The sequence below is a fragment of the Pongo abelii genome, chromosome 20 (genome assembly GCF_028885655.2).
Source record: "Pongo abelii isolate AG06213 chromosome 20, NHGRI_mPonAbe1-v2.0_pri, whole genome shotgun sequence".
NCBI lineage: Eukaryota > Metazoa > Chordata > Mammalia > Primates > Hominidae > Pongo > Pongo abelii.
Window position 1 is genome coordinate 9,186,516 of NC_072005.2, and position 137,411 is coordinate 9,323,926.

A 137,411-nucleotide genomic window follows, 5' to 3' on the forward strand; every position below is an offset into this window, starting at 1 on the left:
CCTTGTGCCTTAGCCACCTGAGTAGCTGGGATTACAGGTTTGCACCACCATGCCTGGCTAATTTTTGTATTTTTTTAGTAAAGTCGGGGTTCCACCGTGTTAACCAGACTGGTCTTGAACTCCTGACCTCAGGTGATCTGCCTGCCTCGGCCTCCCAAGGTGCTGGGATTACAGGTGTGAGTGAGCCACTGCGCCTGGCCTGGATATGCTTTAAAGAGGTCATTTCTTTGTCTTCTGGCCTCCATTGTTCCTGACTAAAAGTTAGCGTTATTCTTAACATTACTCCCCTGTATGTAATGTGTTGCTTGTCACTGGCTCCTCTTCAGATAATTATCTTGGGTTTTCAACAGGTTGACTCTGTGCCTTGGTGCAGTTTCCTGTGCATTTACTTTGCTTGGGGATCCTTGAGATTCTTAGATACGTGAGTCACTGTCTTTCACAAGGAAGTATTTGGGCATTATTTCTTCATAATTTTTTAACTGTGGTAAAATAAACATAACATGAAATTCACCGTGTTTTTTTGTTTGTTTGTGCTTTTTGAGGCGGAGTCTCATTCTGTCGCCCAGTCTGGAGTGCAGTGGTGCAATCTTGGCTCACTGCAACCTCCACGTCCTGGGTTCAAGCAATTCTCCTGCCTCGGCCTCCTGAGTAGCTGGGACTATAGGTGCGCACCATCATGCCCAGCTAATTTTTGCATTTTTAGTAGAAACGGAGTTTCACCATGTTGGCCAGGATGGTCTCGATCTCTTGACTTCGTGATCCACCCGCCTTAGCCTCCCAAAGTGCTGGGATTACATGTGTGAGCCACCACACCGGGCCCCATTTTAATCATTTTTTAGGTGTACTGTTCGGTGGCATTAAGTACATTGACAATATTGGCTACCACCACTATCCATTTTCAGATCTTTCTCTTCATTCCAAAAAATTCTGTACCCATTAAGCAATCACTTCTCAACACTTCTACCTTCAGCCCCTGGTAACTTGTAGGTAGTGTCCATGAATTTTGTCAGAAGTAGAATAATAAAATATGTTGCTTTGTGTGCATCTGCCTTATTTCATTAAAAGTAATGTTTTCAAGGCTTATCCATGTTGTAGCATATATCAGAATTTCATTCCCTTTTATGATAATATTCTATTGCATGTATGTGTTACGTTTTATTCATTCATCTGTTGATGAACATTTGAGCTGTTTCTACCTCTTGGCTATTGTGAATCATACTGATATTGATTATTTTCTTTTTTCTTGAGATGGAGTCTCGCTCTGTCACCCAGGCTGGAGTGCAGTGGCACAATCTGGGCTCACTGCAACCTCTGCCTCCTGGGTTCAAGCAATTTTCCTGTCTCAGACTCCCAAGTAGCTGGGTACTTCTCGAGTAGCCTGCACCATGCCCGGCTAATTTTTTTATTTTTAGTAGAAATGGGGTTTCACCATGTTGGTCAGGCTGGTGTTGAACGCCTGACCTCAGGTGATATGCCCACCTCAGCCTCCCAAAGTTGGAATTATAGGCGTGAGCCACTGCGCCCAGCCTGAAGACAGCATTCTTAGCATCAAGGATGCAAAGTTGAGGCAAAGGAGATCTATCCAAACCAACCTCATTACACTAAGCTTTCTTAGCCACTTCTCTACCTGATTAATCACCCTAGCCCACACCCTTGGTTTTATCCCATTAGCGCAGTTTACTTGTCTGTCCAATTCAGTATATAAGTGTTTGGCTCTTAACTGTTTTTCTGGTTTATTTCCTTATGAGGATCCCCATGCCACGTAAAGCTTTCATTAAACAAATACATGTGTATACTTTTATCTTGTTAACCTAATCGTATGTCAGTGTAATTGTCAGGCCCAGCAAGGATCCTAAGATGATGTAGGTGAAATCTTGTTGCCCCTACAATATGGGCATTGGTTTGCAAGTGTCTGTTTGAGTTCCTGCTTTCAATTCTCAGGAATTTTCCGAAGTTGTTTTCTTCCTCATTTTCTCGTTTTGGGACTCCATCTGTGCCACAGGACTCTGAAGTTCCTGTTTCATTTTTCTAGTGTGTTTGTTTTCCAGTTTGTATGACTTCTACTGATATATCTTAAAGTTCACTAACTCTTCTGTCCTCTTCATCTATCGAATCTATTTAGTGACTCCTTAAAATCCAGATGTCTGAGGGCCTTAGGAAAACAGGTGCTTCTCCCCAGTGTAGCTTGAATTTGCTCTGAATGTGGTAGTCCCCTAAGCCAATAACACAATGCCTCCTGGCCTCTGGCCACCCAGGGAGGAATAAAGGGAGAGATAGGTGTAGTGGTAATAAACCTTGCTGTGCACAGCTTTGTGTAACAACTGGAAAGGGCTATGTGTTTTCCTGCTCCCATCCCCAAGCCTGATTTCTTCAAGATGCAGTAGCTGGGCCGGGCGCAGTGGCTCATGCCTGTAATCCCAGCACTTTGGGAGGCCAAGGAGGGAGGATCATGAGGCCAGGAGTTCGAGATCAGCCTGACCAACATAGTGAAACCTCGTTTCTACTAAAAATACAAAAGTTAGCTGGGCGTGGTGGCGCATGCCTGTAGTCCCGGCTACTGGGAGGCTGAGGCAGGACAATTGCTTGAACCCAGGAGGCAGAGGTTGCAGTGAGCCGAGATCACACCACTGCACTCCAGCCTGGGCGAAAGAGTGAGACTCGGTCAAAAAAAACAAACAAACGTGGAGTAAATGACACCCCCCACACACGCCCTCCCCTCCACCTCCTGTTATTTCATTAGAAACCCTGCCAAGGAACAAGGAAATCCTACAAAGAAGGTGTCTCAGGTACCCATCAGCAGCCATGCAGTGATGACAAGTGGGTCTGATGCCATTAAAAGGTTGTTTTCAAACTGCCTTCTGTTGCAAGCAGAACCCAATCGCACAGGAATCCAAGCTCCATGATGGAGCTTTGGCCATTGTTTTTAGTTACCAGGAAGGAAAATGGCGAGATTGAGATTGAGCCTGGAGGGCCAGCGGAGACCTCATGGCTGTTAAGACCCTGGACTCCTGTGTTGCTGGAGATGGTGTTCGTGCCCTCACATGGTCTGCTCAGCTGTCTTTCTGCCACGTGGAGAAGCAGCTACCGCCATTCAGCACAACAGAAGACCTAGTGTGTTTCCAGGGTGGGAGCCTACTTGTGGTGGACTCTGACTTTGACGTTAGGGACAGATTTATTCCTTAATTTTCTTCCTTATATGCTTCGTTCTTCTGAGGGCCTCAGACTCCCTCTCCAACAGCCTTCTACCCTCTCCCATTTCCACATTTTCATTTTTGAGCTTCCTTAGCAAAGTGGTTTTACTTTCTTCCCTTTCCATCTCTCTCTCTCTTTATATTTCTTTCTCTAGATTTTTAAAATTCTGCCTCTCTCTTTTCTCCAATTTCTCCATTTCCCTCTTTTTTTTTTTTTTTTTTTTTTTTTGAGTCAGGGCCTGACTCTGTCGCCCAGGCCGAAGTGCAATGGCGTGATCTCAGCTCACTGCAACCTCTGCTTCCCAGGTTCAAGGGATTCTCTTGCGTCACCCTCCAAAGTAGCTGGGATTACAGGCACACACCACCACACCCAGGTAATTTTTGCATTTTTAGTAGAGATGGAGCTTCACCATGTTCGCCAGACTGATCTCGAACTCCTGACCTCAAGTGATCCTCACCCATTTTGGCCTCCCAAAGTGCTGGGATTACAGGCGTGAGCCACTGTGCCTGGCCTTACATTGTTATTCTGCACGCACTGGCCATTGCGGGCATCGTTCCTCACCTGAGTGAACACATCCGCGCGTTCCTAATATTTGTGTCCTGGGAAACCTGGGCTTGGAGTTTGGAGTAGAGAGGCCAAGGGTTTGCAGTCAGGCAGGTTACTTGCAAAATATTTATGTATCAGCCAGGTACAGTGGCTCATGCCTGTAATCCCAGCACTTTGGGAGGCCGAGGCTGGGGGATCACATGAGGTCAGGAGTTCGAGACCAGCCTGGACAACATGGTGAAATCCCGTCTCTACTAAAAATACAAAAAAATTAGCTGGGCATGGTGGCGCATGTCTGTATTCCCAGCTACCCGGGAGGCTGAGGCAGGAGAATCGCGTGAACCTGGGAGGCGGAGGTTGCAGTGAGCCGAGATTTTGCCACTGCACTACAGCCTTGGTGACACCAAGACTCTGTCTCAAAAAAAAAAAAAAAAAAAACTATATATATATATTTATTATGTATTGTGCTAAGTTTCTTCTTTGTAAAAGCCCTTGGGGGACTGTTAAGTGTGTGTCTCAGCTTGGACTTGGGTTTTTTTAAACCAGAGATCCCTAGTCTCTTTGGAGGTGTGAATATGAGGGTATTTGTGTCTCTTGAGAAGGTTAAGAGTTGCCATCAGTTTGGTGGCAGGGTATGTTGTACTTAGAGACCTCGTCAGAATGGATAACTCATCTTACCTCCATCACTTACGAAACGACTTTTATCAGCTACATTAAAATGCCAGCAATGTCATACTACATTCTCATAAATACTGGGAATTAACTGATGACTTTCTCATCCAGGTATTTATAGGCTTTGGCAAGGCAGCAGTACACAAAACTGGTCCCATTCATAGTAATCTTGAGGTTAAACTTTGGAGCCAGAGTACAAGCAAATAAATAAACACTAGGAAGAAAAGTAAATGTGGAGAAGAATAAATGCTGTGAGGAAGAGTAAAGTTGAGGAGGGGAACAGACAGATGGGATTGACCCATTCAACCTGTGCAGTGTACAGCGTATACTCTTTTTTTTTTTTTGAGATGGAGTCTCGCTCGGTTGCCAGGCTGGACTGCAGTGGTGCGATCTCGGCTCACTGCAACCTCCACCTCCCAGGTTCAAGCAGTTCGCCTTTCTCAGCCTCCCAAATAGCTGGGACTATAGGCACCCGCCACCACGCCCGGCTAATTTTTTTGTATTTTAGTAAAGACAGGGGCGTACACTCATTTTTGGCCACTTTACCTTTCTAGGAAACAAAATCATCACAGAAATCCTCAAGAGGCAGCTTTCCTGTACATTTCAGTTTCTCCTAAAACAGAACAGGGCTGTGAATGCTTACTGAGGAATCATCCAAGCATTTCTTTCTGTCATGACGAGCAATTCCAGTTTGCTCCATGAGACCCTGCTTCTCTCACTGTATTTGGTTTTCAGGTTGCAAGATCTGAAGAACACTTGTCAAAACTCGACAGTTGTTTCTGTTTTCAAGGACTTGTTTGATCTGCATTTTCTTCCAGTCCATTCATTTCTATCTGGTTTGGCCTCCAAGGTCTTAATCTTTTGCCCAAGAAAACCCTTACATTTAAGCAACATGAGTTCCTTGATTTGTCTTTAGCCCAATTCTACTTTCTTGAGTTCAGAATAAAAGCTGATTATTATTATTATTATTATTTATTGTTATTATTATTTTGAGACAGAGTCTTTGCTCTGTCACCCAGGCTGGAGTGCAACGGTACGATCTCGGCTCAGTGTGACTTCTGCCTCCCAGGCTCAAGTGATTTTCCTGCCTCAGCCTCAGGAGTAGCTGAGGTTACAGGTACTCGCCACCATGCCCGGCAAATTTTTGTATTTTTACTAGACAGAATTTTGCCATGTTGGCCAGGTTGGTCTTGAACTCCTGGCCTCAAGTGATCTGCCCACCTCGGCTTCCCAAAGTGCTGGGATTACACCAGCCTTGGGACTTGACAGTTATTTTTTATTTTTTTTGAGATGGAGTTTCGCCCTTGTTGCCCAGGCTGGAATGCGATGGCGCGATCTTGGCTCACCACAAATTCTGCCTCCCAGGTTCAAGTGATTGTCCTGCCTCAGCCTTCCTGAGTAGCTGGGATTACAGGCATGTGCCACCATGCCCGGCTAATTTTGTATTTTTAGTAGAGACGGGGGTCTCTCCATGTTGGTCAGGCTGGTCTCGAACTCCCAACCTCAGGTGATCCGCCTGCCTCAGCCTCCCAAAGTGCTGGGATTACAGGCATGAGTCACCATGCCCAGCCCTTGACAGTTATTTTGACCTAACATTGGTGATAATTTTTCTCTACCTCAACCAAGAAATGGCGGATTGGAGCACTTTTTTCATAGATTGACCAGTCTTCCCAGCAACACTGGAGGGCAGTCATTTACTTTCTGCAGAGAAAGAGACAGGTCAAAGAGTCAACTTACCAGCTGTAAACTGGGACTAGTGTCAAGTGCTTACTCTGACATTCAGCTCTTGTTTCACCTCTTGACCCCTTTCATGCCTGCATCAACCAGTGGATCTGTTGGGCTCAGAGCACATGACAAAGGGGCTTGTGGTGTTCCACTTGGCTTCCTGAAATCCCTTCCTTTTCCCTGGCAGTGCTTCCACACAGGACTTTGGGTGTGTAGTCGGGGCAGTTTACATTCCCAAGTGAAAATGCTGAATGTTCAGCAAGCCTTGGTCAAAAGTTTTCCTAGGCTCATTAGTGAAGAAATAGCAATTACTCACTGGCTATTGTCAGGATTGAGAAAAAGAATGTGTACCCTAGAGGCCGGGCCCAAGGGGAAGAGAGTACTTTGTCTCAGCATTGAGTAAAATCGGCCATTTTTAAAATGAGCCTTGGGAATCAGCATAACTGGTCCCTCTGTGCCCAATTTCTCCATCCTGATAATGAATTCCACGGATAACCTCAGTGGCCCGTGCCAGTTGCCTCTCATTGCACTTCCCTGCCAATTCTCAGAAAGAAAGTGTCACACAGTCTCTGGAGGGAACTTCTAATTATAGGAACACAGTCTGCTTGTCTGAGTCTTGTTTTCAGTTCTTGGACCCTCTCCAGCAGGGACAATCTCTGTCTTGTGTAACCTTTGGGTAACATCCAATCCACTCAGGAATTCTTCCCTGCTAGGGAACCTATTGTATATACCCAATGAATATTAGCTAAGTGCCTTACACTTTTAATTACGTTTTGGGAAGAAAGATCAATAAGACAAAGTACTGCCCTTAAGAAAGTAAAGGTCTAGGAGAAGAGAGATCAACAGTAAATAAGACACTTAGTATGGCAGGTGAATCCATTTGGGAGGCCCCAGATGAGGAAGATGTTGAACTGGGGACCATCAAGAAAATCTAAGTAGAAGAGATGATGCAAGCTCAGTGTAGAAGGATGATTATGATTGTGATTATGATTATTTGGAGATGGAGTCTCGCTCTGTTGCCCAGGCTGGAGTGCAGTGGTGCGATCTCAGCTCACTGCAACTTCCGCCTCCCAGGTTCAAGCGGTTCTCCTGCCTCAGCCTCCCGAGTAGCAGGGACTACAGGCACACGCTGCCATGCCTGGCTAATTTTTTGTATTTTAGTAGAGACAGGTTTCACCGTGTTCCCAGGCCAGTCTCAAACTCCTGAGCTCAGGCAATCTGCCCTCCTCGGCCTCCCAAAGTGCTAGGATTACAGGCATGAGCCACCAAGGCCTGCTGTGTAGAAGGCTCATTAAGAGTTCAGGAGCAGAATCAAATAAGCATGCTAATCCTGAGTGCAAAGGCACTGAAAAAATGACAGTATATTACATTCTGTAGATAAAAGACAATCTTTGGAGTAAGAGGCAGACTTGAAAGGTAATATGGGACAGATTGGAGAACACACACATTTCCTTTATTCTCTCTCTTTTTTTAAAGACTCGGTCTCATTCTGTCACCCAGATTGGAGTGCAGTGGCATGACCATAGCTTTCTGCAGCCTCAACCTCCTGGGTTTAAGCCATCTGCCAACCTCAGCCTCTTAAGTACCTGGACTATAGGCACACACTACCATGCCTGACTAATTCTATTTTTTTATTTTTGTAGAGACACGGTCTTGTTATGTTTCCCAGGCTAGTCTCAAACTCCTGGGCTCAAGCAGTCCTCCTGCCTCAGCCTACCAAAGTGCTGGGATTACAGTCATGAGCTACTGCGCCTGGCTCACACACACATATCTATATGTTAGTCTACCAGTTTCAATGTAAATGTTAGTTGGAAATTGATGGAAACCAACTGATATTTAATGAAGTTTGCAGTTGAGCAAGGTAACTGGTTCCCAATTGTGGAATGGAATGAAGGGTTCTGTTTCTATGAGCTTTTGTTTCATAGCCACCCAAAACATGGTGGTTTAAAGCAACCACCAGGCCAGGCTCACTGTCTCATAATCCCAGCAGTTTGGGGGCCAGGCAGGAGGATTACTTGGGTCCAGGAGTTCAAGACCAGCCTGGGCAACATGGTGAAACCCCGTCTCTCAAACAACAACACCGCACCACCTTTTATTTAGGGTTTGTTGGTTGACAATTTGGGCAGTGCTTAGCCTGAGAGTTCTCTTGACTGGCTTCTGCAGTCATTGTCTAGGTGGGGTGGGGTTTATTGTTCTTCGTTCAAGGTCTCATTCCTCCAGTCATCCAGGTAAGGCCTGTTCACGCATTGCTGGAGTGTTCCAGCAGAGCTTGTATTGGGAATGCCTATACCCCATCAGCCAGTGCAATCATGGGTGAGCCCAAGGTGGAAGGGCACTCAGTTACACAAAAGGGGCTTGGATTTAGGGAAGAAAAGACACAGTGGCCATTCTTTTCTGCAGTTGGCCACAAGGCCAGTGTATTATTGCAAGAGTCTAAGTAAGGGGAACATCTTTATTGAGAAGTGATGAGCATGTGGGAAATTCACATATTTATTTATTTATTTTGTTTGTTTGTTTGTTTGTTTTGAGACAGAGTCTCGCTCTGTCACCCAGGCTGGAGTGCAGTGGCGTGATCTCGGCTCACTGCAAGCTCCACCTCCCGGGTTCATGCCATTCTCCTGCCTCAGCCTCCCGAGTAGCTGGGACTACAGGCGCTCGCCACCACGCCCGGCTAATTTTTTTGTATTTTCTTTAGTAGAGATGGAGTTTCACCATGTTAGCCAGGATGGTCTCGATCTCCTGACCTCGTGATCCACCTGCCTCGACCTCCCAAAGTGCTAGGATTACAGATGTGAGCCACCGTGCCCGGCTGAAATTCACATATTTAAAGTATACAACCTGATCAATTCCCTTCTCTCTGTCCTATCATAATGCTTTCCCTGGAAACTTTTTTTTTTTTTCTTGAGATAGAGTCTCACCCTGTTGCCCAGGCTGGAGTGCAGTGGCACGATCATGGCTCACTGCAGCCTCAACCTCTCAGGCTCAAGTGATTCTCCTGCTTCAGCTTCCTGAGTAGCTGGGACTACAAGACACATGCCACCATGCCTGGCTGGTTTTTGTATTATTTGTAGAGATGGAGTTTTGCCATGCTACCCTGGCTGGTATCGAACTCCTGAGCTCAAGCAATCCTCCCATCTCGGCCTCCCAAAGTGCGGGGATTACATGCATGAGCCACCGTGCCCGGCCTGATTCCAGGTCTGATAGAAAAACTCTTTCAACCAACTGCCAATTGGAAAAACTTTGAATCTGCATATGACCTGGAAGCCCCACTACCAGTTGTCCCACCTTTCTGGACTGAACCAATGTACATCTTTTTTTTTTTTTTTTTTTTTTTTTTGAGACGGAGTCTTGCTCTATTGTCCAGGCTGGAGTGCAGTGGCGCATCTTGGCTCACTGCAAGCTCCACCTTCTAGGTTCACGCCATTCTCCTCCCTCAGCCTCCTGATAGCTGGGACTACAGGTGCCTGTCACCACACCCGGCCAATTTTTTGTATTTTTTTCTAGTAGAGATGGGGTTTCACCATGTTAGCCAGGATGGTCTCGATCTCCTGACCTCATGATCCACCCACCTCAGCCTCCCAAAGTGCTGGGATTACAGGCGTGAGCCACCGTGCCTGGCCGAACCAATGTACATCTTATTTGTATTGATTGATGTTTCCCTAAAATGTGTAAGACCAAGCTGTAGCCTAACCACTTTGGGGGCACATGTTCTCAGGGTCTCCTGGGGCTATGTTATGGGCCATCATCGGTCACTCATATTTGGCTCAGAATAAATCTCTTCAAGTATTTTACAGACTTTGATTCTTTTCACCAACATCAATATGAGAATTTAGTTCATAATACAGACATATCACAAATCAAGTCAGAAAAGGCAAATTATGTAAAAAAAAAAAGTGCTTAGGAAACTAGAAAACTAGAAAAATTTTTTTAAAAATTAAAAATTTTTTTAAAAATTCCTAAATAAATAACTGGTAGAAAAGAGAATGAGGGCTGGGTGCAGTGGCTCACACCTGTAATCCCAGCATTTTGGGAGGCCAAGGGGGGAGGATCACCTGAGGTCAGGAGTTCAATACCAGCCTGGCCAACATGGTGAAAACTTGTCTCTACTAAAAATATAAAAATTAGGCCGGTATGCTGGCCTGTGCCTATAATCCCAGCTACTTGGGAGGCTGAGGCAGGAGAATCCCTTGAACCCAGGAGGCGGATGTTGCAGTGAGCCGAGATTGTGCCACTGCACACTAGCCTGGATGACAGAGCGAGACTCCATCTCAAAAAAATATATACATTTTTATATATTTTTTATTATATATATTTTATTTTTATATATATTTATTATTATATGTATACATATATACATATATATATATAGCAAGAATTAGATGCCATTTTAATAGACTATTTTTTTAGAACATCCACCAATGCTGCTTTGATTCAAGTCCACATGAGTTGTCATCTGGGCTGTAGATAGCCTGGCACCCTTCCTGCCCATTCTGCAGGGGAACATCATTGCATACATTTTTTTTTTTTTTTTTTTAACACCCAGTGCTCTTATATCCCTCCAGAAGGAAACCTAAACTCCAGTGTCCTCCATGATCCGGCTCCTGTTTTTCGCTCCAACTCCATCTCTTGTTCCATCACCCTCCTGTCTTCTAATCCATCCTTTGTATTAAGAAGCAAATTACCTAAACCTTTTAAATAAGGCAAAAGGATGACCGCATTTCTGTTCAGTATCACGCTGAAGCATTGTCTGACAGGCCTAGCTATTTCTTTCCTTCTCAAGGCAATGTTCGTTTGTTTGCTTGAGACCTGGACTCTATGAAGTTATTGCCAACCCACAGGGAATTAATCAATTGCAAATGATTTTTGTCCAGTAGAGTTGCAAATTACTTCAATTACTTCTGTTCAGTTAAAAAGATTACCCCTAAATGGCCAGGCGTCGTGGCTCATGCCTGTAATCCCAGCACTTTGGGAGGCCAAGGTGGGTGGATCACTTGAGGCCAGGAGTTTGGGACTAGCCTGGCCAATATGGTGAAACCCCATCTCTACTAAAAATACAGAAATTATCTGGGTGTGGTGGCGCATATGCCTGTAATCACGGCTACTATGCCTCAGGAGGCTGAGGTGGGAGAATCACTTGAACTCAAGAGGCAGAGGTTACAGTGAGCTGAGATTGCGCCACTCACTCCAGCCTGGGCGACAGAGTGAGACTGTACCAAAACTAACAAATGAAAAAAACTGAAATAAGGTGTTAATAACTTTATACTAAAAAATTGTATTTCAGAAACATATTTACCACTTTTTTTTTGGGACAGGGATTCGCTTTTGTTACTCAGGCTGGAGTGCAATGGTGCAATCTCGGCTCACTGCAACCTCTACCTCTTGGGTTCAAGCGATTCTCTCGCCTTAGCCTCCCAAGTAGCTGGGATTACAGGGACCCACAACCACGCCCAGCTAATTTTTTTTTTTTTTTTTTTTTTTTTTGTATTTTTAGCAGAGACGGGGTTTCACCATGTTGGCCAGGCTGGTCTCGAACTCCTGACCTCAGGTGATCCACCTACCTTGGCCTCCCAAAGTGCTGGGATTATAGGCGTGAGCCACCACACCCAGCCTACCACATTTGTTGTATATTTGAAGTAATTGAAATTTATTCCTGCAAACCACACAGATTTTTGTACATTTAATTTTAATTTTAAAAGATCTGTCAGCCATTGACAGATGAATGGATAAACAAAATGTGTGTATATACATACGATATAATGGAATATTTTGTGGCATTAACAAAGAACATTCTCCTGAGCATGGTGCCTCATGCCTGTAATTCCAACAATTTGGGAGGCTGAGGCGGGAGGATCACTGAAGGTCAGGAATATGAGACCAGCCTGGCCAACGTGGTGAAACCCCGTCTCTACTAAAAATATAAAAATTAGCCAGACATGGTGGCACACACCTGTAATCCCAGCTACTCAGAAGGCTGAGGCAGGAGAATCGCTTGAACCCCGGAGGTGGAAGTTGCAGTGAGCCGAGATTGGGCCATTGCACTCCAGACTGGGCAACAAGAGCAAGGCTTTGTCTGAAAATAATAATATATAAAAAAAAATAATAAATAGAAAATAACAATAATAATAATAAATAGAAAAATAGCAAAAAATAAAAACTAAATTAGCTAATTGGAAGACTGATGCGGGAGAATTGCTTGATCTCAGGTCTTTGGGACTGTAATGAGCTATGATTGTGCCACTGCACTCCAGCCTGGGTGACAGAGTAAGGCCCTGACTAAAAAAAAAAAGAAAAAAAAATAGAGAGAGAGAGAAAGAACATTTGGACACATATACAGCATAGATGAACCTTGGCAATATTTCACTTAAGTGAAATAAGTCAGTCACAGAAAGACAAACGCTGTATACTTCCATCTATGAGGTAAGTACCGCAGTCAGAATTATAGAGACAGAAAGTGGTATGGTGGTTCATTAGGGGCTGGGGAGGGTGAATGAGGGATGAGTGTTATGGGACAGAGTTTCAGTTTGGGAAGATGAGAAGATTCTGAATATGGAGGATGGTGATGGCTGCTTAACATTGTGAATATACTTAATGCCACTGAACAGTACACTTAAAATGGTTAAGATGGTGAACTGTATGTTATGTATATTTTACCATCATTTTAAAAATTGAAAAAAAACTTTTTTTTTTCTTATTGTTCAGTTCCTCCCAAACCTGCCATCAATGAAATTTTCCCCATCACTCTACCCAGATCACTGTTTCCAATGTTTTCCATGCCATTAAATGTGAGGGATATTCTTCAGCCTTAATTTTGCTTGGCCCTATAGCATCGTTTTACATGGTTGTTAGAAATAAAGCTTGGAGTCATAAAGAAAAATGAGCACTCAAACAAAGGATTTCTCAGCAAAGCAAATTTACTTCTGCGCAGAAGGGTGCTTCTCGTAGGGTTGGCTGCTACAAGAGCACCCTGAACAAAGGAGAGTAGAAACTTTTATTCTTAACGTGACTCTTGACTTTGTGTCCTTTCCCCATTGGCTGGGGTCGGACAGCACAATCTAAACTAGACTTGATTGGTTACACATTTAAACTGTCTTAGATAAGGTGGGTGTGTGATGGGAGAGAGGGGACAGGAGGAAGGGGTCTTCTACAGAGGACTAGACAGCTAGTCTATTCTTAAATAAGGAAAGAAATGTGAGCTGGGGCTGTGGCATATCTGGGCATGCAGCAAAATCAGAAAGAAGAAAAGCAGAAGAAAGTGTGTGTGGGGGGTACTTGGAATTAGAGAATAAGAAGCTGAGCAGGCTGTTTGAAGAGAAACCTTGCTGTATCTCACAATGGTTGACTCTCCCTCTCTTGAAACAGGACTTACGACATGTCCACAGCCTGTTTAACACCCTGTAGCCAATGTGATCACAAGGGATTCACTGAAATAGTTGCATCTCTATTTTCTTCTGTGTTCCCTTGAGACCCTTAGGCACCGGGATTACAGAGAGATGGGTCTTTGTAGCTTCTGCGACACATTCCAGAGGGGAAACCTCTTTATCTCAAAGCCAAACCAATAGTGATGAAAGCTCTTCCAAGAATAAAGAGGCCCCAAGGGGGTGGGAGGTGCAGAGAGATTCACCTGGCTTCAGAGCTGCCTTCTTGGAAACAGAATTAGAAGACATCATACCTTTCTGCCATTTGCTCTTGATCCCAAGGGAGCTGAACGGCTTGGAGAGTAGAACATCACTGCAACAGTGGATTTAATGAGGAAGGATGAGACATCAGCTCCCTGGGGCTTGAGAAACCATAAATACTTCCCTAGAACATCTCACCTGGACAGTTTCCTGACGCCACACTCGTGCATCTTAGAGAGGAGAGTTAGGATGACTTCATGACAAGTTCCACCTCCCCGCCTTTCCCTGCTAGATTCTGTCTTCAGCATTCAACAGTAAGGGGAGGAAGACGTCATACCAGCATTTTTTTTTTCAAGAAATGTCAGTTGAGTGATTCACACTATCCTTGTTAGTACCGTGTGTGAAAAGGATTTAAAAAGTAGTGTGGGGAGGAACAGAGATGGAGGTAACAGGGTTGATAATGTCTCATGATTTTTAAAATGTCTCTAGAATTCTCTTACCTGGTTATATATGTCTTTTAAGGCATTGCAACTTTTGGGAGGCTAAGGCAGGCAGATCGCTTGAGGCCAGGAGTCTAAGACAAGCCTGGCCAACTTGGTGAAACTCCGTCTCATCTAAAAATACAAAAATTGCTGGGCATGGTGGCGGATGCCTGTAATCCCAGCTACTAGGGAGCCTGAGGCAGGAGAATGGCTTGAACCCGGGAGACAGAGGTTGCCATGAGCCAAGATCACGCCACTGCACTCCAGCCTGGGTGACAGAGTGAGTGAGACGCTGTCTCAAAAAAAAAAAAAAAAAAAAAAGATTCTATTGCAACTGTTTCTTTTCTGTCATCTCCACCTCTGATGGCCTTTCATTCTGGAAACTAGTGACTTTCTCAATGTCAGTAGGAACTGGCACTTCCTTGAGTGCATTGCTTTCAGTCTACCTGCTAACACCTTCCTTTTTCTTCTCTAGTATAATATAATAGTTCTCGGCCGGGTGCAGTGGCGCATGCCTATAATCCCAGAACTTTAGGAGGCCGAGGCGGGTGGATCACAAGGTCAAGAGATCGAGACCATCCTGGCCAACATGGTGAAACCCTGTCTCTACTAAAAATACAAAATTAGCCAGGCATGGTGGTGTGTACCTGTAGTCCCAGCCGTTTGGGAGGCTGAGGCAGGGGAATTTCTTGAACATGGGAGGCAGAGGTTGCAGTGAGCTGAGATTGCGCCATTGCACTTCAGCCTGGGCAACAAGAACAAAACTCCATCTAAAAAAAAAAAAATCAACAAAGCAAAGCAAAACAAAACAAGTATGTACTAAATGCTCACTCTGCACCAGATGTTACATATATTGTCATTGCAATTGTGAATGGACTTTTTTTCCTCTTATTTTTTCTCATGGCTGTTTGCAGTTACATAAGAAAGCTGATGACACTGATTAGTTGTAATTAATTGTGTTTAAGTTGACTTTTTTTTTTTTGAGACAGGGTCTTTCTGGGCTCAAGCAAACCTCCTGCCTCGGCCTCCCAAGTAGCTAACTTTTTTAAAATCTATTTTTATAGAGGCAAGTGTCTCATTTTGTTGTCTAGGCTGGTCTCAAACTCCTGGCCTCAAGAATTTCTCCTGCCTCAGCCTCTCAAAGTGCTGGAATTACAGGCAGGAGTCACAGCACCCAGGCTGTTACATTTTATTAAATGAATTTTAGCTTATGTTAAAACCATGGTTTCTTTTTCTGCATTGCTCTATTCATGCATATACTTTGTTATCTGACTTGCCGATATTAAATTTTTTTACACTCTTAGGATAAACATTCATTAGTAATGGAGTGTGTTATTTTATCCAAAAGATAACTTCATTTCACTCCCCTTTCAGGCTTTTGCATCTGTTGTCAACATGAGATTAATTTGCAGATTTCTTGTTTGTCTTATACGTGATTTTTTTTTTTTTACCTTCATTCAGCTTTCCATGATGAGTACAAAGCCTTGGGGAATATCTGGATAAAGTGAAATTTTCTAGAATGTGATCTGGACTTGCCACAAAGAAACTTCAGGTTCATCAGCCTTCATGGTGTATTTGTCTAAATATTTAAGTAAAAAATAATGCTGGCCGGGCACAGTGGTTCACGCCTGTACCAGCACTTTAGGAGGCTGAGGCGGGTGGATCACCTGAGGTCAGGAGTTTGAGACTAGCCTGGCCAACATAGTGAAACCCCATCTCTATTAAAAATACAAAAATTAGCCAGGTGTGGTGGCGAGCACCTGTAGTCATAGCTAGTCAGGAGGCTGAGGTGGGAGGATCGCTTAAGCCCAGGAAGTGGAGGTTGCAGTGAGCTATGATCATGCTACTGCACTTCAGCCTGGGCAACAGACCCAGACCCTGTCAAAAAAAAAAAATGTTTCACATAACTACAGTACAATGATCACAATCAGGAAATTGACATTAATACCATATTATATATAGTATTATAGATATATAATGCACTATTTGCTGTATACTATATTATTAATATAGTAATTAGTATATAGCATTAATATAATACTATAAAATTTAGAGCTCATTTATATTTTATTTTTTTATTTCTTCTCATTTATATTTTAATTATCCAAATAATGTCATCTATAGCAAAAGAAAGACTCAAGTCATCCATTACATTTGATTGACATGTCTTTTTTGCCTCCTTTAATCTGGAACATTTCCTAGACTTTTTTTTTTTTTTTTTTTTTTGAGATAGGGTCTTGCTCTGTCACCAAGGCTGGGTTGCAGTGGTGCAATCATAGCTCACTGCAGCCTCAACCTCCTGGGCTCAGGCAATTCTCCTGCCTCAGCCTTCCAAGTAGCTGGGACAACAGGCATGTGCCACCATGCCCAGCTAATTTTTGTATTTTTTGTAAAGAAGGGGTTTCACTATGTTTCCTAGGCTGGCCTCAAACTCCTAAACTCAAATGATACTCCCACAGCCTCACAAAGTGCTGGGATCCCAAGTGTAAGCCACCATGCCTGGCATTTCTTTGTATTTTATGGCACTGACATTTTTGAAGAGCACAAGTGAGATATTGTGCCCCTTAAGCTCAGTTTGTGTGATGTTCCCTACTCTTTAAAGTTCTGCATCTTTGGCAGGAATCTCACAGAAGTGATGTTTCGCTGTTTCCAGTGAATCCTATCAGAAAGCACATGTTTATTATGTCCTGTTAAGAATCTCCTTGACCATGTAATAGGGGTGCTATAAAATCAGTGTTAAGATAAATGGTTGGGATTAGAGAGTTCATTTTCTAGAATTCTATTTTGTTTGGGACGTTATAAAATGGATATTTAATATGGGTGGTTAACTATGAGATATTTCCTCACTCCTGTTAGAATTGTTTATTGTTATTATTCTTTTACCTATGAATTGGCATTTTTGTTTATTTATCAGTTTGTGAAAATGTCCTTAATTTGTTGAGGTAGCAAACAAATTTCAACTTTGATTGCTATGCAAAACCAGAAGATAATCTGCTTTGCAATGAACTTTATACATTCAATGAACATTACACAGTTCAGCTGCATATAGGCAACATCCTATATATGAAAAAATTACTAACTGAACTACAGGTATTAAATACTGAAAAGAGTTAACAGTTTATTATAATTTATTTTATTTAACAATCTAGGAAGTTTGCAGCCATCAGCAGTTCTAGTGCAATTTCAGGTGCAACTGGGAATTCGGGAATCTTGGTGGAGCTGTTAGTGTAGCGAACCTTGTACATAAAATACATGCATACTTTATTTATTTATTTATTTATCATCATCATTATTATTTTTTTGAGACGGAGTCTCGCTCTGTCGCCCAGGCTGGAGTACAGTGCGCGAGATCCCGGCTCACTGCAAGCTCCGCCTCCCAAGTTCACGCCATTCTCCCGCCTCAGCCTCCCGAGTAGCTGGGACTACAGGTGCCCGTCATAGCGCCTGGCTAATTTTTTTGTATTTTTAGTAGAGACGGGGTTTCACTGTGTTAGCCAGGATGGTCTCGATCTCCTGACCTGGTGATCCGCCCACCTCGGCCTCCCAAAGTGCTGGGATTACAGGCGTGAGCCATGGCGCCCGGCCACATGCATATACTTTTGATAGCACATGTGAAGGGATCTCTCTAAAATGGACCTCATCAGATTCGTTGTCAGCAAATTGACCTGGGCCACTCAACATGGCTTTTATCTTGCCTGATGTTAATGCATGTTGTTTTTTTACAATAAATTCATAGCCATCAGATGATATCAATTTGACATACACGGCATCAGGGCCTTCACAGCCACCGTAGGTTTTCTTCTCTCCATCCATTTTGTTCTTATGAAATTCTACTTTGCTTCCCCAGGAACTTCAGTAGTTTCTCGTCAGCCCCGCAGCCAGCGCGGCCGGGTGCCTGTGTACTGCCACAGCACCTATTCCAGGGCTGCCCGCACCCCGACCCGCCAACCCAGCTGCCTGCTCCCGTGGGTGGGTTCCGGGGCAGTGGAAAGAATTACTTCCGCTGGGTCAGAGCCGCTTTCTGCTACTTGCGGGAGATCCATGTTTTTTTGTTTGTTTGTTTGTTTGTTTTTAAGACGGGGTCTCGCCCTGTCACCTAGGCTCGAGTACGGTGGCAAAATCTCAGCTCACTGCAGCCTCGAACACTGTGGCTCAAAGCGATCCTCCCCGCCTCAGCCTCCTGGGTGGCTGGGACTACAGGCACATGCCACCATGCCCAGCTAATTTTGTTTATTTTTTTGTAGAGAGCAAGTCTTACTGTGTTGCCCGGGCTGGTCTTGAACTCCTGGCCTGAAGCAATCTTTTCATCTCAGCCTCCCAAAGTGCTGGTATTAGAGGCGTGAGCCACCATGCCTGACCTTAGAATTATTAACTATTACTAGCGGTTAGCTAACAATTGGCTCTATTATTAGCTAACTATTAACTAACTATTCACTATTATGAAAAAGACAAGAGTTGGCAAGGGTGTGAAGAAAAGGGAACCCCTCGTGCCCTGTTGGTGGTAATGTAGATTGGAGCAGCCATTATGGGAAATAGTGTGAGGGTTCCTAAAGGAATTAAAAATAGAGGCCGGGTGTGGTGGCTCACGCCTGTAATCCCAGCACTTTGGGAGGCCAAGGCGGGTGGATCACTTGAGGCCAGGAGTTCAAGACCAGCCTGGTCAACAAGGTGAAAACCTGTCTCTACTAAAAAAAAAAAAAAAAAAAAAAAAAATACAAAAATTAGCTAGGCGTAGTGGCACATACCTGTAATCCCAGCTACTCAAGAGGCTGAGGCACAAGAATCGCTTAAACTTGGGAGGTGGAGGTTGCAGTGAGCTGAGATCATGCCACTGCACTCCAGCCTGGGCGACAGAGAATCTGTCTCAAAAAATAAAAAGGAAAAAGAAATTAAAATTTTGAGACTCTTTCTCAAAAAATAAAAATAATAAAGAAATCAAAAAGAAGTAGAAATTTAAAATAAAATAAATTTAAAATAAAAAGAAATTAAATATGATCCAGCAATCCCTCTGCTGGACATGTATCCAAAGAAAATGAAATCGCCACTCGTAAAGATATCTGCATGCTCATGTTCATTGCAGCATTACTTGCAAAAGTCAAGATATGGAAACAACCTAAGTGTCTGCTGATGGAGAAATGGTTAAAGAAAATGTGATATATATGTACATATACATTTGTGTGTGTATATATATTTAATTGTGTATATATATTCCATTGTGTGTATATATACGTATGTGTGTGTATATATATGTGTATGTGTGTGTGTATATATATACACACATATTATATATATTTTTACACAATGGAATATTATTCCACTGATTGATAAAGTAGGAATAGATCCTTCCATTTGTCACAACATGGATGAATCTGGAGGCCGTTATGTTAAGTGGAATAAGTCAGACGCAGTAAGAAAAATATTGCATTTTTTCACTTCTATGTGGAATATTTTTTTTAAAGTCAAATATATAGAGAGAATAAAACAGTGGTTACCAGAGGAGGGGTGCGGCTGGGGGAGGAAATGAAGAAGATGTAGGATAATGGATACAAAGTAGCGGATATATAGGATAAACGAGTCTAGAGATCCAGTGTACCCGTGAGAATTATAGTCAATAACAGTGTGTAGTATTCGGGATTTATGCTACATCAGTAGATTGTAGCTGTTCTTGCTATAAAGAAAATGGGCAACTATGTGAGATGATGGATATGTTCATTTGTTTCACTTCAGTAACCATTTTACTATCTATATGTATCTCATAACATATATAGTGTATGTTGAATATACAGAATATAATTAATTTTTAAATAATTAAATATACGGGTGGTTGGGATGAGAGACTTCATTTTTTAGAATTCCATTTATGTATGAAAGATAGACAAAATGAGTCCATAAATCACAAGTAAATAGTATGGACAACATTTCTATTATATGAAGGATGCCCGCTGGATGTTAACTGATGTTTCTCTTACCGCTTCCTTTTAAATAAATAAATAAATATAATTTTAAATAAATATGTATATTTTAAAATAAATACATATATACATAGTTTTATTTTTATTTTATTTTTTATTTTTATTTTTTGAGACATTGCCCAGGCTGGAGTGCAGTGGTGCAAACATAGCTCCCTGCAGTTGCAAATTCCTGGGCTCAAGTGATCCTCCCCTCTCAGCCTCCCGAGTAGCTGGGACTACGGGTGTCCACCACCACAGCTGGCTAATGACCTCTTCTTTTGTAGATACATCAACTACATGGAAGCAGGAAACCAAACAGGATTTTTAGAGTTTATCCTTCTCGGACTCTCTGAGGATCCAGAACTGCAGCCGTTCATATTTGGGCTGTTCCTGTCCATGTACCTGGTCACGGTGCTGGGAAACCTACTCATCATCCTGGCCATCAGCTCTGACTCCCACCTCCACACCCCCATGTACTTCTTCCTCTCCAACCTGTCCTGGGTTGACATCTGTTTCAGCACTTGCATCGTCCCCAAGATGCTGGTGAACATCCAGACCGAGAACAAAGCCATCTCCTACATGGACTGCCTCACACAGGTCTATTTCTCCATGTTTTTTCCTATTCTGGACACGCTACTCCTGACCGTGATGGCCTATGACCGGTTTGTGGCCATCTGCCACCCTCTGCACTATATGATCATCATGAACCCCCGCCTCTGTGGCCTCCTGGTTTTTGTCACCTGGCTCATTGGTGTCATGACATCCCTCCTCCATATTTCTCTGATGATGCGTCTAACCTTCTGTAAAGATTTTGAAATTCCACATTTTTTCTGCGAACTGACACACATCCTCCAGCTGGCCTGCTCTGATACCTTCCTGAACAGCATGTTGATATACTTTATGACGGGTGTGCTGGGCGTTTTTCCCCTCCTTGGGATCATTTTCTCTTATTCACGAATTGCTTCATCCATAAGGAAGATGTCCTCATCTGGGGGAAAACAAAAAGCACTTTCCACCTGTGGGTCTCACCTCTCCGTCGTTTCTTTATTTTATGGGACAGGCATTGGGGTCCACTTCACTTGTGCGGTGACTCACTCTTCCCAGAAAATCTCTGTGGCCTCGGTGATGTACACTGTGGTCACCCCCATGTTGAACCCCTTCATCTACAGCCTGAGGAACAAGGATGTGAAGGGAGCCCTGGGGAGACTCCTCAGCAGGGCAACCTCTTGTTTGTGATGGATCCCTTGGCCCCAGGACTAAGATGTTTTGTGAGCACCAATGACAAAAATGTTTTATTTTGAAATTCTTACTCTTTAAAATTAAAAAAAATTTTTTTTATACTTTGAGAGTACAAATGCAGATTTCTTAACATGCATTTGCATAAGGGTGAAGTCTGAGCTTTTGGCCTACCAATTACCTGAATAGTGAACATAAGGCAAATTTTTTTTTTTTTTTTTTTTTTTGAGACAGAGTCTCGCTCTGTCTTCCAGGCTGGAGTGCAGTGGAGTGATCTCGGCTCACTGCAACCTCCGCCTCCCGGGTTCAAGCGATTCTTCTGCCTCAGCCTCCTGAGTAGCTGAGATTACAGGTGTGTGCCACCACATGCCTTTTAGTAGAGACAGGGTTTCACCATCTTGGCCAGGCTGGTCTCAAACTCCTGACCTTGTGATCCACCTGCCTTGGCCTCCCAAAGTGCTGGGATTACAGGCATGAGCCACCACGCCCAGCCAAGGCAGTTTTTAAACTCTCACGCCCCTCTCACCTTTTGCAGTCTCCAGTGTCCATTATTCTGTTATAATGCCCATGCGTATACATTGTTTAGCTCCCAATTATAAGTGAGATCATGCAGCATTTGACTTTGTTTCTATACTACCTTACTTAAGAGAATGGCTTCCAGTCCCATTGATGTTGCTGCAAAAGACATGATTTCATCCTTTTTTATGGCTGAGTAGTACTCCATTGTATATATCCTAGATATCTATATAGATATAAATATATATAGATACATACCATGTTTTCTTTTTTTAAAAAAATTATTTTTATGTCAGTAGTTTTTGGTGTACATGTGGTTTTTCATTACATGGATAAGTTCTTTAGTGGTAACTTCTGAGTTTTTGGGGTACCCGTCACCCAAGTGGTAGTAGTCTCTTCTTATTCCTCACCCCCCTCCCAACCTTTCTCCCTTCAAGTCCCCAAAGTTCATTATATTGTTCATATCCCTTAGTGTCCTCATAGCTTAGCTCCCACTTATAACTGAGAACATACGATATATTCATATGGATCTTATGTATGTTGGTTGAACACACAAACAAGCCCAGGTTTTTCATTCCTGAGTTACTTCACCTAGAGTAATGGCCTCCAGTTCCATCCAAGTTGCTACAAAAGACATTATTTGTGGAGAGGATGTGGAGAAATAGGAACACTTTTACACTGTTGGTGGGACTGTAAACTAGTTCAACCATTGTGGAAGTCAGTGTGGCGATTCCTCAGGGATCTAGAACTAGAAATACCATTTGACCCAGCCGTCCCATTACTGGGTATATACCCAAAGGACTATAAATCATGCTGCTATAAAGACACATGCACACGTATGTTTATTGCAGCACTATTCACAATAGCAAAGACTTGGAACCAACCCAAATGTCCAACAATGATAGACTGGATTAAGAAAATGTGGCACATATACACCATGGAATACTATGCAGCCATAAAAAATGATGAGTTCATGTCCTTTGTAGGGACATGGATGAAATTGGAAATCATCATTCTCAGTAAACTATCGCAAGGACAAAAAACCAAACACTGCATGTTCTCACTCATAGATGGGAATTGAACAATGAGAACACATGGACACAGGAAGGGGAATATCACACTCTGGGGACTGTTGTGGGGTGGGGGGAGGGGGGAGGGATAGCACTGGGAGATATACCTAATGCTAAATGGCGAGTTAATGGGTGCAGCACACCAGCATGGCACATGTATACATATGTAACTAACCTGCATATTGTGCACATGTACCCTAAAACTTAAAGTATAATAATAATAATAATAATAATAAAAAGACATTATTTGGTTCCTTTTTATGGATAAGTAGTATTCCATGGTGTATACATACCACAATCTTCATCCACTCATTGGTTGATGGGCACTTAGGTTGGTTCCATGCCTTTGTAATTGCTAATTATGTTGCTATAAACATGCAGGTGTGTGTGTCTTTTTCACATAATGACTTTGTTTCCTTTGGGTAGATAGCCAGTAGTGGAACTGCTGAACTGAAAGGTAGTTCTACTTTTAGTTCTTTTTTTTTTTTTTTTTAAGACAGAGTCTCATTCTGTTGCCCAGGCTGGAGTGCAGTGGCATGATCTCATCTCACTGCAACCTCTGCCTCCCAGGTTCAAGCGATTCTCCTGCCTCAACCTCCTGAGTAGCTGGGACTACAGGCACCTGGCACCACACCCAGCTAATTCTTGTATTTTTAGTAGAGACAGGGTTTCACCCTGTTGGCCAGGCTGGTCTTGAACTCCTGACCTCAGGTGATATGCCCACCTCAGCCCCCCAAAGTGCTGGGATTACAGGCATGAGCCACTGTGCCTGGTCTTCTAGTTCTTTAAGACCCCACTTTTAAAAAAATCCAGTCCTCCATTGATGGACACGTAGGTTGATTCCATGTCTTTGCTAATGTGAATAGTGCCATGATAAACACGGGGGCGTAAGTTAACAATCTCCAAGTAATTTCCTTGATGGCACGTCTGTCCTATGTGCTGTTCAAAAATTGTGTCCTTGGTCATCATTCTTAATTCTCCATTAGTGAGTTCTGAACATGGATTTGAAGCATTTGCTATAGCTTTGTTATCTCAAGTGGTGGCACAGAGTTCTTAAGCTATTGATTGTTCACTGACTTTATTTCTATGTGTTTGCATGTGGGTTTTTGTTGTTTGTGTGTTGGATCATGAACAGATCAACAGTGTTTATTTGTTTTCCTACTGGATGAAGTATGATTAAAAGACATATTTAAATATAGCTGGTTATATATCTCCAATGTCTCTTCTTCTTCTAAGAATGTCAGTCCTATTAGATCAGGGCCTGACCCTTATGATTTCATTAAACTTTAATTACCTCCATAAGGACCCTGTATCCAAAGACAGTCATCACATTGGGGGTGAGGACTTCACTATATTAACTTTGGGGGGTGCAATTTAGTCCATAAGAGATGTTTAGGCAGATCTGAGAAAGTTTCTGCCGACTCTATGGGGAGCTCTAAAGCTAGGGCTGCTCTTTGGAGAATTCTCACATTGTGTAGAAATAACCAGGCCCTATTACCCCAGGAAAAGTGGGGCCTTGAGGGTGCTAGGGACAGAGGGTGGAGAAATTCTAGGCAGAAAAGGGCAGTTCCCAGGCAAAACCCCACCCTCAAGCCAAAAAGCCTGAAACTGCAGCCCAAAGTAAGAACTTATATCCCTGTTTTCCTGCTTGAATATTACCTTTTCCTAAACCACCCCTGGCCCTGCCCCACCCCATGCTATGCCTATAAAAATCCCAGACTCAGCCAGTAGATGTAACTGTGGCTGGACATCAGAGAGAAGCAGCTTTGACCTCAGAAGGACAGCTTGATGGTATAACTTCAGAGAAGAATTCAGCAGGAGATGGCTGGACTTCATTACCTGCCTGCCCCATCCCCTTTTCAGCTTCCCTTACCTGAGAGCCACTTTGATCAGACATAAAATCCCTCCCGCATTTAACATCCTTCAATTCGTTCATGCAATCTCATTTTTCCTAGATGCTGGAAAAGTGCTCAGGAGCCACAAGTGTGGATACAAAAGCCTGTCATACTGGCCCTTTGCCCTCGCTGGTGGAGGGCAGCCACTTCATGCAAAAAGGCAAAGGGCCCACTGAGCTGTTAACACTTAACACCCCACCCTAATCTTTTATTATGCAGATGGATTCTCTGCCTGGCCGGTGCCATGTTGCCTGTGTCTTTACTGCACACGGGCTGACAAAGAAAAGGGAAGATAGACTCCATGTTGAACGTGTCTGGCCCTCAATTAGCCCTTTCCTATTGGCGCAGCTGCTAGGATTCACCCATGCAAGCTTGCAGTTGCTTATCTATGTCTGCAGCAGATTTTTCAGGCTTCTCTTTGTCAGAAAAGAAATGATTTGGGGGTTGCTTTTTGTTAGGGAAATTCCTCCAAGGACTCTTTTACCCTCACTCTCTGCCTAAATAATTTCTTTCTATCTCCTGTATCAATATGGCTGAGTCTGGGGCTTTTATGGGCTCAGAATGGGGGAGGGACAGACCATAGGTATTATTATTCAAAAAGGCAACATTCGATTGGCTAAAAGGCATTATTCAAAAAAAAAAATCTGTTGGGAAAGGGCAAGTAAACAAGAACAGAATTTCTCACTCTGGGTCGCAGGTTTCATCCGGGACCAGTAGTCCAGTCTTTCAGCCTATAGACTGTTTTTGGCTTGAAGGTGGGGTTTTACTGGGGACCCACCCCATCTGCCTGGGTATTTGGCTGTCTCCTGTCACTATCACAGAGATGACAAGAACACAACAAAGTAAAGAACCGCAACATTCAAATGGATAATTTTTGAGGAAGCCATGTCAGTGCATGACATGAAAATGATTTAAATGATGCTTTAGATATCTCAAGAACAGCTGAAAGTAAACTGATCAAAGACAGAAATTTGATGATCGTGTACAGAGAAGAAAAGTATAAAAGTAATTAATCACTGAAGGAGTTGTTGAATAGAAATATACAAAAACATTAAGCAATTTCATAGGTGCTTTAGGAATGGGAAACAGAGGCATGTCTTTTAGAGAGAGAAAAAAAGAGCCAGAATATTTAAATTCACTTTTGCCTTAGGTAGTTGTAATACCCAGGAAACAGGAGGATGTTCCATCTAACATCGCTCGGATTACAGGCGTGAGCCACCGCATCTAAGAAATATTATTAAACATATCACAGAGTGTACATGCAATGTGTACACTTACTGTGTTGTTAGCAGTAATAGCGAAGAGATATTATGAGTCATGTCACATGGTGTACATCCACTGTGATATTAACATTAATATTGAAGAGATATTATGAATCACATAACAGGGTGTACAACCATTGTTATATTAGCAGTAATATCAAAGAGATGTTATGAATCATATCACATGGTGTACACCCACTGTGATATTGGCAGTAAAATCGAAGAGATATTTTGAATCATATCACATGGTGTATACCCATTGTGATATTAGCAGTATTATCAAAGAGATATTATGAATCATATCCCAGGTGTACACCCACTGTGATATTAGCAGTAATTTCTAAAAGATATTATTAATTATATCACAGGGTGTACACCCATTCTGATATTTGCAGTAATATCAAAGAGATATTATTTGCAGTAATATCAAAGAGATATTATTAGCAGTAATATTGAAGAGATATTATGAATAATATCCCAGCATGTACACACAGGGTGTTTACAGATTAAGAACTGCAGCCCATCCTCTTTGGGCTGTTCTTGTCCATGTACCTGGTCATGATGCTGGGGAACCTTCTCATCATCCTGGCCATCAGCTCTGACTCCCACCTCCACACCCCCACGTACTTCTTCCTCTCCAATCTGTCCTTGGCTGACATCGGTTTCACCTCCACCACGGTCCCCAAGATGATTGTGGACATGCAAACTCACAGCAGAGTCATCTCCTATGCAGGCTGCCTGACTCAGATGTCTTTTTTTGTCCTTTTTGCATGTATGGATGACATGCTTCTGAGTGTGATGGCCTATGACCGGTTTGTGGCCATCTGTCACCCTCCGGATTACCCAGTTACCATGAACCCATGTTTCTGTGGCTTCCTAGTTTTGTTGTCTTTTTTTCTCAGTCTTTTAGACTCCCAGCTGCACAATTGGATTGCCTTACAAATTACCTGCTTCAAGGATGTGGAAATTCCCAATTTCTTCTGTGACCCTTCCCAACTCCCCCACCTTGCCTGTTGTGACACCTTCACCAATGACATAGTCATGTATTTCCTTGCTGCCATATTTGGTTTTCTTCCCATCTTGGGGATCCTTTTCTCTTACTATAAAATTGTTTCCTCCATTCTGAGGGTTTCATCATCAGGTGGGAGGTATAAAGCCTTCGCCACCTGTGGCTCTCACCTGTCAGTTGTTTGCTTATTTTATGGAACAGCCCTTGGAGGGTACCTCAGTTCAGACATGTCCTCTTATCCCAGAAAGGGTGCAGTGGCTTCAGTGATGTACACAGTGGTCACCCCCATGCTGAACCCGTTCATCTACAGCCTGAGAAACAGGGACATTGAAAGTGCCCTGCAGCGGCTGCATGGCAGAATAGTCTAATCTCATGATCTTATTATCTGTTCCATTCTTTAGCGTGGGTTGGAAAAGGCAGCAAGGTCAAATATCCAGACCTGCAAAGAATATTGCTTCCTTCGTTATGTCTCTAGTTGGAATTGCTGAGTATTCTGATATGTTTTGTTCTTAATAAACATCATGATTGAATTCAATATACTTAGACTCTTTTAGTTTCTGGGCAATGACCCTGGTATCCAGGTGAAATTACATTCTTCTTCTTTCTTCTTTCTTCTCTTCTCCTTCTTCTTCTCCTTCTCCTTCTCCTTCTTCTTCTTTTTTGAGATGGATTCTCGCTGTTTTGCCCAGGCTGGAGTGCAGTGGTGTGATCTCAGCTCACTACAACCTCTGCCTCCCGGGTTCAAGCAATTCTCCTGCCTCAGCCTCCTGAGTAGCTGGGACTACAGGCACCCACCACCACGTTCGGCTAATTTTTGCAGTTTTAGTAGAGACGGAGTTTCACCATGTTGGCTAGGCTGGTCTCGAACTCCTGACCTTGTGATCTGCCTGCCTCAGCCTCCCAAAGTGCTGGGATTACAGGCGTGAGCCACCACACCTGGCCACATCTCTCTTCTTATATACAGTTAAGTCCTCACGTAATGTTGATAGGTTCTTGGAAACTGTGACTTTAAGAAAATGAATTATAGGAGGTCCTCAAATAATGTCATTTCCTTTAACATTGTTCAGCTATAAAGTTGTTGAGAAAAAGAATCTGGTTTCATTATACATGATTTTTCTTATTGTTGCAGTTTCCAAAAATCTATTGAAGACCTTAAATGAGAATTTACTGTACTTCACATTTATATTGCTTTTCACGGTTCATTTGTAATTTATTTACACTTTGCATCTATAAAATCTATTTAGGCAGATTATATGTGAGGATCCATGTCACTGGTCCTCAAGTTTGAGTTAGATTGAATTTGCCCAGAGAGCTTACAAGTGCTGATGCCTGGGTCTCATTACCAGAGATTCTGATTTACTTAGACTTGTGTGGGTATGAGGATATTACAAAGCGTCAGAGAGAGTTCAGATGGTAAAGTTCCCAAAGGGATTAAACTCAAAAATGTAAGTTACAAAAGAGTTTCTTGTACCACCAGGCAATGTGATTTCTTCAAATGCATTGCCTTCAACACTGAACCGACTATCATTATGCTGGGTTATTTTCACCCCTTAGAATTTTTATTTATCTACTGCAACTGTAGATTTACATGCATATAGATTTTTATCATATTTCCTTCTTGTGCATACATAAAAAGAGAAATAGGAAATAATAACATGGTAACAATATCCCTAGACTTCCCGTTCAGAGACCGGTTCTTTAAAAATATGTGTTATTTTTACTTTCTAATAAAGAAAATGTGGTGTATGCGTATACAATGAGATATGATTCAGCTGTAAAACAAATGGCATCTTGTCATTTGCAACAACTTTGATGGGACTGTAGGTCATTACGTTAAGTGAAATAGGGAAGGCACAAAAATGCATGTTCTCATTCATATGTAGGAGCTGAAAAGTTAATCTCATGAAGGCAGACAGTAGAATATTGGCTACCAGATCATGGTAAAAATGGGGAGGGGGTTGAAGAGAAGTTGGTATATGGGTCCAAAAGTCCATGCAGAAGAATTAAGTTCGAGTATTTAATAGTACAGTAGAGAAATTTTAGTTAACAATAATGTGGAATATTTCAAGATAGCAAGGAGATAAGATTTGTATTGTTCTTATTATGTTGGTCTTTAACCTATAGTATTTCTGTTCTGATCTCATTCTTCTGTACTCATCTTTTGCCAGGTTGGGACTCTCGAAACCCTGTTCTATTTCTCATGTGGGTTTTTTGTTTTTGTTGTTGTTTGTTTTTGAGACGGAGTCTCACTGTGTTGCCCAGGTTGGAGTGCAGTGGCATGATCTCAGCTCACTGCAACCTCTGTTGCCCGAGTTTAAGTGATTCTCCTGCCTCAGCCTCCCAAGTAGCTGGGATAACAGGTACAGGCTGCCACGCCCAGCTAATTTTTGTATTTTTGTAGAAATGGGTTTAACCATGTTGGCCAGGCTGATCTCAAACTCCTGATCTCAAGGCAACCACCCACTATGGCCTCCCAAAGTGTTGGGATTGCAGGTGTGAGCCGCCGTACCTGGCCCATGTATTTTTCTTATGTAATTCCACTCCTGGTCACTAAGGCTCATCACACTGAAAGTTCAATGTACTTCACTAATACCTTCACTCCCGGAAGCCTCAGAGTTTAGAGGCTACCTTCAGTTACTGTTTCTGTTACTATATTGTTTCCTTTTGCCTTTGTCCTGCAGTAACAATTGAACCAACTCCCTATATTCAATTCTCTTCATTAAAATAACTAGATTGACTTCTATTCCTGAACTTTGATTTGGGAACAAAGGTATGTTGTAGTTCTCTACAATTGGAATATTTTTAAATGTGCTCAAGAAATAAAGCTGGTTATAAAACATATGTCTTTGTGAAGGGCATCTAACTGAGGTTTAAATTCTGGTTTTCTATTTCCATTTGCTGTGTGGCTCTACTGATGTCTGAGGATGATTGAGCCACCAATTTCATCATAAATAATTTAATCATGTTCTTCTATAACTTTATCCTAAGATATTGAATGTATATGTCACCAATAAAAGTGAACTCTTCATTTGTCACCTAATAGTCAACGAACATGATAAGTGGCACATTAATATTGCCTGTTGAAATCACATTGTAGACGCTCCCCATAGGTGATGCTCTGTCCTTTGCTCTTTATGTCAAGATTTAGAAGAGTGCTATGATGAACTAATACCTTACATGGCAGAAGTTTGGATGCTTCAGAATAGCCATCTAAAATTAGTATGACAATCTTTGATTTGGATGGAAATTACAGATAATAGAAAAAAAATGTCAGATTTGTAGCTACTTCATCAACCATATATTGGCTCTTGAATTTGGGACCTTTGGCAGCTCATAGCTCTTTTCTGAACCTCAGATTCCTCAGTAGCAAATTAAGTACAATCATTTTTTTCTTCCAAGATCATGCAATGATCATATATAATGGTATCATGAACCAGTAAAGGTAGTTTTCCATCAAATAGTATTATTTTTAGTATATATTATTAGTATATATTATTACATAAAAGAAGTCAATTTTATGAAAATTTCCAGAATTATAAGCAAATTGTTATTGCAGAATTCATAAGCAAACTGTTATTGCAGAATTCATAAGCAAACTGTTATTGCAAACTGTGTTACCTTGTATGCAATACAAAACATATTTCTATTACACTAGTTCATCTAATGTTGTGGTAATGATCTATCTGAGAGGCTGGCTGGGGAGATATAATGAAATATATCTCTAATTAGATAACTATTTAATAGGTAGTAATGGAACAATAAGGCCAAACTGTCATAATCAATGTATTATTGATTAGTGTATTGTTCAACATATGTGGTTTTTTTTATTTTATTTTTGAGACAGAGTCTAGCTCTGTTGCCCAGGCTGGAGTGCAGTGGCACGATCTTGGCTCACTGCAAGCTCCGCCTCCCAGGTTCATGCCATTCTCCTGCCTCAGCCTCCCGAGTAGCTGGGACTACAGGCGCCTGCCACCGCACCTGGCTAATTTTTTGTATTTTTAGTAGAGACAGGGTTTCACCGTGTTAGCCAGGATGGTCTCGATCTCCTGACCTTGTGATCCGCCTGCCTCGGCCTTCCAAAGCGCTGGGATTACAGGCATGAGCCACTGCACCTGGCCCAACATATGGGTTTTAAGGGTTGAAGTTTGATTTTCAACATTAGCTCATCTAAGTCATTTGCTGACTGGACCAGAACATATTTATTAACTCCACATCCTCTAATTCATCATTTTTAATGATGTTCAGCTTGAGGAACTCTAGGATTAAACAGATAATGTATTTACCCGATAAGAAATTAGTAAATGTAGATATCATTGTCATCATCTACACTTAGATCAATGCATTTCAAGTAAATTATTTGAACTCTTGTTGTGCATTATCCTGGATGGCTGATGGACTGTCTCTTTTTTATATTTACAAAAGGGCAGAGAATGAATATCATTATCTATATACTGACAACCTTGCACAGTGAGGACAGCTCTCCTTCATGTAACAATGAAGTAATTGTACACTGACTTATGAGAGTGAAGGCAATTGGACATCTGTATATACCATATTTTCTTTCCTCACTGAAGCCCTATTCCTCTTATACAGAGAACTCCTTGGAAACAAAACGTATGGTTTATTAGAGTTTGATCAGAACCATTGAATGGGATCTAGATTTCTTAAACAGTATTTACAGATAAAGAATCACATAAGACTTGGAACCAACCCAGATGTCCATCAATGATAGACTGGATTAAGAAAATGTGGCATATATACACCATGGTACTATGCAGCCATAAAAAAGGATGAGTTCATGTCCTTTGTAGGGACATGGATGAAGCTGGAAACCATCATTCTCAGCAAACTATCGCAAGAACAAAAAACCAAACGCCGCATGTTCTCACTCATAAGTGGGAATTGAACAATGAGAATACTTGGATACAGGAAGGGAACATCACACACTGGGGCCTGTTGCGGGGTGGGGGGAGAGGGGAGGGATAGCATTAGGAGATATACCTAATGTAAATGACGAGTTAACGGGTCCAGCACACCAACATGGCACATGTATACATATGTAACAAACCTGCACGTTGTGTACATGTTCCCTAGAACTTAAAGTATAAAAAAAAAATCACATAAGAAAGGAAAGGTTTTGAAAGGTTCTGCAAATAAACATTAAAAAGTGATGGTAGACCTTTTTCAGTTGCACATTAAAAAAAAAAACTCAGAAAATAGTATTCTCCTGTTTCCGTTAAGTGGACTCTTCGTGTGAGGGGAAATTAGGAAAAGCTGAAAGAAAACGATTCATTCTACTGCACAAACATAACTCGTTTTTTTTTTTTTTTTTTAAGATGGAGTCTCACTCTGTTACCTAGGCTGGAGTGCACTGGCGCAATCTTGGCTCACTGCAACCTCTGCCTCCCAGGTTCAAGAGATTCTCCTGCCTAAGCCTCCTGAGTAGCTGGGACTACAGGTGCGCACCACCACGCCCGGCTAATTTGTGTATTTTTAGTAGAGACAGGGTTTCACCATATTGGCCAGGCTGGTCTCGAACTCCTGACCTCGTGATCTGCCCACCTCAGCCTTCCAAAGTGCTGGGATTACAGGCCTGAGCCACTGCACCCAGCCAACTCTTTGGTTTTTATACAAAAGTATATACCTTGAAGACATTATCATCAGTGAAGTAAATAAATCACAGAAGGATAAACACAACTGGGCTCAGTGGCTCACACCTGTAATCCCAGCACTTTGGGAGGCTGAGGCAGGCGGATCACTTGAGGTCAGGAGTTTGAGACCAGCCTGGCCAACATGGCGAAAGCTCGTCTCTACTGAAAATACAAAAATTAGCCAGATATGGTGGCACATGCCTGTAATCCCAGCTACTTGGGAGAATGAGACGGGAGAATGAGACAGGAGAATCGCTTGAACTCGGGAGGCAGAGGTTGCAGTGAGCCGAGATCACGCCACTGCACTCCAGCCTGAGTGACAGAATGAGACTCTGTCTCAAAAAAAGATAAATACAGTATGATTCCACTGCTATCAAATATCTAGAGTAGTTAAACTCGTAGAGTTGGAAAACAGAATGATGGCCCCAAGGGGTGGGCGAGAGAGAGGAACGGAGAGTTTGTTGAATGGGCACAGTTTCCATTTTGAAAGATAAAAATGTTCTGGAGATGATGGTGGTGATGGTTGCTAAACAATACAAATGTATTTAATGTCATTAAACTGTAAACTTAAAAATAGTGGAAATTGTAAATGTTTATATTGACCCTTCTATATGAAATAATATATATTTATACTTTTTATATTTATACATGGTATATTTTACCACAATAAAAGATGAAAATTGAAGCATTTGGATCTTTAAAAAGAAAAGAAAAAAGCGAATAATACACACGAGCTTTCTCCTGATTAGAGGAAGAGCCCAAAAGCTTCTATGGACACTCATTTTTCTCTTCTTCTTCCTGCATTATTATGAGGAAGTCCTTAGAGATTGGGGGACTTGGGCCAATTTGGCTAATGAGGAGCTCTGTGCCTTGAGCCCCCAAGGCCATAGCATAGTGAATACTCAGCCTGTGCCTCCAGCCCTGCAGTGTGAGCTTCCAGTCCAGTGGGCTCCACACCTGTCATCTGCACCAGAAGGCTCATGTCTGACCCTGTCTTCCTGCCAGTCCTGAGGACGTAGCCTGAGCCTCCATCGTGCACCACGCAGGGAGGACAGCGGACCTGCTCTCCATGGTCATGGCCCAGCAGAGGGGAAGCGTGGCTCAGTGAGTGCTGAGGGACGGTTGGGAGCCTTGTTTCCTCATCCTCAGGGCAAACAGGACAGTGGAGTGGCAGATGGGAGGACACCAATGTGCATAATGTCAGCTCAGACAACTGTGGAGTTTATGTTCTTGATTGTGGTGGGGACTCCGAAATCTCATTCAAAGTTTTACTTTCTCCCTCCGCTGGTTCTACTTGCTATAGACATCTCACTGAAACTAGGAAAAAATAGGTCTCTCTAAGGTGTTCCATAAACACTGTAAAAGGATTATGAAGGTGATGATGAGGATGAGGAGGAAGACGACAGTCACCATGACATCATGAACTTTTCCTGAGGGCTTCCTGAATGCCAGGCGACCAGTTCTGTGTTCTATGTGGTTTGTTTCATTTTATCTGCATAGCCTTCTGCAATCCATAAGTGTACACATTATTATTATTTTGCACGAGGAAAGGAGCTGTGCATTTTTATATAACTTGTAGTATTTCATGAAGTAGAGAGGAGTAAAGCCATGTTTGAATCAGGCCATCTAAATCCTTGCACATGGCATTTGGCCAGGCCTCTTCCTGCATCCAACCTGCCCTCTCGAATCCCTGTCACTCTGGATCCATGCCCCTGATCACTGTGCCCTTCTCTTTGGGGGGTTCCTGGTAGACCACAGCTAGACCAGTGGGTGCTACGTTCACTATGTCAAGTATAGAAAGGGCAGCTGAGATCACATCAAAGATCCCAGAAAGAACTGGCACAGGATCCTTCAGGGCGCATCTCTCCCTTGCCCTGTTCCTGGCTTTCCTTGCAGCTCTCCACCTCCTGAAAGGAGAAATAAAATCAGAGTTTTGGCCTCATTCCTATTCAGGAATCTGGAAAATGCACCTCCGATGTGCCTGTGGTTAAGACCTTTTACCTCTGCTTACAACTTTCTGATAGCTGGGAAACATAAAAAAGGTTCGTGTCTGAGACTCAGAGACTGATCATTAATTAGGTTGGTGACAAAAGTAATGGCAAAAACCGCAATTACTTTTGCATCAACCTGTAATTTTTTTTAAAAATCCTGTTCATTCCACTTATCTGTGTGGCAGATGTTAGTGTTTCTGAGACTCAACATTGCCACTTGAGTTGCTTTCTAGTTGATACAGATACATTCTGTGTATTGATTAAGCAGTATGGATTAAGCAGATCATGGGATCTCCCTGTGGGATCTATGTGTGGTGGATGCATAAAGTAAAGGCAATGTGTATTCTAGAAATTGTTATGAATATTTAAGATTAATCTTTATATCACTCAACTGAAATACTCTGTGACCTGAAGTTACTGTTTCTCTACTTCCCACAGGACATTTTATTTTTGTCCTTATATAAGTAAGTACTGATTATTGTGACAGGAACAACTGAGTCTCTTTCATCTCTAATTCTCCAGAGTCTCTATCCTACTTGACACACAGGAGACATCAAAAATAAAAATCTCTTTTAAGAGAAATGCAGGCCAGGCACGTTGGCTCATGCCTGTAATCCCGGCACTTTGGGAGGCTGAGGTGGGTGGGTCACTTGAGGTCAGGAGTTTGACACCAGCCTGGCCAATATGGTGAAACCCCATCTCTACTAAAAATACAAAACTTAGCCGGGCAAGGTGGTGGGCACCTGTAATCCCAGCTACTCAGGAGGCTGAGGCAGGAGAATCACTTGAACCTGGGAGATGCAGGTTGCAGTGAACTGAGATGGTGCCGCTACACTCCAGCCTTGATGACAGAGCAAGACTCCATCTCAAAAAAAAAAAAAGAGAGAGAAATGCAAATCAAAACTACAAGGAGATATCATCTCACCCCATTTAGAATGGCTTTTATCAAAAAGTCAGGCAGTAGCAAATGCTCACAAGGATGTGGAGAAAGGGGAACAATTGTACACTGTTGGTGGGAATGCAAGTTAGTCCATCCATTATGGAGAACAAGTTGGAGTTTCCTCAAAATACGACCCATAGAGCTACCATAAGATGAGCAATTCCGGGCTGGGTACAGTGGCTCATGCCTGTATTCCCAGCACTTTGGGAGGCCGAGGCGGGTGGATCACGAGGTCAGCAGATCGAGACCATCCTGGCCAACGTGGTGAAACCCCGTCTCTACTAAAAATACAAAAAATTAGCCCGGCGTGGTGGTGGGCACCTATAGTCCCAGCTACTCAGGAGGCTGAGGCAGGAGAATGGCGTGAACCCGGGAGGCGGAGCTTGCAGTGAGCAGAGATCCCACCACTGCACTCCAGCCTGGGCAATAGAACAAGAATCTGTCTCAAAAAAAAAAAAAAAAAAATAGCTAACAGTAATTGGATTGTTTGGCACAAGGAAAGGATAAATGCTTGAGGTGATGGATGCCCCATTTACCCTGATGTGCTTACTATGCCTTGTATGCCTGTGTCAAAATATCTCATGTCCTTCATAAATATATACACCTTCTATGTACCCATAATATGTTTTAAAAGGAAAATGATGTATAATTATGTGTGTAAATGTGGATATAACTACAGAAATGCTGCATGAAAAAGCAAGCTACAGAGTAATACCTACTCTATACTTTCGTTGACATAAAATTTAAGGAAGCAAAATTAAATAATTCATTACTTAGGGATATATATATATATATATATATATATATATATATGAGTAGAGTATAAAGAAAGAAGGGATTAACTCAAATTTCACATTGGAGGTTACCTGTGCCATAGGGTTGGGGTGCCTGGAACCATAGAAGGATGCACGGCTTCGAAGATTGTGTTTTTTTCCTCTTGTTTGTTTGTTTTGTTTTGTTTTTGTTTGTTTGTTTTTTGAAACTGAGTCTTGCTCTGTCACCCAGGCTGGAGTGCAGTGGTGCAATCTCGGCTCACTCCAACCTCTGTCTCCTGAGTTCAAATGATTCTCATACCTCACCCTCCCGAGTAGCTGATATTACAGATGTGTGCCACCACGCCTGGCTAATCTTTGTATTTTTAGTAGAGGCGGGGTTTCACCATGTTAGCCAGGCTGGTCTCGAACTCCTGACCCCAACTGATCAGCCCACCTCGGCCTCCCAAAATGCTGGGATTACAGGCATAAGCCACTGAGCCTGGCCCAAAGATTTTTTTTTTTTTTTGAGATGGAGTCTCGCTGTGTCACCCAGGCTGGAGTGACACGATCTTGGCTCACTGCAGCCTCCGCCTCCCAGGTTCAAGTGATTCTCTTGCCTCAGCCTCCCGGGTAGCTGGCATTACAGGCAGGCACTACCACGCCTGGCTAGTTTTTGTATTAGAGACGAAGTTTCACCATGTTTGTCAGGCTGGACTCAAACTCCTGACCTCAAGTGATCCTGTGCCTCAGCCTCCCAAAGTCCTTGGATTACAGGCATGAGCCACCACGCCCAGCCCAAAGATTGGTTTTATTGCATTTGTTAAACTGTGGGATAGGTACTTGGGTATTTCATTATTGTTCTTTTTTTTAAAAAGTACATATATGTTATGTACGTTCCATTGATTTCTTGGAACATTTCACAAAAAAAGTTATATACACAGAATAAAATAAATATTTAAAGCCAAAAATCTCTGTAAATACTGAGGAAAAAAAAGAGAGAAAGAGACAGAAAGAAGAGGGGAAGGTAAACATTATTGCTTAGACACAAACACATTTTAGACTTTCACATCTTTCTAGCCTCACAGAAAGTAATGCAAAAGTGTTCTTAAAATTTCATTACTCATGCCTGTAATCCCAGCATTTTGGGAGGCCAAGGCAGGCAGATCATGAGGTCAGGAGTTCGAGATCAGCCTGACCAACATGAAACCCCGTCTCTACTAAAAACACAAAAAATTAGCCGGGCATGGTGGCACCCGCCTGTAATCCCAACTACTCAGGAGGCTGAGGCAAGAGAATCTCTTGAATCTAGGAGGCGGAGTTTGCAGTGAACCAAGATTATGCCACTGCACTCTAGCCTGGGCGACAGAGCAAGACTCTATCTCAAGAAAAAAAAATTTTATTAATGCTCAAACATCCACAGGTGCCTTGTGCACTACAGACAACTTGTGGTCACTGATGGCTTTGATTATGCGCATTTAACTAAACCTTACTTATCAAAACTCTGAGCCCACCTAAGCAAGGACAGGAGTTGAATATTAAATGAATTTCAAAAGAAAACCCACATATTTGAGGGAGCCTTTGCTTCCATAGGAAAGTGAAGTCAGAAAACATGAAGACAATGAAAACACTAGAACAGAAATGGAATGTGAAAATGTTGCCTGCTTATGAACTGTCAACTTTAATTTACCTTTGAAATAACCTGGTCCTAGGTCTTACAGAATATTTCTAAATGTTGTAAATCAAAGGAATTTGTAGCATTGAATTAGAATGAAATAAGGTATATTTGAATGTCTCTTGGTTTCTTTTAAGTACAAAGATTTCTTTTCTTAAATGGGGAAGGATATTTCTTTACTTTTTTTGTGTGTGTATAAGACAAGGTCTCACTCTGTCATCCAGGCTGGAGTGCAATGGTGCGAACTTGGTTCACTGTAAACTCCACCTCTGGGCTCAAGTGATCCTCCCACCTCAGCCTCCCAAGTAGTTGAGACCACAGACACATGCCACCACGCCTGCTAATTTTTGTATTTTTAGTAGAGACAGGGTTTTGCCATGTTGTCCAGGCTGGTCTCAAACTCCTCAGCTTAAGTGATCCGCCCGCCTTGGCTTCCCAAAGTGCTGGGATGACAGGCATGAGCCACTGTGCCTAGCCAATATTTCTTATTTTAGATTTTTAATTAAAAGAGTACGCTGTATTTTAATGTAATCATGAATTTTCTCAAATGTTCTTGCTCTTCTCACTTTGTTCAGTCAAGGGTCTCTAACGTAAGTGTCTACAGAATCAGGTGACTAACACACCAATCAACTATAAAAGGATTTGTAGAAAATTGGGTTTTATGGACACAAAGATGGGAAAAACAGTGGGGACTGCTTGATGGGGGAGGGTGGAGGTGTATGGGGTGGAAGGCTATCTATTCAGTACTAAGCCCACTACCTTGGTGTTAGGATCATTGCTGCACCAAGCGTTTACCGACACACTATTTACTCATGTAACAAACCTGCATATGTATTCTGTGAGTCTAAAATAAAATAAAGAAAATTAGGGTTTTCGAAACTGAGAAATATGGCTGAAGGTGTATGATCCTCAAATGTGAAAACATTAATTGTAAATTGCTTGTATCCAAAATATAGACACAGTGCTGGGTGCTGATTTTGTTCTTTCCTTTTTTCCAATTCTCTTCTTCTCAATTGTGTCCAAAATACACAGAGCCAGAGAATCTAACAGGTGTCTTAGAATTCCTGCTCCTGGGACTCCCAGATGATCCAGAACTGCAGCCTGTCCTCTTTGGGCTGTTCCTGTCCATGTACCTGGACACGGTGCTGGGGAACCTGCTCATTATCCTGGCCGTCAGCTCTGACTCCCACCTCCACACCCCCATGTACTTCTTCCTCTCCAACTTGTCCTTGGCTGACATCAGTTTTGCCTCTACCACGGTCCCCAAGATGATTGTGGACATCCAGGCTCACAGCAGACTCATCTCTTATGTGGGCTGCCTGACTCAGATGTCTTTTTTGATCCTTTTCGCATGTATGGAAAGTCTGCTCCTGACTGTGATGGCCTATGACCGGTTTGAGGCCATCTGTCACCCCCTGCACTCCCAAGTCATCACGAGCCCACGACTCTGTGGCCTCTTAGTTTTGGTGTCTTTTTTTCTTAGCCTTTTGGACTCTCAGCTGCACAATTTGATTGTGTTACAACTTACCTGCTTCAATGATGTGGAAATCTCTAATTTTTTCCTGTGACCCTTCTCAACTTCTCAGCCTGGCCTGTTCTGACACCTCCATTAATAACATGGTCGTATATTTTATTGGTGCCATATTTGGTTTTCTCCCTCTCTTAGGGATCCTTTTCTCTTACTATAAAATTATTTCTTCCATTCTGCGAGTTCGCTCTTCAGGTGGGAAGTATAAAGCCTTCTCCACCTGCAGCTCTCACCTGTCAGTTGTTTGCTTATTTTATGGAACAGCCCTTGGAGGGTACCTCAGTTCAGCTGTGTCCCTTTCCTCCAGGAAGGGTGCAGTGGCCTCAGTGATGTACCTGGTGGTCACCCCCATGCTGAACCCCTTCATCTACAGCCTGAGAAACAGGGACATTCAAAGTGCCCTGCAGAGGCTGCACGGCAGAATAATGTAATCTCCTTATCTGTTGCATCTTTTTTGTAGTATTGGTTGGAAAAGGCAGAGCTTTGATACAAAACATCAAGACCTTTAAATCCTTCCCCTTGGTTACATTATATTTGTTGCTTGATAGGTTCAATTCCTCTCCATGTTTCATATGTGAATGTGGGTGGCAAGCCACCAGGTGCCGAGGCAAGAGACCGAGGGCACGAGCTGTTCCAGCATAATAAAGAAAATATATAAAATAAGAATAGTTATACTAGATATAGATCATAGATATGATTATATATGAAAATCATTAATCATTAATTTGTAGCAATTACTCTTTAGTCCAATATTAATCTTCACTCTACAATCATAACCTAGGAAAAACCAGGCCATACAGAGATAGGAGCTGAAGGGACATGGTGAGAAGTGACCAGAAGGCAAGTGTGTGAGCCTTCTGTTATGCCTGGACAGGGCCACTAGAGGGCTCCATGGTCTAGCGGTAACGCCAGTGCCTGGGAAGGAGCCCGTTATCTTGCGGACCTTGGTCTAGCAGCAGGGTCAGTGCCTAGAGAAAGCACCCCTTACTTAGCTGACCGGGAAAAGGAGTCTCTCTTTCCCCAGGGGAGTTTAGAGAAGACTCTACTCCTCCACCTCTTGTGGAGGGTCTGACATCAGTCAGGCCTGCCCGCAGTTATGCGGAGGCCTGTTTCCCTGTGATGCTGTGCTTCAGCGGTCACGCTCCTGTTTCACTTTTATGTTCCACCCTGTACACCTGGCTCTGCCTTCTAGATAGCAGTAGCAGAATTAGTGAAAGTACTAAAAGTCTCTGAAATGCAGAAATAATGGCGTAAGCTGTCCTCTCTCTCTCCGAATCAGCTGCCAAACAGGGAAGGGCCCCCTGTCCAGTGGACACGTGACTCGCGTGACCTTACCTATCATTGGAGATGACTCACACTCCTTACCCTGCCCCCTTGTCTTGTATCCAATAAATAACAGTGCAGCCAGGCATTTGGGCCACTACCGGTCTCCACGCCTTGGTGGTAGTGGTCCCCCAGCCCAGCTGTCTTTTCTTCTATCTCTTTGTCTTGTGTCTTTATTTCTACGATCTCTTGTCTCCACACACGGGGAGAAAAACCCACAGACCCTGCAGGGCTGGTCCCTACGTGTGAATATTGTTTCCATTGTTTTGTCTTTAATTGGAATGTGAAGGTATTCTGAAATTCTTTGTTTATTGCAAAAATTCATGGCTGAATCCAGTATACCTGGACGGCCTCCTTTAGTTTCTGAGCAATGACCCTGGTATCTAGGTGAAATCACAACCCTGTTTTTATATATAAGGAGTCCTTGCTTAAAGTCAATAGCATCTTGGAAACTGCAACCTTAAGGAAATTATGTATAGCAGGTCCTCATGTAAAATTGTTTTGTTCAAAGTCCATTAGTTATACTGTTGATAAGGAAAAAACATGGTTTCATTATAAATCATTTCACTTAAATTCAGTTTCCAAAAACATTGAGGGTGTTAATTGAGGACTTACTGTATTTCAAATTTAAGTTAATTTTCACAGTTCGTGTGGAAATTATTTACTTATTGCATCTGTAAAATCACTTTAAGCAGGCTACGTGTGATGAACTTGATCACGAGTCCTCAATCTTGGCTTTTATTGACCTCACCTGGGGAGCTTACAAATGCTGATGGCTGGGCTCTCTTACCCAGAGATTTTGATTTACTTGAACCTGTGTGGGTCTGAGAGGTTTTAAAAGCACCAGTGATAGTTCAGACGATGAAGTTCCTCAAGGGATCAAGCTCAAATGGGTAAGGTACTAAAGAGCTGATTGCAGCACTAGACAATGTAATTTTCTTCAACTATCTTTTTCAAATTCATTATCCTTCAGCAATATACAGATTGTCATTATGCTGGGAATTTTTAGTAAGCACTTGGAATTTGTTGAAAATGTTGATTTATACACATATAGATTTTCTTCGGATTTCACTCTTGTGTGTACTGAAAGGGAAAATAGAAAAGGATAACATGGTAACAACATCCCTAAAACTTCACATGCTATAACTGATTTTTTAAAATTTGTTTATTTTTCTTTCTTTTTTAATGAAGTATGGGGTAGATACAGAAATTTATACTATTCAGCCTTTAAGAAATGAAAGTGAGTCTTTGTAGCAACATGGATTTAAGTGAAATAAGCTAGGCATGAAAAGACAAATATGGCATGTTCCCACTCATACCTACGAGCTAAAAAAGTGAATCTCGTGAAGGTACAAAGTAGAATGGTAATTACTAGAGGCTGGTAAGGGAAGGAAGGAGTGGAGCATGAAAAGATGTTTACAGGGTACAAAAATGCAGTTAGAGAGAAGAAATAAGTTCCAGGGTTTCCTAATACAGTAGGGGAATTCTAGTTAGCGGTAATTGATTGCATATTTCAAAGTAGCTAGGAGAGAAGATTTGTATTGTTCTCATTATTCTGGTTTCTAAGCCATTGTCTTTCTGTTCCCTTCCCACCTTTCTCTACTCAGCTCTTTCATGCTAGGTTGGGGCTCTTGAAGTTATTGCTCTGTTTTCCATCTGGTGTTCTTGTTACAGACTTTCATGAACACTAAATTTCACTACACTGAAAGTTCGGTATACTTCACAACCCCATGCCTGCCTCAGTGTTTAGAGGCTGCTGCCTTCGGTTACTGTCTCTGTTACCACATTGTGTCCTTTTGCCTTTGTCCTGCAGTAACAATCGAGCCAACTCCCTCTGTTCAATTCTCTTCATAATAAGCAGATTAGTTATTCAAAATAACTAGATTAGTTTCTTTTTTTTTTCTTTTTTCTTTTTTTTTTTGAGATGGAGTCTCCCTTTGTCATCCAGGCTGGAGTGCAATGGTGTGATCCCGACTCACTGCAACCTCCACCTCTCAGGTTCAAGCAATTCTCCTGACTCAGCCTCCCACGTAGCTAGGATTACAAGGACCGCCCACCACGCCTAGCTAATTTTTGTAATTTTAGTAGAGACGGGATTTCGCCATGTTGGCAAGGCTCATCTGGAACTTCCGACCTCAGGTGATCCACCTGCCTCAGCCTCCCAAAGTGCTGGGATTACAGGCGTGAGCCACGTTCCCAGCCCTGGTTTCTATTCCTGACCTAACCTTGACTGAGGAACAAAATTATGTTGGAGTTGTCTGCAAGGGGAATATTTTAAAAATGTGCTGATGAATAAAGCTGCTTTTAAAACACATGTCTTTGTGAAGAGTGTCCAACTGAAGTTTAAGTGGCAGTGCCCTATTTCCAGTTGCTATGTGACTCTAATGATGTCTAGGGATTGTTAAATCACCAATTTCATCATAAATAATTTCAGGGTTTTCTTCTTTTACTTTATACTGAGCTACCAAAAGTCCATGTCACCAGCAAACATGAACTCTCTTTTATTTCACATAAATGATAGTCAAAGAATTTGATAAGTGGGACATTAATGTTCCTTTTTTTTTGAGACAGAGTCTTGCTCTGTTGCCCAGGTTGGAATGCAATGGCATGATCTTGGTTCACTGCAACCTCCGCCTCCTGGGCTCAAGCGATTCTCCTGCCTCAGCCTCCCAAGTAGCTGGGACTACAGGCACACACCACCATGCTCAGCTAATTTTTGTATTTTTAGTAGAGATGGGGTTTTGCCATGTTGTCCAGGCTGGTCTCGAACTCCCGACCTCAGGTGAGCCACCCACCTTGGCCTCCCAAAGTGCTAGGACTACAGGCATGAGCCACCGTGCCTGGCCTAATGCTGCTTTTTGATGTCACATGGTGGACTCTTCCCACTGATAATGCTTTGTTGTTGGCACTTTAATTTTAATATTTAGAAGAGTGCTACAATGGATTCATACCTTGTGATGGGAAATGTTTGGATGGTTCACAGTAGCCAACCAAAAGTGATGTGACAAACTTCAATTGGGATAGAATATACGGATGATAGAAAAAATGTGGGATTTATGGACCCTTCATCACTCATAGATTGGGCTCTTAAATGTGGGACTTTTGATAACTCAGAGGTCCCTTCTGAATCCCACGTTCCTCAGCAGCAAATTAATTGCAGTAGTCTTTTCTTCCAAGGCCATGCAATGATTTTATATCATGGTGCCATTAACCAGTCAAATGTTAGTTTCTCTTGAAATGATAGCCCCTATTATTACATTGAGGAAGTTAATTTTAGGGCCTGGCATGGTGGCTCATGCCTGTAATCCCAGCACTTTGGGAGGCTGATTTGGTAGGAAAGTTTAAGGCAGGTGTTTGAGACCAGCCTTGGCTACATAGTGAGACCCTGTCACTACATTTTTAAAAAAATTTAAAAGAAGTTAATTTTAAATGGGTATTCTCAGAATATACAAGTAACTGGATATTACAAACTGTGACCTTGAGTATAAAACAAAACATTTCTTTTTTTTTTTTTTTTTTTTTTTTAAGACAGAGTCTCACTCTGTTGCCCAGGCTGGAGTGCAGTGACACTATCTCATCTCACTGCAACCTCTACCTCCCGGGTTCAAGGAATTCTCCTGCCTCAGCCTCTCGAGTAGCTGGGACTACAGGTGTGTGCCACCATGCCTAGCTAATTTTTGCATTTTTATTAGAGACAGGGTTTCACCATATTGGTCAGGCTGATCTCGAACTCTTGACCCTGTGATCCGCCTGCCTCAGTCTCCCAAAGTGCTGGGATTACAGGCATAAGCCACTGTGCCCAGCTAAAACAAAACATATTTCTATTGAACAAGTTCATCTGTAGAGATGTGATAACAACTTAACCAAGATTCTGTTTGAGAAGACATATCAAATGCACTGATTAGAACACTATTTTTGCTACTACCCAAACATTTTGAAAGCTCCCAACTCCCAGCATCTTCCGATCCAATCTACCTCTACATTCCTGTCATTTGATCATTTGTGCCCTCATATTTACCTCAGTATTTATTGATACACTGATAAATAGCATCCTTTCTTCCACATTCAACTTGTTGGAATATATATTTACATTTATTACATCAGTCAATGACAAATATTGTTGAGTTCCTTACCCAGATACCTCTGAACCATAGGTGGAATGTGAAGGTTTATAAAGAACCATAATATCTGGCTGGGCATGGTGGCTAATACCTGTAATCCCACCACTCTGGGAGGCTGAAGCAGGAAGGTCACTTGAGACCAGAAGTTCAAGACCAGCCTGGGCAACACAGCAAGACTCCATCTCTACAAAAAAATTTTAAAAAATTACCTGGACATGGTAGCGCAGGAGGATTACTTGAGCCCAAGAATTCAAGGCTGCAGTGAGCTATGACTGTGCCGCTTCACTGCAGCTTGGGCAACAGAGCAAGACATCTCAAAACAAAACGAAACAAAAACTCTATAACTTCCATAAAACCTATTTTATCTGCTTGAATAAAGACAGGCCAAAAGAAAGTACATTTCATTAAAGAATTCACTAGGTGATCTCACACACACACAACACACACACACAACACACACACACACACAACACAGAGTCTACACTAGGGGGTTCTCCGCCTGAAGTGAGATGAGCACTTTCTTGATGAGCAACAATCAGAAGCTGCTGGGAACACTTGCTGAATTTAGGTGCAGAATTGCAGCAGCTTATTGTGGTGCTGGTCTGAGAGCTTGTGGCGAAGGAGAACCAGGTGGCTTATTTTGTCTGAAGGTCCAGGAGAACATTGTTAAGTCTGTAGAAATATCCAGTGCAGAGGAGAGGACGACATGTCCATGTGCCAGTTCTACAGCATGGAATTTTTCTGACAGTACAATGTCTTGAATGGTGAGGAACTCTACCGGAAGGCAGAGGGAAATCTCCAGGGTCTTGGGTGCTTAGAGACACACGTCCTGGTAGAAGGATAGGCCCGGCCTCTGTTGCTGTGTCCTCTGCTTCCCTGCACTGACAGAACTCAGCTGGCATACGTGAGCTGCCCCATGAGAGTCCCTTGTGGCAACAAACTGAGGGGCCTTAGGCCATCGTCCTGCAAGAACCTAAACCCTACAAACAGCCCTGTGAGTGAGCTTCACAGCAGATCCTCTCCAGTCAGCCCACGAGATAACTGCAACCCTGGCTGACATCTGATTGCAGTCTTGTTAGACATGGGGAAATGCTTAAGCAATATATAAAGTTACCAAGTTAGGCTGCAAAGATCAGCAGTTTCTAACACGCCAACATAGATCAATCAGGCAGAAAGAATTAGGGTCTTATCCAACTTAGCAAAAACATAAATTACCAATGCATAAAATCTCAAATCACAGGCAAGGAGTATAGAAAGTAAAATAGAAAGTCCTCCTTAGAAACATAAATCTGAACTTCAAGAATGAAAGTAGTGGCCGGGTGTGGTGGGTCATGCCTGTAATCCCAGCACTTTGGGAGGCCGAGGCGGGTGGATCACAAGGTCAGGAGTTTGAGACCAGCCTGGCCAGCCTGGCCAGCATGGTGAAACCCCATCTCTACTAAAAATACAAAAGATTAGCCGGGCATGGTGGCGCACGCCTGTAATCCCAGCTACTTGGGAGGCTGAGGCCGGAGAATTGCTTGAACCCAGCAGATGGAGGTTGCAGGGAGCCGAGATTGTGCCACTGTGCTCTAGCCTGGGCGACAGAGCAAGACTCCATCTCAAAAAAAAAAAAAAATAGCAACATATTCTTCTCATGGAAGGCCTGCTTCTTCTTTATTTACATGGTTTATTCAATGGATTTGCAGATATGACTCCCAATTTCATTTTAAAATTTTAAAAAAATCTGATGTGGTTTGTCACTGTCTCTGAAACTTGGTGGTGGGAACTCAGAGGACAGAAGAGGTTTTAACGAGAAGAGGAAGCCCTGTTCCTTCAATGGTCATTCACTTTTCTCCTCTTCTACTTTTATTTTTCTTTAAAAATGTTTTTAAAACATTTTTAATTTTTGTGCGAAGATAGTAGCTGTATATATTTATGGGGTAGATGAAATGTTTTGATACAGGAATGCAATGTGAAATAACCACATCGTGGAGAATGAGGTATTCATCCCTCAACTATTTATCTTTAGAGTTACAAACAATGCAATTATACTTTCTAAGTTATTTTATTTTATTTTATTTTTTAGACAGAGTCTTGCTCTGTCGCCCAGGCTGGAGTGCAGTGGCACAATCTCAGCTCACTGCAACCTCTGCCACCTGAGTTTGATTTCAAAGACAAATATTTATTGCAGGTATTTGAATAAACAGAAAATACTGGCTACCAAATTTGCAGGATGCAAATTAGGATTAGCATGCATTCCAAATCAGTGAAAAATGATAATATCTTTTGATACTATCAAAATGATAATATCTTTATGACATAGAATACAACGGCCCAGAAATCAAGAGTTGGAACAAGATTGGCCCTGCCTAACATCACCTGTAGTGAGACACCTAAGGGGTTTGTGCTCCCAGACTCCACGGCTCTGATTTCTGTGGGCTTATAGGGCTTGTATTTCAAAGGGATAACATGTCAGAGTCATTCTGGGCAGTATATGACTATGAACCATTTGACCCAACCAGCTTTCAAATGTAGAGTCATAATTTGAGGTTGAAAATCACATCATCATTCTTTGCTTTTGTGTTTGTTTTTGTTTTGAGACAGGGTCTTGCTCTGTCACACAGGCAGGGTTGCAGTGCCACGATCACAGCTCACTACAGCCTCAAACTCCTAGGCTCAAGTGATTCTCCTGCCTCAGCCCTCCAAGTAGCTGGGAAGACAGGTGTGAGCCACTGTGCCCCGATAATTTTATATCACTGTTTTTATGGAAAGTAGGATGGCAAAGTTAGAAGTGTGGGCAAAGTGTCAGATTGTTAGGATATACTCTACCTCCACCTCAGTCTCCTCCTTTGAGAAATGCAGTGAATGAGACAAAATTTCTCACGAAATGTTTTCAGAATTGAATAACATCATACATGTAAAGCAACAAGCACTGTCCTGATATTGTAAACATTTTATACGACTACTCTATGATTTTCATTTTATTTCCTATCCAGAGGACAAGAAAAAACTATGCTAAGATGAGGAACGTCAACATTCAAAAGGATAATTTTTGAGGAAACCAGGTCAGCACTTGATATTGGGAATGCTATACACATCAAATTAGAAGTCTCACAAAGGGTGGTAAGAAAACTGATCAAAGATAGAACTTTATGGGAAGCATCTAGGGAAGAAAAGTCAAAAAGTGCTTACAGAGGGAGTTTTTAGGCGAAACTAACACAAAAACGAAAGCAAAATCATAGTTGTTTTTGATTTAAAAAAAAAAAGAGAAGAAAGAAACACATCGGCCAGGCATGGTGGCTCACGCCTGTAATTCTAGCACTTTGGGAGGCTGAGGTGGGCAGATCATAAGGTCAGGAGTTCAAGAATAACCTGAACAATATGGTGAAACCCCGTCTCTACTAAGAATACAAAAATTAGCTCGGTGTGGTGGCACACACCTGTAATCTCAGCTACTCGAGAGGCTGAGGCAGGAGAATCACTTCAACCTGGGAGGTGGAGGTTGCAGTGAGCTGAGATTGCACCACTGCACTCTAGCCTGGGCGACAGAGCGAGACTCTGTCTCAAAAACAATAACAACAACAACAACAACAAACAAAGCAATAACAACCAAAAAAACCCACATCAAGCACATCTTTTAAAAGAGAAAAAGAGCCGGATATTTAAACCCACAATATTTGCCTTAGGGGTACGCAGTGTGTCCTCTTAGTTCTGAGGCCCTGATTTGTCATGGACAAGAGTCTGCCCTGCTGAGGAGTCTTTCCAGGGCCCCCTTCACGTCCTTGTTCCTCAGGCTGTAGATGAAGGGGTTCAGCATGGGGGTGACCATGGCATATATCACTGAGGCCGTGGAGCTGCTCTGGGAAGAACGGGTCACAGCAGAACTGAGATAGACCCCTAGTCCTGTTCCATTGAACAAGGAGACCACACAGAGGTGAGATCCACAGGTGGAAAAGGCTTTGTACTTGCCCTCGGTGGAGGACATTCTCATTAAGGAGGAGACGATCCGAGAGTAGGAGAAGAGGATCCCAGCTACAGGAAACACACCCAGCAGTGCCGTGGCCACATACAAGACAATGTTATTGAGGAGGGTGTTAGAGCGGGCCACCTTGAGGACCCGAGCCGGTACACAGAAGAAATGCGGAATCTCAGTGCCTGTGGAGAAGGTCAACCTCTTCATCAGTAGAATATGAACCAGGGAGAACCAGAAAATGACGAACCAAGATGCCAGAACCAGGAGGCCACAGAGGCAGGGGTTCATGATGACCGTGTACTGAAGGGGGTGGCAGATGGCCACAAACCGGTCATAAGCCATCACAGCCAGTAGGAAAGTATCCATTCCAGCAAACATCATTAAAAAATACACCTGAGTGAGGCACCCCATGTAGGAGATGTCTTTGCTCCGTGCCTGGATGTTCACTAGCATCTTGGGGACTGTGGTGGAGATGAAACAGATGTCGACAAAGGACAGGTTGGAGAGGAAGAAGTACATGGCGGTGTGGAGGTGGGAGTCAGAGCTGACGGCCAGAATGATGAGCAGGTTCCCCAGCACCGTGACCAGGTACATGGACAGGAACAGCCCAAAGAGGACAGGCTGCAGTTCAGGATCATCTGAGAGTCCCAGGAGGAGAAATTTTGATAATTCTGTAAGGTTGTCTGCTTCCATGTAGCTGTTGTGTCTGCTGGGGAAGGAGGAAAAAGCAACGTTTAATGAACAGCAAGTGGCAGCTCAGCTTATCATCACTTTACAATATCACCTTTTGATGGACATTTGTCACCCTTCCTGGAGTCCTTCCGAAGACAATGAATCTCTCAGGAAGTGGTATCTATTTTTATTCTATTTCTGTAGAGTTATCCAGCCATTCTTTAATTTTTAGAAACCTCTCTCTTTGGCCGGGCACGGTGGCTCACGCCTGTAATCCCAACACTTTGGGAGGATAAGGGTGGGCAGATCACCAGGTCAAGAGATCGAGACCATCCTGGCCAATATGGTGAAACCCTGTCTCTACTAAAAATACAAAAATCAGCTGGGCATTGTGGCGTGCGCCTGTAATCCCAGCTACTAAGGAGGCTGAGGCAGGAGAATCACTTGAACCCGGGAGGCGGAGATTGCAGTGAGCCAAGATCGTGGCACTGCACTCCAGCCTGGTGACAAAGTGAGACTCCATCTCAAAAAAAAAAAAAACTCTTTTTTTCATTTACTCACCAGTTTTAATTTCCCCATTTATATCTATGAACTTAAACCAATTTCTTCTTTGGGGTGAATCTTCCAAAATAATTAAAGGTATGTCATGTCTTTTCCTTGATAATCCCCATGCATCCTTCATTCTAATAGATGTACAATAGTTATTAAGTTGTGGATTTTCAACCCAAACAGCCTTTATTCTGTGACCCAGTGCTTGGAAGTGATGTGACAGTTAATTCTCAGTGCTTTCTTCCTTCCTTAAAATTAAATTATTGATATTACTTTCTTATTGAGGTTTAAAAATGCCATATGCACAGTAGGAATATCAACAAATGATAGCTATCATTACTGCTACTACTACTATTAATCTTATTAATCTTTTCCTTTTATGATAATTACTTAGATATATAACTCTTCCAAGGTACAGCATAGAGCTGTGATTTGGAAAATATTTTCTGAAATCAGACTTTTTAGAATAAAATTTTGATCCATGCATTAGTCTGTTTTCACTCTGCTGATAAAGACATACCTGAGACTGGGCAATTTACAACAGAAAGATGTTTAATGGACTTACAGTTCCACGTGGCTGGGGAAGCCTCATAATCATGGTGGAAGGCAAGGAGGAGCAAGTCATATCTTACATGGATGGTGGCAGGTAAAGAGAGAGAGCTTGCGCAAGGAAACTGCCCCTTATAGAACCATAAGATCTCATGAGACTTACTCACTATCACAGGAACAGCATGGGAAAGACCTGTCTCCATGATTCATTTTCCTCCCACTGGGTCCCTCCCATTACACAAGGGCATTCAAGATGAGATCTGCCACCCCCTGTACCCCAAAGTCATCATAAACTCCTGCCTCTGTGGCCTCCTGGTTCTGGCATCTTGATTTATCATTTTCTGGGTCTCCCTGATTCACGTTCTTCTGATGAAGAGGTTGGCCTTCTCTATAGGCACTGAAATTCCACATTTCTTCTGTGACCTGGCTCTGGTTCACTGTGTAGGGACACAGCCAAACTGTATGAATCCACCAACTTACTACTGTATACCATTGAGAAAGTTATTTGAACTGTCTTAGCTGCAGCTACCTCACCTCCATAGTACGAGTAGTAAATATTCCCTATGTGGGAATACTGAAGAGTGAAATTAAATGAGCTTATCCATGTCATTTGTCTACTATGACTTCTGTGTCATACAATGGATATTTCATACATATGAACTTTTGTTCTTTTGCTTTTTTTTTGAAACAGAGTCTCACTCTGTTGACCAGGCTGGAGTGCAGTGGTGCAATGTTGGCTCACTGCAACCTCTGCCTCCTGGGTTCAAGTGATTCTTGTGCCTCAGCCTCCCAAGTAGCTGGGCCCACAGGCATGCACCACCATGCCCAACTAATTTTTCTATTTTTAGTAGAGATGGGGTTTCACCATGTTGGCCAGGTTGGTTTCGAACTCGTGGGCTCAAGTGATCCACCCACCTTGGCGTCCCAATGTGCTGAGATTACAGGCGTGAGCCACTGTGCCCGGCCTGAACTTTTGTTTTTAACATTACAATAAATCTGTCTTTCATGGCTATCATTTATCAGTATCCCCCTTACATGGGGCAGCCATCAAGGATGGAATTCTGATCACTATGAATACAAGTCTGTTACGTCTTGTGACCACCACACAGGACTCTCAACTCATGAAGATCCCTATGCTTCCCTGCTTCAAAGAATGTCTGCCCAGTGAATTCCTTCAAGAAGAAACAAAAGCCTGTGGACTACATACACAAGACGAGAAAAGAAAGGGACACAGCCATTAGAATCAAAGACAAGGCCCGCGAGAATGTGTGCTTGTGTACACATGCAGTTGAGTGGGAATGTTGGATTAATATCAGGGCAATGAATTGCCAAGAAATCTGACTGATAAGTTTGATATAAAAATTTAAAAATTTCTATAAATCAAATCATCCTAAAAAACTAAAGGGCAACATTGAGGTTTGAAAAAAAAGTTTGCATTTTTCATGATGGAAAAAAGGTTACTATTTATGCCTAGAGAATGTTGATTAATTAAAGATGGAAAAATAATCACTGAAGACCAACTTTAGTCCTGGAAAGTGGATAGAAGAGGCTTCTCTGAGATAGGAAAATTTGGGCTGAGAGAGGAAGAATGGATCATTGGTTTGTTTGTTCGTTTGTTTGTTTGTTTTGAGACGGAGTCTCCATCTGTTGCCCAGGCTGGAGTATAGTGGTGCTATCTCTGTTCACTGCAACCTCTGCCTCCCAGGTTCAAGCGATTCTTCTGTGTCAGTCTCCTGAGTAGCTGGGATTACAGGTGTGTGCCACCACGCTCAGCTAATTTTTGTATTTTTAGTAGAGACAGGGTTTCACCTTGTTGGCCAGGCTGGTCTCGAACTACTGACCTCAAGTGATCTGCCCACCTCGGCCTCCCAAAATGCTGGGATTACAAACATGAGCTACTGGACTTGGCCGGATCATTGTTAATTAGGAGAAGTAAGGAAAGGAAAGGTTAAATCTTCTAGGCTGACAGAAGATAATTTGAGATTATCCCGTGGGTCATTGAGCTTGTAAAGGAAGGGATTTGAGAGGCCAGTGAGAGGGGGAGCAGGGAATGAAAGTGGGATACGTATTTGATGACTAGAAATAGAACATCCTATATTCTTCCTCCTTGTCCCTTTCACATTGTCAACTTATATTTAGTTTTAGACAGTGGTTGCGATTGTTTTGTCTCATCATTTGTTTAACAAGGATTTACATGGTGCCCAACACATTACTGATTCTGAGCAAGTACAAATTGAAATGTTCTATAAAGACTGAGGCCAAAGCATCAACTATAACACAAAATAGAAATCTTCAAGTTTAAGACATGTTTGAATACAGACATAAATTTAATAGTACAGTAAATAACATACATTCATATCTCTTTTAAAATAATGATAAATGAAGTAGTAATACCAGCTCTAACAACGTAAGCAGGTTTAATGTGAGAATGTCTGCATCATTCATCACAAAAACAGGTCAGTAAAGAGAAATCATAAACAAAATCACAATAGAAAAAATGCATTTGAAAAAGGTTATCAACCAGGGCAGATCCTCTCAATAAAGGAAGAAACCAAGGACAATTGCTTAACCCGATAAACAATGGTTGTTTTAATATCACAGGCAACAAGATATGCTATGTTAAAACAGTAATGGGTTTAAATTCCTGGACACACCAAAGGTCATCTACTACAATTTCAATCTTTTGATATTTTGGTGAACATGCAAAGGGATTTTTTTTTTTTTTTTTAGGACATGGTCTGACTTTGTCCCCTGGGCTGGAGTGCGGGATGCAGTCTCAGCTCACTGCAACCTCTGCCTCCTGGGTTCAAGCAATTATCCCATCTCAGTTTCCTCAGTAACTGGGATTGCAGGTGTAAGCTAAGGTGTGAGGCTTTTTTTTTTTGTTATTGTTTAGTAGAGACAGGGTTTTGCCATGTTAGCCAGGCTAGTCTCAAAGTCCTGGCCTCAAGTGATCCCCCCGCCTCGGCCTCCCAAAGTGCTGGGATTATAGACGTGCGCCACTACGTTCAGCCAAGGGATTTTTAATATGAGAAAAAAAATTGGACTGCATGTTGAACGTCAGAAATAATTGTATTATTTGTATATGATATCATGGATACTAAGTTGAAATAGCAACAACATAACAGCTAGTAAGTGCTGTAAATAAGTCACCATCTCCATCACATCAACCCTACCCCCAATCCCCAGACCACTCTGGGTCTGGTAACCAATAATCTGCCAGGAAAAATATAGAATATAATAGAAAAATCCAATCACATTAGGAACACATAGACAATACCTTGAGCATAGTAGATCTTCCGTGAGTAGTTAATGAATAAGTAACTGGATGTACGAAATTCAACAGGAGACTAAAGTTTATAGGAAAGAGTGCAGGAGAGTTAGAGACTGTTTGGAAAATAACTTATTAAAGACGGGCCCTGGATTCCAAGGGGTGAGAACAGAAGGTGGGAGACACTGGTTTCTGTGAAAACTAAAGTACCATCAAAGTACAGGGACTTCACCTTCATAGACTCAATAAGCATGGGAGTTTCCAGGCTCATTACTGTGAAGGCTAGTACTCATTCTCTCTGCTCTTTTCCTTCTTACCCCACCAGCCCTCACTGGGTCACACTAACTCTGATGGTTATCACTGAAGTTTTCTCTTCTACACTATCTGTTCCTAGGAAGCCATACTGGGTTCTTCCAAAGGCTGGGAGCAGAGAATTACAGGTGAGGATGTTTAAACAGGGGCATGTTTAAAGTTTCCAGTGTCTCAAGAGTTGAATTCTCAGAGCATCTTATTAAATAAATTGTTCTATTTTCTTTCCACTCTCCAAAGAGTTCAGCTCCCTTTGAGTAGTAAGAAGATGACAGAATGGAAAATTTTCAGTTAATTTTGTGTTGAAATAGGCATTGGTAGGGCATGATGGATTTATTTCCCCCAAGAAGAAAGTCTTTCTTTGGTTTAATTTGAAAGTCACAAGTTTTCCCCTAAGGAAAGGTTAATTTCTGCAAGGAACTAAACTCAGGAATCATCTCCATGTGATGTGACTCCCTTTAAGAGTCTTTGGAGATTTTATGGATCCCTCGGTGTTGAAAATTTATGGGAACAAAAATGTCTTTTCTTTTTAAATATTTTTTCTCAAATTATTTATATATATTTTTAAATTGTAGAATTATATGTATGTATCATGTGCAACTTGATATTTGGAAATATATATACATTGTGGACATTCAATGTATCTAATTAACATATGCATTATCTCACAGAGTTGTTATCCTGGTGAGAACACTTAATATCCACTCTCTTAGCATTTTCAAAGAATACCATATATCATCATTAACTAAAGTCATCCTGCTGTACAATAGATCTCTTGAACTTACTTCTCTTACATAACTGTAATTTTGTATTTTTTAACTAACATCTCCACGACACCAACACTACTCCTCATCCCCAAAGCACTCTGGGTCTGGTAACCAATATTCTACTTCTTTGGAATCTATATTCTATTTCTTTGAGATCACCTTCGTTAGATTCCACATATGAGTGAGATCATGTGATATTTGTCTTTCTGTGCCTTGCTTATTTCACTTAACACAATGTTCTCTGAGTTCATCCATGTTGCAAATGACAGGATTTCCTTGTGTTTTATGGATGAATCATATTCCATTGTGTATATATACCACATTTTCTTTATCCATTCATTTATTTACAGGCAACTAGGTTGATTCTGTGTCTTGGCTGCTGTGAATAATGCTCCAGTAAACATGGGAGTGCAGATATCCCTTCCACACACTGACTTCGTTTCTTATTTATATATACCCAGTAGTGGACTGCTGGATCATATGGTAGTTCTATTTTTAAGTTTTTGAGGAACCTCCATACTCTTTTCCATAATGGCTGTACTAATTTACATTCCCACTAACAGTGTAGAAGGGTTTCCATTTCTTCATATCCTGGCCAGCACTTACTATCGTCTTTTTAGTAATAGCCATTTGAGATGAAGTGAGGTGATATCTCATTGTGGTTTTGATTTGCATTTCCCTGATGATTAGTGATGTTAAGCCTTTTAAAAATGTATGTTGGGTCGGGCGCAGTGGCTCATGTCTGTAATCCCAGCACTTCGGAAGGCCTAGACGGGCGGATCACAGAGTCAGGCGATCGAGACCATCCTGGCTAACGGTGAAACCCCGTCTCTACTAAAAATACCAAAAATTAGCCGGGCGTGGTGGCGGGCGCCTGTAGTCCCAGCTACTCGGGAGGCTGAGGCAGGAGAATGGCGTGAACCCGGGAGGTGGAGCTTGCAGTGAACCAAGATCGCGCCACTGCACTCCAGCCTGGGTGACAGACCGAGACTCATCTCAAAAAAAAAAAAAAAAAAAAAAAATGTATGTTGTCCCTTTGTGTGTCTTCTTTTGACAAATGTCTTTCAGGTTTTTTGCCCTTGTTTTTTTTTTTTTTTTTTTTTTTTTTTGAGACATTGTCTCGCTCTGTCGCCCAGGTTGGAGTGCAGTGGCTCGATCTCGGTTCACTGCAAGCTCCGTCTCCCGGGTTCACGCCATTCTCCTGCCTCAGCCTCCCGAGTAGCTGGGACTACAGGCCTCCGCCACCACGCCCGGCTAATTTTTTGTATTTTTAGTAGAGACGGGGTTTCACCGTGTTAGCCAGGATAGTCTCGATCCCCTGACCCCGTAATCTGCTCGCCTCCGCCTCTCTTAAGTGCTGGGGTTAGAGGCGTGAGCCACCGCGCCAGGCTGTCTTTTGCCCATTTTAAAATTGGGTCGTTTTCTTCCTGTTGAGTTGTTTGAGCTTCTTACTTATTTTGGATATTAGCCCCATATCAGATGTCTAGTTTGCAAATATTTTCTTGCATTCTGCAGTTTGTCTCTTCACTCTCTTGTTTCCTTTGCTGTGTGGAGATTTTTAGTTTAATGTAATTCCATTTGTCTATTGCTTTTGTTGTCTGTGATTCAGAGGTCATATCCAAAAAATCACTGCTCAGACCAATGTCATGAGGTTTTCCTCTTTTGTTATTTTCTAGCTTTTCTATTTTAGGTTTTACATTTAAGACTTTAATCCATTTTGAATGGATTTTTGTATATAGTGTGAAGTAAGTAACTAATTTCATTCTTCTCTGCGTGGATATCCAGTTTTCCCAACACCATTTATTAAAGAGACTGTCCTTTCCCCCTTGTGAGTCTTTGGCACCTTTGTTGAAAATCAGTTGGCTATAAATACATGGATTTATTTCTGTGGTTCATATTTTGTTCAGTTGGTCTATGTATCTATTTTTATGCCAGCACCATGCTGTTTTGGATATTACAGCTTTGTCAAATAGTTTTAAGTCAGGTAGTGTGATGCCTCCAGCTTTGTTATTTTGGCTCACATTGCTTTAGCTATTTGGTGTCTTTAGTGATTCCACACAAATTGTAGAATTTTTCTTCTATTTCTGTGAAAAATGTTTTTACAATATTGACAGGGTTTGCATTGAATCTGTAGATTGCTTTGGATAGTATGGACATTTTAATAGTAGCAATTCTTCCAGTTCATGAACATGGAATATCTTTCCATTTATTTGTATCTTCTTTAATTTCTTTGAACAATGTTTTATAGTTCTGGGTGTAAAAATTTTTCACCTCCTCAGTTAAATTTATTCCTAAGCATTCTATATTTTGGGGTACCAATTATAAATAGGATTATTTTGTTGATTTCTTTTTTGAGTAGTTTGCTGTTAGTATACAGAACACTATTGATTTTTATGTGTTGATTATGTATCCTCCAACTTTACTGAGTCTTTTTTGTTAGTTCTAACAGTTTTTGGCTGTCTTCAGAGTTTTCTATATATAAGGTCATGTCATCTGCAAACAGGGATAACTTAACTTCTTACTTTCCAGTTTGGATGTCTTTTATTTTTTTCTTTTACCTAATTGATTTAGCTAGAACTTCCAGTACTATATTGAGTAGAAGTGGTGAGAACAGGCATTCTTGTCTTGTTCTGGATCCTAGATAAAAAGTTTTCAATTGTTCCCCATTGAGTGTGATGTTAGCTGTGGGTTTCTCGTGTGTGGTTTTTACTATGTTGAGGTATATTCCTTCTATATCTAATTCATCAAGAGTCTTTATCATTAAAGGATGTTAATTTTTGTCAAATGCTTTTTTCTGCATCTATAGAAATGGTCATATGGCTTTTGTTCTCCATTCTGTGAGTTTGATGTTTCTTGTTGTTTAATTTGCATAATTTGCATCATCCTTGTGAGGATAAACTGCTGGTCTTTTCAAGATAGAAGGAGCCCCATGTGGTCAACCTGCTCCCCTGGCTGGCTGGTCTCCTCAAGAAAGAAGGCCCTCTGGGTGTTCTGCTATTGTCTCTTGCTGACCATTTGGACATTCCGAAGCAGCACCAGCTCGATGGATCTTTGCAAATGGGAGGCTCGGCCATTGTGGCCACTTACCATCAGGCCATCATACCATCAGGTGGCCAATGATAAAGGCTGGAAAATGTTACGTGGCAAAATGAATGCCTATCTGCCTCCTATGTGACATACAACACAAATATTTTCATATATCATATCCAGTCCTCTATGTCCATCTACATACCTGTCTACACTGTTTCATCATTTCCTTCCAAAGCCCATGACCACGTGGTCCCACCACCTCAAATGACTTTTTCTTCCAGACAACATGGATGACCAGATGTGCCGCTTGCAGTTTCACCCTTTGCAGAGATTTTTTTGTACACACTCCTTTTGCAGGGTGTCCCTTAACTTGACTATAATGAAGCCATGGCTCATTTTTTATTGTACTCACATACCAAGCCAATCTATCTGTAAAGCAAACTCGCATTTTTCTCTTCTTTTTTTTTTTTTTTAAATAGTACAGGACATCTCCTGCTCCCCAATGGACCCTAGGTACAAGCTAAAGGCGTGGTGTTGGTGCGATAATGGTGAATGCCATTGGGATCTGAGCTGCCTGCTGGAGTCTTGGCTTTTTTTTTTTTTTTTTGAGATTGAGTCTCACTCTGTGGCATAGACTGGAGTGCAGTGGCACAATCTCCGCTCACTGCAACCTCCGCCTCCTGGGTTCAAGCAATTATCGTGCCTCCGCCTCCCGATTAGCTGGGATAACAGGTGTGTGCCACCACACCCAGCTAATTTTTTGTATTTTTAATAGAGACGGGGTTTCACCATGTTAGCCAGGATGGTCTCGATCTCCTGACCTCGCGATCCACCTGCCTCGGCCTCCCAAAGTGCTGGGATTACAGGTGTGAGTCACTGCACCCAGCCGGGGTCTCGGCTTTCTACACGTGCAGCTTTCTCATGCCTCTGGTCCTGTTTGGGTTCAATCTCAGATGTGCCATTTCCACCACGGATTGGGGCTGGGCCTGTCTAATGTTACGACTTAGTAGGGCCCACAGAATCAGGCTTATTATAGTGGGAAATTTCATATATGTGGTCATTGGTACCCTGTCGTCAAGCATCCCATATCTACAGGACTTGGTAACAAGCCAGGAACTATTTCTCAAAGACATATAAATATTTCCAGTGGATGGCATAGCCTCATTCTAGAATCTTCAAAACCTGATTGTGATTTTCCCACTAAGAGATTCCATATGGCCAGGCATGGTGGCTCACACCTGTAATCCCAGCACTTTGGGAGGCGGAGGCAGGTGGATCACTTGAGCCCAGGAGTTCAAGACCAGCCTGGCCAACATGGTGAAACCCCGTCTCTACTAAAAAATACAAAAAATTAACTGAGCATGGTGGTGCAAGCCTGTAATCCCAGCTACTTGGGAGGCTGAGGCAACAGAATCACTTGAACTGGGGAGGTGGAGGTTGCAGTGAGCTGGAATCGTGCCACCATGCTTCAGCCTAGGCAACGGAGTGAGACTTGGTCTCAAAAAAAAAAAAGAGAGATTCCATAGATGCATTCTGAATTTTGTTCACCAATGACTTTCAACACCATAGATCTGGCAGATAATATGGCCCAAGCATAGGGGTGTATGATGTGAGAAGAGGAGATTATGTTGGTATGTGGGTAATCCATCTAAACACTTCTCAGTAGACTTTCTCTCAATTTTCACAATCAACGGTCAAATGCAACAGACATGACCTAAAAAAGAAATGACAACCAGGACTCGGAATGCTTAGGGATGAGGGTCAAGGTCACCCCTCCACCTGAATCAGCCACCAGCAGAAGTGCTACACAAGGAGAGGGGAGGTCGGGCGTGGTGGCCCATGCCTAATCCCAGCACTTTGGGAGACCGAGGTGGGTGGATCATCTGAGGTCAGGAGTTCGAGACCAGCAACCAACATGGGGAAACTCCATCTCTACTAAAAATATAAAATTAGCCAGGTGTGATGGCACATGCTTGTAATCCCAGCTACTCGGGAGACTGAGGCAGGAGAATTGCTTGAACCTGGGAGGCAAATGTTACAGTGAGCCGAGATCACACCATTGTACCCCAGCCTGCGCAACAAGAGCGAAACTCGGAAGGAAGGAAGGAAGGAAAATAAATAAAACAACAACAAAAAACAAGAAGAGGGGAATTTAGAATGGTGACAAGGGGGGTGGGGACACTACCTATATCAGTGGGACCTTGAGCTGACCGGCAGCAGCAGAGGCTGCTGTTTGAACCACTGACTCTCCTCTTGTAAGTAGTTCATCCCATTGGCCTCTCTTCCCTAAAACAACACAAAGGAAACCATGGGGAGTGCCACTCCTTGATTGTACACATAAAGTTTATCCAAGTGGCTGAAGGAGTGGATGGTCATGGATGCTGTGTTGCATTCCTTACTTATCCATTTCAGAATGAAGGTCCTATTCTTTCCGGCATAAGGAGTGTAGCCATATGGCAGCCCACAGCCTCAATCCCCCTCAATCTTAGCTGAAGGAGGCTTCTTTACTCATGGTGGAAACACTCATCTCTCTTGCTGGGAGAGCACAACTGACCCACAGCCATCTATGTTCACTACCGTTTGTGCCAAGCTTGCTCCTGGGCTGCTCCCATCATGGCTGGAACACAGCAGGGCACCTGTGCATGCTCCTTCCTGTGTCCACAATGACGTTGATGAACTGGGTCAATTACTCCTGCCAGGTGGGAGCTTCTCTCCTTGGCATGAGAGCCCTGAAGTGCCAGGCAGCAGCATGGCTTGAAGTTCTTAGAGACTTCTGCCCTTTCTCTAGAAAGTCTAAGCCTTGTCTGAAATGCTTGTTCCCTGGTGCCGTAAAGAAATAGCACTTGAATATAAATTTAATTTCTTCAGCAAGGCCATTTTTATACTTTCTGCAGAAAGGGTACACTCGCCAGCAGTTTCGCCATGAGCGTACACCTAACAAAGGAGACAAGGTCATTTATAACCTGACTTGTCCACCCTACTGCTGGGTCCGGTTTCCACTGGCTGGAACGGGACCGCACATTCTGTATTTGTCCTAATTGGCTAGCAACTTAGAACTTTTTAAAAGAGGCAAAGGCAGAGAAGAACAAAGGAAGGAGGAAGTAACTTGTGGAATGTTGAGAAAGTTAAAAGCACCTTCAAATAAGGAAGAGGAACAGGCTATGACCTAATGCTTTCTTGGACCAGTATAAGCATGCCAGGGCAAATATTTAGGCTACATTGTGAGAGCTAAGAACATAAAGTGCATTGATTTCTTTATTACAGCTAGCAGATATTTAAGAATGTTAGCACAGGTCTTTGAATAAATTTTGCTTCTAAGAGAAGTTACTATTTATTCCCAATTAGACGGGGAGGAAAGTCTTTGAAGAGGAACCTCTACTTACTTTTACAGCCTTTAGGAGCCAAGACCTCTAAATCTGCGGAAGTCAGACTTCAGAACAGAAGCACAAAGTCCCCAAGTGGCTCCCTGAGAGGAACGTCAGGCAGGGACCCCCTTCTACTTTCCACCCTTGATTTTTTTTTAACTTTATCTTAAGTTCAGGGGTACAAGTGCAGGTTTGTCACATAGGTAAACTGTGTCATGGGGGTTTGTTGTACAGATTATTTCATCACCTGGCTATTAAGCCTAGTACCCATTAGTTATTTTCCTGATCCTCTTACTCCTCCCACTCTCCATCCTCTGAAAGGCCCCAGTGTGTGTAGTTCCCCTCTCTGTGTCCAAGTGTTCTCATCATTTAGCTTTCACCTATAAGTGAGAACGTGCGGTATTTGCTTTTCTGTTCCTGCATTACTTTGCTAAGGATAATGGCCTCCAGCTCCATCCATGTCCCTACGAAGGACATTGATCTCATTCCTTTTTTTGTTTGTTTGTTTTCCGGAGTCCTGTTCTGTCACCAGGCAGGAGTGCAGTGGCACGATCTCAGCTCACTGCAACCTCCGCCTCCTGGGTTCAAGCTATTCTCCTGCCTCAGCCTCCAGAGAAACTGGGACTACAGGCGTGAGCCACCAAGCCCAGCTAATTTTTGTATTTTTAGTAGAGACGGGGTTTCGCCACGTTGGCCAGGCTGGTCTTGATTTCTTGACCTCGTGATCCACCCGCCTTGGGCTCCCAAAGTGCTGGGATTACAGACGTGAGCCGCCACGCCTGCCTGATATCATTCTTTTTTATGGCTGCATAGTATTCCATGGTGTATATGTACCACATTTTCTTTATCCAGTCTATCACTGATGGACATTTAGGTTGGTTCTATACCTTTGCCATTGTAAATATTGCTGCAGTGAACATATACATCTGTGTGTCTTTATATACTAATGATATATATTCCTCTGGGTATATACCCAGTAATGGGATTGCTGAGTAGAATGGTATTTCTGTCTTTAGGTCTGTGAGGAATCGTCACACTGTCTTCCATAATGAATGAACTAATTTATACCTCCACTGACAGTGTATAAACATTCCTTTTTCTCTACAACCTCACCAGCATCTGTTATTTTTTGACTTTTTAATAATAGCCATTCTCGCTGTCCACCCTTGAGTTTTGGACCCATGGATTTTATATATTGGGGATGTAGTACATTATGATTTTTCTTTGTCTTATGGTGTATATTACATCCTGCCAATTTTGTAGTCAGTATCTGTGTATTCAAATACCTGCATTAATTATTTTCATTCTCTTTGAAATTAAACACATTCCCCTATTGTCCAATTAAAAACATTTTTCAAAATACTCTCCCATAATCCATGACCCCTTCAGGCTACACTTTCTCTCTTCTCTCCCCTTCCCTAAAAAACTTCATAGTTGGTGTACATTTGCCACCTATATTTCCTCTAGACACACTCTTCACCTACTCCATATGGGCTATTACTGTCCTACCCTTCTATTTAGAGGTAATAAATGAAGCCCTTCCTAAAATCAACAAAGGCTTCCATGTCACCAGAAAATGTCAAAAACTATTGTTCAGTCCTCCTTTTGTTGGTTCTTTCACCAGGACAAAACCTGCTCACCAATTTGCTTTCCTTCAGGAAGGACCACTTTGGAGTAGATGATGAATGCCAGGGACTGAAAAGGGGAGAAAATGGGGAGATGCTGCTTAAACCACAAAGGGTTCTAGTGATGCAAGATTAGTAAGTTGTGGATATGTCCTATACAATACAGTGCTTGTAAATAGCAATAATATATTGTATAGAAAAATGTGCTTAAAGGCAGATCTTATGTTATGTGTGGTTATCACACATTAAAATATTAAAGGCAGTTGAAACTTTAAGAGGTGATGGATATGTCCCTAGCCATAATGGTGATGATGGTTTCAAGGATGTATGCCTGTTTCAAAACTCATCATGTGTATACATTAAATGTCTACAGCTTTTACATTTTAATAATACTTCAATAAAGTGGTTAAAACATGAGGAAAATAAATTTTTAAAAAAGACCCCTTTGCCTCTATAACCTTGTGGACACCAAGGGATCCATAAAATCTCCAAAGTTTCTTCAAGGGAGGCACATCCCAGAGAGAAGATTGCTGAGTTTTGGTTCCTTATAGAAATTAAACTTTCCTGCCAGGGATGGTGGCTCATGCCTGTAATTCTAGCACTTTGCGAGGCTGAGGTGGGTGGATCACCAGAGGTCAGGAGTTCGAGGCCAGCCTGGCCAATATGGTGAAACCCCATCTCTACTAAAAAAAACTACAAAAATTAGCCGGGCGTGGTGGCAGGTGCCTGTAATCCCAGCTACTCAAGAGACTGAGGCAGGAGAATCGCTTGAACCTGGGAGGCAGAGGTTGCAGTGAGCCAAGATCACACCACTGCACTCCAGCCTGGGCGACAGAGCAAGATTCTCAAAAAAAAAAAAGAAAAAAGAAAGAAAAGAAAAAATAAATTAAACTTTCCTTAGAGAATACCTTGTGACTTTTAAATCCAACTAAAGAAAGAAGAGTTTCTCCTTGGAGAAAATAAATTCATCTCCCACTACCGCTGCAAAATTGCCTGAACATTTTCCATTCTGCTATCTTCTTTGTATCCTAAGGGAGCTGAATTATTTGGAGGGTGGAAAAACAATAGAACAATTTATTTAATGAGGCTCTCTGAGAGTTCAACCCTTGAGGCAATGGAAACTTCGAACTGGGCCCTTCCGCCCCTCAAGTGTAATTCTCTGATCCCAGCCTTGGAAAAAACAAAATTGGGTTTAACAGGGACACACCATGGAGAAGAGAAAGCATCAGTGACAATCAGAGTCAGTGTGACCCAACAAGAGCTGCTGGGGTGAGAAGGGTAAGAGGAGAGAGAGTGGGTACTGGGTTGTACCTTTAGAGTAATGAGCCTGGACAGTCCCATATTTATTTAGTCTATGAAGTTGAAGTTCCTATATATTTTTTTTTTTTGAGACAGAGTTTTGCTCTTGTCACCCAAGCTGGAGTGCAATGGCGCGATCTCGGCAACCTCCGCCTCTCAGGTTCAAGCGATTCTCCTGCCTCGGCCTCCTGAGTAGCTGGGATTACAGGTATGTGCCATCATGCCTGGCTAGTTTTTGTGTTTTTAGTAGAGACGCGGTTTCTCCACGTTGCTCAGGCTGGTCTCGAACTCCCGACCTCAGGTGATCCCCCCCGCCTCGGCCTCCCAAAGTGCTGGGATTACAGGTGTGAGCCACCGTGCCCAGCCTTGAAGTTCCTGTATTTTAAAGGTACTTTAGTTTTCACCAATACCAGTCTTTTGCAGCCCTCATTCTGTTCCTTTTCTTTTCTTCTGGAAGCTGAAGCCTCTTTCCGGGAACAGTTAGGAATACCCAGGCCTTGAATGTATGATTTTCTGACAGTCTCCAGATCCTCTCCACTCTCTGCCATAAACTGTAGGTTCCTGGTAGGTTTCCTGAATCCAGTCACCTCTTCCTGAATGACTCACTGAAGATCTGTCCTGCACAAGGTATTGTCTATTTTGTTTCTAATACGATTGGATTTTCTTTTATAATTTTACTGTGTTGCTGGCAGATCTGACTTCAAATATTACTAAAGAATTCTATATCATTGTTGTTGTCATTATTATTTTTTCACTTCAGTGTCCACAGTGCCATGTAAAAAATAATATTATTTTTGACATTTGAAACTCAGGCCAATTTCCTTTATTTCATTTTACCCACGTCTTTAAATGTTCAGGAGAATCTCAAACGATTGATGCTGAGTAGATTGCCTTGGCCTATTCATGAATTTAAGAGGAATGCTGTAGTGTTTATTTACTATTGATTGATTGAGATGGAGTCTTGCTCTGTGGCCCAGGCTGGAGTGCAATGACATGATTTCTGCTCACTGCAAACCTCCACCTCCACCTTCAAGTGATTCCCTTGTCTCAGCCTCCCAGGTAACTGGGATTACAGGCTTGCACCATCACGACCAGCTAATTTTTGTATTTTTAGTAGAGATGGGGTTTCACCACCTTGGCCAGGCTAGTCTCAAACTCCTGAACTCAAGTGATCCGCCCACCTCGGCCTCCCAAAGTGCTGGGATTACAGGTGTCAGCCACCGCACCCAGCCTGAGAAATGCTGTAGTGTTTTAATATAGACTATGCTGTTGGTTGTGGTTTCCTTTACTGTGTTAATTTGTCCTTGGTGGCCGGGCATGATAGCTCAGGCCTGTAATCCCAGCACTTTGGGAGGCCAAGGCGGGCGGATCACAAGGTCAAGAGATTGAGACCATCCTGGCCAACATGGTGAAACCCCGTCTCTACTAAAAATACAAAAATTAGCTGGGTGTGGTGGCACGTGCCTGTAGTCCCAGCTACTTGGGAGGCTGCGGCAGGAGAATCGCTTGAACCTGGGAGGTGGAGGTTGCAGTGAGCCGAGATTGCACCGCTGCACTCCAGCCTGGGCAACAGAGCAAGACTCTGTCTCAAAAACAAAAACAACAACAACAAAAATTGTCCTTGGTTTCCTTGTGTCCTGAGAGTCTCTGTACTGGCTGCTGTTTAATTTTCTGAAATATATTATTTTGCATTGTGTTTGTGGTTAACGTTTTCTTTTTTTTTTCATTGACCTATTTTTGTGATGAACTATGTAAACAAACATCCTAATATTAAACCTGTTTCCTATTAATAGGAGTCTTACATGTTCACGGTGTGTGATTCTTTTAAAATAAACAGAAACGTATTTTATTTAACCTTACTGTTCAATTTAGTGTCTATATTCAGGCATGAAATGAATAAAAATTTCTGTTTTGTGTTATGGATGTCAGTTTTGATCTCAATCTTTATTACACATCCAAAGCTGTGTTTCTTGAACACCTACTAATGATACAGGAGCTAAAAATAAATTATTTAGGCAGCTAGTGAGGGTAAGAGAGTCCTTGGTTAGGGTTTCCCTTTTAACAAAAAGCATCCCCCAAAATCATTTCTTTTCTAACAAAGAGCAGCCTGAAAAGTCAAGCTGCAGACATAGAAAAGCAAGCTGCAAGCTTGCACGGGTAAATGCCGGCAGCTGTGCCAATGGGAAAACGCTACCTGGGGGCCAGGCGTGTTCAACATGAAGGCTCCATCTTCCTTTTCTTTGTCAACCATGTGTGCATTAAAAAGCAGGCAATATGGCCGGGCTCGGTGGCTCACGCCTTTAAGCCCAGCACTTTGGGAGGCCGAGGTGGATGGATCACGAGGTCAGGAGATAGAGACCACCCTGGCCAACATGGTGAAAACCCGTGGCTACTAAAAATACAAAAATTAGCGGGCGTGGTGGTGTGCGCCTGTAGTCCCAGCTACTCAGGAGGGTGAGGCAGGAGAATCGCTTGAACCTGGGAGGTGGAGGTTGCAGTGAGCCAAGATCGCGCCACTGCGCTCCAGCCTGGGCAACAAGAGCCAAACTCCAACTCAAAAAAAAAAAAAAATTTTATTCGTGTACTTTGTAAACGGCACACCTGGTCCAACCAGTCCGTTGCGCCCTATGTAAATCAGACACCACCTCCTCAAGCTTATCTATAAAATCCCATGTATTTCACTATGGAACTGGAAGACCCACTCGGCAGCCCCTCTCTCTCTGCAGGAGAGAGCTTTTCTCTTTCTCTCATCTATGAAACCTCCGTTGTTAAACTCACTCCTTGTTTGTCTGTGTCCTTGATTTTCTTGGCGTGAGGCAGCGAACCTCAGGTATTATCCCAAACGAATGACACTGCTTCACTAAGTGACAGGTACCATGTACACCTCTGGAAAGAAAAATGATGAGAGAAAACACAACCTCAGATCCACCAATAAACGTAAAATTACCTACATGAGATGCATATCAGGAAAGAGCACAGGATGGTCTCTTGTGGGGCTCACACTCTGACCCCCCTAACCCTCACTCTCCACTCTCCATCTCACTGGTCTCTCAAGTCGCAATTACTAAGCTCTCTGAGCCACGTGCAACCAGGCATTTCATCCTCCCAGCCTACACTGTCTATTCTTTCCTTACTTCCCCTTTTGAATCATGACCCAATCTTCCTCTCTTAGCTCCAGGATTCCTATTTCAGAACCCAACTTCCGAGACTAAATTGGTCTTCTACGATGTTTTTCTGGTCTTTGATTAGTTAAATATCTCTAGGCATCAGTATCACTGCCCTTTTTCTACCATGGTAAATGTAATCATTTATGTTCAAATATTAAATTTGCCTTTTCTTTTTCTAGGATGACATGATTTATGTAAGTTTTGAATATTTTGAACCAAATCCATGAATTATATATGTTGATGATCGACTCTACTGACCTTAGTACGCTGCATCCCCACTGGAAAGCACGTACACACGAGAACAGACTCACACGTGACTTGTGTTTTATTTTAATGGCTGTGTGCTTTTGTTTCCTCCCTTATATATGTAGTCCACATGCTTTTTTCTCTTGGAAGAATCACCTGGCAGGCATTCTGAAGGAAGGAGCCACAGGAATCTTCATTAATTAGAAGCATTGCATGGCAGTCAAAAGAGGTAACAGTTCTATTCATCCTGACCAGAATTCCATCCTTGATGGTCAGCACAGTTTAAGACGGGTATTAAGAAATGACACTCGTGCAAGGCAGATTATTGTGATGTTAAGAGCAGAAGCTCACATTTGTGATATGGCTGTTGTATGCTACAGAAACCAGAGCAGAAAAATGACATGCATCATCTCATTTAATTTCACTCTTCAATCCTTCCATGCAGAAAATATTTACTACTCTTATTTAGAGGTGAATTATCTGCAGCTAAGAGGGTTTACATGTCTTTCTTTTTTTGTTTTTTGTTTTTTTTTTGATATAGAGTCTCACTCTGTCACCCAGGCTGGAGTGCAGTGGCACAATATCAGCTCCCTGCAACCTCCGCCTCCCAGGTTCAAGCAATTCTCCTGCCTCAGCCTCCCAAGTAGCTGGGACTACAGGTGCACACCACCACGCCCGGCAATTTTTTGTATATTTAGTAGAGACGGGGTTTCACCATGTTGACCAGGCTGGTCTCGAACTCCTGACCTCGTGATCCGCCCACCTCGGCCTCCCAAAGTGGTGGGATTACAGGCGTGAGCCACTGTGCCTGGCCACATGTCTTTCTTAAGGTCACACAATAGTAAGTTGGTGGACCAAAATTCTATTCCAGAAAATCTCCCTCAAGATTCCATTTCCTAAATTACACCTGTGTATTGTACCTTGGAAGAGTGATATATCCAAAATAACTATCTTATAAGAAGGAGTTTAATAATATCGACAACTATCATTTACTAAGACTCTTATTGTACACAAAGCCATTTTTAAAACCTCACAAAGTGATACTGACAATCACATTTTTAGAAAGAAAATAATAAACGTACACTTAGATAAAAGGTATGTGTTCTTTTGATCAAGAGCCAAGTAGTGTTACTATAGTTAACAACATTGTATCGCATATTTCAAAGTATCTAGAAAAGAGGACGTGAATTGTTCCCAACACATAGAAAGGATAAATACTGAAGGTGGTAGGCACCTCAGGTACCCTGATGTGATAATTACGTATTCTATGCATGTAACAAAATATCACGTGTCCCCCATAAATGAGTAAAACATGAGGTATCAATGAAAACTAAGGAACTGAGAATTAACTGTCACATCACCAGTGTCAGGTCACAGAAAAAAAGATTGCCTGAGTTGAAAATGCATATCTTAATCATGATTATACACCTATTAGCATGAAGGAACTATGGAGATGTATCAAGAAAAGACATGGCGAGTCTTCAGTTATTTAGAGGGATCCTATCAAAGAAGAGGTTACTGTCCATAGGTTTGAATCAAATAATTAAAACTCATGAGTATATGGTAAAGGAGAAAGATTACTGCTAAATTAAAGGTAGTTTGAGAAACTCCACACGTTTCAAATGGAATTAGGCTACCAAATGGCTGAGTGAATCAGGATCTTTGGAAGGACTCCATAGAGGTTGCATCCAAGGGTGATATTGAAGAGTGATTGAATGTTGCTTTTTCCTCCTTCCCCAGTAGACACACCAGCTACATGGAAGCAGACAACCTTACAGAATTATCAGAATTCCTCCTCTTAGGACTCTCAGATGATCCTGAACTGCAGCCTGTCCTCTTTGGGCTGTTCCTGTCCATGTACCTGGTCACGGTGCTGCGGAACCTGCTCATCATTCTGGCCATCAGCTCTGACTCCTACCTCCACACCCCCATGTACTTCTTCCTCTCCAACCTGTCCTTTGTGGACACCTGTTTCATCTCCACCACAGTCCCCAAGATGCTAGTGAACATCCAGGCACGGAGCAAAGAAATCTCCTACATGGGGTGCCTCACTCAGGTGTATTTTTTAATGATGTTTGCTGGAATGGATACTTTCCTACTGGCTGTGATGGCTTATGACCGGTTTGTGGCCATCTGCCACCCCCTTCAGTACACGGTCATCATGAACCCCCATCTCTGTGGCCTGCTGGTTCTGGCATCTTGGTTCATCATTTTCTGGGTCTCCCTGGTTCATATTCTACTGATGAAGAGGCTGACCTTCTCCACAGGCACTGAGATTCCGCATTTCTTCTGTGAACTGGCTCAGGTCCTCAAGGTGGCCCGCTCTGATACCCTCCTCAATAACATTGTCTTGTATGTGGCCACGGCACTGCTGGGTGTGTTTCCTGTAGCTGGGATCCTCTTCTCCTACTCTCAGATCGTCTCCTCCTTAATGAGAATGTCCTCCACCGAGGGCAAGTACAAAGCCTTTTCCACCTGTGGATCTCACCTCTGTGTGGTCTCCTTGTTCAATGGAACAGGACTTGGGGTCTATCTCAGTTCTGCTGTGACCCATTCTTCCCAGAGCAGCTCCATGGCCTCAGTGATGTATGCCATGGTCACCCCCATGCTGAACCCCTTCATCTACAGCCTGAGGAACAAAGATGTGAAGGGGGTCCTGGAGAGACTCCTCAACAGGGCAGCCTCTTGTCTCTTATGGGGCACAACCTCAGAACTAAGAGGATGCTATTGGTCCATTAAGCAAATGTGAATGCACATATCCTGGATCTTGCTCTCCCCTAAAAGATATGTTGCAGTTTCCTATTTTCAAAGCACCTACGACTTTGCTTAAAATGTTTTTGTATGGCCGGGCACGGTGGCTCACGCCTGTAATCGCAGCACTTTGGGAGGCAGAGGCGGGCGAATCATGAGGTCAAGAGATCGAGACCATCCTGGCCAACAGGTGAAACCGTGTCTCTACCAAAAATACAAAAATTAGCTGGGCGTGGTGGCACACACCTGTAGTCCCAGCTACTTTGGAGGCTGAGGCAGGAGAATCACTTGAACCCAGAAGGCAGAGGTTGCAGTGAGCCGAGATAGCACCACTGCACTCCAGTCTGGGTGATAGAGTGATACTCTGTCTGAAAAAAAAAGGAAAAAAAGTTTTTGTATTAGGTTGGTGAAAAGTCATTGCAGTTTTGCCATTGAAAGTAATGGCCAAAACTGCAATGACTTTTGCACCCACCTAATATATTTCTGCTGAAGAGCTCTCTCAGTAATTCCTTTTAAAGTTTTCTTCTCTGCACATAGTCCTTAAAGTTCCATGTTTGATCCATTTTTTTAGTGCCATTCCTGAGATTTCTAACTTGACATTATAAAACTCTTCGTGTCAAATGCTGACATGGGTCCTCGAAAATGATCCATTTGAATGTTACTGTTCTTCATCTTAATTTGATTTTGCTCTTGTTATCCCTGGAAGAAATAAAATGAAATTCATAAAATATTCAAAGCAAAGTACTTACCATATCAAAACTCTGCTTACTAGTTTACATCTATAAACTATTTCATCCTAAAAACCTTTCTTTGAGTTATTTTCTCTCATTCACTCTATTTCTCAGAGGAAGAGATTGAGTTGAGGTCGGCTATATCAGGCAGTGTGACACTGCAGCCCCACTACTAACTTTGCTGACCCAAATTTCATAAAAATACTCAGGAGCTTTTCAAGTTGAAAGCTGGAATCTAGATTCACAGGCTGGTTCATTCATAAAATTCATAGAGATTGGTGCTTCGGAGTACCCTGAGCTATTGCTTCATTCCTTGCGATTCTTGCTTTTGTCCTTCTTTCCTTCTCTCTTCCCTTCTATCCTTCCTCCTTTCTCCCTTCTTTCTCTTATTCTCTCCCTCCTTCCTTTCCTTGTTCCTCTAGGTTTTTTTTAAATTAATTAATTAATTTATTTATTTATTTTTTGAGACGGAGTCTCGCTCTGTCCCCCAGGCTGGAGTGCAGTGGCACAATCTTGGCTCACTGCAAGCTCCGCCTCCCAGGTTCATGCCATTCTCCTGCCTCAGCCTCCTGAGTAGCTAGGACTACAGGCGCCCCCCACCACGCCTGGCTAATTTTTTGTATTTTTTTTTTAGTAGAGACGGGGTTTCACCATGTTAGCCAGGATGGTCTTGATCTCCTGACCTCGTGATCCATCCACCTTGGCCTCCCAAAGTGCTGGGATTACAGGCTGAGCCACTGCACCTGGCCAACCGTTCAACTTCTTGATAACAGCATTCTAACAGGTACAAAGTGATATGTCATTGAGGTTTGAATTTGCATTCCTGAAGATTTGTGAAGCTGAGTGTTTTTTCATATACCTGTTAATTTGCATGCCTTCTTTTTAGTAATGTCTATTCAGATCCTTTGCCTATTTTCCAATCAGGTTGTTTTCTCACAATTGAGTTGAATTTCATACAGTTTTAATGTTCTTTCTTTTTTTTCTTTTTTTTTTGAGTTGGAGTCTCGCTCTGTTGCCCAGGCTGGAGTGCAGAGGTGCAATCTTGGCTCACTGCAACCTCCGCCTCCCAGCTTCAAGCAATTCTCCTGTCTCAGCCTCCTGAGTAGCTGGGATTACAGGCACATGCCACAATGCCTGGCAAATTTTTGTATTTTTAGTAGAGATGGGGTTTCACCATATTGGTCAGGCTGGTCTTGTACTGACCTCAAGTGATCCACCCGCTTTGGCCTCCCAAAGTGCTGGGATTACAGGCATGAGCCACTGTGCCTGGCCTGAATATTCTCTCTTAAATAGGTCGTTTTTTCTTTTTTAAAATTTAGTTGAGATGGGGTCTCCCTAGGTTGCCCAGTCTGGTCTCGAACTCCTGGGCTCAAGTCATCCTCCTGCCTTGGCCTCCCCAAAGTGCTGGGTTTACAGGCATGAGCCACCACACCCGGCCCCCTCTTTAATTTTGCAATTGTATTCTCCCATTCCGTAGGATGTCTCTTCACTCTATAGATTGTTTCTTTTGCTGTGTGGGAGCTTTTTAGCCTGATGCAATCTCATTTGTCTGTTTTTGCCTTTGTTGCTTGTGTTTTGGGTTCTTATCCAAAAAATCATTGCCCAGTGTAATTTCATGGAGCATTATTCCTATGTTTTCTTTTAGTGGTTTTGCATTTTCAGGTTTACTGAGACCTGAGATGAGGAGCTAATTTCATTCCTCTGCATGTGGTTTTCCAGTTTTCCCAGCACCATTTATGGAAGAGACTGTCCTTTCCCCACTGTGTGTTCTCGGCATCTTTGTCAAAAAATGATTTGCCACAAATTCATTGATTCATTTCTGCACCACCTCTTCTGTTCCATTGTCCTTTGTATCTGTGTTCCTATTGGTACCATGCTCCATTTTCTTAACAGAATGTTTTGATAGAGAAAAGTTTTAAAATTTGATGAAGTTCAATATATCTATTTTTTTGTTTTGTTGCTCATGATTTCACTGTTGTATCTAACAATCTGCTTCCAAATAAAGTGTAATCAAGATATTCCTCTTTTTTCTAAGAGTTTTATGATTTTAGCTATATTATATTTAAGCTATTGACTTTTTATTTATTTATTTATTTATTTTGAGACACAGTCTCTCTCTGTCACCCAGGCTGGAGTGCAGAGGTGCTATCTCAGCTCTCTGCAAACTTTGTCTCCCGGGTTCAAGTGATTCTCCTGCCTCAGCCTCCTGGGTAGCTGGGATTATAGGCACCTGCCACCATGCCTGGCTAATTTTTGTATTTTTGGTAGAGATAGGGTTTCACATGTTGGTCAGGCTGGTCTTGAACTCCTGACCTCAAGTGATCCATCCGCCTCGGCCACCCAAAGTGCTGGGATTACAGGCGTGAGCCACTGCACCAGGCCTGTTGATCTGTTTTTGATTTGATTTGATTTTTGTACATGGCAGAAAGTAGGGTTCAATCTACTTTCCTTTGCATCGAGTTTGTTCTTAAAAGGGTTTAGTTTGATGTGCTGTGAAACACTCTATTAATAACATCCACTTGGCAGTAGGATGTGTTAGCCTAGGGTTCAATTTGTCTAAGTCGTGGTTGTCAGAGAGAGCATTGGGTTTATCAAAATGTCACAAAAGCAAGATTATGTTTGACTGAGCCCTGCTCATGAACGTTCAGTTCCTCAGCAGGCCAGCCTCTTGTCCATGACAGATCAAGGTCTCAGAACTAAGTGGATGTTGTAGGTCCATTAGGCAAGTGTGAATTTAAATATCCTGGCTCGACCAGGCGCGGTGGCTCATGCGTGTAATCCCAGCACTTTGGGAGGCTGAGGTGGGTGGATCACTTGAGGTCACGAATTCAAGACCAGCCTGGCCAATGTGGTGAAACCCCATCTCTACTAAAAATACAAAATTAGCTGGGCGTGGTGGTGGGTGCCTGTAATCACAGCTACTTGGGAGACTGAGGCAGGAGAATTGCTTGAACCTGGGAGGCGGAGGTTGCAGTGAGCTGAGATCGCACCATTGCATTCCAGCCTGGGCGACAGAGTGAGACTTTGTCTCAAAAACAACAACTACAAAACTAAAAGAAAGCAAGAAATAAATATTCTGGCTCTTTTTCTCCTGAAAATCACATGCTTCATTTTTACTCTTCCCAAAGCACTTGTGATTTGGCTTTTGCTACATGTTTTTACTTTAGGTTCTCTCAAAGTTTCTTTCTAACTTTTCCTTTTTATATACAGTCTTTAAAGTTCCATCCTTGGTCCATTTTCTTAGAGCTGCTCTTGAGAGTTCTCATGTGTTGTTTGAAACACTTATCATATCGAGTGCTGATATGATGACATGCTTTCCTCAAAAATTACCCATTTGCATGTTAGCACCCTTCACCTAAACTTGGTTGTGTTCTTGTTTCCTCTGGAAGAAATTGAATGAAAATCATATAATAGTCAAGGCAATGTGTTTACCCTTTTAGGATTGTGCTTGTTGCTTTACATGTATGGCTTTATTTAATCCTGAAAACATTTCTTTCTTTTTGTTGTTGTTTTGTTTTGAGACACAATTTCACCCTGTCACCCAGGCTGGAGTGCCGTGGCGCTATCTCAGCTCACGGCAAACTCCACCTCCCGGGTTCAAGCAATTCTCATGTCTCAGCCTCCCAAGTAGCTGGAATTATAGGTGTGCGCCACCACACCCAGCTAATTTTTTAGTATTTTTAGTAGAGGTGGGGTTTTGCCTTGTTGGCCAGGCTGATCTCAAACTCCTGACCTCAAGTGATCCACCCGCCTCGGCCTCCCAAAGTGTTGGGATTACAGGCATGAGCCACCACACTTGGCCCTGAAAACATTTGTTTGACATGTCTTTTTCTCATTCACCCTGTTCCACAAAGGAAGAAGCAGATAGAGGTGAACTATATCCTGGCAATTAGACATAGAGACCACACTCCTAACTTTGCTATTCATTATTTCATAAGAATAGTGATGTGATTTTTTACATCAAATTAGGAATGTAGATTTGTAAGCTTGTTTGTTCTGATGATTCATAGCAATAAACTGCCTAGAATAACTGAGATGTTGCTTCCTTCTTTGTGATTATTCCTTTCTTTCTTCCCTCCCTCCCTCCTTTTTTACTTTCTTCCTTTCCTCTTCTTTCTTCCCTCATTCCCTCCTTCCTTCTTGTCTTTCTTCCTTTCCTTCTTTATTTGACCTTTATTTCCCATAATTGCAGTTTTATGATCTAACCCCAGATTGTAGAACATGTAATAATTATACGATAGAAAAGATTTGTTCTCTCATATAGTTTAATTTTCTTCTGAGACTTTCTGGAGATGTCTTCAGGAATGGAAGCCACAGAATGTGGATTGTGTTTGGGATGCAGTTCACTCTTTGGTGAGAACTGGTAGAACTGGGTCTGCAGTGAAGGATGGGGTAGTAGATGGCAGGGTTCATCCCACATCCTTAAGACCCTCCTGCCATCTCCACACACACCATCCTGTCTGCCAATGGTCAGTGTCAGCTGGGGGATCCACTTTTCCCAATGCATGGTGGCAGAAAGGTAATGAATGCTTACAATTTTATGTTGCTCTGGCATTTTTTTTTTTTGAGCCAGTGTCTCACAGTATTGTGCAGGCTGGAGTACAGTGGCTCACTGAAACCTTGAACTCCTGGGCTCAGGTGATCCTCCTCAGCCTCCCAAGTAGCTGGGACTACAGGTGTGCATCATCACACCCAGTTAGGGGGTCTCTCTATGTGACTCAGGCTTGTCTTGAAATCCTGGCCTCAAACCAGGATTGGCCACCTTGGCTTCCTGAAGCACTGGGATTATAGATGTGAACCACTGTGCCTGGCAGGCATCTATTTTGAATACAGGCTTAGCTTTCTGATGCTAGAGGCAGGGTTCCATTGCCTTTGACACAGTTTCCAATTCCACACCACCCTCAAATGGCTCAAGCTGGTGGAATTGTTGCTCCTTGCATCATCCTTTGAAAGTGCAAGTTGTAAAAGTTTATAGATTCTCCTCAGAGGGTTTATCTGAGAAGCTGCCTCAAGCAGTTAGAAGATACAGCTTCCTGATGTAACTTCAGCTGCAGAGACCAGGGAAGGAGGGGAGGCTTTAGAGGCCTGAGACTTCTGCTGGCATCCTTCCCACCAGGCTGCCTTCTCCCGGGAGAGTCCCTCCTTCAGCCCCAGTCCCTGTGCAGGAGCCTGCTTTCTGGAAAAGGCCCCACAGCCTGGTGGCCACAGACCCAATTCCAGTATCAGACCCACCAGTGACCACTGTGTCAGGATTCAACAACCTCTCCAGACTGTGATTCTCACTGGCAAAACCAAAAACCTATCTGTCTTTATTTGATCAGGAGTACTAAGGCTCCAATGAGACAGTATATTTGAAAAACCCTGGGAATCCACTCTCCAAAGCCTAGCAGGTTTTGTTACTATTATCCAACTCAATGTACAATTCTAAGGTAAATTGAAAAAATGTAGATATCCATTAAAAAGAAAAGTTGAAGTTCTCACATTTCCTGGTTTCCAAATAAGCTACAAAGATCCAGGAATTAAACAGTGTGGTACTATAATACATGAGGACACACATACAGAAAAATGGAAGAGTAAAGAGAGCCCAGGAAGAAACCCTCACTTATATGGTCACATAATTTTCCACATGGATGCCAAGAACATTCATTGGGAAAAAGACAGCCTTTTCAACAAACGGTGTAGGAAAGACTTGATTTCAAAATGCAGAAGAATGAAGGTGGGTTCTTACCTTACACCATATGCAAAAGTTAACACAAAATGGATCAAAGGCCTAAACCTAAGTTCTAACCTATAAAATTCTTAGAAGAAAACATTGATCAATACCTTCATGACATTGGATTTGGTAATGATTTGATCAATACCTTCATGACACTGGATTTCTTAGTGATTTCTTGAATATGTCACCAAAAGCACAGACAACCATATATAGATAACTTGGACTACAACAAAATTAAAAAACCTTTATGACTCAAAGGACACTATCATCAGAGTGAAAAGTTAACCCAGGGAATAGGAAAATATATCTGTAAATCATGTATATGTTTAGAGGCTAACAACCAAACAATATCAAGAACCCCTACAACTCAACAACCAAACAAATGCCCCATTAAAAATGGGCAGAAGGCCAGGCGTGGTGGCTCACACATATAATCCTAGCACTCTGGGAGACCAAGGCGGGCAGATCACCCAAGGTCAGGAGTTCGAGACCAGCCTGGCCAACATGGTGTAAGTCCGTCTCTACTAAAAATACAAAAAATACAAAAAAAATTAGCGGGCTGATGGCCTGCACCTATAGTCCCAGCTACTCAGGAGGCTGAGGCACGAGAATCACTTGAACCTGGGTGGGGGAGGTTGCAGTGAGCCAAGATCATGCCACTGCACTCCACCCTGGGTGACAGAGCAAGACTCCGTCTCAATAAAGAAAAAAAAATGGTCAGAGGACTTGAATAGACATTTCTCTAAAGAACATATGCAAATGGCCAATGAGCATACAAAATTATACCCAGCATCACTCATCAACAGGGGCGTGCATAAAAAACACAATGAGATACCACCCAATAGGATGGCTATTAAGAACAAACAAGCAAAAAACCTTGGTGAAACTGTAGGGAAGGAGGAATGCTTACACAGGGCTATGGAAATGTAAAATGGTGCAGCAGTATGAAAATCCATATGATGGTTCCTCATAAAATGAAAAATGGGACTACCATAGGATGCTGCAAGTTCACTTCTGGGTGCATACTTAAAAGAATCGAAAACAGGGATTTGAACAGATATTTGTATACCCATGTGTGGAGGAAAAGTTAAATTTGAACTCAATTGAACATGGACACAAACAATGGTCAGCAAGTCCTGGAATGGGTCGTGTGAGCCCCTTGAGGCATTCATCCAGCACTGTTTCGGAGAAATCTCTATTTCAATCTATTCCTATACATTAGTTATTGAAAAACAATAGACAATCATGAAAACGAGTTGACCTTTTTGCGTTCCTTGGGCCCAGTCGTGAAGGGACCTCGTGACTGGGCCTCATGCCAAACAACTCATTACAAAAAGAGTTAGGGTCCCAGACTGCGCCAAAGCTTCATGAGACCTCTCCTTGTCTGTGCACGGACTGGTGGCTGACTCTGGAGCCCAGACTGTTGCTGGTGAATCCTTCATAGTCTGGTGAGTGTGTATATATATATATTTTTTCCCTTCTCCCCTTCCCATTGCAATTTGCTTATTATATCTTTTTTTTTTTTTTTTTAGATGGAGTCTTGCTCTGTCTCCCAGGCTGGAGTGCAGTGGTGCGATCTCAGCTCACTGCAACCTCCACCTCCCAGGTTCAAGCGATTCTTCCGCTTCAGTCTCCCAAGTAGCTGGGATTACAGGCACAGGCCACCACACCCGTCTAATTTTTGTATTTTTAGTAGAGACAGGGTTTCACCGTGTTAGCCAGAATGGTCTCGATCTCCTGACCTCGTGATCTGCCCGCCTCGGCCTCCCAAAGTGCTGGGATTACAGGCGTGAGCCACCGCGCCCGGCCTCAATTTGCTTATTATAGTAATTTGCTTATTATATCATTTGCTTATTATATCTACATTACCATTTACGTGGGATAAAGCTTGTTTACCCTTAAAGGTATTGTGTGTGTGTGTGTGTGTGTGTGTGTGTGTGTGTGTGTTTTCTTCTCCCCTTGTGCATTTCCTGCACAGAACACCATGTTTATAGCAGCATTATTCACAATAGCTAAATATATGGAAGCAGCACAAGTGTCCACCAACAGATGACTGGAGAAGCACAATGAGATCCATCCATACAATGGAATATTATTCATCTTTAAACAGGAAGGGACTTCTGACACATGATACAACAGGGATGAATCTTAACAACATTATGCTCAGTGAAAGAAACCAATCACAAAAGGGCAAATACAGACTGGTTCTATTTATGTCAAGTATTTTGTGCAGTTAGATTTGTAGAGATAGTAATCAGAATGGTGGCTCTAGCAGTTAGTGAGTTGAAGGAAGGGATTTTGCTTAATGGTTGCTGAGGTTTTGTTTTGTAGGATAAAAGAGTTCTGGAGATGGATGTGGGGATGGTTGCACAACATTGTGAATCTACTTCATGCTACTGAGCTATATACTTCAAAATGATGAAAATGATAAAATGTTGTATTTACCATTTTATATAAAAGCCATTTATATGTATAATTTTAACATTTATATGCAATATCTTTTATATAATAAAAAGGAAAATAAAAAGTAGACGGATCTTAATAAAAAATAAATGAAAGAAGTGAATAGTACACTCAGAATTCCTCCTGAGTGGAGAAAGAGCCCAAAAGCTTCTGTGGACATTCATTTCCTCTTCTTCTTCCTCTATTAATATGAGGCAGTCCTTAGAGACTGGGGAACATGGACCAGTTTGGCTAATGAGGATCTCTGTGCCTTGAGCCCCCAAGGCCATAGCATAGTGAATACTGAGCCTGTGCCTCCAGTCCTGCAGCGTGAGCTTCCATTCCAGTGGGCTCCACACCTGTCATCTGCATCAGGAGGCTCATGTCTGACCCTGTCTTCCTGCCAGTCCTGAGGACGGAGCCTGAGCCTCCATCGTGCACCATGCAGGGAGGACAGCAGAACTGCTCTCCGTGGTAACGGCCCAGCAGAGGGGAAGCGCAGCTCAGTGAGTGCTGAGGGACAGTCAGGAGCCTTGTTTCCTCCTCATCAGGACAAACAGGACAGTGGGGTGGCAGATGGGAGGACACCAATGTGCAAAATGTCAGCTCAGACGACTGTGGAGTTTATGTTCGGGGTTTATGTTCAAGGTTTATGTTCGGGGTTGTGTGTGTTGTCCTTCATTTCATATTGCTGCACTATTTTACATTTCCATAGCCCTGTACAAGCATTCCTGCTTCTCTATGGTTTCACCAAAACTTGACAGGCTGTTTTGTTCATTTGCTCTTAATAGCTATCCTATTGGGTGGTATCTCATTGTGTTTTTTATTTGCATGTCCCTGCCGATGAGTGATGTTGAATATCATTTTGTATGCTCATTGGCTGTTTGTATATGTTCTTTAGAGCAATGATTATTGAAGCCCTCTGCCCACTTTTAATGGGGTATTTGTTTTGTTGTTGAGTTGTAGGAGTTCTTGGTGTAGTTTGTTTGTTAGCCTCTTAGCATATACATGATGTGCAAATATATTTTCCTATTCCCTGGGTTAACTTTTGACTCTGATGAAATTTTACATTCCTCCCATGCTGATTGAACTTCCCATAGACATCTCACCCAGGATAGCAAAAAGTGGGTCTCTCTAAACTGTGCCCTAAACACAACAAAAAGTTTATAAAGGTGATGTTGAGGATGAGGAGGAAGATGCCAGTCACCATGACATCATGAATTCTTACTGAGGGCTTCCTAAACGCATGGATCTCAGCTCTGTGTTTTGTATAGCTTGTTTCATTTCATCTTCATAATTTTTCCTGAGTTATAGCTGCACACATTATTATTATTGAACAGAGGAGGAAAGGAGCAATGCATTTTTATATAGTTCGTACCAGATCATGAGGTAGAAAGAGGTGATGCCACATTTGCACCAGGCAGTCTAAGTCCAGACACATGGCATTTGGCCAGGCCTCTCTCTGCATCCAATCTTCCCCCCCTCGAATCCCTGTCACACCCAGCAGGTGCCCCGCTAACTGTGCCCTTCCCTTTGGGGCTTCCTGGTAGACCACAGCTAGACCAGTGGGTGCCACGCTCACTCTGTCAAGTATAGAAAGGGCAGCTGAGATCACATCAAAGATCCCAGAAAGAACTGGCACAGGATCACTCAGGGCGCATCTCTCCCTTGCTCCTGTTTCTGGCTTTCCTTGCAGCTCTCTACTTCCTCAAAGGAGAAATAAAATCAGGGTCTTGGGATCCATTTCTATTCAGGAAACCGGAAATAGTTTCAAAATGTGCTTCAGATGCACCTGTGCTTAAGACCTCTGGCCATTGCTTAAAACTTTCTGAGAGCTGGGAAACAATGAAGAAGTTTAGTGCCAGAGACTCAAAGACCAACCATTTAGTTCCAAATCCTGCCCATGCCCCTAATCTGTGTGACAAGGGGCGAGATGTCCATGTCTCTGAGGCTCAGCACTATCATCTGAGTTGATTTCTGGTAGATCCCACTGCAGTGAGCAATGATTAAACAGACCGTGGGTGCTCCTGTGTGATCCCTATGTGATGGATGCATAAAGTGAAGTATATTCTACATGTTTTCTATTAATATTTCAAGGTTAATCTCCATATCATTGAACTGAAATATCCAGGAACCTAGCTATGGTTCCCAATGTCTCTGACAGGACATTTAATTTTTGCCCTTATATAAGTAAGTACTGAGGATTGTGAGAGGAATATTTGAGTTTCTTTCAACTCTGATTTCCCAGAGCCTGTATCTTGCTTGGTACAGAGGAGACACCAAAAATTAGAATCTCTGTTACATATTGAATAGACCCTTCCTTAGTTCACAAAATTGGCTGTGATCAGTGTGACTTCAACACACTCACTGCTTTCCTATCTGTACTTTCATTCCTTCCAGAATGTGTCACAAACCAGGCAGAATGTAAAGCAGCACTTTTTTGTGTCTATATTATGGACACATAATAACAGCATCTACAACATTTAATTACTTAAAGACCATGGCAGAGATTTTTTACAGGCATAAAAAAAGAGAAAAGGATGCAGAAGGAAGTGGGGGCAGGTAAACCTTATTGTTTAGATCAAGATAAGTTTTAGAGTTTCACATGATTCCAGCCACAATGAAAGTAATGCCAAAGTATTTTAACATTACCTTGGCCAGGCACAGTGGCTCACACCTGTAATCCTAGCACGTTGAAAGGCAGACGTGGGCAGATTACTTGAGGTCAGAAGTTTGAGACCAGCCTGGCCAACATGGTGAAACTCCATCTCTACTAAAAATACAAAAATTAGCTGTGCATGGTGGGGCATGCGCCTGTAGTCCCAGCTACTCGGGAAGCTGAGGCATAAGAATCGCTTGAACCCAGGAGGCGGAGGCTGCAGCCAGCTGAGATGACGCCACTCCATTCCAGCCTGGTGACAGGCTCAAAACTTCGAGACTCAGGTCCCAAAAAAAAAAATTAAAAGCACTTTAACATTATATTAATGTTCTATCATCCACAGGTGTGTTGCACACTATCAACATCTTTGCTATCAGTGATGTCCTGGTAATTATGTGCATTTAACTAAACCTTCCTTTTAATTATTAGTCAGGGTCTCACTCTGCCACTCTGCCTAGAGTGCGGTGGTATGATATGGTTCAGTGCAGCCTTGAACTCCAGGGCTCAAGCGATTCTCCTGACTCAGCCTCCTGAGTAGCTGGGACTACAGGGCGGCACCACCATGCCTGTCTAATTTTTTAGTTTTTTGTAAAGATGGGGTTTTGCTGTGTTTTCCAGGCCAGTCTTAAACTCATATCCTCAAGCAATCCTCCTGCCTTGGCCTCCCAAAGTGCTAGGATTCCAGGTGTGAGCCACCACCCTGGGCTACTTTCTTATCAAAACTCCAAGTCCACCTAAGGCAAGGACAGGAGTTATAATTAAGTGAATTTTAAAAGAAAGCCCACATATTTGAGTGAGTACTTACTTCCATGAAGAATGAAAGTCAGAAAACATAAGAATGATGGAAACCGTAGAATATAACTGGTATGTAAAGATGTTTTCTGGCTATGAACTATGAACTTTCATTGAGTTTTTGAGACAACATGATCCTAGATCTTATTGAGTGTTGATAAATATCCTCAATCAATGGAATTTGTAGAATTGTATTAGAATAAAACAAGACATAGCTGACTCCTTCTTAGTATCCTTTCAATGGCTTTAGTCTTTTTCTTAAAGGGGCAAGAATATTTTTATTGTATATTTTTTCCTGGTAAATTAGGCTATATTTTACAGTGATCATGGATTTCTAAAATCTCTAACGTTTTTGCTCTCCTAACATTCTTCAATAGACTGTCTCTAAGGTAAGTGTATACAGAAAGAGGTGAATAACACAAAATCAATTATGAAGTAGCTCTGAGGAAATTGGGTTTGTCACAACTGAGAACTATTTCTGAGGGTGTATAATCCTATGTGAAAACTTAATTTCTGAATTGCTTCTATCCAAAATATAGACACAGTGCTAGATGCTGGTTTACTTACGTCCTATTTTCCAATTCTCTTTTTTTTTCCTCAAAAGGTGTCCGAGCTACACAGAGCCACAGAATCTCACAGGTGTCTCAGAATTCCTTCTCCTGGGACTCTCAGAGGATCCAGAATTGCAGCTGGTCCTCGCTGGGCTGTTTCTGTCCATGTACCTGGTCACGGTGCTGGGGAACCTGCTCATCATCCTGGCCGTCAGCTCTCACTCCCACCTCCACACCCCCATGTACTTCTTCCTCTCCAACCTGTCCTTGGCTGACATCGGTTTCACCTCCACCACGGTCCCCAAGATGATTGTGGACATGCAAACTCACAGCAGAGTCATCTCCTATGCAGGCTGCCTGACTCAGATGTCTTTTTTTGTCCTTTTTGCATGTATGGATGACATGCTTCTGAGTGTGATGGCCTATGACCGGTTTGTGGCCATCTGTCACCCCCTGCATTACCGAGTCATCATGAACCCATGCCTCTGTGGCTTCTTAATCTTGTTGTCTTTTTTTATTAGTCTTTTGGACTCCCAGCTGCACAATTTGATTGTGTTACAGCTCACCTGCTTCAATGATGTGGGCATTTCTAATTTCTTCTGTGACCCTTCTCAACTCCTCCACCTTAGGTGTTCTGACACCTTCATCAATGAAATGGTCATATATTTCATGGGTGCCATATTTGGCTGTCTCCCTATCTCAGGGATCCTTTTCTCTTACTATAAAATTGTTTCCTCCATTCTGAGAGTTCCAACATCAGATGGGAAGTATAAAACCTTCTCCACCTGTGGCTCTCACCTGGCAGTTGTTTGCTTATTTTATGGAACAGGTCTTGTAGGGTACCTGAGTTCAGCTGTGTCACCATCCCCCAGGAAGAGTATGGTGGCTTCAGTGATGTACACTGCGGTCACCCCCATGCTGAACCCCTTCATCTACAGCCTGAGGAACAAGGACATTCAAAATGCCCTGTGCAGGCTGCGCAGCAGAATCATCAAATCTCATCATCTCCATCCTTTTTGTTACATGGGATAGAAATGGCAGCAAAATTTAACACCTAGGCCTGCAAATTCTGCCTCCTTGGTCACATTATTTTTGTTGCTTGATGGCTTTCATTCCTTTCTGGGTTTCGTATGTGAATATTGCTTGCTTTGTTTTGTCTTTAATTGCAATGGGTGAGTATTCTGGTATCCTTTGTTCATCATACACATCATGAATGATTCCAATATATGCGCGTAGACAGCCTCCTTTAGTATCTGTGCAATGATCTTGATATCCAGGTGCAATCACAAATCTTTTCTTATAGACTTGAAATCCTCACTTAACATTGTCAAGAGGTTTTTGGAAACTGCAACTTTAAAAAAACAAAGTGCAGCAGGTCCTGAAATAAGTTCATTTTGTTCAATGTTGTTTAGTTTTAATTTTGGTGAGAAATGAATAAATTGGTTTCATGATTCATCGTTTTGCTTGAATTGTGGTTTCTAATTTTCTGTGGAGGATGTTAAGTGAGGACTTATGATACTTCGTATTTACCTCCCTTTTTACAGTTTTTGTGTAATTTCTGTCCAAATCGCATCTAGGAAATCACTTTAGGCAGCTTATGTATGATGATGTCTATCAATGGTCCTCACATTTGGTTTTATTGAAATCACCTGGGGACCTCATAAATACTGAGGCCTGGGTGTCATTACCAAAATTTACTTGGACCTGTGTGGGTTGAGGAATTTTAAAAGCACCAGAAATAGTTCAGGTGATGACGTTTCTAAAGGGACGGAGCTATAATGGGTAAGTTACAAAAGAGTTTAATGTAGCACCAGGCAACATGATTCATTCAAATATCTTCTTAAAATGCATTGTTGTTCAGCACTGTAGAAATTTACATTATGGCCGGGCGCGGTGGCTCACACCTGTAATTCCAATACTTTGGGAGGCTGAGGTGGGCAGATTGCCTGAGGTCAGGAGTTGGAGTCCAGCCTGGACAACATGGTGAAACCCCATCTTTACTAAAAATACAAAAATTAGCCAGGCATGGTGGTGCGTGCCTATAATCCCAGCTCCTCAGGAGGCTGAGGCAGGAGAATCACTTGAATCCAGGAGTCAGAGGTTGCAGTGGGCCGAGATAGTGCCATTGCACCAGCCTGGGCTAAAGAGGGAGACTCCATCTCAAAAAAAAAAAAAAAAAAAAAGGAAAAAAGGAAAAGAAAAAGAAAGAAAGAAATTAACTTTATGTTGTTTTTTTACCACTATAATTTTTATTGTACATTTATTCAGCATAGATTTATACACATACAATTTTTTCTCCTCTTTCACTCTTGTGCATACATAGAAAGGGAAATAGAAAAGAATAACATGGTAACAGTATCACTGTAGCTTCACATTCAGAGACTAATTTTTTTTGAAATTTGCTACAGTTTTAGTTTTTATAAAGAAAATGCGATATATATATATACACAATGGAATATAATTCAACCATAAAATGCGTCACATCCTGTCATTTGCAGCAGCAAAAATGGAAAGTGAAATAAGCCAGGCACAGAACGATAAATATTGCATATTCTCACTCACGTGTAAGAGCTAGCATGTGAGTCCCATGGCATTAGAGAGAAGAGTGGTGGTTACCAGAGGCTGAGAAGGGTGTGTGAGTGGGTGTGGGGGATGAAGAGAGTTTGGTTAATGGACACCAACATACAGTGAGATAGAAGGAATAAGTTCTAATATTTGGTAGCACAGTAGGGTAAGTATAATTAAAAATAATTTATTATATACTTCTTTTTTTTTTTTTTGAGTCTCACTTAGTCACTCAGGCTGGAGTGCAGGGGCATGATCTCAGCTCACTGCAACCTCCACCTCCCGGGTTCAACCGATTCTCCTGCCTCAGCCTCCTGAGTAGCTGGGATTACAGGTGCCAGCCTCCACGCCCAGCTAATTTTTGTATTTTTAGTAGAGAGGACGTTTCACCCTGTTGGCCAGGCTGGTCTCAAACTCCTGACCTCAAGTGACTCATCCGTCTTGGCCTCCCGAAGTGCTGAGATTACAGGTATGAGCCACCTGGCCCATTTATTATATATTTCAAAATAGCCAGAAGAGATTTGAAATATTTCCAAGAAAAAGAAATGATACATGTTTGGAGTGATAGATATTCTAAATATCCATAATTACACATTGCATGCTTATATCAAAATACCACGTGTACTCTATAAATATATGCAATTATTACATATCAATAAAAAATTTGATGGCTATTTTAAATGGAACTTTTGAAAATTAAATTATAACTTATTGTATAGAAATAGAGGTTTTTTTTGGCATAAAGAACTTCATGGCTGGGCATGGTGATCATGAGGTCAAGAGATTGAGACCGTCCTGGCCAACATGGTGAATCCCCGTCTCTACTAAAAATACAAAAAAAAATTAGCCGGATGTGGTGGTGGGTACCTGTAATCCCAGCTACTCAGGAGGCTGAGGCAGGGGAATCACTTGAACTCAGGAGATGGAGTTTGCAGTGAGCCGAGATGACACCCACTGCACTCCAGCCTGGGGGACGAAAAGAGAATCTGTCTCGAAAAAAGAATAAAAAATAAAACAAAAAAAACACACCCTCTGTTAAATTTAATTTGTCTAAGGCTTTTCTTGTAACACAACAAAACTGCACATGTACTTTCTGAATCTAAAATAAAATAAAATGGCCGGGCATGGTGGCTCACACCTGTAATGCCAGCACTTTGGAAGGCTGAGGCAGGCGGATCACTTGAGGTCAGGAGTTTGAGACCAGCCTGGTCAACATGGTGAAACCCCGTCTCTACCAAAAATACAAAAAAAAATTAGCCGGGTGTGGTGGCAGGTGCCTGTAATCCCAGCTACTCAGGAGGCTGAGGCAGGAGAATTGCTTGAACCCGGAGGCGGAGGTTGCAGTGAGCCAGGATTGCACCATTGCACTCCAGCCTGGGGGACAAGGGTGAGACTTCCTCTCAAAAATAAATAAATAAATAACATAACATAAAATAACTCATGCAAGCACCCTCATGTGCTCTATTATTAAACCTAGTGATATTTCTATGATTTATTTCATGTTTCCTATGTCATGAAGCATATTGCCTGAGAATAGCGACAATTTCATCTTTTCCAGTCCTTGTACTTTATTTAGTCATCTCCTGCCTACCTGTCTCAGACTCCAGCACAATACCCAGAGGCAAGGTTGGTGAGGATCCTGGTTTGTTACTGTTGAATCTAAAATAAAGGCTTCAGGCTGGGCGCAGTGGCCCAGGCCTGTAATCCCAGCACTTTGGAAGGCCAAGGCAGGTGGATCACTTGAGTTCAGGAGTTCGAGACCAGCCTGGCCAACATGGTGAAACCTCGTCTCCATTAAAAATATCAAAATTTTGCCGGGCGTGGTGGTGGGCGTCTGTAATCCCAGCTACTCAGAAGGCTGAGGCAGGAGAATCACTTGGACCTGGAAGGCGGAGGTTGCAGTGAGCTGAGATCATGCCACTGCATTCCATCTGGGCGACAGAGTGAGACTCTGTCAAAAAAAAAAAAAAAAAAAGTAAAGACTTCTCATCTTCTTCTGTTAAGTGGTATTTACAGAAGGGTTTGGGTTCATCTCCTTTATCAGGTTTAAGGCATTTTACTTCTAATCCTAATAGGCTCTGATATTTTGAATTTTACTTTTGGATGTTGAAATGTATCACAGTTTGTATCTAATGAAATAATATATAATCTCTCTTGTTTAATGTGTCAAAGCAGTGAAATACCCTTACAGTTCTCCTGATATTATATATAATATATATGTTAGAGACAAGGTCTCACTCTGAACTCCAGATTGGAGTGCAGGAGCACTGTCATAGCTCACTGCCGCCTTGAGTTCCTGGGCTCCAGCAATCCTCCCACCTCAACTTCTTTAGTAGCTAGGACTGCAGGCACATGCCACTACGTCCAGTTTATTTTTAAAAATTTTTTAAATTATATCTTAAGTTCTGGGATACATGTGCAGAACGTGCAGGTTTGTTTCATAGGTATACATGTGCCATGGTGGTTTGCTGCACCCATCAACCCATCATCTATATTAGGTATTTCTTCTAATGGTATCCCTCCCGTAACTCCTACCCACCGACAGGTCCCAGTGTGTGATATTCCCCTCCATGTGTCCATGTGTTCTCATTGTTCAACTCCCAATTATGAGTAAGAACATGCAGTGTTTAGTTTTCTGTTCCTGTGTTAGTTTGCTGAGAATGATGGTTTCCAGCTTCATCCATGTCCCTGCAAAGGACATGAATTCATCCTTTTTTATGGCTGCATAGTATTCCATGGTGTATATGTGCCACATTTTCTTTATCCAGTCTATCATTGATGGGCATTTGGGTTGGTTCCAAGTCTTTGCTATTGTGAATAGTGCTGCAATAAACATATGTGTGCATGTGTCTTTATAGTAGAATGATTTCTAATCCTTTGGGTATATACCCAGTAATGGGATTGCTGGGTCAAATGGTATTTCTGGTTTTAGATCCTTAAGGAATCGCCACACTGTCTTCCACAATGGTTGAACAAATTTTAACTCCCACCAACAGTGTAAAAGCATTCCTATTTCTCTACATCCTCTCCAGCATCTGCTGTTTCCTGACTTTTTAATGATCATCATTCTAAGTGGCATGAGATGATATCTCATTGTGGTTTTGATTTGCATTTCTCTAATCATCAGTGATGATGAGCTTTTTTTCATATGTTGGCCGCATAAATGTCTTCTTTTGAGAAGTGTCTATTCATATCCTTCACCCACTTATTGATGGGGTTGTTTTTTTCTTATAAATTTAAGTTCCTAGTAGATTCTGGATATTAGACCTTTGTCAGATGGACAGATTGCAAATATTGTCTCCCATTCTGTGGGTTGCCTGTTCACTCTGATGATAGTTTCTTTTGCTGTGCAGAAGCTCTTTAGTTTAATTAGATCCCATTCGTCGATTTTGGCTTTTGTTGCCATTGCTTTTGGTATTTTAGTCATGAAGTCTTTGCCCATGCCTATGTCCTGAATGGTATTGCCTAGGTTTTCTTCTAGGGTTTTTATGGTTTTAGGTCTTACTTTTAAGGAAAGACAACCTTTTCAACACATTGTGTTAGAAAACAGGATTTTCACATGCAGATGAGTGATGGTGGATCTTTACCTTACAACTTTTGCAAAAATTAACACAAACTGGGTGAAAGACCTAAACTTAACAACTAAAAGAATACAAATTTTACAGAAAATATTGGGAGACACTTTCATTATATTAGGTAAGGTACAATTATTTGTATAAGACACAAAATGCACAGGGAACAAAAGAGAACATAGATAACTTGGGCTGGGTGCTGTGGCTCATGCCTGTAATCCCAGCACTTTGGGAGGCTGAGGAGGGTGAATCACTTGAGCACAGGAGTTTGAGACCAGCCTGGCCAACATGACGAAACCTCATCTCTACTACAAATACAAAAATTAGCTCCACTTATAACAAAGTATCTCTCAGATCACAGTGCAATCAAGCTAGAACTCAGGATTAAGAATCTCACTCAAAACCGCTCAACTACATGGAAACTGAACAACCTGCTCCTGAATGACTACTGGGTACATAACGAAATGAAGGCAGAAATAAAGATGTTCTTTGAAACCAACGAGAACCAAGACACAACATACCAGAATCTCTGGGATGCATTCAAAGCAGTGTGTAGAGAGAAATTTATAGCACTAAATGCCCACAAGAGAAAGCAGAAAAGATCCAAAATTGACACCCTAACATCACAATTAAAAGAACTAGAAAAGCAAGAGCAAACACATTCAAAAGCTAGCAGAAGGCAAGAAATAACTGAAATCAGAGCAGAACTGAAGGAAATAGAGACACAAAAAACCCTTCAAAAAATTAATGAATCCAGGAGCTGGTTTTTTGAAAGGATCAACAAAATTGATAGACCGCTAGCAAGACTAATAAAGAAAAAAAGAGAGAAGAATCAAATAGATGCAATAAAAAATGATAAAGGGGATATCACCACCGATCCCACAGAAATACAAACTACCATCAGAGAATACTACAAACACCTCTACACAAATAAACTAGAAAATCTAGAAGAAATGGATAAATTCCTCGACACATACACTCTCCCAAGACTAAACCAGGAAGAAGTTGAATCTCTGAATAGACCAATAACAGGAGCTGAAATTGTGGCAATAATCAATAGCTTAGCAACCAAAAAGAGTCCAGGACCAGATGGATTCACAGCCAAATTCTACAAGAGGTACAAGGAGGAACTGGTACCATTCCTTTTGAAACTATTCCAATCAATAGAAAAAGAGGGAATCCTCCCTAACTCATTTTATGAGGCCAGCATCATCCTCATACCAAAGCTGGGCAAAGACACAACCAAAAAAGAGAATTTTAGACCAATATCCTTGATGAACATTGATGCAAAAATCCTCAAAAAAATACTGGCAAACCGAATCCAGCAGCACATCAAAAAGCTTATCCACCATGATCAAGTGGGCTTCATCCCTGGGATGCAAGGCTGGTTCAATATACGCAAATCAATAAATGTAATCCAGCATATAAACAGAACCAAAGACAAAAACCACATGATTATCTCAATAGATGCAGAAAAGGCCTTTGACAAAATTCAACAACACTTCATGCTAAAAACTCTCAATAAATTAGGTATTGATGGGACGTATCTCAAAATAATAAGAGCTATCTATGACAAACCCACAGCCAATATCATACTGAATGGGCAAAAACTGGAAGCATTCCCTTTGAAAACTGGCACAAAACAGGGATGCCCTCTCTCACCACTCCTATTCAACATAGTGTTGGAAGTTCTGGCCAGGGCAATTAGGCAGGAGAAGGAAATAAAGGGTATTCAATTAGGAAAAGAGGAAGTCAAATTGTCCCTGTTTGCAGACGACACAATTGTATATCTAGAAAACCCCATTGTCTCAGCCCAAAATCTCCTTAAGCTGATAAGCAACTTCAGCAAAGTCTCAGGATACAAAATCAATGTACAAAAATCATGAGCATTCTTATACACCAACAACAGACAAACAGAGAGCCAAATCATGAGTGAACTCCCATTCACAATTGCTTCAAAGAGAATAAAATACCTAGGAATCCAACTTACAAGGGACTTGAAGGACCTCTTCAAGGAGAACTACAAACCACTGCTCAAGGAAATAAAAGAGGATACAAACAAATGGAAGAACATTCCATGCTCATGGGTAGGAAGAATCAATATCGTGAAAATGGCCATACTGCCCAAGGTAATTTACAGATTCAATGCCATCCCCATCAAGCTACCAATGACTTTCCTCACAGAATTGGAAAAAACTACTTTAAAGTTCATATGGAACCAAAAAAGAGCCCGCATCACCAAGTCAATCCTGAGCCAAAAGAACAAAGCTGGAGGCATCACATTACCTGACTTCAAACTATACTACAAGGCTACAGTAACCAAAACAGTATGGTGTTGGTACCAAAACAGAGATATAGATCAATGGAACAGAACAGAGCCCTCAGAAATAACGCCGCATATCTACAACTATCTGATCTTTGACAAACCTGACAAAAACAAGCAATGGGGAAAGGATTCCCTATTTAATAAATGGTGCTGGGAAAACTGGCTAGCCATACGTAGAAAGCTGAAACTGGATCCCTTCCTTACACCTTATCCAAAAATGAATTCAAGATGGATTAAAGACTTAAACGTTAGACCTAAAACCATAAAAACCCTAGAAGAAAACCTAGGCATTACCATTCAGGACATAGGCATGGGCAAGGACTTCATGTCTAAAACACCAAAAGCAATGGCAACAAAAGCCAAAATTGACAAATGGGATCTAATTAAACTCAAGAGCTTCTGCACAGTGAAAGAAACTACCGTCAGAGTGAACAGGCAACCTACAAAATGGGAGAAAATTTTTGCAATCTACTCATCTGACAAAGGGCTAATATCCAGAATCTACAATGAACTCAAACAAACTTACAAGAAAAAAACAAACAACCCCATCAAAAAGTGGGCAAAGGACATGAACAGACACTTCTCAAAAGAAGACATTTATGCAGCCAAAAAACACATGAAAAAATGCTCACCATCACTGGCCATCAGAGAAATGCAAATCAAAACCACAATGAGATACCATCTCACACCAGTTAGAATGGCGATCATTAAAAAGTCAGGAAACAGCAGGTGCTGGAGAGGATGTGGAGAAATAGGAACACTTTTACACTGTTGGTGGGACTGTAAACTAGTTCAACCATTGTGGAAGTCAGTGTGGCGATTCTTCAGGGATCTAGAACTAGAAATTCCATTTGACCCAGCCATCCCATTACTGGGTATATACCCAAAGGACTATAAATCATGCTGCTATAAAGACACATGCACACGTATGTTTATTACAGCATTATTCACCATTGGAACCAACCCAAATGTCCAACAATGATAGACTGGATTAAGTAAATGTGGCACATATACACCATGGAATACTATGCAGCCATAAAAAATGATGAGTTCATGTCCTTTGTAGGGACATGGATGAAATTGGAAATCATCATTCTCAGTAAACTATCACAAGAACAAAAAACCAAAAACCGCATATTCTCACTCATAGGTGGGAATTGAACAATGAGAACACATGGACACGGGAAGGGGAACATCACACTCTGGGGACTGTTGTGGGGTGGGGGGAGGGGGGAGGGATAGCATTGGGAGATATACCTAATGCTAAATGGCGAGTTAATGGGTGCAGCACACCAGCATGGCACATGTATACATATGTAACTAACCTGCACATTGCGCACATGTACCCTAAATCCTATAGTATAATAATAATAAATAAATAAATAAATAAATTTATTTAAAAAAAAATTAGCTCCATGTAGTGGTGCATGCTTGTAATCCCAGGTACTCAGGTAGCCGATGTGGAAGAATTGTTTGAACCTGGGAGGTGGAGACTGCAGTGAGCTGAGATTGCTGCACCATGCACTCCAGCCTGGGTGACAGAGTGAGACCATGTCTCAAAAAAAATAAAATAAAATAAAATAACTTGGCTACATAAAAACTTTAAAATACTTTTGTGTGTCTAAACACACTATCAAGAAAGTGAAAAGATAACCCATACAACTGGAAAAAGAATTTGCAAATTCTATATCTGATCAGAGTCTAATATCCAGAATATAAGAACTCCCATAACTCAGTAATAAAAAAAATCCCCATTAAAATGAGTGTAAGAGATGAATAGACATTTCTCTAAAGAAGGTATACAAATAGCCAATAGGCATAAAAAATGATGTTCAACATCTCAGATCATCAGAGAATGGCAAATAAAAACCACAATAAGATACCACTCATTAGAATGGCTATTATAAACAAACAAATAAATAAAAATGACAAGCATGGGAGGGACTGTAGAGAAGTAGAAATGCGTGTACATAGCTGGAGGGAATGTAAATAGTGTTGCACTATGAAAAACACTATGACGGTTCCTCAAAAAATTAAAATACATTTACCAGATGATGCTGCAATTCCACTTCTGGATATATATTGAAAAATAACTGAGGCTGGGCACGGTGGCTCATGCCTGTAATCCCAGCACTTTGGGAGGCCGAGGCTGGCAGATCACTTGAGGTCAGGAGTTTGAGGCCAGCCTGGCCAACATGGTAAAACCCTGTCTCTACTAAAAATATAGAAATTAGCTGGGTTTGGAAGCATGCACCTGTAATGTCAGCTACTCAGGAGGCTGAGGCAGGAGAATTACTTGAACCTGGGAGGCAGAGATTGCAGTGAGCCAAGATCACACCACTGCACTCCAGCCTGAGCAACAGAGCAAGACTCCATCTCAAAAAAAAAAAAAAAAACAAAACTGAAAACAGGAACTAAAACAGATATTTGTACATGCACATTCATAGCAGCATTATTCACAATAGCCAAAAGAGAGGAAGCAATCCAAGTGTCAATTGACAGATGAATGGATAAACACAATGTGGACCATTCATACAGTGGAATATTACTCAGCCTTGAAAAGGAAGAGAATTCCAACACATGCTACGACATGGATGAACCATGAAGATGTGATGCTAAGTGATATAACTTGCCAGGGGTTGGTGAGATGAAGGAATGAATAAAGTTCAAAGGGGACTGAGTTTCTGGTTTGCAAGATAAAAAAGTTCTGGAGACGGATGGTGGTGATGACTACACACCAAAGTCAATGTACTTAATGCCATTGAACTATATACTAAAAAAATAGTTAAACTTCTAAAATTTTTATATTTGACACTTTATATAAAATCATTTATATTTCTAATTTTTATATTTATTTGCAGTATATTTACCATAATAAAAAATGAAAATAAAAAGCAGATAGATCTTTTTAAAAACGAAGTAATACAGATTAGCTTTCTTCAAACAAGAGAAAAGGTCTAAAACCTTCCAAGGTTTTTTTAAATATTTTTTTGCAGTATATATTTTTTATTTTTGTATTTATTTGCAGTATATTTACCATAATAAAAAATGAAAATAAAAAGCAGATAGATCTTTTAAAAAAGGAAGTAATACAGATTAGCTTTCTCCGAACAAGAGAAAAGGTCTAAAACCTTCCAAGGACACTCATTTTCTCATCTTGTATTAATATGAGGCAGTCCTTAGAGATTGGGGAACATGGACCAATTTGGCTAATGAGGAGCTCTGTGCCTTGAGCCCCCAAGGCCATAGCATAGTGAATACTCAGCCTGTGCCTCCAGCCCTGCAGCGTGAGCTTCCAGTCCAGTGGGCTCCACACCTGTCATCTGCATCAGGAGGCTCATGTCTGACCCTGTCTTCCTGCCAGTCCTGAGGACGGAGCCTGAGCCTCCATCGTGCACCACGCAGGGAGGACAGCAGACCTGCTCTCCGTGGTCATGGCCCAGCAGAGGCGAAGCACAGCTCAGTGAGTGCGGAGGGATGGTCAGGAGCCTTGTTTCCTCATCCTCAGGACAAACAGGACAGTGGGGTGGGCAGATGGGAGGACACCAATGTGCAAGATGTCAGCTCAGAGGACTGTGGAGTTTATGTTCTTGGTTGTGGTGGGGTCTCAGAAATCTCATTCAAAATTTTACTTTCCTCCCTGATTCAATGTTCCATGGAGATCTCACTTGTGACAGCCTAAAGTAGGTTCCTTTTAGGTGTTCCCTAAACACTCCAAGAGGATTGTGAATGTGATGATGAGGATGAAGAGGAAGATGGCAGTCACCGTGACATCATGACCCTTACTGAGGGCTTCCTAAATGCCAGGCTTGGAGCTCTGTGTTCAATGCAGCCTATTTCATTTCATCTGCATCGTCTTCTGCAAGTTACAAATGCACACATTATTATTATTTTGCAGAAGAGGAAAGATGCAAAGCATTTTTATATAACTTGTACCAGCTCAAGTGGTAGGAAGGGGTGAAGCCACGTTTGCACCAGGGAGTCTAACAACTTGCCCTGTGTCCAAGCAAGATTAAACAGATCACAGATGCTCCCTGGGTGATCTATATGCGATGGACGCATAAAGTAGAGGCACAGTAAATTTGATATATTGTTGTTAATATTTTAAAGCTAGTCATATCCGTACCATTCAACTTAAATATCCTGTTACCTGAAGATATGGCTTTCCTACATCTCTGATAAGACATATTATTTTTTTCCTAATATAAGTACACACTGAGTTCTGAACGGAATGACTGAGTTTCTTTCATTTCTAATTCTTCAGGCCTTTATTTTTTTTTTATGTTTTATTGAGACCAAGTCTCACTCTGTCGCCCAGACTGGAGTGCAGTGGTGCGATCTCAGCTCATGCAACCTCTGTCTCCTGGGTTCAAGAGATTCTTGTGCCTCGGCCTCCCAAGTAGCTGAGATTGCAGGTGCCTGCCACCATGCCTGGCTAATTTTTGTATTTTTAGTACAGACGGGTTTCACCATTTTGGCCAGGTTGGTCTCGAACTCCTGACTTCAAGTGATCCTCCCACCTCAGCCTCCTGAAATGCTGGAATTACAAGCATGAGCCACCGCGAACAGTCAAGAATCTTCTTAAAATTTTATTATTGATTAATCATGGAGAGCTGCACTGCACACTATGGACATCTTTGTGGTCAGTGATGGGCTGTGAATATGTGCATTTAACTAATTTTGTTTTTATACAGAGTCACACTTTATTGCCCAGGCTGGGCAGTGGCACAGTCTTGGCTCACTGCAACCTCCACCTCTCAGGTTCAAACGATTCTCCCACCTTAGCCTCCCAAGTAGCTAGGATTACAGGTGAGCACCACTATGTTTTGCTAACTTTTTTTTTTTTTTTTTTTGATAGAGAAGGGGTTTCACCATGTTGACCAGGCTGGTGTCAAAACTCCTGACCTCAAGTGATTCACCTGCCTCAGCCTCCCAAAGGGCTGGGATTACAGATGTGAGCCACCGCACCCAGCCCATTGAACTAATTTTACTTATCAAAACTGGAAGTCCATGTAATCCTAAAATGAAGTTAAATATTAAATGAATTTTAATTTTAGTAGATTAATTAACTTTTGTTTTTTGAGGCAGAGTCTCGCTCTGTGCCCAGGCTGGAGTGTAGTGGTGCAGTCATCACTCACTTCAGCCTCCAACACCTGGGCTCAAGCAATACTCTCATTTCAGCCTCTCCAGTGGCTGAGACTGCAGGCATGCACCACCATGCCTCACTCATTTTTTAATTTTTCTGCAGTGATGGGGTCTCGCTTTGTTGCCCGGGCTGTTCTTAAACTCTTGACCTCAAGCAATCTTCCCTTCTTGGCCTCCAAAAGTGAGATTACAGGTGTGAGCCACTGCACCTGGCCTTAAATGAATTTTTAAAAGATGGCTCATATATTTGAAGGTCATATCTGTGAAGAGATGAACTTAGAAATCATAATGATAAAAATCCAGAAGGTAACTGGCAAATAAAAATGTTTTCTAATTAAGAACTACTATGTTCTCACTCATAGGTGGAAATTGAACAATGAGAACACCTGGACACAGGAAGGGGAACATCACACACCGGGGTCTGTTGTGGGGTGGGGGGAGGGGGAGGGATAGCACTAGGAGATATACCTAATGTTAAATGACGAGTTAATGGGTGCAGCACACCAACATGGCACATGTATACATATGTAACAAACCTGCATGTTGTGCACATGTACCCTAAAACTTAAAGTATAAAAAAAAAAGAACTACTAACTTTCATTTAGTTTTGAGATAATGTAGTCCTACCACTCGTAGAGCATTTATAAATGTTATAAATCAAGGGAATTTGTAACATTGTATTCAACAAAATGAGGTTTGTTTGTCTGCCTTTAGTTTCCACTAATTAGAATCATTTTTATTGTCTTAAATGTGGAAGCATATTACTTACTCTTTACTTTTTTTTTTTTTTTTGAGACAGAGTGTAGCGGCACAATCTCAGCTCACTGCAACCTCCGCCTCCTGGGTTCAAGCAATTCTCCCTGCCTCAGCCTCCCAAGTAGCTGGGACTACAGGTGCCTGCCACCACACCCAGCTAATTTTTAATATTTTTTAGTAGAGACGGGGTTTCGCCATGTTGGCCATGCTGGTCTTGAACTCCTGACCTCAGGTGATCTGCCCACCTCAGCGTCCCAAAGTGCTGGGATTACAGGTGTGAGCCACTGTGCCTGGCCCTACTCTACTTTTTTTCTAAAAAAGTAGGCTGTATTTTACTGTGATGATATATTTGTTATCTCTAATGTTCTTGCTCTTTTTACATTTTTAGTCAAGTGTCTCTAAGTTAGATGTGCAGAGAAATAGGTGACTAACAGAAAAATCAATCATGAAAGAATTCTTAGAAAATTGGGTTTGTCACAACTGAGAAATACTGCTGAGTGGGTATGGTTCTCAAATGTGAAAGCTTTACTTGTGAATTGCTTCTATTCAAAGTATAGACACAGTGCTGGGTGCTGGTTTACTTGTTTCACATTTTCTAATCCTCTTTTCTTTTCAAAAGGTGTCCTTGCTACACAGAACCACAAAATCTAACAGGTGTCTCAGAATTCCTCCTGATGGGGCTCTAAGATGATCCAGAACAGCAGCCCCTCCTCTATGGGCTATTCCTGTCCATGTACCTGGTCACGGTACTGGGGAACCTGCTCATCATCCTGGCCATCAGCTCTGACTCCCACCTGCGCACCCCCATGTACTTCTTCCTCTCCAACCTGTCCTTGGCTGACATCGGTTTCATCTCCACCACAGTCCCCAAGATGATTGTGGACATCCAAACTCACAGCAGAGTCATCTCCTATGCAGGCTGCCTGACTCAGATGTCTTTTTCAATCCTTTTTGCATGTATGGATGACATGCTCCTGACTGTGATGGCCTATGACCGGTTTGTGGCCATCTGTCACCCCCTGCAATACCCAGTCATCATGAACCCACGACTCTGTGGCTTCTTAGTTTTGGTGTCTGTTTTTCTTAGCTTTTTAGTATCCCAGGTGCACAATTTGATTGCCTTACAGTTTACTTGCTTCAAAGACACAAAGATTTCTCATTTCTTCTGTGACCCTTCTCAAATTCTCACCATTGCTTGTTCTGACACTTCTGTTAATAACATCGTCATATATTTCTTTGCTGCCATATTTGGTTTTCTTCCCATCTCAGGGATCTTTTTCTCTTACTATAAAATTGTTTCCTCCATTCTGAGAATTCCATCATCAGGTGGGAGGTATAAAGCCTTGTCCACCTGTAGCTCTCACCTGGCAGTTGTTTGCTTATTTTATGGAATAATCTTTGGAGTGCACCTCAGTTCAGCTGTGTCCTCTTCCCCCAGAAAGGGTGTGGTGGCCTCAGTGATGTACACAGTGGTCACCCCCATGCTGAACCCCTTCATCTACAGCCTGAGAAACAGGGACATTAAAAGTGCCCTGTGGAGGTTGCACAGCAGAATAGTCAAATATCTTTGTTGGATTCATCCTTTCTGTTATGTGGGCTAGAAAAGGCAGCAAAATCAAATATCACGGACTGCAAATCCTGCTTCCTTGGCCACGTTATTTTTGCCTCTTTAAGGTTTTCCTTCTTGTTCATGTTTCCTATGTGAATATTGCTTCCTTTGTTATGTCTTGAATAGAGCAATGTCTATTCAAGTCCTCTGCCCAATTTCAACGCGCCTTCAGGCCTGGAGGACTGCAGCACTAGCCAGCACGTTGACTGCTACATTTGCAGAGCTCCTTGAAGCATTTAATGAGTATCAGTTACCAAATAACTATGCAATAGTCAAATATTCAAATTAGTAGAAAAATTAATTAGAATGTGTAGGTATTCCAGTATCCTTTGTTCATCATAAACATCATGACGGAATCCAATATACCTAGACAGCCTCCTTCAGCTTCTGAATGATGACTGATATTCAGGTGAACTCAACTCTCTTCTTTTTTTTTTTGAGATGGAGTCTCACTCTGTCGCCCAGGCTGGAGTGCAGTGGCGCGATCTCGGCTCATTGCAAGCTCCGCCTCCCATGTTCATGCCATTCTCCTGCTTCAGCCGCCCGAGTAGCTGGGACTACAGGCGCCTGCCACTACGCCCGGCTAATTTTTTGTATTTTTAGTAGAGACAGGGTTTCACCATGTTAGCCAGGATGGTCTCGATCTCCTGACCTCATGATCTGCCCACCTTGGCCTCCCAAAGTGCTGGGATTACAGGCGTGAGCCACCATGCCCGGCCTCAACTGTCTTTTTATGAACCGGTAATCATCCCTTATCACATAACATGATTAATGGATTCTTGGAAACTGTGACATTAAGGGAAGGAGATATGGCAGGTCCGTGAATAATGTTGTTTAATTGCAATGTTGATGAGCAAAAAACTTGGTTTCATTTATTATACATCATTTCACTTGAAGTTATAGTTTACAAGAACCTATTGAGGATGTTAAGTAGGGACCTGCCCTACTTCAAATTTACACCCCTTCCCACAGTTCATGTGTAATTTCTGTACAAATTGCGTTTATGAAATCTATTTAGGTAGACTCTGTGTGAGGATTCATATCACTGGTTCTCAAGCTTGGTTTTGGCTGAAATCTCCTGGGAAACACTGATGACTGGCTCTCATAACTAGATATTTGGATATGGCAAGAAACAGGGGGGCTCCTCTGGCCATCATCCTGCAAGAGCCTGAATTCTACCAATAGCCACATGAGTTAGCTTCACAGCAGATCCTCTCCAGTTCAAGTCATGGGATGACTACAACCCTAGCAGGCACCTGACGGTTGTCTTGATAGATACCCTGAAATATTTGAGGGGCATGGAAAGTCACCAAATGACAAAGATCAGTAGTTTCTAACATGCTAACAGATATCAATTTGACAGAAAAATTTGAATTAGGCTTTTATTCAAATTAGTAGAAAAAGCACAGATCACCAATGCATACAATCCTAAACCACAGGCAAGCCTTTAAGGAAAATAAGAAGTTCTCCTCCGAGACATAAAACTGAACTGCAAAAATGGAACTAATATCAGATTCTTGTTATTGAAGACCCAATTCTTTACTTCCATGATTCACTCTATGGATTTGCAGATGTAAGAGCCACTATTAAGTCTTTGGATGTTTTGGTTTTTTATTTTGTTTTGTTTTTTGAAATGAGTCTTGCTCTGTCACCCAGGCTGGAGTGCAGTGGCACGATCTCACCTCACTGCAACCTCTGCCTTCTGAGTTCAAGTGATTCTCACGCCTCATCCTCCCAAGTTCTTGGAATTACAGGCACACGCCACCACACCTGGCTAATTTTTGTATTTTTAGTAGAGATGGGGTTTCACCACGTTGCCCAGGCTGGTTTCAAACTCCTGAGCTCAGGCAACCCGCCTGCCTTGGCCTCCCAAAGTGCTGGTATTACAGGCGTGAGCCACCGCGTGAGACAATATTAAGTTTTAAAAATAATTTAATATTAAGCTTTAAAAATAATTTTAAAATCTAACATATATTACCATCTCAGAATTGTCAGGGATGAATTCTATGGCCTTGGGGGCTCAAGGCACAGAGCTCCTCATCAGCCAAATTGGTCCATGTTCTCCCAGGCTCTAAGGGCTGCCTCATTAATGCAAGATAAAGCAGAAAAAATGAACGTCCCCAGGAACTTTTGGGCTCTTCCTCTAATCAGAAGAAAGCTTGTGTTCATCGTTCACTTCTTTCATTTCTTTTTCTTTTTCAAGGATGCATCTTTTTTAAGTTTTCATATTTTTATCATGGCAAAATATACCACATTTAATATAAAAATTATAAATTTAGGTTTATACAAAATGGTAAGTAACATTTTACCATTTATCCTGTTCAAAATGGTAACCAATACCATTTTAACCACTTTTCAGTGTACAGTTTGCTGGCATTAAGTACATCCACAGTGTTGCGTAACCACCACCATCATGCATCTGCTAAATATTTTTGTCTTTCAGAACAGAAACTCCTGGTTGCAAGCAATCCACCCGGCTTGGTCTCCCAAAGTGCTAGCATTATAGGCATGAGCCACTGCACCCGGCCATTTTGTATGCTCATTGTCTATTTGTTTATCTTCTTTAAAGAAATGTCTATTCTAGCCCTCTTGATGGAGCAGTTAACTCCCATTAATATCAAGCAATGGATTGTTCAATACTTTTATTACGCAAAAATAAATAATAGGTTTTTCTTATTTTAAAACATCAAGCAACAGGGCCACAGAGTAGCAGTTAAAAAAAAAGCTACTGTTGTTTCAACCTTCAATCAGAACACAGAGATCCCCATATTCTCGTTATCAGAAGCTACTCACGGAGTCCAGCCCACACTCAAGGAGAGGGGATGACACTTGGGCATGAAAACTAGGAGGCAGGGACCCTTGGAAGGGTCTTAGGAGCCACCCGCAGGCTTCATCCTCTATCAGAGTTTTGTACTCTAAGCACAGTAACACTCTGCAGATGTCCAGCATGATCCCCAATTCATCACACCACTATCATCACAATCAAAAAATTCCAAAACATGTCTGGAAGGAAAAACTGGCACTTGGGCAGAACTTCTTCTACATTGAGTACCCACCTGGCCATGCAGTGCACAGATGCCTCCCTGGATTCTCTTACCCCTGTAGAGTCCTGCCATTGACGTCAGGCCAACCCGCAGCCACTCTATGCCTGAGAACAACAAATCTCCCCTGCAGCTTCCGATTCCCACTCAGTTATCAAGGGATCATCTTGCTGATCCAAAATGTGTCGTCATTGTTTTTCTTTGTGTTTACAGCTTGGGAACTGCCCTTCCCATTACTGCATTTCCCTGACATTGCCCAAGATATTATGGGTATTTCAAGTTTCAAGATTTCAGTAATGCACCGCATAAGGATGTTTCAATGACCAGACTACATACACAGTGGTGGTTCCGTAAGATTTTAAGGGAGCTGAAAAATCCCTATTGCCTAGTGATGTCATAGCCATTGTGACATCATAATGATAGCAGTGGTTGCTGCCATCAGGCCAGCTGCAGCAGACAAGGGGCAGCTGGGGCTGCAAACTCCATGGAGCCAGAGGGAGCCCCGCCCACCCCTTATCAGCTGGGGCTAGAGCTCCCCAGGTGCTGTTGCAGCCGCCCAATCCATGGATGCAGACCCAGGCCTCCGGCTCCACAGAGCAGGTAGGAGCTCGTGCTCTCCTGGGTGGGGCTACAGCCGCCCAATCTGGCTGTGGTTATGAACCTCCCTGTGCTCTTGGAGGCGGGCAGGAGCAGGCAGGATCTGCTCTCCCAGGTGCAGCTGTAGCCGACTGACCCACGGCTGCAGACCTGGGACTCCCACTCCATAGAGCAGGAAGGAGCCAGGGACAAGTGGGAGCCCCACCCCTCCCGAGTTGGCATGGCAGGAGCTCCCGGGGTGTAGCTGCCACTGCCCTCCCAGGCACAGGACCCAGGCATATCTGCAGCCTCCACCCTTGGGGGCCTGGGAAGGACCCTCCAATCCCTGCACGCTTGGCGGTGTCTACTCCCACTGCCTGGCCTCTTTCCCTTCTGGGTGCCTCCTCCAATCTCGGAGAGGGGTTGGGACCAGCTCTGGGGCCATAAATGGCAGTGGGATGCAGAGTCCTGGATAAAAGGGAACAGGTCTCCAGTAAGGCCCTACCTTCAGGCCATGGAAGGCCTGAAAGCTAGACACCACGATGCCAGTCTCACAGATGGAGCGGGAACTTGTAGTGCCTCCTCTGGCCCACCCATGGCTGCCCGTGGACCGATCAGTGTGTGCTTCCTCCCCTCTGAGGTCCATAAAAGCCCTGGGCTCAGCCAGAGCAGGGCAGAGGATGGAGAGATGACCAGACGACCTGTTAGCAGGGAGGAGCCACCCTCTCCAGGGCCCTGTCTTAGCTGAGAGCTGAACACTCCACCAGACGACCTGCCTACAGAGAGTGGCTACCCACTGTGGGTCTCCTCTAAGCTGTTGTAACACTCAATAAAGCTCTTCATCTTGTTCACCCTCCACTTACCTGCGTACCTCATTCTTCCTGGAGGCAAGACAAGAATTCAGGCAAAGGCACCACTGGCCACAGAGCTTTCCAGACAGAAAAGTGAAACCCTAAAAATCCCATAACAATAACACAATGTATTCCCCACATGTTTGTGATGATGCTTGTGTAAATGAACCTACTGCACTGCCAGTTACATAATCTGTAGCACATATAATTCTAGGTAGTATGTAATGCTTGACAGTGATCATAAATGACCATGTTAGTGATTTATGTATTTACTATTAATCATTATTTTAGAGTGTTGTCCTTCTATTTTTTTATTGTTTTTTAATTAATTTTTTATTATACTTTAAGTTTTAGGGTACATGTGCACAATGTGCAGGTTTGTTACATATATATACATGTGCCATGTTGGTGTGCTGCAACCATTAACTCATCATTTACTTTAGGTATATCTCCTAATGCTATTCCTCCCCCCTCCCCCATCCCATGACAGGCCCCAGTGTGTGCTGTTCCCCATCTTGTGTCCAAGTGTTCTCATTGTTCAATTTCCACCTATGAGTGAGAACATGCGGTGTTTGGTTTTCCGTCCTTGCAATAGTTTGCTCAGAATGATGGTTTCCAGCTTCATCCATGTCCCTACAAAGGACATGAACTCATCCTTTTTTATGGCTGCACAGTATTTCATGGTGTATATGTGCCACATTTTCTTAATCCAGTCTATCATTGATGTCGTCCTTCTATTTTTATATTTTAAAAAATTAACTGGAAACAGCCTCAGGCAGGTCCTTTAGGAGGTATTTTGGAAGAAAGCATTGTTATGATAGATGACAGCTCCATGAATGGCATTGAGACCTTCCAGTGGGACAAGATGTGGAGGTGGGAGATGTATTCATGATCCTGACCCTGTGTATGCCTGGGCTAACGTGTGTTCGTGTCTTCATTTTTTGGTGCTTTTTTATTTATTTATTTATTTTTTGTAGGGACTGTGTCTCACTGTGTGGACCAGGCAGGTCTCAAACTCCTGGCCAGAAGTAAATCTCTTCCTCGTTCTCCAAAAGTACTGGGATTACAGGCGTGAACCACAGCTCCTGGCTATGTGTCATAGTTTTTAACAGAAGAAAAATTTTAACTAAAAAAAAATCTTAATAGAAAAAAGTTATAGAATAGGATAGAAAGAAAGAAAATAACTTTTGTAACAGCTGTACAATCTGTGTTTTAAGCTAAGTGTTATCACAAAACAGTCAAAAGCCTTTTTTAAAAAGTGAAAATGTTACAGTAAGCAAGGTTAATTGACCCTTGAAAACAGAAAAATATTTTTTATAAATTTAGTGTAGCCTAAGTGTACAGTGTTTCTAAAGTCTTATAATGATGTACAGTAATGTCCTAGGCCTTCACATTCATCCCCTACTCAACGACTCACCCAGATCAACTTCCAGTCCTGCAAGCTCCATTCATGGTAAGTACCCTAAACAGGTGGACCTTCTTTTGTCTTTTAGACTGTACCTTCAAACTATATTTTAACTGTACCTTTTCTATGTTTAGATAACAAATACCATTGCACTCCTATTGCCTAGAGTATTCAGCACAGTGACACGCTGTGTGGGTTTGTAGCCTAGGAGCAGTAGGTCATAGCGTACAACCTAGGTGTGTAGTGGGCTCTACTATCAAGTTAGTCTTGATTCCTCTTTCTTTTTTATTTTTATTTTTGTGTTTTGTTTTGTTTTGTTTGTTTTGTTTTGCTTTTGAGACGGAGTCTTGCTTTGTCACCAGGCTTGTAGTGCAGCGGCGCCATCTCGGCTCACTGCAACCTCCACCTCCCAAGTTCAAGTGATTCTCCTGCCTCAGCCCCCCAAGTAGCTGGGATTACAGGTGTCCGCCACCACACTTGGGTAATTTTTTTGTATTTTTAGTAGAGATAGGGTTTCAACATATTGGCCAGCATGATCTCAATCTCTTGACCTCATGATCTGCCCACCTCGGCCTCCCAAAGTCCTGGGATTACAGGCGTGAGCCACTGCTCCGGGCCTGATTCCTTTCAATATCGTTACCTTCTCTGTGATCTCACGTGTTTTGAGTACTATAAAGGAAAGTCTTTGTAGCAATCGGACTCAGCTATTCTCTTCCAAATTAAACATATGCAAGTCATCAAGACAGTGAGCTTTGTTCTCTTTGCAGTCCAAAGTCCTTTGCAGAATGTCGTGTTATTGATTTCAACTAGCAAGACATTGGGTAATTACATCGCCAAAACCATGTATCAGTTGATAGAAATTTGCTATTAAGTGTGCAAAGTCATTGATCATGTCAAAGGAAAATTACATCACATGGGGTCAGGCTGGCAAGGAAGACTTTATTCAAGACAATTGCAATAAGGGTCAAGACTATTGCCTTAGGGAGGCCAGGCGATGTGGCTCACACCTGTAATCCCAGCACTTTGGGAGGCCGAGGCAGATGGATCACGAGGTCAAGAGATCGAGACCATTCTGGCCAACATGGTGAAACCCCGTCTCTACTAAAAATACAAAAATTAGCTGGGCATGGTGGCAGATGCCTGTAGTCCCAGCTACTCAGGAGGCCAAGGCAGGAGAATCACTTGAACCCATGAGGCAGAGGTTGCAGTGAGCCAAGATTGCGCCACTGCACTCTAGCTCAGCAACAGAGGGATATTCCATCTCAAAAAAAAAAAAAGACTATTGCATTAAGGAAAAGAGATTGAACTCAACTCCACTGAAACAAAAATGAGAGGATTTTCAAATGCTGGAGTGAGCTAATGGAAAAGTCCAGGAAGTCATTAGGGAGGAGGTTGTCCAGTGTGATTTGGCCATGTGTGTTCACTAAGAAGGCTCCTACCCTCCCGAAGAAGCTGAAAGATAGGGATGTTGTTTTTATTAATAATTACATTTCAAAGGGATGGCACCCAGGTCCTTGAGAAAGGCATTCCTGGGTTATAAAACTGGGATGTGGCAGGGCATGATGGCTCACACCTGTAACCCCAGTACTTTGGGAGGCCAAAGTGGGATGATCATTTGAGCCAAGGAATTCAAGACCAGCCTGGGCAATGTAGCAAGACCCCATCTCTACCAGGAAAAAAAAAATTAGCCAGGCATGGTGGCCTGTATGCCTGTAATCCCAGCTGCTTGGGAGTCTGAGGCAAGAGGATCACTTGAGCCTAGGAGTTCGAGGCTGCAATGAGCTATGATCACACCACTGCACTCCAGCCTAGGTGACAGAGTGAGAGACAGTCTCATAAAAAAAAAAAGGCATGAGACTTAAAAATGATTTATCTCCCTTTCAAGGGAGCAGATAATTTGCAATCACAAGTTTTTTAAAGTAAATGCTCTAAAAAAAAGGTCAGGGCTCTGTAGTCAGGAAGAAACCTAGCTCGTTTTACAAAGCTGAGGAAAACATTAAAGCCATCTTAGTCCATTGAAAATCAGAATTTTCAAAACTGTTGTTCCAACTCTTGGATATTTAAACATAGCACTGTTAACTCTCATAGTAAAACAGAGGTGTTCTTGTTGTTGTCATTGTCGTTGTTGTTGTTGTTTTGAGATGAAGTCTCACTCTGTTGTCCAGGCTGGGGTGCAGTGGCGCAATCTCACTGCATTGGATGATGATTTGCAGCATCATCCAAAGACACATATCCGATTTCTTCTTGGGACATCCCTGCATAATCTCTCCTTACACCAAGGTATTCACTGCAACCCCCGCCTCCCAGGTTCAAGCAATTCTCCTGCCTCAGCCTCCCGAGCAGCTGGAACTATAGGTGCAAGCTACCACACCCAGCTAACTTTTGTATTTTTAGTAGAGATGGGGTTTCACCATATTGACCAGCCTAGTCTTGAACTCCTGACTTCAAGTGATCTGCCTGCCTCAGCCTCCCAAAGTGCTGGGATTATAGGCGTGAGCCACCGCGCCCAGCCTAAAACTGAGGTTTTATATTGTTTTTTACTTGTATCTTGAGTTCCAAGCTCAAATGGCAACATTAAAAGTGAGGGGCAAGGTAGGCTATCAGGCAGCAAGTCTAAAATGGTAAATAGGGTCCATGACCCACAGGGATTTGTGATGATGGCAACAGATTGTAGGTGAGCAGACATCAAATGTATTGTTTGACCTACATATGCAAAAATATCATGATCAAATCAGCAGAAGTCAGATGTCAGCTGCCACCGTTGAAAATCATGATTCTTCTACTAGGTTTTCTTGTTTTTTAATGACCACTGCACACTTAATCTTTAAATATGTACATTAGGCCAGGCGCGGTGGCTTATGCCTGTAATCCCAGCACTTTGGGAGGCCGAGGCGGGCAGATCATGACGTCAAAAGATGGAGACCATCCTGGCCAACATGGTGAAACCCCGTCTCTACTAAAAATACAAAAATTAGCTGGGCGTGGTGGTGGGCACCTGTAGTCCCAGCTACTCGGGGGGCTGAGGCAGGAAAATAACTTGAACCCAGGAGGCAGAAGTTGCAGTGAGCCAAGATCACGCCACTGCACTCCAGCCTGGCGACAGAGTAAGATTCCATCTCAAAAAAAGAGAAAAATGTACATTAAATATCACATTTGGGTTTTATTTAAAAACTTCATTTTTGTGCCTTGCCTCATAATACATATTTATAGTTTAAGTGTGGTTTCTATTGTAAAATGACATAACTTTCTTAAGGACCACATGGTGTAATAGCAAATTGAACTTGACTTCTACCAGTTTTCATACTCAAGCCTGTTTTCAGATTTAAGGCATAGAAATTGAAGAGGTGCTGGGCTCATCTTTGGATGTCAATATGTGGCCTCTAAATAGGCATATTCCTCGAGGACCACATGGTGGCAAGTTGATTACATCAGACACCTTCCACCCTAGGGTAGGCAGTGATTCATCTTTACTGAGATGAATATTTATTTATGTACTTATGTTTGCCTTTCGTGCCCACAGTGCCTTGGCAAACAGCATCATCCAAAGACATATTATCCAATTTCTTGTTGGAATATCCCTCCATAATCTCACCTTACACCAAGGTACTTGTTTTATGGTGGAGGAGATATTAAAATGAACATTTAGGAAGAGATCCAGTAGTCCTAATGGATTTGCAGCATCTGAAGCTGCTCAGCACTTCATACCTAGATTCTGGCAACTCTGTGATTCAGTTCTTACTCTCCTGAATCATAAGCCAGTGCTCACTGCTGGCACCATATTTGAAGATGTGTCTACATTCAGCCAGGTGCTGTTACTGTCTAAACTCCTGTTTTGGGCCTCTGTGAATTCACCTGCAAAATTAGGCAACTAGACAAAACACAGCACGATCAGACCTAAAATTCTGGGCAGATGCTTTGTCTGTTTCTGGTGATACATTTTCCTTTTTCTTTCTTTTTTTTTTTTTGAGATGGTGTTTTGTTCTTGTAGCCCAGGCTGGTATGCAGTGGTGCGATCTCAGCTCACCACAACCTCTGCCTCCCAGGTTCAAGCGATTCTCCTGCCTCAGCCTCCTGAGTAGCTGAGATTACAGGTGCGGGCCACCACGCCCAGCTAATTTTGTATTTTCAGTAGAGACGGGGTTTCGCCATGTTGGTCAGGCTGGTCTCAAACTCCTAACCTCAGGTGATCCACCCGCCTTGGCCTCCCAAATTGCTGGGATTACAGGTGGGAGCCACCGCACCCAGCCTTTTTTTTTTTTTTTAGCAGAGTCTCTTTCTGTCTCTGAGGCTAGAGTGCAATGGTGTGATCACGGCTCACTATAGGCTCAAACTCTTGGGCTCAAGCGATCTTCCTGCCTCAGCCTCCCAAGTGTCTGGGACTATAGGTGAACACTACAATAGCTGGCTTTTTTTTTTTTTTTTTTTTTTGAGACTCCTGACCTCAGGTGATCCACTCACCTCGACCTCCCAAATTGCTGGGATTACAGGTGTGAGCCACCAAGCCCGGCTTATTTTATTTATTTATTTATTTTGTAAAGAAAGGGTCTCCCTATTTTCTTTATTTTAGAGGCTATCAAAGCTTATTTTAGAAATGTACCAAACAAACATATGGAGAAATGTTCAACCTCACTAATAAGGAAATAAATTATTTATCCATCAGTCTATTTTAAGTTTGAACATATAACATGATCTGATAACATTCTAAGATTGCAGATTTAACTCTATGGGGCAAGAATTTATTTTCACTTCTGTATCCCAGGCACCTAGAACAGCCTGGCACACTATAAAGTCCAATAAATACTGTCAAACGGTCATTGAGAAAGGTTTAAAAAAAGATTGTCGAATGAACTTGATAAGAGCTAGCAATGGTTAATGGCAAAATGAACTATTTCATAACTTTTATCCAACAATGTCTGAGTTGAGTACTTGAACTTGTTGTATTAACCCTCAGGAATCAACAGAAACAAATCTACAAACACCAAGCTGAGGTGCAGTCGTGGAAAATGTAAAAGGAGGAGATGAAAGGGTAGAACTGAAGGATAACAGAGAAGTCTCTTTGTATAAGACTCATACAAAGTACTCACAGTACTCACAAATTAATGTTGACCAAAGACAGAGAAACACAGAAACAAATTCCATGAGATTAAGAGGCAGAATTTCTTTTTTTGAGACATTTTACTATCTTTGTTGCCCAGACTGGTCTTGAACTTCTGGTCTCAAGTGATCTTCCTGTCTCAGCCTCCCAAAGCACTGGGAATACAGGTGTGAGCCACTGCGCCTACAGGTGTGAGCCACTGCGCCTGGCCTACAGGCAGAATTTCTTTAGTTGCTGTTGTTTTTGAGACAGAGTCTGGCTCTATTGCCCAGGCTAGAGTGCAGTGGCATGATCTCGACTCACTGAAGCCTCAGCCTCCTGGACTCAAGAGATCCTCCCACCTCAGCCTCCTGAGTAGCTGGGACCACAGGTACACACCACCATGCCTGGCTAATTTTTATATTTTTTTTGTAGAGACAGGGTCTTGCTATGTTGCCCAGGCTGGTCCAGAATTTCTTTAGCTCACTGCTGCTACCTCTGCCAACTCAGAAGCCCAGGACCAATGTCCCCGTCATTGAGCATGCAGCATTCTCCGAAGCAGTGTCTCTAGGGTCCTCTTGATGTCCCTGTTCCGCAAGCAATAGATGAAGGGGTTCAGCATGGGGGTGACCACAGTGTACATGACCAAGGCCACCATGCCCCGCCAGGAAGAGGATGATGCATTGGAACTAAGATACACACCAAGACCTATCCCATAGAATAAAGAAACCACAGACAGATGAGATCCACAGGTAGAAAAGGCTTTGTGTTTCCCATCTGTGGATGAGATTCTCAGGATGGAGGAGACAATTTGGGTGTAGGAGAAAAGGATCCCTGAGAAGGGTACAAAGCCCAGAAGGCCGGTCACCACATACAGCAGGATGTAATTGACATGTGTGTCTGAGCAGGCAAGCATGAGGACCTGAGCAAGCTCACAGTAAAAGTGCTGAGTGACCCAACTGGTGCAGAAGGACACCCGCAGCATCAACAGACTCTGGATCAGGGAGTATGACAAGCTGAGGAACCAGGACACAAGAACCAGCAGGCCACAGAGACAGGGGTTCATGATGACATGGTAGTACAGGGGGTGACAGATGGCCACATACCGGTCGTAGGCCATCACGGTGAGGAGAAATGTGTCCATGACTCCAAAAACCATGAAAAAATACATCTGGGCGATGCAGCCTGCATAGCTGATGGCATTGCTCTGCGCCTGGATGTTCACCAGCATCTTGGGGACTGTGGTGGAGGTGAAACCGATGTCAGCCAAGGACAGATTGGAGAGGAAGAAGTACATGGGGGTGTGGAGGTGGGAGTGAGAGCTGACGGCCAGGATGATGAGCAGGTTCCCCAGCACGGTGACCAGGTTCATGGACAGAAACAGTGCAAAGAGCATCTGTTGATCCTCTAGGTGTTGGGAAAATGCCAGGAGTAAAAATTCTGAAACTCTTGTTTGATTTCCCAAGTCCATGTTGCTGACACACCAGCTAGACAGTTAAGGAAGGGAAGAAACATGAAATAGATGCTGAACAGTCTCCAAAATTTCTCTGCTTTTTTATTTCTTGAGGTGAATAATTGGATACAAAAGCTTTAAAATTGCAAAACTTAGGAATCCTACATTCTGTCATCTGTTATAGGCAACATTTCATGATGTTGACTAACCCCTGTTCATTGGCCTCTCAGAGGCTCACCCATTCCCTTTTTCTCTGCTTTAGAATCATCAAATTTACCAAGAGCAACTTTAGACCTTAAAGATAAAATGGTCCACACCTGCTTTAACACACATAAAGCCCAGTGAACCTAAGAAAAGGTCAGGGTCATCTTCCTTGTCTAAGATACAACTAAGACTGAAGAAGGTCAGGCAATTATGTCTGAGCAGTGAGAAAATATGAAAGCAGAGATAATAGCTAGGCAAAATATTGCAAGATGAGTAGATTTAGGTTTTCAAGGAAGGAAAGAGGGAGGAAGGGAGGGAGGGAAGGAGGGATGAAGGAAGGAAGGAAGGGTTACTCTTTGCCTTAAGCCCCACTTGGAGTTATGGTGGCAGCCAAATTCTGATTCAAATAGGTCATGACATTACCAGTAATAACATTCATCTTAAGAAACTGACCACACATTAAAAACTTTCTACCTTAGAACCAGGGTTTCAAAATTAGAGACCAGAAAGATAGTCATTTGACACTTATACAATTCTCTTTTTCCATCCACATAATAACTATGTCCTAATCTGTTTCTAGTGTCTAGTGTTGGTGCACAATTTTTTTGTTGTTGTTGGGTTTCTTTGTTTGTTTTGTTTTCTTTTGAGACAGAGTCTTGCCCTGTCACCCAGGGTGGACTGCAGTGGCACACTCTCAGTTCACTGTAACCTCCGCATCCCGGGTTCAAGCAATTCTCTTGCCTCAGCCTCTTGAGTAGCTGGGATTACAGGTGCACACCACCACAGCCAGCTAGTTTTTGTAAAAATACAAAACAAACTAGCTAGTTTTTTACAAAAACTGGCTAGTTTCACCATGTTGGCTGGCTGGTCTTGAACTCCCAACCGCAGGTGATCTGCCCACCTCAGCCTCCCAAAGTGCTGGGATTACAGGCGTGAGCCACAGCGCGTGGCCTGGTGCACAATTTTTGTTGAGCCGTGCTGCGAAGTACAGAAGAATTGAACTAGGCTGACAACTAGGTTGTCAGTCACTGAAAAAGTGCTAAGAGCCATTCTGCAAGAGGGTCTTCTTTGGGCCATGCTAAGTGTTAGCTGTTGGGGATACAAAGATTAATGATGTGGTCTTTTTTTTCTTATGGTTCCAGAAGATGGATTCATAAACAGATCATTGTAACACAGTGAATTAAGTGCTAAAATAAAACGATGTGCAGAGTGGAGTACAGAGAGGAACCCTCAATCCAGCCTGGAGTAATGCATTCACGGAAGGAGTCCTGGAGGAAGGAATACCTGTGCAAGGAGTTACCCAGGTGAAGGGTTGCACAGAGGCATTTCTGGCAGAGATATAAGCAAAGGAATAAGTCTAGAAGCAAGAAGCAGCACGGGACAGAGTTCTCTTAGCCCTTTGCTGCTACTTAAGCACGAGGTGTTAGATAGAAATGATGAGGATGATGTTGGAGAGGTAGGCAGGGATGACATGTCTAAGAACTTTGAAAGTATAATTCATAAAGGATGGGGCTGGGAAGGAACCACAATCAAAGGAGTAATGTGATAGGAATTGCAATTCTCCCTGGGGCCTGGAGAGAAAGATGGATTTAGGGCAGGCAAAACTAAGGACAAGGGAACAGGGTTGGGGATTCCTCATATCATTAGCATTGAGGGGAACAACTCAGGAATATTTTTGCAGAAGAAAAACAAAGGTCAGGAAAGGTAAAGGAATGAGGTCGAAGTCTTGCTAACAATCTCAGCTTAAAGATGAGACGACCTTCAAGTGAAATGAAGGGAATTATGTAAAAGAATCCTCCAGGTTTCAATGCTTCCCTTGTGTTCCCCAGAGGATACGATGTCAAGAGGAGACTGGATGTTGGGCTTGCCTGAGCCCTTCACTTTCCCTCACTCACCCACCCTACCCTAGTTGTTATACACCATGGCCTTCGATTCCAGGGAACACAGACACTTGTCTCTTGAAGGTGTCTACTTAGAACCATGGATAAGGGTAAAGAAAGATGGGGAAGGGTAAGTCTTTCTGGAGAGGCAGGAGATGTTTCCAAGCAAGTGAGGGTCATAGAGAAGAATTCAGAGAGGCTTGATCTAGGCTGAGGGCCTCTGAAGTTCTTGGGTCAGGCAGTAGGTGAAAACAACTAGAAGTGACCAGGAGTTCACTGCAAGGCACCTACAGCTCCATCAGTACCTTGGGGCATCCATTTGTACAATGCAGATTGGTCACTGTAAGACCACATAGAGTGATCCAGGGCAGCGCTATGATATCAAACAGTGCCCCAGGCCAACAAACAGTAGCCCTTCCTATAACCTCCATCAGTCATCCACCCAAGTAATATACAGGCAAAGTTAAAGCTCGCTATCCAATGGCTACTTAAGCAAGTAGTCTAGCCATTCTCCCTTCCAAGAAATCAGCCTCAAGAGCTCCTTCTCTGTGGACATCACAGGGTTTCTCCCGCCCTATGATTAACAAATCAATGCCTCTCCCCTCAATCATCTCTTTTCCCTATTTCCCTCAACACTTACTGGGCTATGCAGGTTTGGCATGTGGACCCACCACAGGAGCCACCTTGTGTCCGGAATTGGTAGGTTCTTGGTCTCACTGACTTCAAGAATGAAGCCGCAGACCCTTGCGGTGAGTGTTACAGCTCTTAAGTGGCGCGTCTGGAGTTTGTTCCTTCTGATGTTCGGATGTGTTCGGAGTTTCTTCCTTCTGGTGGGTTCGTGGTCTCGCTGGCTCAAGAGTGAAGCTGCAGACCTTCATTGTGAGTGTTACAGCTCTTAAAGCGGTGCGTTTGGAGTTGTTCGTTCCTCCCAGTGGTCTGGTGGTCTGGCTGGCTTCAGGAGTGAAGCTGCAGACCGTCGTGGTGAGTGTTACAGCTCATAAAAGCAGCGTGGACCCAAAGAGTGAGCCGTAGCAAGATTTATTGCAAAGAACGAAAGAACAAAGCTTCCACAGCGTGGAAAGGGACCCGAGTGGGTTGCCACTGCTGGCTTGGACAGCCTGTTTTTATTCTCTTATCTGGCCCCACCCATATCCTGCTGATTGGTAGAGCCCAGTGGTCTGTTTTGACAGGGCGCTGATTGGTGCGTTTACAATCCCTGAGCTAGACACAAAGGTGCTCCACCTCCCCACTAGATTAACTGGATACAGAGTGTCCACACAAAGGTTCTCCAAGGTCCCACCAGAGTAGCCAGATACAGAGTGTTGATTGGTGCATTCACAAACCCTGAGCTAGACACAGGGTGCTGATTGGTGTGTTTACAAACCTTGAGCTAGATACAGAGGGCCGATTGGTGTATTTACAATCCCTGAGCTAGACATAAAGGTTCTCCAAGGCCCCACCAGAGTAGCTAGATAGAGTGTCTATTGGTGCAGTCACAGACCCTGAGCTAGACACAGGGTGCTGATTGGTGTATTTACAATCCCTGAGCTAGACATAAAGGTTCTCCAAGGCCCCACCAGAGTAGCTAGATAGAGTGTCTATTGGTGCAGTCACAGACCCTGAGTTAGACACAGGGTGCTGATTGGTGTATTTACAATCCCTGAGCTAGACATAAAGGTTCTCCACGTCTCCACCAGACTCAGGAGCCCAGCTAGCTTCACCCAGTGGATCCCGCACTGGGGCTGCAGGTGGAGCTGCCTGCCAGTCCCAGTGCCGTGCGCCTCAGCCCTTGGGTGGTCGATGGGACTGGGTGCCGTGGAGCAGGGGGTGGCGCTCGTCGAGGAGGCTCCGGCCGCACAGGAGCCCATGGAGGGGATGGGAGGCTCAGGCATGGCGGACTGCAGGTCCTGAGCCCTGCCCCGCGGGAAGGCAGCTAAGGCCCTGTGAGAAATCGAGCGCAGCGGCGGCGGGCTGGCACTGCTAGGGGGACCCAGTACACCCTCCGCAGCCGCTGGCCTGGGTGCTAAGCCCCTCATTGCCCGGGGCCGGCAGGGCGGGCCGGCTGCTTCTAGTGCGGGGCCCGCCAAGTCCACGCCCACGCGGAACTCCAGCTGGCCCGCAAGCGCCGCGCGCAGCCCCAGTTCCCACTCGCGCCTCTCCCTCCACACCTCCCTGCAAGCTGAGGGAGCTGGCTCCGGCCTTGACCAGCCCAGAAAGGGGCTCCCGTAGTGCAGCGGTGGGCTGAAGGGCTCCTCAAGTGCCCCCAAAGTGGGAGCCCGGGCAGAGGATTCGTCGAGAGTGAGCGAGGGCTGTGAGGACTGCCAGCACGCTGTCACCTCTCAATCTCCTCTGAATCTTGTTGTCTCGTGGAAGTAGGTGATGAAGACAGAAGCTCTGCCCCCCAAAACAGCAGGGAGACAGAGCCCGGCAGGTGGTACGGGGTCTGGATGATTTCTCCTGGAGAACGCATGAGTGTCTTGGACCTTGCGCCTGGGGGCCTGGGTGACTGTAAGTAGATGAGTTGCATGTTGGGCCCTGGGGTGGTCTATCCCCTCTGAAGCTTGTTAGACAAATTGGTCAATGGCGTATTCATTCCCTGATCAGTTTGGTTCCTCATGGGCAGGGACTACACGGGAAGAGGTCTCTGAACTGCTAATTCCTTATTCCTGGGAGACTATCAATGGGGCCAGCTGTGATTCCCGTCTCCTGTACCTCTCCTGTGGGAAGAATCACTCTAGTCTACTTTGAATCACCTTTGGTGACAACTGTCAGCAATTTTTTTTTTTTTTTTTTGAGACAGAATCTCGCTCTGTCACCCAGCCTGAAGTGCAGTGGTGAAATCTAGGCTCATTGCAATGTCTACCTCCCGGGTTAAGCGATTCCCCTGCCTCAGCCTCCCAAGTGACTAGGATTACAGGCGCCTGCCACCATGCCTGGCTAACTTTTGTATTCTTAGTAGAGATGGGGTTTCACCGTGCTGGCAGTCTGGTCTTGAACTCCTGCCCTCAAGTGATCTTCCCACCTCAGCCTCCCAAAGTGCTGGAATTACAGTCGTGACCCACCACACCTGGCCAGCATTTTCTGACTTGAGGTTTCCTAATCAGGCAGATAGTTGGGTAGCAAAGGGTCCCAGGATTCACAAAAAGGTAGTGGTTCTCAAAAGGGAGCCCGCACCAGGATGACCTCAAGGACTTGTTTAAACACAGATTGCTAGAACCCACTTTCAAGTTTCTGTCTCAGTAGGTCTAAGTTTGAGTCATAATTTGCATTTGGGACACATTCTAGATGTGATGGTCCCCAGGACAATCTTTTTGGGAACCAGTGTCCTGAGGCAGTGTTTCACAAATTTAGATTTATCAAAGGTATAAAGGGGATCTTGTGAACAGATAGCTTCCTACCCTATCCCAGACTTACCTTGCCAAGATCTCCAAAGGAAGACCTAAGAGTCTACTTAAAAAAAAAAAAAACACTATAGTTTTTTGTTTTTGTTTTTGAGACAGGGTCTTGCTGTGTCACCCACGCTAGAGTGCAGTGGCATGATCACAGCTCACTGCAGCTTCAACCTCCTGGGGTCAAGCAATCCTCCCACAACAGCCTCCTGAGTAGCTGGGACTACAGGAGTGCACCAACATGCCCAGCTAATTTTTACTTTTTTTCTTTTTTTTTTTTTTTTTAGAGACAGGGTTTCACCATGCTACCCTGGGGGATCTTGTTAATATATAGCTTCCCACTCTATCCCAGACTTACCTTGTCAATATCTCCAAGGGAGGACCTAAGAATCTACTTTTTAAAAAAAATTATAACAGTTGGCCAGGCACGGAGGCTCACGCCTGTAATCCCAGCACTTTGGGAGGCCAAGGCTGGCGAATCATGAGGTCAGGAGTTTGAGATCAGCCTGGCCAATATGGTGAAACCCCGTCTCTACTAAAAATACAAAAATTAGCCAGGCATGGTGGCGCACGCCTGTAATCCTAGCTACTCAGGAAGTTGAGGAAACAGAATTGCCTGAACCTGGGAGGCGGAGGTTGCAATGAGCTGAGATCGCACCACTGCTCTCCGCCTGAGGGACAGAGCAAGACTCTGTCTCAGAAAAAAAAAAAAAAAATTACAACAGTTTTATTTATTAAAGTTTTTATTAATCTAAAATAAATAAAGTTTTTATTAATTTTTTTTTCTTTTTGAGACAAGGTCTCACTCTTGTCAAGGCTGGAGTGCAGTGGCGTGATCTCAGCTCACTGCAGCCTCAAATTCCCCAGCTTAACTTATCCTCTCACCTCAGCCTTCCAAGTAGCTGGGAGTACAGGCTGTGCCCCCATGCCCCACTAATTTTTTTAATTTTTTTGTAGAGACAGGACATCATTATGTTGCCCAGACTGTCTAGAATTTGTGGCCTCACGTAATTCTTCTGTCTCAGCCTCCCAAAGTGCTGGAATTACAGGCATGAGCTACCACACCTGGCCTTTATTAATATTTTTATTGTGGTAAAATATGTATAACAAAATTGACCATTTTAAGTGTAAGACTCAGCAGCACATTGCTGGGCACAATGGCTCATGCCTGTAATCCCAGTACTTTGGGAGGCTGAGGTGGGTAGATCACCTGAGTTTGGGAGTTTGAGACCAGCCTAACCAACATGGTGAAACCATGTTTCTACTAAAAAAAAAAGTATACAAAAATTAGCCAGGTGTGGTGGTGTGCACCTGTAATCCTAGCTACTAGGGAGGCTGAGGCAGGAGAATCGCTTAAATCCGGGAGGCGGAGGTTGTAGTGAGCCGAGATCACGCCACTGCACTCCAGCCTGGGCGACAGAGTGAGACTCCATCTCAAAAAAAAAAAAAAAAAAAAAAAAAAAGAGACTCAGTGGCACTATGTACATTCACAATGGTGTGCACCATTACTACTATCCATCTTCCATTCTTTTTCATCATTTCTGAATGGAAACCCTATACGCATGAAATAATACCTCCCATTCTCCTCTGCTTCCAGGCCCTGGCAACCTCTATTGCTCCTTCTGTGTCTATGAATTCTCTGTTCATGTTTCCTCATATAAGTGGAATCATACAATATTTGTCATTTTGCGTCTGGTTTATTTCACTTAGCATAATGTTCTCAAGGTTCAACCATATTGCTTTTATTTATTTATTTACTTTTAATAGCAATGTGGGTCTTACTATGTTGCCCAGGTTGGTCTCAAACTCCTGGCCTCATGCAATCCTCCTGCCTTGGCCTCCCAAAGTGCTGGGATTACAAGTGTGAGCTATCATGCCCAGCTCCATGTTGCTTTTGGGATCAAATGCAAACAATCATTACTGAGGCCAATGTCAAGGAGCTTTTTCCCTATATATATATTTTTGAGAAGGTTTATGGCTTCATGTCTTATATTTAAATTTTTCATGCATTTTTAATTGATTTTTGTATATGAGTCAAATTTCTTTTTTTTTTTCTTTTTTGCATATGGATATCCAGTTTTCATGCCACCATTTACTGAAAAGACTATCCTTTCCCCATTGGGTATTCTTAGTGTCTTTGTTGAAAAATAGTTGAGTGCACATACATGGAGTTATTTCTGGGCTCTCTATTGTGTTCCATTGGTCTATGTGTCTGCTATTATGGCACTAACATACTGTTTTGATTCAGTAGTTTTGTAATATAGCAATGAAATCATGACGTGTGATGCCTCCACTTTTGTTCCTCTTTTTAAAATTTTTAATCAACAAATAATTATATATATTTAAGGGGTACTATGTGTTGTGTTATATGTATACATTATAGAATGATGAAATAAAGCTAATTAACATACCCATCACCTCACATACTAGACAGGAACAGAAAGATAAATACTGTATGATCAGGAGCTAAGCTATGAGTACATGAAAACATAAGAATGATACATTGGACTCTGAGGACTCGGGGGAAAGTGTGGGAGGGGTGAGAGATAAAAGACTACACATTGGGTAACAGTGTACACTGCTCGGGTGATGGGTGCACCAAAATCTCAGAAATCACCGCTAAAGAACTTATTCATGTAACCAAACACCACTTGTTCCCGAAAAACCTATTGAAATAAAAATGATAATAAATACTGCATGATCTCACTGATATGTGGAATCAAAAAAGTCAAACTCTTGGCAGCAGAGAGTAAAATGGTGGATACCACGGGCTGAAGGATGGGGTGGAGAAATGGGAAGATGTTGGTCAAAGGGTGCAAAATTTCAGTTAGGAAGAAAATTTCTGGACTTTGATTGTACTGTATGGTGACTATAGTTAATAATAATGTCTTGTACACTTGAAAATTCCTTAGCCATGGTGGCTCACATCATGCCTATGATCCCAGCACTTTGGGAGGCTGAGGTGGAAGGATCACTTGAATCCAGGTCTTCCAGCCTGGACAACATAGCAAGACCCCATCTCTACAAAAAAAAAAAGTAAAAAATTAGTCAGTTATGGTGGTGTGTGCCTGTAGTCCTAGCCACTTGGGAGGATCACTTAAGCCCAGAAGTTCCAGGCTGCAGTGAGCTATAATCACACCACTGCATTCCAGCCTGGGCGACAGAGTGAGACCCTGTCTCAAAATAATAATAAATACTAATTTTCAAATATGCACCATAATCCCATCAACAATTGTATTTCCATATCCTCACAATCTAACTATAGCCCGTTAGGACTCCATTACCAGGTCTTGGAACCAGAGTACATGAGGCTCCCATGTCAAGGGGTCCCAGAAAAGTCTTTTCTCTACCTCCTGACCATTTTATGCACTTGTGTGAATATAGCCTTGTGTTACCAGCCACGTTTCTACTAAAGAAAGTATACAAAATTTAGCTAGGTGTGGTGTGCACCTGTAATCCCAGCTACTCAGGAGGCTGAAGCAGGAGAATCACTTGAACCCAGAAGGCAGAGGTTGTAGTGAGCTGAGATCTTGCCACTGCACTCCAGCCTGGGTGACGGAGCAAGACTCCATCTCAAAAATAATAATAATAGTAATAATAATAACTCTTTGGGAGGCCGAGACGGGTGGATCACAAGGTTAGGAGATCGAGACCATCCTGGCCAACATGGTGAAACCCTGTCTCTACTAAAAATACAAAAATTAACTGGGTGTGGTGGCATGCGCCTGTAATCCCAGCTACTCGGGAGGCTGAGACAGGAGAAACCCTTGAACCTGGGAGGTGGAGGTTGCAGTGAGCCGAGCTCACGCGACTGCACTCCAGCCTGGAGACAGAGTGAGACTCCATCTCAAAAAAAAAATTAATTAAATAAAATAAGAACTTAGGATAGTGGAAGAAGTGTTTCTGATCCCACAGAAAGGATATAGTCCCTGCTTCCACCCCAGCCATGCTAGTATCACTTCCTATATGCATTTCTGGTGATACTGAGTGGCTTTAATTTATAGCCAATGTTGATAATCTATCTGCCCAAGGCTAAACATAGACTGGTTCTTATTCCTTATTTTTTTAACACCTTTCAGATTTTTACATATTAGCCAAAAATTTTATGATTGAGGAAGATAACAGAAACACAATTAATTGAGAAGCTTCTCTGGGTACTTTGGGCCTCTTAGAGTAGGGTGCTGGGTTTAGAAGTTTTATCGTATTTCAAAAGACTTAGTGTGGGTAGTGAATTTGAAGACAGATCTGACCAGAATACTGTGTCCTATATATCCTAGTAGCAGAACATTTAGATAACTGTACTCATTCATTTTACAAATGTTTGAGTCACTATGAGGTGTCTGTCACCATAAAGGAAAGGAAGCAATCCAGGACTAGTCATAAATTTGAGTTGGAAGTACAGTGTCATTTATAAGGGTGGAACAGGTATGATAAGGGTAACTTGCTAAAGAAAAGTTCTATTTGGGGCATGTTATTTTGAAGATGATTATCGGCCATGCAAATATATGTTTGGAGCTCAGAGGAGGAGTCTGAGCCATGATTTGAATTTGGGAGTTGTTAGCCGATGCGTGTATCAGTTAGCTATTGCTCCAATGTGCTGCCTAACAAATGATCACAAAAATCCCAGAGGCAAAAACATCAAGTATGTTATTTAGCTCACAAATCTGGGAGTTGGTCTGCATTGGGCTCCACTGAACCATTTAGCTACTCTTGTGTCTGTAGCAGTGCCAGAAGTGCTAAAGTTAGCAAACCCAACTACATAAGCATGTTTAAAGCCTCTGTTCATATTTTACTGGTTAACGTTCCATTGCCCAAAACAAGTCACATAGCAAAGGGCATGAATATACAAGGAGTGAGGAAATGGGGGCATTAATTTTCTAGAATGTGGTAGTGAAAGTCAAGGTACTTGGACCATGGGATGAAACTACCTTCTGAAGGAGAAAGAAAAAAAGGATCTATTGAAAGAAAGGTCACAACCAGGCATGGTGGCTTACATCTGTAAACCTAGTATTTTGAGAGGCCAAGGTGGGCAGATCACTTGAGCCTAGGAGCTCAAGACTAGCCTGGGCAACATGGTGAAACCCCATCTCTACAAAAAAAAAAAAAAAAAAAGCTGGGTATGGTGGTGTGTGCCTGTAGTCACAGCTATTCAGGAGGCTGAGGCAAGAGAGTCACTTGAGTCCAGGAGGTCGAGGCTGCAGTGAGCTGTGATTTTATACTGCCTTTCAGAATAGTTTTCAACTTTTATGAGACAATATAAACCTGATACAAAACAGACAAGTATATTATGATAAAAGAAATCACAGGACAACCTTCTCATTAACATAGACACAGAAATACTTTTTTTAAAGTAACATTGAATCTAGCAAAAATGAAAAGGCTAATAAACCATATCCAAGTGTGGTTTATTCCAGTAATAGATGTTGTTTTACCATATGAAAATCAAGGAATATATAATTCACCTTATTAACAGATTTAAGAATTTTTTTTTCCAGATCTCTCAGGATTGACAAGGATTTCTTAAAGACTCTGATACATGCAGAGAAGGCACTAGATAAAATCTAATGTCCATTCATGATTTTTACAAAACAATCTTGACAATCCAAGAATAAAACAGAATTCCCTTAATTTGATAAGGGTTATTTATAAAAAACTTCTAGGTAGTATCATACTCAATGGTGAAATATTAAAAACATTTCCCTAAGTTCAGAAACAAGGCAAAGATATTCACTTTCATCATTTCTATTCATTACTCTAAAGAAATAAGGCAAGAAAAATAAGCAAAAAATAAAGTTTAGACCTTAGGTAAGACTTTCTTTTATTGGTATCAACAGGATTATATATATATAGAAAATCCAAAATCCACAAAGTATTGGAATAAATAATTGAATTTATAAATGTCACCAGCTATAAAGTCAATATACAAAAAGATATTGCAATTCTACGTACTAGCCAAAAACATTGAAAAACAAATAAAAAATACAAAGCAAAATATACTAGAAATAAATTAAATGAATCAAGATTTTTACAATGAAAACTATAAAACACTCTTGAGAAAAGTTAAAGACAACCTTGGTAAATGGACAATTATACCATATTCATCAACTGGAAAACTCGATATTGTAAAGATGTCAATTATCCTCAGGTTATTTGATAAAATCAATGTAATTACAGGCATAGTACCAAAAATTCATTTGTGAACATTAATCCTGAGATTCCAAAATTAATTTAGAAAACATGGGGAACAGAGAAGGCAAGACCATCTTAAAGAATAAAAAAGTTGGAAGGCTTTCACTACTAGATTTCCAAAAATATTACAAAGCAACATAAATTAAGATAGTATGGTATTGATGCAAGAAAAGACAAATGAACCAAGAGGCAGAGATTGGCTCGGCCGAGAGGAAACCACGGTCTCTTTGATAAATCTATATACACACACCTTGATCCTACCTCACGCGCTACAAAAAATTAGTCAAAGTAGATCACAGACCTACATAAAAAAACAATAAAGAATCTAGAAGGAAACATAGGAGAAAAGATTCATTTTCTTGGTCCAGGCAAATAATTCTTAAACAGGTGTCAGATCTCAAGTTGATCTTTATGCTCATTAAAGATTAAGCAGTAATCTTTTTTTTTTTTTTTTTTTGACACGGAGTCTCACTCTGTTGCCCAGGCTGGAGTGCACTGGCACAATCTTGGCTACCGGCAACCTCCACCTCCCAGGTTCAAGTGATTCTCCTGCCCCAGCCTCCTGAGTAGCTGAGATTATAGGCACAGGCCACCACGCCTGGCTAATTTTTTTAGTAGAGACAGGGTTTCACCATGTTGGCCAGGCTGGTCTTAAACTCCTGACCTCAGGTGATCCGCCTGCCTCGGCCTCCCAAAATGCTGGGATTACAGGCGTTGAGCCACTGTGCCCGGCCAAGCAGCAATCTTTAGCAATCTAAACACATGTTAACGGATGACACCTGACCTTTCTAAAATGCTATCTAGGAACTACCTAACCCTGGCTGAGTTCCCAGACTTCACAGTTCCCACTTGCTGCTAAGACCAACATAACAGCTAACAATATTACCACTGCTTTTAGATCCTACCTGCCCACTCCTGCCTCCTCCCCTCTGCATATGCCCCAAAACTTCCAGGACTCTATGATTCAGTCAGTGCAGACTCTAATCCAGTTTCTGGATAAGCGCGGGCACTAACCCTAAGCAAATGAGAGTATTACATTCCCCAGGCCAGTGACCAGAGTACAGTGGGCAAGTGAGCCAGTCAGAGCCAACTAGATTGAATTCTGATCATCATATTGGAACTGTTCAAAAAGACAATCACTCTTTTCTCCCTGAGACTTTAAGTTGGGAAGAAAGTAGCCAGAGTTTCTGGGGCCATCTATGAAGAGACAATCTGCTTGGAAGAAATGCTAATGCAGGAGGATGCACAGCCAAGACAGGGAGACAGAATTCAACTGATAACACTTTTTTAGCCCCAGGATTTAGCCATGTCTGAAGCTCGTTATACTCGAGGTCTTTTTAGTAATAAATTATTTAAACCAACAAATTTCCTTTAAAGAGTGAAAAGACAAGACAGAGATTAGGAAATGTTTATCTGTAATGTATGTATATATAATATACATATTTTATGTATATATGTAATATATGATACATGGTTTATACATATCTATGCATGTGTACCTAGATATAGATATACATACATACAATAAAGGACAAGTAACCAGAAGGAAATCTTTCAATTTTTTTTTTAAAAGGAACCATAAGTCTGGGTGTGGTGGCTCACACCTATAATCCCAGCACTTTGGGAGGCCAAGGTGGGCGGATCACCTGAGGTCAGGAGCTCAAGACCAACCTGGCCAACATGGTGAAACCCCATCTCTACTAAAAAATACAAAAATTAGCCAGGTGTGGTGGCACACGCCTGTAATCCCAGCTACTCAGGAGGCTGAGACAGGAGAGTCACTTGAACCCAGAAAGCAGAGATTGCAGTGAGCAAGATTACACCACTGCACTCCAACCTGGGCACAAGAGTCCGTCTCAAAAAAAAAAAAAGAAAAAAAAGAAAAGAAATCATAGATGGGTGAAATGTTTCAACAGGTGCCCCCACAAAAAAAAATCCCAATAGCCAATAAGCACATCGAAAAGTACTCAAAATCATTACACATCAGGTAAATGCACACTCTCTGCTGGATGACTATAATCAGAAAGTGCTGGACAGGTGTGTGAAACAACTGGAACTTTCATGCATTGTTTTGGGGATTATTAGTGGAATCAATATTTTTTGAAAACTGCAATACCTACCAAAACTAAACTTAAAGTCTACCCTATGATTCAGTAAATTCATTCCTGCACATATAGCACATACCAAGGTAAATAAGCCCATACATCTATCAAAAGAACAATTAAAAGTCAAACTACACATTATGTTGAGCAAAAGAAGTCAAAACACATAACTGTACATATTGTATTTTAACATTTGGATGAAAATCAAGAACAAGCACACCAAGTCAATTATAGTAAGAGTCAAAATTGTGGTTGCCCTGTGGAGTAATTAATCACTGAGAAAGAGGATGAAGGAACTTCCTAAAGTCTTGGAAATGTTCTCTGTTTACCAGGACATATACATACATGAAATTTCATTAAGCTGTACATTGAAGATGAGCACACTTCATGCATGTTAGCGTATGTATAATATAATAAAATAAAAAGTGATTAAGGGGAAATAGTAGAGTTGTACTTTTAAAGGGAAAATATAATAGGAGGGAAATATCATAGTAGTAGATTATACTTTTAAAGGGAAAATATAATACTGTAGCTAAAGGTACCTGAAGCAATTCATCTTCTTACATTAAAAAAAAAAAGCAGTAAAATATTTTCTGTTTAAAGGTGTCAAGTATAAAGTATAAATCTTTCTCCATTAAAACAGGATGACACCCTGTGGATGCTTACCTCAATTACCAAGGGTAACTTCCCTCACTCTCCACAGCTCTTGCTTTTGAGACTTGCAAAAATATCTTTCCCCGTGAATAGCGTGACATGATGCGATTGGACTGTGTAAGAAAGACTGCAACGTAAGCAAAATGGCAATGCCAGAGCTTGCTAGAAAATCCAAGAAGCTGTATATGGTGATAGCCGTAGAGATGCTGCCTTGGAGGACACTGAAGTCAAGCAAGCATTTAATGTTTGGTTTTTTATTTCGTTTTGTTTTGTTTTTGAGAAAGGGTCTCACTCTGTCACTCAGGCTGGAGTGCAGTGGCATGATCATTGTTCACTGCAGCCTCAAACTCCTGAGTAGCTGGGACCACAGGTATGCACCATCACACCCAGCTACAACATTCAGTTTTGAGCAAATATTGATCAATGAGTCCAACAGTCAGAAAAATGAGCTGAAAACTAGAGGTTACCAGGCCTTTATACGTCTGTCTCTCTGTCTGATGGCCCCACTAAACATAGCATAACAGCTTTTTCTTCCCTTATGCCTTCCAAATCTCATACAAACTCTTATTTTAGACAAGTCTAACCTAGAACTGGAGAAAAAAGTGATTCTGGGAAATGTAGTTAATGTAACACAATTTTTACACCCAAAACACTGGATCCAATTCCCAGCCATGAGCAAGGACAAAGAACAAAATATAAAAATAGTATATTAAGTTAATTTCTGATGAAATTACTCACTAGACAATAAAAGCTTTTAATAGTAAAAATTGATCATCTCAGAAACTCTAACGTCTCTTAGCAAAAAAGAATAGGAAGAAAAATATTGAGTGGGCAAGTTCCATTATCTGCCACGTAGACTAAAAACAAAACATCAACAAAAACCAAAGTGTCAATATTATAATGACTACCCATTTAAAGAACAATGAACATTAATTAGAAACCACTTTTTTAAAAAAGACCACTCCTGCCTATACAGAAAAAATATTTCATGTCCTCCATGATCCAAAAGATTTTGTAATGGAAATCATATTTACATCAGAACCAAAATTAAAGCACCTCATACTAAAAAGTATGTGGCTAGAGCTGAAAAGGTAAATTTATCACCTTCAATGTTCCTATCAGAAAACACTGGTAATCAACAAGCCAGCAGTCTATTTTAAGGATGAGGCACTGATCTTCATTTCTAGTACAAATTTTCTTATACATAATAAGCAATGTTCATAAAGGCTTTAGCACATGATTTACATACACAGGGTTTCTCTAAAGTGTCCTCAAATCTTCAAAACAATGAGCAATTATTTCCTACTTTCTTACATTCATAGGGTGTCTCCACAGTATGAGATCTCACATGTTGCCTACGATCTGAAGCTTTGCAGACATTCCCATATTCCTTACATTTATGTGTTTTCTCTAGTGTGAGTTTTCACATGCCTTCGAAAGTAGGCAGGACAAACAAAGGCTTTCCCACATTCCTTACATTCATAGGGTTTCTCTCCAGTGTGGCTTCTCACATGCCTTCGAAAGGACGAGGGACAACTGAAGGCTTTTCCACATTCCAGACATTCAAAGGGTTTCTCTCCAGTGTGCATTCTTGCATGTACAGTAAGGTATGAAGAATGACGAAATGCTTTCCCACATTCCTTACATTCATAGGGTTTTTCCCCAGTGTGCGTTCTCATGTGGATCCTAAGGGCTGAGGGATAAATAAAGGCTTTCCCACATTTCTTACATTCATAGGGTTTCTCTCCAGTGTGAGTTCTGATGTGTACTGTAAGGTGGGAGGAACTAATAAAGGCTTTCCCACATTCTTTACATTCATACGGCTTCTCTCCGCTGTGAGTTCTTAGGTGTTCGGTGAGGGATGAGGAACGACTAAACATCTTCCCACACTCCTTACATTCATACTGTATCTTTCCAGTGTGATCTCTCACATGTGCTCTAAAGGATGAGGGACAACTAAAGGCCTTCCCACATTCCTTACATTCATAGGGTTTCTCTCGACTTTGATTTTTCACATGTGTATTAAGGGAAGTGGGAAGGTAGAAGGCCTTTCCACATTCCAGACATTCATATGGTTTTTCTCCAGTGTGTTTTCTCATGTGGATACTTAAGGAGGAGGGACAATTGTAGGCCTTCCCACATTCCTTACATTTATAGGGTTTCTCTCCAGTATGTGTCCTCACATGTACAGTGAGTTTTGAGGACTCGCTGAAGGCCTTCCCACACTCTTTACATTCATAAGGCTTCTCTCCAGTGTGAATTCTTATATGTATTATAAGGTGAGAGGAAGAGCTAAAGGCCTTCCCACATTCCTTACATTCATATGGCTTATCTCCACTGTGAATTCTTTTGTGTTTGGAGAGTGAGGAGGAACAACTGAAGGCCTTCCCACATTCCTTACATTCATAAGGCTTATCTCCACTATGAATTCTTTTGTGTTCTGTGAGTGATGAGGAACAACTAAAACCTTTCCCACATTCTTTACATTCATAATTTGTCTTTCCGACGTGAATCTTCATATGTGCTCTAAAGAATGAGGAACAGCTGAAGGCTCTGGTACATTCCTTACATTCATAGGGCTTCTCTTCAGTGGGGGTTTTCATATGCTTCTTGAAACAAGCAAGAAAATGGAAGGCCTTCCCACATTCCTTGCACTGATAGGGTTTGCTTCCAGTATGAGACCTGATGTGACTCTTAAGGGATGAATGATCCACAAAGGCCTTTCCACACTCATGGCATTCATAGGATTTTACTTCAGTATTTCTCTTGAGTGAATCAAGATTTGGAATTTGGCTGAAAGTCTGTCCATCTTGATTTTCTTCACAACATTCATAGATGTTGTCTACCATATGATTTCTTTTAAAAATAAAAGACACATTATTAGTAATAAATTTCTACCAATTTCAGTGAATGTGTGTGTTTTCTGCCCTTCTGTCAAGTTATAAGCTGAAAGTTTTCACAGAGGGCTCTACCATAGCTAATACTGTCACTGAGTTATTGACTCATGGGATTTTTCTGATAATTGTTTACAACTGAAGTATGTGTCAAACATTCAAAATCTCAGTCTCATTTGTGGAAAAAATTAACTCATGAAAATTCTTTCTCAAACCACAATCTTTGATCTAGGCTTATTTATATATACATATTTCTTAGATTTCATGACTTTAAGATTCTCTCCTGAGGCACTTTCTCTTTCTCACAAATGGCACTCACCTCAAATGTCTCTCATGGCTTTTGTTCTGATAATCAATACCACAGGACTCCTGGTTTTCATGTAAACTGGAGAACCAGGAATCATTCCTTTTGAATCTTACTATTTTCTGTTCATTGGATATTTTTTCTCCACAGATATCTTGTGGAGCAACTGATTCATTAGTTTTAAGTTGAGTCTCAAAACCTGAAACAAAAAAAGTGAAAGCTTCTTTGAGCAAAGGACTTTTAGCAGAGTGGCTATTTCAGGACTTTGGTATTAATAGGCACAAGGGTCAAAATGGTAAGCAATTAACTAAGAAATAATTCTATGAAGATTGAAACTAACATAACTAAGATAGTATTAGGAGAACAAAACAGAAATTGGATAAAATGCACATGACCAAATGCTAACTTACAAATAGGAAACATGGAAGGTCTTTGCCGAGAACAAGGAAAATGTGAGAGGACTGATAAAAAGTCAAAATAGTCATCTGAGATGTCTGTGGAAGATGAGCTTCCTCATATAAAACAAAGTTTGTTTTTGTTTTTTACTTTAAGTTGATTTTTTCCCCCAACCAAAGCAGTTTCTCCCAAGGGTTCTTGCCTTCCTGGTGCTCTCCCATAAAGATACCCTGGATAAGTTCTCTCTTCACTGTCTGCAGGTCCTCCTCTTGTTCCCACTGGGAGATCAGATGGGGTGTGTGTAGTGGATACCCTGCACAAGCAGAAAGGCATATCATGAGGGAAAATTATGAAGAATCACTAACATTTCCATGAAACAGAAACAAAACTTTAGTCTTCTGATATTCCAAAAATGGACAACTGTGAGTTTAACTGCAACAAAATGTCAAATTTATTTTTATTTCTTTTAAAAAAGGAGAGGTGGCAGGTTGGGCGCAGTGGCTCACACCTGTAATCCCAGCACTTTGGGAGGCCGAAGCAGGTGGATCACGAGGTCAGGGGTTCGAGACCAGCCTGGCCAACATGGTGAAACCCTGTCTCTACTAAAAATACAAAAATTAGCAGGGTGTGGTGGAGCACACCTGTAATCCAAGCTACTCAGGAGTCTGAGGCAAGAGAATTGCTTGAACCCGGGAGGCAGAAGTTGCAGTGAGCCGAGATGGTGCCACTGCACTCCAGCCTGGGTGACAGAGCGAGACTCTATCTCAAAAAAAAAGGAGAGGTGGCAGGAGGAAGCAACCTCTGACAGAATTGATCTAATGTTCACACCTAAACCACAATATCATTACAAGCTGGTCAGACAGTCACAACTGGGACATTTTGTTCTCCTATTGAATATAAATAATCTCACAAAATACTAATCTTGGATAAAGTTACTCTGAAATCATGATAAAATGAAACAAAACAAGGTTACCTCATAATTTTGTCTAAAGACTTTATGCCACTCACAACATACTCAATAATAGAGTATTACTGAATAATACTGTCAGCAACCAGCAATACTATCCACTTTCTGTCAGCAACCAATCTAAAATGACTGCCTGTGTCACTAGGCTGAACAATGTCCCCTCAAAATTTATGTTCAAATGGATCAATGGAAAAGCACAGTGGGTTCAGAAACAGAGCCACACTGATACAGTCAGCTGACCTGGACAAAATAGCAAAGGCAATACAATGGAGAAAAGATAGTCTTTCCCACAAGTGGTACTGGAACAACTGGACATCCACAAGCAAAAAAATAAATCTAGACACAGGCCTTAGACCCTACACAAAAGTTAACTCAAAATGGGTCACAGACCTCACTGTAAAATGCAAAGCTAGAAAACTCCTAGAAGATAACAGGAGAAAAATCTAAATGACCTTCTGTTTGGCAATGACATTTTTATTTATTTATTTTTTTTCTGAGATGGAGTCTTGCTCTGTCGCCCAGGCTGGAGTGCAGTGGCGCAAACTCAGCTCACTGCAAGCTCCGCCTCCCGGGTTCACGCCATTCTCCTGCCTCAGCCTCCTGAGTAGCTGGGACCACAGATGCCTGCCACCACGCCTGGCTAATTTTTTGTATTTTTAGTAGAGATGGGGTTTCACCGTGTTAGCCAGGATGGTCTCGATCTCCTGACCTCGTGATCTGCCTGCCTCAGCCTCCCAAAGTGCTGGGATTACAGGCATGAGCCACCACGCCTGGCCTGACATTTTTAATATTTTTTTTTTAAGAGACAGGATCTCACTTTATTACCCAGGCTGTAGTAGTGGTGTGATCATAGCTCACTGCAGCCTCAAACTCCTGGACACAAGTGATCCTCAAGCCTCCATCTCCCAAGCAACTGGGACTACCAGCGTGTGCTCCCACACCCTGGCAATGATATTCTAGGTAATAATGCTAAAGCATGATCCATAAAACAAAGAATCAATAATTGAACTTCATTAACATTAAAAATTTCTGCCCTCTGAAAGACAATGTCAAGAGAATGGAAAGATAAGCCACAGCCTGGGAGAAAATATTTGCAAAAAACATATCTGAGAAGGAACTGTTATCAAAAATATACAAAGACTGTAGCAGATATCATACAGAAAAAAACAAACAAAATATTCACAGAACTCTTAAAACTCAACAATGTTTAAAAAAAAAAAGACAAAAAAATGAGCCAAAGACCTTTACAGACACCTCACCAAAGAACACACACAGATGGCAAATAAGCATATGAAAAGATGCTCAACATCATAAGTCATCAGGGAAATGCAAATTAAAACAAGGCACCACTACACACCTATTAGAACGGCCAAAATCCTGAACATTCACAACAACAAATGCTGGTGAGGATGAGGAGCAACAGGAACTCTGATTCATTGCTGGCTGGAATGCAAGATGGTATAGCCACTTTGGAAGACAGTTTGGCAGTTTCTTTTTTTTTTTTTTTTTTTTCAGATGGAGTCTCGCTCTGTTGCCCAGGCTGGAGTGCAGTCGTGCAATCTTGGCTCACTGCAAGCTTTGCCTCCCGGGTTCATGCCATTCTCCTGCCTCAGCCTCCCGAGTAGCCTGGGACTACAGGCACCCGCCAACACACCCGGCTAATTTTTTGTATTTTTAGTACAGACGGAGTCTCACCGTGTTAGCCAGGATGGTCTCCATCTCCTGACCTCATGATCCGCCCGCCTTGGCCTCCCTAAGTGCTGGGATTACAGGTGTGAGCCACCACACCCAGCTGACAGTTTCTTATAAAATTAAACATCCTCTTACCATAAAACCCAGCAACTGAATTGCACTCCTTTTACCCAAAGGAGTTGAAAATGTATGCCCACATAAAAACCTGCACACCAATGTTCATAGTAGCTATATTTATAACTGCCAAAATGTGTAAGCGACCAAGAAGTCCTTCAGTAGGTGAATGGATAAACTGTGGTACATCCAGACAATAGACTATTAGTCAGAGGTACAAAGAAATGAGCTCTCAAGCCATGAAAAGACATGGAGGAATCTTAAATGTATATTCTAAGTGAAAGAAGCCAATCTGAAAAGGCTACATACTGCATGATTCCAACTATATGACATTTTGCAGAAGGCAACATCGTTTTGGAGACAGTAAGAAGATCAGTGGTTGCCAAGATTTAAGAGGCAGGGAAGGAGGGATGAATTGATAGAGCACACAGGATTTTTATAGCAGTGAAACTATTCTGTATGATATAATAGTGGATACATGTCATTATATATTCTTCCAAACCCATAGAATGTACAATACCAAGAGTGAACCCTAATGTAAATGATGGCCTCTGGGCAATGATGATGTGTCAGTGTAGCTTCATCAGTTATAACAAATTTACCACTCTGGTGGGGGATGTTGTTATTAGAGGAGGCTATGCATGTGGGAGCCAGAGGTTATATGGGAAACCTCTGTACCTTCCACTTAATTCAGCTGTGAACCTAAAATTGCTCTAAAAATAATAACAAAGCCTACACAAAAAAAAAAGAGAGAGAGAGAGAGAAGTCCACCCAGAACCTCAGAATGTTACCTTATTTAGAAATAGGGTCTTTACAGATATAATCAAGACAAGGTTATACTGGATTAGGATGGGCCCTAAATCCAATGACTGGTGTCTTTGTAAGGAGAAAGAGACTTAGACACACAGGCAAGAAGACGAAGGCAGAGAATGGAATGATACATCTGTAAGTCAAGGAATGCCAATGATTGCCAGCAATCATCAGAAGCCAGGAAGAGAAAAGGGAGTCTTTCCCCCAGAGCCTTCAGAGAGAACATGGCCCTGCTGATCCCTTGATTTCAGATACCCAGCCTCCAGAAATGCTGTGAAGGAAAAAATTTCTATTGTTTTTAGCCACCAGTGTGTGCTACTCTGTTACAGAAGGTCTAGGAAACGAATACAGTCTACTTCCATAGATCCATCCCCAAATCACTCAACTGAGGCACAAATCCTGTAATAGGTCTTTTCTAACACCCTCTTACTAGGACATGTAAGAGGCATGTATTCTTGCTTGCTGCACTGCAAAATAAACCCAACTTGTTTAACCATAGGTGTGTTCTGGTAGTCTTTGGGTAAAGGACATAGATAGCAGTAAAATCTTCAAAATGTCCAAACTACAAACCTCCTCCCTGTGTCCTATAGTGATTGCTGAGGTTTATACCCACACTTTCAATACTTAATAAACCTCAAGGCTTTCAACCATGAAAAAAAGCATCAGTTCAATATACAGATGTTTATTTTCTTTCTTTTTTTTTTTTTTTGAGACGGAGTTTCACTCTTGTTGCCCAGGCTGGAGTGCAATGGAGCAATCGTGGCTCACCATAACCTCCACCTCCTGGGTTCAAGTGATTCTCCTGCCTCAGCCTCCCAAGTAGCTGGGATTACAGGCATGCGCCACTATGCCTGGCTAATTTTGTATTTTTAGTAGAGACGGGGTTTCTCCATGTTGGTCAGGCTGATCTTGAACTCCCGACCTCAGGTGATCCACCCACCTTAGCCTCCCAAAATGCTGAGATTACAAGCATGAGCACTGCGCCCGGCCCAGGTGTTTATTTTCATAGCAAAGCCACTAGACAGTAAGTTCCTTGGGGTTGGTGACCATATCTGTCTTATTTACCAATGTCTTCCCATTCCTCAGCCCAAATCCTAGAATAAAGTCAATTTAGTAAGATAAAATAACTTTCTAAACAACTATATGAAAGAATCTTGCCATTCTTACCTAGTGAGGCCAGGTTCTGGAAGTTTTCCAGCATCACATCTCTGTAGAGGTTCCTCTGAGCAAGATCCAGCAAAGCCCATTCCTCCTGGGTGAAGTCCACAGCCACATCCTCAAAGACTACTGAGTCCTAAAACATACCACAAATTCTGTTCAGAAAGGTACAATTCCTCCAATGTGTACAAGAGGACAGATGAGGCTGACAACATCGAGGAAATGAGAGTCAATTCATAGGAAGTTCAGAAGATCCCAGCATCTACTCTAGGGTTCAGTCAACAAATCTCTCTCTCTTTCTATCCACACATAATTCATCACTGATCAAATCCTGGCTTATAGATTTAATACTTCTAAAACACTAAATTGCCAGGCAAACTGGGTCAAGCCTGTAATCCCAGCACTTTGGGGGGCCAAAGCAGGAGGACTACTTGAGCCCAGGAGTTCAAGACCAGCCTAGGCAACAGAACATAGTGGTTTAAAAAAACCAAAATTTTTTTAAAAATAGCTAGGCGTGGTGGCATGTGCCTATGGTGGCAGCTACTCCGGAGGCTGAGGTGGGTGGGAGGATTGCTTGAGCCACAAGGTTGAGGCTGCAGTGAGCACGACCATGCCACTGCACTCTAGCCTGGACAAAAAAAAAAAAAAACACATTAAATTTATCTCCCTACAATCTGATGCCAATGAGCTAGGAAAAAACAAAGTGTTTTTCCTACCCTCTGACATAGTCACTTAATACTGTACAGAACACTTCTGACACCAGATATGTGGGGGATATTTTCCACAAACACCAAGCAACTCCCCAGTGGACACCAGCTGGGTATCCTACAATTTGCTTCTGATGCTATCTACTTGGAGATTCCACAGATGGGAGATTCCACAGGAGGCCCCACTAAACTGCCTCCCACTTCAGACGCCAATCCCAAGTTAAAAGGCTGTCAATTATACTTCTGACTGGCTAAAATCAGGGCTCCTACTACCCTCTCCTTGAGTTTGATTAATTTGCTGGAACAACTCACAGAACTCAGGGAAACATGTTTATTGGTTTATCACCAAGGTCATTACAAAGTACACAGATAAAACAGCCAGATGAAGAGATGGACAGGCCAAGGTATGCTGGGAAGGGGAGCAGAGATTCCATGCCCTCTCCTGGCATACCACCCTCCAGGAACCACCACACGTCCAGCTATCCACGAGCTCCTCAAGCCAGTCCTTTGGGTTTTTAAGGAGGCTCTATCACAGGCATGGCTGATTTAAGTCCCAATCTTCTGATCTTGCCTGGGTCTTTCTGAACCAGCCCCCATGCTGAGTGAGGCTCTCTAGGGGCTTCCAGACACCAACCATCTCATGCGCACACAAAAGACCCTCTTATTGCTCCAGAGATTACAAGGGTTTTTAGGAACTCTGTGCTAGGAAATAGGATGAAAACAAAATTGTTTTCTTTTTTTTTTTTTTTTTGAGATGGAGTCTCGCTCTGTCTCTCAGGCTGGAGTGCAGTGGCGCAATCTCGGCTTATTGCAACCTCCACCTTCCTGGTTCAAGCAATTCCCCTGCCTCAGCCTCCTGAGTAGCTGGGATTACAGGCACGTGCTACCATGCCCAGCTACTTTTTTTTGTATTTTTAGTAGAGACAGCGTTTCACCATGTTGGCCAGACTGGTCTCGAACTCCTGACCTCAGGCAATCTGCCCACCTCAGCCTCCCAAAGTGCTGGGATTGCAGGCGTGAGCCACCGTGCCCAGGCCCAAATATGTATTTCACAATATCATAGATGGTGACCAATGCTAGTCTTATGATGGCCTAGAAAAGTCCAGAACATATTGAAGAAATGAGAGAAATGCTCTGGAAATGAAATAATTTCCACATTGACATTATCGATTCCTTATTACAGAAATAACTTCGCCTGTTACTTTATTCCCACCATAGCAATCACTACAACATTAAACACAGGGTCAAATCTAGATGGGATTTTAATGAATAAAAATACACTGAAAGAAAAGAAGCCTTTCATTTTTTTCCCCCCTCACAAAACTGAGAGGCCCAGGAGACTGCATAAGCACAATTTTGAAGCCAGGCCCACAGCTGGTCATACTTCCTTGTATTCTAGGCCAGTGGTCAGCAAACTATGGCACATGGACTATATCCAAGCTGCCACTTGAATGCATAAATACAGTTTTATTGGAACACAATAAAATGTGTTTATGTACTGTCTATGGCTGCTTTTGCACCAAAATGGCAGAGCTGAATTGCAATAGAAACACTACGGCCGGCTGGGTGCGGTGGCTCACGCCTGTAATCTCAGCACTTTGGGAGGCCAAGGCGGGCAGATCACGAGGTCAGGAGATCGAGACCATCCTGGCCAACATGGTGAAACCCCATCTCTACTCAAAATACAAAGTTAGCCGAGAGTGGTGGTGCATGCCTGTAGTCCCAGCCACTCGGGAGGCTGAGGCAGGAGAATCGGTTGAACCAGGGAGTCGAAGGCTACAGTGAGCCAAGATGGTGCCACTGCACTCCAGCCTGGTGACAGAGCAAGACTGTGTCTCGAAAAAAAAAAACTACAGCCTTCAGTGCCTAAAATACTATGTGGTCCAATACAGAAAGAGATTGCTGGCTTGTGCCCTAAAACACTGAGGGAGACCTGGTGCAATGGAAATATTCTTTTGGACAATTATTACCTTTTACTT

At 42.3% G+C, this 137,411-nt stretch overlaps 8 protein-coding genes and 1 pseudogene across 12 annotated transcripts in view; 6 read left to right on the top strand and 3 right to left on the bottom strand.

Moving 5' to 3' along the window:
* Positions 1-20,481: 20,481 nt before the first annotated feature.
* LOC100452669 (olfactory receptor 7D2) lies at positions 20,482-21,448 on the top strand. The gene has a single exon (XM_063719904.1). It carries the CDS (start codon positions 20,482-20,484, stop codon positions 21,418-21,420), a length of 939 nt encoding a protein of 312 aa, XP_063575974.1. The 3' UTR covers positions 21,421-21,448.
* A 4,899-nt stretch (positions 21,449-26,347) lies between these two features.
* Positions 26,348-27,540, top strand: LOC103893034 (olfactory receptor 7E24-like). The gene is made up of 2 exons (XM_063720393.1): positions 26,348-26,375; positions 26,675-27,540. Exons 1-2 carry the CDS (start codon positions 26,348-26,350, stop codon positions 27,538-27,540), a joined length of 894 nt encoding a protein of 297 aa, XP_063576463.1.
* An 11,663-nt stretch (positions 27,541-39,203) lies between these two features.
* Positions 39,204-40,140, top strand: LOC100453408 (olfactory receptor 7E24-like; annotated as a pseudogene).
* Positions 40,141-48,542: 8,402 nt separating this feature from the next.
* On the bottom strand, positions 48,543-102,998 carry LOC100448033 (olfactory receptor 7D4). 4 transcript variants are annotated; one of them, XM_063719907.1, is made up of 5 exons: positions 102,629-102,974; positions 71,181-71,407; positions 67,970-68,125; positions 67,323-67,430; positions 48,543-49,817 (listed from the first exon to the last, which is right to left on the bottom strand). In XM_063719907.1, the coding sequence occupies exon 5, from the start codon at positions 49,799-49,801 to the stop codon at positions 48,863-48,865; it is 939 nt and encodes a 312-aa protein (XP_063575977.1). In that variant the 5' UTR covers positions 49,802-49,817; positions 67,323-67,430; positions 67,970-68,125; positions 71,181-71,407; positions 102,629-102,974; the 3' UTR covers positions 48,543-48,862. The 4 variants fall into 4 exon arrangements, with proteins under 4 accessions (XP_063575977.1, XP_063575976.1, XP_002828654.3 ...); XM_063719906.1 differs by lacking the exon at positions 71,181-71,407 and adding an exon at positions 87,756-88,115; XM_002828608.4 differs by lacking the exon at positions 71,181-71,407 and having other exon boundaries at positions 48,543-49,814; positions 102,629-102,998.
* LOC100448637 (olfactory receptor 7D4-like) lies at positions 69,714-70,706 on the top strand. The gene has a single exon (XM_002828610.5). The coding sequence runs from the start codon at positions 69,714-69,716 to the stop codon at positions 70,704-70,706; it is 993 nt and encodes a 330-aa protein (XP_002828656.3).
* On the top strand, positions 83,352-85,749 carry LOC100449000 (olfactory receptor 7E24). The gene has a single exon (XM_024237263.3). The coding sequence runs from the start codon at positions 83,600-83,602 to the stop codon at positions 84,629-84,631; it is 1,032 nt and encodes a 343-aa protein (XP_024093031.3). The 5' UTR covers positions 83,352-83,599; the 3' UTR covers positions 84,632-85,749.
* On the top strand, positions 95,497-99,564 carry LOC100453772 (olfactory receptor 7E24-like). The gene is given in 2 exon segments (XM_054539556.2): positions 95,497-95,525; positions 98,583-99,564. Coding segments are annotated over 2 exon segments (1,011 nt in total).
* A 7,994-nt stretch (positions 102,999-110,992) lies between the features above and the next one.
* On the bottom strand, positions 110,993-112,051 carry LOC100449365 (olfactory receptor 7D4-like). Its single transcript, XM_003779058.3, has one exon. The coding sequence runs from the start codon at positions 111,988-111,990 to the stop codon at positions 111,052-111,054; it is 939 nt and encodes a 312-aa protein (XP_003779106.3). The 5' UTR covers positions 111,991-112,051; the 3' UTR covers positions 110,993-111,051.
* Positions 112,052-121,537: 9,486 nt separating this feature from the next.
* The window catches only part of ZNF699 (zinc finger protein 699), a 20,262-nt gene continuing 4,388 nt past the window's right edge, over positions 121,538-137,411 (bottom strand). The window contains exons 3-6 of one of the 2 annotated variants that reach the window (XM_024237316.3): positions 134,735-134,861; positions 130,187-130,297; positions 129,604-129,787; positions 121,540-129,246 (exon numbers count right to left, since the gene is read on the bottom strand). In XM_024237316.3, the coding sequence (XP_024093084.2) occupies positions 127,788-129,246; positions 129,604-129,787; positions 130,187-130,297; positions 134,735-134,861 (1,881 nt within the window). In that variant the 3' untranslated portion in view covers positions 121,540-127,787. Of the gene's footprint in view, positions 129,247-129,603; positions 129,788-129,998; positions 130,298-134,734; positions 134,862-137,411 lie in introns of those variants that run through there. The other variant, XM_009252732.4, reaches the window with a different exon arrangement.

Excerpts from the sequence above, each read along its gene's own strand:
- LOC100452669 (XM_063719904.1), top strand. The coding sequence starts at position 20,482 with ATGGAAGCAGGAAACCAAACAGGATTTTTAGAGTTTATCCTTCTCGGA.
- LOC103893034 (XM_063720393.1), top strand. The coding sequence starts at position 26,348 with ATGGTGTACACCCACTGTGATATTGGCA. Across the intron at positions 26,376-26,674 it reads CACCCACTGTGATATTGGCA|AACTGCAGCCCATCCTCTTT; the intron begins GTAAAATCGAAG and ends TTACAGATTAAG.
- LOC100448033 (XM_002828608.4), bottom strand. The coding sequence starts at position 49,801 with ATGGAAGCAGACAACCTTACAGAATTATCAAAATTTCTCCTCCTGGGA.
- LOC100448637 (XM_002828610.5), top strand. The coding sequence starts at position 69,714 with ATGGAAGCAGACAACCTTACAGAATTATCAGAATTCCTCCTCTTAGGA.
- LOC100449000 (XM_024237263.3), top strand. The coding sequence starts at position 83,600 with ATGCTGGTTTACTTACGTCCTATTTTCCAATTCTCTTTTTTTTTCCTC.
- LOC100449365 (XM_003779058.3), bottom strand. The coding sequence starts at position 111,990 with ATGGACTTGGGAAATCAAACAAGAGTTTCAGAATTTTTACTCCTGGCA.